This window comes from Watersipora subatra, chromosome 8, assembly GCF_963576615.1.
Source record: "Watersipora subatra chromosome 8, tzWatSuba1.1, whole genome shotgun sequence".
Classification (NCBI taxonomy): domain Eukaryota; kingdom Metazoa; phylum Bryozoa; class Gymnolaemata; order Cheilostomatida; family Watersiporidae; genus Watersipora; species Watersipora subatra.
In genome coordinates, this window is record NC_088715.1 from 3,854,980 (window position 1) to 3,999,158 (window position 144,179).

At 36.8% G+C, this 144,179-nt stretch overlaps 6 protein-coding genes and 1 pseudogene across 10 annotated transcripts in view; 3 read left to right on the top strand and 4 right to left on the bottom strand.

The window, feature by feature from the left end:
• Positions 1–28,950: 28,950 nt before the first annotated feature.
• On the top strand, positions 28,951–30,383 carry LOC137402034 (uncharacterized). 3 transcript variants are annotated; one of them, XM_068088502.1, is made up of 4 exons: positions 28,951–29,105; positions 29,269–29,347; positions 29,733–29,884; positions 30,075–30,383. In XM_068088502.1, exons 1-3 carry the CDS (start codon positions 28,969–28,971, stop codon positions 29,838–29,840), a joined length of 324 nt encoding a protein of 107 aa, XP_067944603.1. In that variant the 5' UTR covers positions 28,951–28,968; the 3' UTR covers positions 29,841–29,884; positions 30,075–30,383. The 3 variants fall into 3 exon arrangements, with proteins under 3 accessions (XP_067944603.1, XP_067944602.1, XP_067944601.1); XM_068088501.1 differs by having other exon boundaries at positions 30,078–30,383; XM_068088500.1 differs by having other exon boundaries at positions 29,733–30,383.
• LOC137402235 (uncharacterized) lies at positions 30,336–71,360 on the top strand. Its single transcript, XM_068088733.1, has 18 exons — positions 30,336–30,435; positions 32,763–32,926; positions 34,334–34,433; positions 34,970–35,166; positions 38,497–38,634; positions 44,791–44,927; positions 46,817–46,865; positions 47,640–47,810; positions 49,890–49,943; positions 50,049–51,045; positions 51,990–52,226; positions 54,048–54,334; positions 57,730–58,028; positions 59,446–59,509; positions 59,619–59,737; positions 62,204–62,357; positions 65,702–65,791; positions 70,923–71,360. Exons 1-18 carry the CDS (start codon positions 30,336–30,338, stop codon positions 70,992–70,994), a joined length of 3,429 nt encoding a protein of 1,142 aa, XP_067944834.1. The 3' UTR covers positions 70,995–71,360.
• A 1,191-nt stretch (positions 71,361–72,551) lies between these two features.
• Positions 72,552–73,733, bottom strand: LOC137402236 (uncharacterized). The gene is made up of 3 exons (XM_068088735.1): positions 73,383–73,733; positions 73,103–73,339; positions 72,552–72,947 (listed from the first exon to the last, which is right to left on the bottom strand). The coding sequence occupies exons 1-3, from the start codon at positions 73,731–73,733 to the stop codon at positions 72,552–72,554; spliced, it is 984 nt and encodes a 327-aa protein (XP_067944836.1).
• A 1,937-nt stretch (positions 73,734–75,670) lies between these two features.
• On the bottom strand, positions 75,671–106,677 carry LOC137401878 (transmembrane protein 272-like). Of its 2 annotated transcripts, none has more exons than XM_068088353.1 (5): positions 106,505–106,677; positions 99,805–100,083; positions 80,877–80,993; positions 79,696–79,782; positions 75,671–76,067 (listed from the first exon to the last, which is right to left on the bottom strand). In XM_068088353.1, exons 1-5 carry the CDS (start codon positions 106,524–106,526, stop codon positions 75,823–75,825), a joined length of 750 nt encoding a protein of 249 aa, XP_067944454.1. In that variant the 5' UTR covers positions 106,527–106,677; the 3' UTR covers positions 75,671–75,822. The 2 variants fall into 2 exon arrangements, with proteins under 2 accessions (XP_067944454.1, XP_067944453.1); XM_068088352.1 differs by having other exon boundaries at positions 99,805–100,098.
• On the bottom strand, positions 83,781–85,081 carry LOC137401821 (uncharacterized protein F54H12.2-like; annotated as a pseudogene).
• Positions 106,678–110,044: 3,367 nt separating the features above from the next.
• On the bottom strand, positions 110,045–120,776 carry LOC137401409 (transmembrane protein 272-like). Of its 2 annotated transcripts, XM_068087738.1 has the most exons (6): positions 120,652–120,776; positions 120,250–120,267; positions 118,346–118,540; positions 112,083–112,205; positions 111,788–111,874; positions 110,045–110,572 (listed from the first exon to the last, which is right to left on the bottom strand). In XM_068087738.1, the coding sequence occupies exons 1-6, from the start codon at positions 120,671–120,673 to the stop codon at positions 110,331–110,333; spliced, it is 687 nt and encodes a 228-aa protein (XP_067943839.1). In that variant the 5' UTR covers positions 120,674–120,776; the 3' UTR covers positions 110,045–110,330. The 2 variants fall into 2 exon arrangements, with proteins under 2 accessions (XP_067943839.1, XP_067943840.1); XM_068087739.1 differs by lacking the exon at positions 120,250–120,267 and having other exon boundaries at positions 120,652–120,764.
• Positions 120,777–142,954: 22,178 nt separating this feature from the next.
• LOC137402016 (transmembrane protein 272-like) overlaps positions 142,955–144,179 on the top strand; it is a 12,212-nt gene continuing 10,987 nt past the window's right edge. The window contains exons 1-2 of the mRNA XM_068088481.1: positions 142,955–143,003; positions 143,553–143,733. Coding sequence (XP_067944582.1) covers positions 143,643–143,733 — 91 coding nt within the window. The 5' untranslated portion in view covers positions 142,955–143,003; positions 143,553–143,642. The remainder of the gene's footprint in view (positions 143,004–143,552; positions 143,734–144,179) is intronic.

Here is a 144,179-nt window from a genome sequence, read left to right on the forward strand (position 1 = left end):
CAATGAAAATGACCGCGCTAAGATCCTCTGGGACTTCTACATCCAAACTGACAAGCATGTCCTAGCAAACCAACCAGATATAGTGGTGGTAGACAAGGAGAACAAGAGGGCTACTATAATAGATACAGCAGTACCCATTGACTACAATATAGCCAGCAAAGAAAAAGAAAAGGTAGAAAAATATCTCCCTCTTGGAGAAGAAATTGAAAAATGCTGGAATGTAAGAACAACCGTAATCCCAGTAGTCATTGGGGCACTGGGCGCAATAACACCGGCGCATAAAATGTGGCTTGCTCAAATACCAACAACAATCAACTCATGTGAGTTGCAGAAAAGTGCGCTATTGGGAACAGCTAAGATCTTGAGACGAGTGCTCAAACTCCCAGGTCTCTGGTAGGAGACCCGAGTTAGAGCAGAATTTACCACCCATACGGGGTATCCGGGGTGAGGAAACAATTTTTTTTTTTTATATATATATATATATACATATATATATATATATACATATATATATATATATACATATATATATATATATACATATATATATATAATGTATATAAAATTGTTTCCTCACCCCGGATACCCCGTATGGGTGGTAAATTCTGCTCTAACTCGGGTCTCCTACCAGAGACCTGGGAGTTTGAGCACTCGCCTCAAGATCTTAGCTGTTCCCAATAGCGCACTTTTCTGCAACTCACCTGAGTTGATTGCTGTTGGTATTTGGGCAAGCCACATTTTAAACGCCGGTGTTATTGCGCCCAGTGCCCCAATGACTACTGGGATTACAGTTGTTCTTACATTCCAGCATTTTTCAATTTCTTCTCCAAGAGGGAGATATTTCTCTACCTTTTCTTTTTCTTTGCTGGCTATATTGTAGTCAATGGGTACTGCTGTATCTATTATAGTAGCCCTCTTGTTCTCCTTGTCTACCACCACTATATCTGGTTGGTTTGCTAGGACATGCTTGTCAGTTTGGATGTAGAAGTCCCAGAGGATCTTAGGGCGGTCATTTTCATTGACCTTACCAGGAGCTTCCCACCAGTGTTGTGGTTTATTAAGGCCATACTCATCACATAGACTTCTATACACAACACCTGTGACATGATTATGCCGCTCAGTGTATGCGTTCCCTGCTAGCTGCTTGCATCCACTGATGATGTGTTAGATGGTTTCAGGTGCATCTTTGCACAGTCTGCATCTAGGATCGTCTCTAGTGTGATAGATTTTCGTTTGGAGTTGCCTTGTTGGGAGCACTTGCTCCTGGGCTGCCATGATTTGCAACTCTGTATTGGCCGTTAGGTTTCCTTTGTTCAGCCACATATATGTCTGGTGAAGATCGCCAACCTTAGATATTTGTTGGTAGTAAGCACCATGAAGAGGTTTCGTGTGCCAGTCCATTTCCTCATCATCAGGGCGTAGGTCCGTTGTGAGAGCAGCCGATTGAAATTCAGCTAGCAACTTATCTGAGATGGCCATGGAGGCTGCATATGCTTTGATGCTTTGCTCCTCCTCTTTCACTGTCTGCTGTACACTTTTGAGTCCCCTACCGCCATCTTTCCTATCAAGCTACAATCTAGTAGTATCAGATTTTGGGTGGAGTGCTCCATGCATGGTCAGCAGTTTACGAGTTGCTATATCTGCTTCTTTGATGGCTTCCTCAGTCCACTTTATTATGCCTGCTGGATATCTTATTACTGACAGTGCGTAGGTATTTATTGCCATGACTTGGTTCTTGGCATTGAGCTGGCTCCGTAAGACCTGCCGAAGGCGTTTCTTGTATTCGGTAATGGCTTTGTGACGTACCTCGGCTTCGTGGTTGATGTTGCTTTGCATAATCCCCAAGTACTTGTACCCTTCTTCTATATCTTTGATGGTATCATTCACATGGTATATACATACCATGTGAATGATACCATATATATATACATATATATATATATATTTATATATATGTACATATATATATTTATATATATGTACATATATATATAATTATATATATGTACATATATATATATATTTATACATATATATGTACATATATATATATATAGTTATATGTACTTACATGCATATCTACACATATGTATATTATCACACATAAACATTATATAGAAGCTGTAATATTGTATATATGCTTCTAAAGCATTTGCATGAACTGGCTAGTTTCTCCACTCCGCTGCTGGTGCTCTTGCTGTTGGTACGTAGGCTCCGACCACTCAGCGTCATCCAAAATTCTCAGGATGTCGAGTTGTGCTCGGCTTTTCACTCGTCCTTTGAGACGTCGAAGCTTTGGCACAATGCTCATAGCAAACAATTTATCCTCATCTTCCTCTTCTGGTTTTTCAAGAGCCTTCAGGATTTGTTTATCAATCTACAACAATGAACCTCAAATAAGTACATAAGAAACATAATGAATACAACAACATAATGAATGAGTACAATTTAGCAGTAACAGATATTTCAATATGGACTACCTCATCTGCCTCACTTTCCAACTTGCTAGCCTTCGACCATGGTCGTTTTCTAGAAGAGGTATATTTAGGTTTAGCAACTGAACCAGATGACGGAACAGGTGATGGAGCTGATGACGGAACAGGTGATGGAGCTGGAGATGGAGCAGATGATGGACCGGGTGATGGAGCAGATGATGGAACGGGTGATGAAGCAGAGGATGGGTCAGGGGATAGAATAGGTGATGGAGCAGATGACTCAGACTGTGCTCATGTCACAACTCCTCTTTGTTTGATGTGCGTGAAGAGCCATCGATATTGCTCATACTCGGAGTCTTCACATACATGTATAATATCTTTTAGTCCAGATCCAGAAGGCCCTGCTCTTGCTCTGACATATCTATGGAAAAGAAAATAGTAACAAGTTACCACAACCATACTTCAAATACATATACTTTTATTTTACTACATTCACTAACTCACTTAGCTGATACACTTCCCTACCGTACGTGAACGCCTTATTTATTATTAGTATTACCAAATAATAATGCATATACACAAGTGAAAATGAAACTAATTATTTAGAATTATTATCACACTTTTTTCGCATCGATATTGTTGTCAACAATTCCTGGTAATCACCCAGCATGCCCTGTGCTAGTGTAAACATATTAGAGTTCATGTCATCATCTTTCACTGCGAAATTTTATTAATTTTTTTGGTCTCACCTTCCAATCCTCGTTCGGAACGAACGATAGCATTTCTGGCACATTGCCACCGATGTATCCATTCTCTCTGCCACTTGATTCCATGCATTTAATTTTAGTCTCTGGTTTCAAAAGCACTGGCTAGATTTATTATATATAGCCAGATATTCTTGAATTATTGAGAGCAGTTCAGATGTATTCATTACTGCCCCGCTTTCCTCTCTAATGTCTACGCTTTCCTTCTCCATTTTTACTGCTGCGTATTCCACCACGCTGATTTCTCGTAGCCAATAACACTCGACCGTTTGTATTATGGGATAAGTTGAAAAGGTCGCGCGGTGTATTGTGGGATATCTCATCGCACGCACCCATTGCAAGGATCCATTCTGTTGAATCTTTGCGATCAGCGTACGCACGTCGTGCGACCGTCGTGCGTTGACGTTTCCATATCACAACTGGCCTACGCACGACGTCGTGCGCCTTGTTGCGAGCCTTGCGATGGCATATGGAAACCAGGCTTAAGTACAGAGTCTAGTCTCAGATGTCCTTTAGCAAGATTTATCAAAGTATCTCCTCTGTGAATAATTATTTGTTCAGTTTGTGACTAGCCTTAGTTCCTACAATGTGCTTGTAGATGATTATCATTATTTACTCTATACACATGAGCTATGGCTATCATATACTATTGAGTCATGAACTTATCAACATACCACTCTATGTCTATTTTAGCATACATGGCTACTAAATCCTGCACCCATGGAGCCTGGTTCATCAGAGTTCTTGTGGCCACATTCTACAAACATTCTTCTCATAGAGATATAGAGAGTCTCTTTAAGATTGTAAGTAGTCAGTCTATTTTATAGCCTGAGAATCCCTATATTTGTCCATCTTATTTTATATCAAGTTAACTTTGAAGGTTGACCTGCAATAAATATCATATTACAGTTATTTGGTATCAAAAGATTCACCTTGTCTTACTCTGTTGTGTTGTAGGTGCCAAATATGTGGAAATATGATTACAAGCTCGTAAAAGCTCAAAAGCGAAAAGCTGCCGTAGATTGGAATCTGTTTATTTCGATGACGTAACCATGAACTTTGGTTATTGTCTTGTCACATGATGTTCTCACGTGAATTGAAAGGCCAATAAAAAGCTCAATATAAAACTTATCGTAGCACTAGTTTATGACAAACACTTCGGGTTTTACCAAAGACCCCGTATCGAATATAGATGCTCGCCACTTCACAGTTTTGTTTCGGTTTGGTCTAATCGACAAGTCATAATCTGATCATGTGACCCAATACTTTGCAAATAATTTCTGCAGCACTTTTCGATTATCACAGGTGACCAACAGGCTCGTAATGATTATCAGACAATGATATGTACTCCTTCAAGCTAAGGCTAAAAAATTAAACGAGTTTTTACGGTAAGTTAAAAGATATCACTGCTAAAAGTGACAGCATTACAATGACGATAAAACAGACGCATAAGAATAATAGACATAGTTTTATTGAATGCGTGAAGTATATTTGTGAAAATATTTCGACGAATAAGGTTGCATGAAAGTGTAAACAGAAACCATCTCTCACAACTACATCACATTTGAGCTGTTTTGGAAAGGGAATCCAAACTACGGCAGTCTCGTGTGGCTGCGATTTTCTGTTCGTTTTTGAGGTTTTAGGAGCTTGTAATCACATTTCCACATATTTTGCACCTACAACACAACAGAGTAAGACATGGTGAATCTTTTCATATCAAATAACTGTAATATGAATTCTGTTGCAAGTCAACCTTTAGTGTTAATATATTCACCTTTGAAACTTTAACACTGTTTCTCAATGTTTTCCTTTGTCTACATCCTGTGCTGCTCTTATCACAATCCGCAGGATTTAGTAGCAGTAGTATAAGGGGGCAGTTGGTGACAGAGCCTCAAGACCGGCAGCTTTCTTAGGCTTGGGTGTGCCTCCTTCCTAACCTATTGGAAATTAGCCTATTTACTTTATTTGCTATGTGAGCATTATTCTATGTTCCTTAAAGACCCATTTCGTCGAAGCGATAGTCAAAGATCGACTGTGGGTATTCCATTGATACTCGACAAAGTAGCTAAAGTACCAGGCTTTTATTACAAGTGTTTTGCGGCTGAGCATCCGCACCCGCTTCTTAGGTTTTTGGAAATTAGCCTAAATTTATGTGAGCATTAGCCTAAGTTTCCTCATGGTTTTGAAACTTGAAAGCTAACATCGCATGATCCTATTACGACTTTGAACTCTATTTCTAAGGAAATTGATCTAAACTTGTCATGAGCATTAGCCTAGGTTTCCTAATGGTCCTGTGGCTTAAAAGCTACTAGCACATGATTCCTATTGCGGCCTTCACCTATAGATTATCAACGGATTACCCCTAGGATAACACGTTGCCTTTCTTTTTTACGGGCGATGGTCAAGAAAAGACTAGAGTTCTTGTAGATATCCTGTAGAAAAAGACACAAATAATACATAATAAATAAGATAGCCTAAATAAAATATACATGTATATAGATATTACATCGTCAGAGGTCTAATATAACCACTATATAATCTAGGTATAACCCTGTATAACTTTAGAGGTTTAGAGTGCTTCAGGCAAACTTAAACTCTCAGCTCTCTTCAACCAACCCTGTTCCCTCACAATTCGCTCTAGTCGTGAGCGTATTGGATCATAGTCCATATAGGTCATACCTCGACGTAGCTGCAGAGGGACAGTGATCATTACGTTCCACTTGCTCTTTAGAATATTTGTGATAAAAGTAGCCAAAATGATACGCTTTTGCGTTTCGTCATATGATCTTGGCCGGTCAAGTGGTTTGTGATAAAATGATAAGCTATTACGTTTTGCCACTTTATCTTCGTGAAGAGGTTTAAACATGTTTTGCGTGATCTGAACTTGATTAGCAGTTATTATCAGCTGTTATTGGTCAGTTCTGCTTCGACTGCTGCGTAGAGAATCAAACGTTTTTAGCGAGGATTTCAGTCACCAGTAGATGAGTTCCCATGTTCTGTCATAAACAAGCTGCTGGACTCGCTGTCTCTTGTAATGAAAAAGACCATTAGACTCACTGTGTCTTTTATGCTAATTTCTGGGGCTAATCCATCAAAAACCACTTGAATCAGAAAGGGTGGTGTGAACATTAAAGCCTCTTGACTAAAATCTACTAACTTTAATAAAAATGTTCTCTGTTTAGTGAGATGTAGGAGGGGATAACTACAATAACTGTATTCTTTTCTTGACCACCACCTGCACAAAAGAGGGCAGTTTATTATTCTTGGACTAATCAGTTGGTAATCCTTAGGTCAAGGTCGCAATAGGATCACATGATGCTAGCTTTAAAGCCTCAGGACCATTAGAAACTTAGACTGCTTTTCACAACAAATTCAGTTTGTCAAAAAAATTCAGATCAAGGTCGCAATAGCGGTCATGTGATGCTAACTTTATAGCCTCAGGACTATTAGGAAATTTAAGCTGGTGTTTATAACAACTTTAGGCTAGTTTGCCCGAAAAATTGAGGCCAAGATCGTAATAGCGGTCACGTGATGTTAGCGTTAAAACCTCAGTGTTATTACATCACCATCACCTGCATCGTCATGATTTGATCACTTTTTCTGTCTCTCCAGCTCAGGTAGCCTTCACTATCTTACTACTCCATTTCTTTTTATCCTTTCTCATTTCCTCTGCCTGTTCAAATTTCATTTTTATAGATTTCAGGTTATTTTCAATGTTCTTATTTCAGATGAACTCAGGGACACTCCAGGATCTCTTCAGGGGATTTCTATATTCTCATAATGCTTCTCTTCATTTAATGCTCACATTAAATTTAGGTTAAGTTCCAAATGCCTAGGGAGAGGATATCGAAGTCCATCCGCAAAAACACCCGTAGTAAAAGTGTAGAACTCTGTTTAGTCGAGTATTTGTGGAATGTCTGTAGGCTATCCTTGACTACCGCTCAAACAAAATGGGTTTTTAAGGAAATTATGCTCTTGTGGCTAATTTCCCATAGGTTAGGAAGGGAGTTAGTGCACCCACCCTTACAAAATGCTGAACGGTTCTGAGGCTCCGTCACCAACTACTCCTCCGTATACTACTAGTAGCTTTGGTACCTGATATTATCAACTATTACAGGTCATTTTCTCTGGAACAAATAACATCCTGTTAGTTCTGAGACTTGAACTCATCTCATCAATTCAACTAACACACTGTAGCAAGCCTTATGATGTCATCATGATATGTTACTCCGTGTTTATTTGTATGTTTTAGATACAATCACGGGTGAGACAGGTCAGTATGGCGGATCAGAATGTGAGGTCATGTGACGCTCAGGGAGGTAATGTACCAACTAGCAGCTGCACCTTTACAAAACTCCGTAAACTCTATCTCTTCCCTGGATTCAGAAAAGACTGGGACTGACAACTTCTCACTATTCCTACATTGACACCAGACAGACCATCAACTAGAATAATCATGGAACTTCCTCTTGTTTTCATGGTTGTACTTCTTACAATCTCATCTCATTGGTTAATAGGTCAGCTTGACATAGCGGAGAACATTGATGCTATTGGCTCATTTCTTATTGTAAATACTTGTGATAATGTCTAACAGCAGACCTAATATGTTTGAGAATCAATGAAGATGAGTATTTAAGTGAAAGGATAACTTACCTGCTGTACACAGACTCTGTATCTATAACCTTACCTGCTGTACACAGACTCTGTATCTATAACCTTACCTGCTGTACACAGATTCTGTATCTATAACCTTACCCGCTGTACACAGACTCTGTATCTATAACCTTACCTGCTGTACACAGACTCTGTATCTATAACATTACCTGGTATTACTAGTATAGTGTTTATTTATCTATCACCTGTACATAATGTACATAATCCCATCACTCAATATACCTCTAGTTGGTTATGAAGGCTGACCACAGACATATAATAAGTTGTTTTAGAGAGTGTATGAGGAACAGGCTAATTCTTAATCGCTGTCTGTCAGCATCAATAATATAAGAAATAATCTCTGCTTTATTTTGTGTTTTTCTCTTTTGAGCAAGACAGCAAAACCCCTGTTGGGTTCTTTTTATTAGCTATACAAATAGAAACCAATTGGGACAACCATTATTTTGGGTGTTGTCATTGCTGAACAAGAGGACACAACTACTGTGGTTATTATGCAATTTTCACTTTTATGATAAACACATAACATTGTTAAACTTTTCTATTTAGATTATAGTTTATTCAAAATGAATAAAACAAGCAGCCATCTTGATAGCAGAGATGAACAAAAAATAAAGTTTTATCGTTGATATTCATCAGGAGTCGCTACATAATCTTAATCTGTATATATAAATCTCAAAGTTTGTCTGTCTGTCATTCTGTCTGTCTGTAGTGATTAGTATCTAACAATAAAGAATCCGTATCGCAGAAGATTTGGTCTCAGAACCTCCCGTTCAGTAGCCAATAAACTAACTTATTGAGCTATGGGAGATGCAATATATTCATTGGGCATTATGAGTCGTTATCTAGGTTAAAGTACGCATAGCACTCTGTGTTATGGCGCAATGTCACTCAAGTTTGCTTTTACAGCTCTTGTTAGCAAGTTTAGCAATACTAGCTTACTCAAATTAGCCATTGGCAATGTGCCAGGCTAATGGTAAGTGGCAGGAAATTGCATTACCTGCCTCTGTTTATAAGCTGTTTTTAATACCTGTGCAACACCGGAATTCGGCTAGTTAGTCTGATATAATAGTATCAAGTGTCCATGTTTAGATCGCTTACTAGCTTTGGTTTTGTTGGCAATGCTTATGGCAGAGAAGTTATCAATGTTAACATGCAGTAGTGATGATTGAAAGCCAGTGATATCCTTAGATAATTGTCAGTCATGTTGCCTCTTTTGTTGCTATGTGCGCTGAAATATACTCTGCCTCTACAGTCAAGAAAGCTATTGTATTATGTTGCTCCCTGGTTCTGGTAGTTGATTGGACCATTACAATCTGTACTATAATAAGAGCCGTGTCCGTCCTGCTGAAGCCATGTTCAGAGCGTTAGGAAAAAGACTACCTCATACAGGAGTCGAACTTGCGCATCGGAATCAAAAGCACGCTACAACTACATCCCTCCACCTTACCACTTCATTGGATAATCATGCACACATTAATCACTCATGACAATCTCTCACATTGCATGTGACTAGCAAGGGTACTAGTAATTAATGAAATGCATCTCTACAGCCATGAGTATAGCTGTGGGTTTGTAATAAACGTAAACCTAAATAAACATAAATGTGGGTTTATACCTAGTCTTGTTGTATCTTCTCAACAGCTAATTTATGTACAACCTCTGATGAAGTTTGTGTGCTCCATCACTAGATTCAGGCTGAATACCTAAACAGAACTTTCATCTTGGTGGGAAAGTTGAGGTCAGACTGGTTGTTCAAGATCAGGACTAGGTCGTCTACATATACAGCATTATTAGTCTAGATTCTGTAGTGTTGATGTGAGTAGATGCATTGATCAGTATCCGATTGTTTGAATCCGATTGACTTGAGATGTTGAGCTCGTATATAGAACATTGTAACTTACATACCAGGAGTTCTTAGGTAGTAGGGATGAGTGCTTCAGGTTGCTACATATAGTTCTTCTAAAATGTCACCATTGAGAAATGCAATATTGCCATTCACTTGAGAATTATCTTATCTTGACTGACGGCGTAAGCTAGACGGTGAGACCACGTGTAGAATTGTCTTCTCATAGTGACCACTGTAGATCTGAGCAAAAACCTTCCCCATGGCCCTAACCTTGAACCTTTAGATTTTATCATCTAGACCTGAGTAGGCAACCTTTTCCGGCATAAGGCCACTTTCAAATGGTAATTTGATAAAAGGCCCCCATCACCCAAGTCCTATAACTTTTAATGACCAGTGAAGGGAAAATAATGTTTACCTCCCAATAACACCATTTTTCAGGACATCAATGCTCATAGCATGAATTCTCAGATATTGCTTCAACATTATAAAATTTTAGAAATTTATGGAAATTGGAAGAAACTCAACTTTGTCCAGTTATTATAATGGTTTTGTTTTTCACCTTTAATTCTCCTTGAAAGCAAATAAACATGAATTCGTATACATAAAAACAAAAAAATAAGATATTGTCAGCATGATAACAGGAGTCCATGTTTACACACGACTCCTTTAATGAGACACTTAGCATTGAATGTCATCCATGACTTGAGTGTACCGTGGGTGGCGTAATGTCTGTTGTAGAGAGGGGAAGAATGTCATTGATGTGCTCATCTGTGAGCCTTGTTCTGTATTTATTTTTTACATAATGCAGTTGAGAGAAGAGTTGTTCACACCTGTACGCGCTTCTAAACATGCTCATGATTCATGCCTCAAAGGCCTTCAGTTGTTGGTATTTCAGACAAGGAAGCATACGATAGGCGTGAGTGAGACCTTGGCCAGAGTACAACAGCGGTGAGTAGATGAGATCATTTCTAAGATCAATCATTTCTAGGTGAAGATGATATGGAATGCCTTCTACAATTAGCACCGCTGAGAACAGACAGAGATATCTTTTTATATTTTTAAAGTCATAAAATCTGGCTTCAAGTTCTTGCTTTAGCTCACTCATAGCATCAGCATACCTATCTAGCTTTGGTTCCCTTGGCTGATCACAAAGTGTTGGAGAGCTTTGTACATCAACGTTGTCCTCTCTCAACTGTTATTCCCACATTTCAAGTCAACCATGAAAAACACCAACAGCCTGATACATGTCACTAATCAGCTGATTTTCACCTTGCAGTATGGTCTTGAGTTCATTAAGGTGCAGCATCATATCCACAAGAGAGGCAGTCATCCAAAAATTGAACATCATAAAACTCAGCCAGCTGTTTCTCTTGCAATTTATAAAATTCTATTATCTAAGTTTGCAGGTTGAAGGCTCGGAGTAACATCTTTCTCTTTAATAACCAGCGTACTTGAGCAAAATATAGAATATCTTGAAATTCTGATTTGATACCATTGTGAAACTGACGATGTCTCAATCCTTTCTGTTGCAGATAGATGACATAACATGACATTGTTGATAATCCTTACAACATGATCCAGTTTCATTGCCTTAGCAGCAATGGTTTTGCTGATGTAGTATGCAGTGGAATTGTAAGGGAAGTGGATTAATCTCATCCTTCTTGAGGTCCTCCATTAGCAAACTGCTACAACCATTGACACAGCCAATCATAGCCGAGGCTCCATCTGCTGCTATGAAACAACATTTGCTGAGATCACAATTTTTCTGCTCCACCACTTTTCATATTTTGGCCAACACATGTTTTTCTGTTGTATGACCAAATATGTTGCACAGAGCAAGCAAATCTTTAGCAATAGTGAGCTCTTTGTTTACTTCACGAATAAAGACAGCAAACTGGGCTGTATCTGATGCATCTGCCATTTCATTGAGTGCGATGGAATATATTGTAAATTTTGCAATTTATCTTGTAGCTGTCGCTGCACATCCCGACTCAAAACTTCAGTTAGACAAGCTATAGTACGATGGTAGAGAGGTGTAACTTTAAAAGTTCTCTTGGTTTTTTCATCAGAGTATAAAACATCATTTGTATCTTCAATACACTCTTTGATTAACTCTTCAACCATAAATGGCTTTTTCCACTTGCTGATTCGGTGAACTATCTTCATGTTTGCTAAAGTGACCTTTTGACTGCTCTCACTAGGAGTCCCCCATCATACTCTGCTGTGTTCTTTTGTTGCTGATCAGTGTCACAACTCTTGTTTTTTAGCATCATTAGATATCTTTTCATATTCTGCTCCAAGCTTAGCTTTGAAATAGTGCTTGCATTGCTTTTTTCATGTTCTTTATGATGTCAAAACTTTCTAACAGGAAATTCCATTCCTGTTTGGCAGCTCCTTCATAAAAAAGTCATTAGTCCACTCTTTATTGAATTTGCGATTCTATTCACCTACTGAAAGGTCTGAAATCTTTGCTGCACTTGCTATTGCTGCACTTGAAAACTCACTGCCACAGAGTTGCTGAATATTTTGTTCTGAGAAGAAACTGGTAGAGTTGAACTTTTTTGCATGGGTATTCTCACCCATGCAAAAAGGGGATTTCATTTTCCTGCATGACAATTACAGTGATGACCCATTAGCGCTGCTTTATTCCATCGACAAGGGAAGCAACTTCTATATGATGCCAGACAGGCATTCGATTTTTGCAGTATTCAGATTAAAAATGCATTGAATTTTTTCTCTTTAGCCAGCAACAAAAAGTTCGCATGTTACCCATGCCTAGTCTAGGCTATTCTTGACATTGAATACCTATCTAGATCCTATAGCAGTACAGTCTGGTAGGAGTTCAACCAATTTCCAGGTTCCATTATGAATATGAGCTTGGTACTCCACCTCAGTAGCTTCTAGTCTCTGTTGAGAGTTATTGTTTTCTTTCTCTTCCTGTATGAACTTTGGTTCTGTTAAATCAGCAGTGAAGTGAGCTGAATGACTGACCAGTGATATCATCAATGTTGTGTTTCATTGTTTCAACTCTGCCTCAAGAACTGTGATGAGGTGTATGGGTAGACTCAGATCGATTGCTGTTTTACACCCACTTGTATTTCATAGTTGTCTACCCTCGGATCTTGCATATATGTTACTAGTTTAACTTCATTAAAGATAACATAGAGATGTACTACAATTTCATGTTTTACAGACTAGACTAAACACTATGCTTTCAATCAGACACTATAACCAACATGAATCATGCTTTCAGCTTTATCATCTTGTTATTAGCAAGATACATCAAGAATGTGAGCATATAAACACAGCTGACCATGTGGAAATAACTGCTACCAGGTATATGATCATACCACACGTCATATGGGGCTGTTGATTTTTTGTAAGCTGTGGTAAAAACGTAGTTTCATACATAGACAACAGTATGTATAGCCTCAGCTCCTAGTGACTTTGATAGTACAAACTTAACAATCATGGCTCTTGCAGTCTCACAGATTGTACAGTTGTATTGCTCTGTATCACCGGTCCGCTGTGATGAATGGAGTGGTTTGAGCTGATGTTGGACACCCTTAAAATAAAAGTGGCAAAATGCTTGCCAGGAAGATAACTACCAATAATTCTTTTGAGTGGCCAAGATGATTTCAGATGCCTGCCGACCCAAAGGGGGTCACGATGAGGTACAGGTGCAGCCTTTGAATTCCAACCATGAGCACCTTGTAGAGGATTTATGGTAGTTGTTATCTTGAATTCCAACCATGAGCACCTTGTAGAGGATTTATGGTAGTTGTTATCTTGAATTCCAACCATGAGCACCTTGTAGAAGATTTATGGTAGTTGTCATCTTGAATTCCAACCATGAGCACCTTGTAGAAGATTTATGGTAGTTGTTATCTTGATTGGAATACCTGAAGGTATGTAATAACCAAATCAGGTCTCGTTGGTAGTGGATATGTACATACATGTTGATGAATCCTCTAAACACATTGCCTGAGATCTTTATAAATAGCACAAGTTTGTAGGCTATAATAACTGAACCCTTCCTTTCTAACAAACATATTAGATGAATGCTAATATGTGTTTGTTAGTTTTGTTAGTGAATCATCTCCTTATTCAATAGTGTGAGCTGTGTAGGTTGCACATAATTGAGAGCATAATGGAGAAGATAACTCCAAGTCGTTTGTATAGGCCTAAACGATTGTTTATCCAGTACGTTGGATCATCTTCTTAATCAATGGTGTAGGTTGTACATCATTGGAAGCATTATGGAGAGGATAACTCCAAGTTCAGAGATGCGTGTAAGTCTAAACAAATGCTTATTTCGTACATGATATGGTATTTTATCACACATACATCTCTGGACTACACATAGGGAACACAGAAATCACCTCAAGTTTCCAAAATGCACCAGCATCACATACAATCAATGTACAGTCATATTCCAACATACAAGCTTAATGCGTTCCAGAGCCCGTATGTTAGTTCCCTGGTATCTCAAAGCTGCTTTTTCTATATAAAATAACTAAATACAAATTAATCTGTTCTCATCCTCTGAAAAAAAACACCCAAAAGCAGAATATTACAATGAACAGTGTATTTTTACCACCTAATTCACCATCTTTGCTCATGAAGTAACGAAAGCATTTTATTGCAGTTTATAACCCCTAAATATATAATATTATTATGGAAAGTACCAGTTTATAACCCCTAAATATATAATATTATTATGGAAAGTACCAGTTTATAACCCCTAAATATATAATATTATTATGGAAAGTACCAGTTTATAACCCTTAAATATATAATATTATTATGGAAAGTTCCAGTTTATAACCCCTAAATATATAATATTATTATGGAAAGTACCAGTTTATAACCCCTAAATATATAATATTAATATGGAAAGTACCAGTTTATAACCCCTAAATATATAATATTATTATGGAAAGTACCAGTTTATAACCCCTAAATATATAATATTATTATGGAAAGTTCCAGTTTATAACCCCTAAATATATAATATTATTATGGAAAGTACCAGTTTATAACCCCTAAATATATAATATTAATATGGAAAGTACCAGTTTATAACCCCTAAATATATAATATTATTATGGAAAGTACCAGTTTATAACTCCTAAATATATAATATTATTATGGAAAGTCCCAGTTTATAACCCCTAAATATATAATATTATTATGGAAAGTACCACATAAAGTTCTTACCATCGAGACAGATGATAGCTGCTAGCAGCAGGATGTAAGAGACTTGGCAATTTCGGTACTTTTGTGACGCTACGTAGCATAAACTTTAACCTAAATGAATTCAGCCTACTAAACAAAAAAACACACTACACGGCGTCTATGCACTCACCATATCCTGTGGTAGGCCTTAGGCTAGGTTATAGGTATAGCATCTACTCACTTAACCGCTTCACCACTAAGGCCCTGATTTATAGTCCATGCACGTTTACGATCATTTCTGTATTCTATTTCAGCAAAACTACCACAAACTGATCTGAAATCTGGAAAGCACTCCATTAAAAGAGGGTAGCAGTGACATATTGAACTTTAAGCTCTCAGAATGTTGATAATTACTGGTATCACTATTGGGTATAGCATCACTAGTGTTACCTGTTTGATTGATAGTTTGATTACTGTTATTGTATACAGATATGATGGATAAACCCTCTGTGAGAGGCTGTGGTATATAAGGATGTGACTGTCTGTACTGAGGATCAGATTTATGTCCACCTAGCCTGAGACTAAGATTCGTGCACTTATGAGGGTCAGGAACGGTCAAAGTCAATAGGGCACCCCAGCCGACCCAGTGTCACCGTCATCACTGGAGGTTATGCTAATATCAATGTTGGTAGGCTGCGGTGCAGCTGATTGGCTAGATGATTGTATCATGAAAGATTATCAAACTGTACTGATTTTGATGGACTGTATGAGATTTATCTGATTTGAACTCTATCTAGTCAAAGTATACAACCCTCTAGTTCTGCTATGTAAGAATTAGTATTTTCACACGGAAAGGTACTAAAGTGTGAACACAACTCCTTACACACACCTAAATGGTCTGCGACTCCCTTAGGAAAATGAGAATACTGCTCCGGTGTTGTTTTATCATACGGGAACAAAATCATATCATACTTTCTGATTGCCAGACTAGCATCACGAGACATAGGCTGAGATATAGTTGTAACGTAAAGTTTGATGGTTTTGTTGAATACGCCCCTAGCCTGGGTGAGATAGTCATCTAAATTTAGCCTGTTGACCACAGGGTGATCAGATTATTGTTGATCAGACAGAACATACCTATTCACTGTATTCAAAATGAAGTTTTAAGAAAGTAGCGTGTGATTGGTCACACAATAGTCTGAGCTTTTTACTTAGCTGGCTGCAGATGGAGGAGAGCTTAAACTTAGCTGCTGTGTGTTCACCTTCCGTAGTGGTGATGGTTTGCTCCATAGTTCTCAGTCAACTGCTACTATGTCAGTAGGATGGTTCTTAATGTTTTGGTAACAGTTAATTGATTGTACCCCGTAACTGACAAGTAACAGGTTAGTAAGATGAAGCATTAGAATCATGATACAAGTGATATTCTGCACAATGTCTTACACAAAGTGTGAATCACAGGCTATAAAGTGGCAACATAGAAGTAACAAAGCCTGTGCTCACCATAAAATAATAACATCTAACTCAAAACAATTACATACAATGCAAAATGATCAACATAAATTCTATGGATGTAATAAAAATACGAGCCATGAAATTATAAAATGATTCTCTAAATTCAACCTGGCCAGTGCGTAGTATTACAAGGGAAAAGTTAATAATAATCTAGTGTTTAAAATGTACATGTCACCATCTTGAATAATGAATATGTTGATACTACATACAATTGTTGGTGTATGTAACCAGCATAGACAGGTTGAGATTCACTAGTTCTGGTATATTCTGGTATGAAGCTTCTACAAATGATAATAGTATGTATAATTATATAAGATTAGGGATGAGCCTTAGATCCTAACAGTTTGACAACTACTATGCTGCTAAAAAGCTATGGTGATTAGGAAAACCACTGATGAATATAATAATGTGAAGCCAACTCTCCATAATGCTAACACAAATACCATGTTGATTAGACCCTAGAGTTTACTTGGGATAATGCAAATAATCTTTATTATTGGAATAGGTGAAGGTTATGCATGGTCTGACAACTCCAGTCACACACCCATAACTTTGGATATATGATGGATTAATAAATATTCAGCTAAACAGATATATTATAATAGTATTACAAGTTCAGGGTGTCGATGGTCTACCATCTTTAATACGAGTCTGATACTGATGATGTTACTGAGATTGTCATGGAGATACAATAACTTTACAAATTTCTGTATTTCTAAGAGTGGATGATCACTGGGGAGTATCAAGATGATGCAATACAGAGAACAATACAGGATATGGAGATAACATGAGTATATCATATGCATATCTAGTTGCTAGGTCTGAACCCAGATACTTATCTATCTGGCATTGCTTTCTAACTACCAGAATAAATAAGGTAGCTGGAAACAGGATAGCAGGTTCATACATGGCCCTGATGACAGCTTATAAACAGTTGGTAGCCATCTAGAACATTCTAGAAACAAGACAGTAATATCTAGAAATAAATGAGGATGCAATAGGCTACAACCAAGGCTGTTACCAATACCTAGTAGGACCTCAATAGATGATAAGAACTGTATACAAAGTAGTCTTGTAGCTGGGCAAGGTATTTAAAAGGACATGCATACATTGCTAATGCAGAAGTTAGTAGTAGTGTCTCGTATTGTGAGTACTTACTGCTCTAGATACACAATTCAGTCACCAACTAATCTGTATTAAATCTCTTTACTATGATAAGATCTGTATAATGATGATTTTTTTGGAAAAAAGATTCATCATTATACAGCTTACATTGTACGTACTTACATTTTTCAACATAGATGACAGACACATCAACAACTGTGCCAATGACTACCCACTGGCATTCCAGATTAACTGTAGGCCTATATACGGTTATTACACCTGACCATCTCGCACTTCTCTCCATACTGCCAGGGTACTAGTTTTTTAACAGGGAAACAACTACATGTCTACCGGTGAATTCTGTGTTCACAAAAGATCAGTGTGAGGTACGATTTTCTTGAAGTTCACATAAATTATTTGTTAAGTACTTTGGATTGCTCAGTTGGGTCTCTGTCAGATAGCATATTCATGTATCAGTGTGAGTAGGCAATAATCTGAAAGGTGTACTTCAGTGACTCCAAATGCATTCATGTGACAGAGACCAGTACCAGACAACCATATAAACCATACATTCTGCCAACAAACAGATCATATTACATAACTTGAAGAGACTCTACAATTAAACTGAAGATTCAATACGCACGTACCCCAAATTCAGGAATGTTAGTGGCAACTGAGGGTCATCAAATGTGCCCTTTACAAGGAACATGAGAGGGTTAAACTTATTGGAAATGAATAACTATGCCTTTTTCAACTGAATGTGTGGAATTTGTAAATGTGAAATTGTATGAGATCTGGATCAGTGTAAAAACATTAATACTCTTCGGTTGGTGCAAAATAAGGGTTAAGAGTAAGATGGGTGACTAACCATTTCAGTGTTGCACAATTAAATGTAAGGTACTTGTATGGTGTTGTTACTAGATTCAGCATAAAGATGAACCTAATTATCCTAAAACTTCTATAATACAAAGTATGAACTGTATAAAGAAATCTACACTATTCAGAACACTCTTCCTTATGTATTGCACTTTTATATAAAAATAGAATGGTTGGATAGAAGAAGTGAACAAGCTAAAATGAATGCATACAAAATACTTGTGAGTTCCTCTATTCACACTCCACCGTAAGCTATATCAGAAGATCAACCAGTGTGTTGAACTTAATTGGTGAAACCATCTCAGTCTATTTTTCAAAATAATCAATTTTATCCATTGTAGTTTTACTTTTATAGTTATACTGACTTGAGGTATTATTATATCATATTGCTTGTGCGTCACTTCCTTACCATTAAAATACAGATATAGACTGTAAAGAGGACAGCTTTATATATTGGACTGTTTATTTAACCCTTCTATGTAACTTAGTTAATAAAAATGGTTAGCAACGGATTATACTCCTGAATGGATTATTAGGAGTGCTTCTGAAATTCAGAGCAACGAAGATTGCTGTGAATGTGTGACATCGAGAAGATGTTTTATCAGTATCGGGTGGCAGAGCATGACAGAGACTACTTCAGATTCCTGTGGTGGAATGACAAAATGGAGACAGCCAAGGTTTACCGAATGGCTGTGCACCTCTTCGGCACTAAATGTTCACCTGGTTGCGCCACATTCGGACTGAGATATCTGGCACAGAAACACCAAGACATACATTCAAAAGCTGCAGACTTCATCCAACAATCTCTATATGTGGATGACGGATTGATATCGGTCAGTAGTGAGCAAAAAGCAAAGGAGCTTATAGAATCGACCAGAGATCTCTGCAAGAAAAGCAAAATCAGACTACACAAATTTGTAACAAACTCACCAGAAGTGCTGGAAACTATTCCCTCTTCAGAAAGATCAGAGAACCTGCAGGAAGCGACTATAACCACTACTACTCCAACACAATTAGAAAGAGCATTAGGAGTACTCTGGTGTGTAAAAACGGACACCTTTCATTTCACCATACCGGTTTTTTAGGAGATGCAAACTAGACGAAAAATACTATCCCTGATAGCTTCAATATATGATCCGCTAGGGTTACTAGCACCTTTCATCATTGCGGGAAAGCAAAAACTACAGGAGCTGTGTAGACGCAAAGCTGATTGGGAGAGTGATCTACCATCTGAACTGACACCAATGTGGCACAAGTGGACTACAAGATATGGCGGAACTACGTATAGTAAGATCTACCATGATAGAGGAAGATGCTGCTAAGAATGAAATACACTGCTTTTTGGAAGCAAGCACCACCGGCTACGGTGCATGTGCCTACCTCAGAAAGATAAGTCAAAAAGGAGAAGTAAAGTGTAGTTACCTGCTTGGAAAAGCAAGAGCAGCACACCTCAAGATGATCACGATTCCGCGCATGGAACTTCAAGCTGCTGTTTTTGCCACACAACTAGTGAGTGTTCTTGAGAGGGAGCTGAAAGACTTCCTGCCTACTAACACTGTCACACACTACTTGTGTGATTCTATGATTGTGCTGAACTACATTTCAAATAATGCGAAAAAATTCAAAGTTTACGTAACAAATCGTATCTAGCGAATTCGAGACGCGTCAACACCTAGACAATGGCACCACATAGCATCTGGAAATAACCCTGCCGACTAAACATCCAGGAGTTCTGAAGTGAAGGACATAATTCCACATTGGATTAATCCACCAGATTTCCTTCAGCAGTCAGATATCAAGATACCTACACCGAAGCTGGAAAACACAACGGATAAGCTCCATGAAGCACGCTGCCTCTCCACCTCTGTAAAAGAAACACTTAGGCTTTTAGGGAAGATGGAGCGATACTCTAAATGGCTAACGTTAATCAACACCTTCACTGTATTCATCAGAGTTGCCGTACACAAGAAAAAACAAACTGAGAGAAAAGGCTACCAGGCTAATCATCAAAACAGCCCAGAGTCGACTGGAAAACGAACGATCTCAAACAGCTAGACCCGTACATGGATGACGATGGTATCGTACGCGTAGGAGGAAGGCTAAAATATTCTACCACTCTCACCAACAACTTGAAACACCCAGCAATTCTGCCAAAGACATGCCACATCACAAATTAGATCATACAGTACTATCACCGACTAACTTGTCACTCTGGAAGAGGACTGACAACTGCTACAATACGACAGAACGGAAACTGGATTACAGAACTATCTATCACAGTGTCTACGGTAATACACAACTGCGTAACATGCAAGAAACTAAGAGGAAATACGAAGACTCAAAAATGGCGGACCTACCAGCCGTACGAACGGAACCAGCCACACCATTCTACTACTTTGGAATGGACTGTTTTGGCCATTTTACGTCAAAGATGGACGCCGTGAAATGAAATGCTACGGACTGCTGTTTACATGTCTAACATCTGGAGCAGTCCACATAGAAATGCTAGACGACTTGACCACGGATGCATTTCTGAACTCACTCAGATGCCTAGTAGCCATGCGAGGCAACATGAGGTCACTCTATTCAGACAAGGGTACTAATTTCAGAGGTGCACAAACAGAACTGAAAAAAAGCCTGGCTGAGATAAATGAAGAGCTGCACAAAAAGCTAGCAACAAAGTTTGAATGTGAATTTCTTTTCAGTATCCCATCGTCGAACCACATGGGAGGCGTTTGGGAAAGACAGATTAGAACAGTGAGACAGTCTCTGGAAGGACTAATCCAGTAAAGACACACACAGCTCACTAGTTCTTTTCTCCAAACACCCTTCCAACTATTAAACAGCAGACCGCTCACAGTGGAAGATCTGAACGACCCCAACAGCCATCCTCTCACACCTAATCACATGCTGCACTTCAAATCAGATGTTTGCTTACCATCACCAGGATACTCCGAAGACGCAGATGCCTACTCTTGAAAACAGTGGCGAAGAATACAACATTTGGCCTACATCCTCTAGAAGAAATAGAGACTGGGATATCTGCAAACCCTGCAGCATAGACAGAAATGGACTGATAAGAAAGAGCGGCTGAAGGTAGGTGACATAGTTTTTGTGATGGATGTTAACTCACTACAAAACCAGTGGAAGCTGGCTAAAGTAACAGAGATGATCGAAAGCCATGACAGAAAAGCTAAAAGAGCGAGGTTGGCACTAGGCAACACTCAATTACATAGGCGAGGTAAACCCATCAAACGAGCTATGGAGATAAAAAGACCGCTGAATAAGCTGATCATACTGACTCGAGTTTGAAATCGTTCCTTCCAGAAAAAAATTCCGGGGGGAGTGTAAAGGACAGCTTTATATATTGGACCGTTTAGTTAACCCTTCTATTTAACCCTTCTGTTTAACCCTTCTATTTAACTTAGTTAATAAAAAGAAAAACAAATCAACCTTGTGACTCTAAATACATCAACATTGATGCCTTAACGAAGCTAACAATGCTGTGTCAGTGCGTGTGAGTGGTGTAGTGAAGTGCTTTGGCTGGGGTGCGCCTTCGCCGTTGCGCCCGGTCACGGGACAATGAGTGGTCGGCTGATAATTTCACTGCTCTTTTCTGGGTGAGTCATGCCTTAGGTTTTTCTAAGCTTTTCATCTAAAGTAGATCAGTTGGTCACACATGTCTCCGTATTTTGGTTGTGTTAATATAACGTGAACTAGACAACTACACTACCCTAGGACAATTGTGTATTCGCCTCATCTAACATTCGCGGAGTCATCCTCTCGCGAAAATTTCATGTGCGAAACTAAACTATCATAACGAATGAGCGTAAACGCGAAATTAAATAGCTTTGTTCATTGATAGTCCAAGAAACAAATGGCAGCAAGCGATCAAATTGCATTTTCAATCTCGCCCACACCATTCTACCTGCGGTTCACAATTACAAACTAGTCCCAAATTGAAATTTCTTTTTATCGGTGAACTGAACTTGAGGAATCTAATTATGTTTGTTCAACTGCATTTATTTTCACATCATTATATTTTCGCACTAATCAAAGCTGCGAAATTAAGTTGCAGCGAAATTTTACTCTGTATACTACTCACGAAACTAAATACTAGCAAAATATAACTGTCCTAGGGTACTCTATTCTTAAAGGTTGACTTGCAACAAAATTCACATTACCGTTATTTGATATGGAAAGATTCACCATGTCTTACTCTGTTGTGTTGTAGGTGCAAAATATGTGGAAAGGTGATTACAAGCTCTTAAATGCTCAAAAAACGAACAGAAAATCGCAGCCACACGAGACCGCCGTAGTTTGGATTCCCTTTTCAAAACGGTTCAAATGTGATGTAGTTGTGAGAGATGGTTTCTGTTTACACTTTCTTGCAACCTTATTCGTCGAAATATTTTCACAAATATACTTCACACATTCAATAAAACTATGTCTATTATTCTTACACGTCTATTTTATCGTCATCGTAATGCTGTCACTTTTAGCAGGGATATCTTATAACTTACCGTAAAAATTCGTTTAATTTTTTAGCCTTAGCTTGAAGGAGTACATACCATTGTCTGATAATCATGACGAGCCTGTTGGTCACCTGTGATAATCGAAAAGTGCTGCAGAAATTATTTGCGAAGTATTGGGTCACATGATCAGATTACGACTTGCCGATTAGACCAAGCCGAAACAAAACTGTAAAGTACCGAACATCTATATTTGATACGGGGTCTTCGGTAAAACCCGAAGTGTTTGTCATAAAATAGTACTACGATAAGTTTTACATTGAGCTTTGTATTGGCCTTTCAATTCACATGAGACCATATGTGACAAGATGATAACCAAATTTTGTGGCTACGTCATCGAAATAAAGAGATTCCAATCTATGGCGGCTTTTCGTTTTTGAGCTTTTAAGAGCTTGTAATCACATTTCCACATATTTGGCACTTACAACACAACAGAGTAAGACTTGGTGAATCTTTTGATACCAAATAACTGTAATGTGAATTTTGTTGCAAGTCAACCTTTAAAGATGTGGTTGCGTCAAAAAAATCGATTTAATGCAATTAAGACCCATAAAAGGCTAAAACATCAGCTACAATTTGATGCCATTTTTGTCTTTGTAGACCAACCCTGTCCAGAGATATATGCGTTTGAATGAGGCCCTCTTTTAAAAAGCTCACGTTCCAGCGGGTGCTTCTTTCGTGACGTCACAAGCAATACATCTGAAAAGAAACCCTGATCGATAAATATGAGGTCGCTTTCTTAGCCAATCATCAGCGCGAAATTTTTATATAGGCCGTAATAAATGTTATCACCTGTAAAACGCGTTGTCTGTGATCTCAATTTTAGGGATTTTACTCTATTAGTAAATCGCATGGACATCGATACTTGGACTAAATTAATTAACATCGTTACTTTAATAAATTGCTCGATCGACACGTTTTATTGGCGAACAACATAATTGTAAAAATTGCTGTAAAGTTACTGCGAAGGTGACTCCGTGTTTTCTTGGCATCAGGTAGTTAAAGTTTTACGGAGGAATATCGGAGAATGGAGGTAAATTTATCTTTCACTTTGAGTCTCCTATAGAGTTTCCTGTTGAGTTTACATTCAGATTATATTTCCCTGTTTGAGGCTAAAATGTAATTTCCTGCGCATGCGAGGTACGTATGTACAGTGAGTTCTTGACGGCTTCTTTTTAATCTTTAGCATCTAGCAATACAATGGCTTAGATTGATGAATATACTAAAGGTAATATTTTAGTACTCATTAATACATGTACTAATTAATAAAATTATAACTTTTTGCTATCACTAATCATCGTTTTATATTTTTTTATTGGTTCACCTAGCTACATTTGCTTCAAATTTTCTGTGGCAGTTTTATCTAGTAAATTAGATTTATGATTTGATTTTAGATGTTCACTTTTCACTTGTGGAAAGTGAAGAAAATTGATTGATCAATGCAAATCTTTAACTTCCAGAACCAAAGCTTCGAATCGTTCGCTTGGCGTACTTGTGCCTTTGTTAAACATTTATTCGTTTTTAAAATCACACTCGCAATCTATCAAACTCCCAATTTGAAAGCTTTCAGTAGATACACTTTAGAATGACATATCTATGAATGACATATATTTATTGCATTTGTTTTACTGATTACAGGATGTTCATGTGGTCCCACCCGCCGAAGCAGCTTTGTCAGTGTGGAAACTGCCATAAAGGGGAAAGAAAGACTTGAATGTGTGCTGCATAAACCATGATGTTTTGTTTGAGTTTGTTGCAATAGATGAATTTGTCTTATTGTATCAGCTAAAACTATGCGAGTGGCCACGACTTGATGAATATTTTTAATAAAAGCTTTATGCCGAGATGAAAATCTTTTTGCTCGTAAAAATTATATAATAAAATAATATTGTTGAAGATAATGCAAAACATGATTTGCAGAATATTGTAGTGAATTGGATACGGTATATGGATGTCCGCAGAACTAGAGAATGCGAGTTCAAATCCAATTTGCAGCAGACTTCTCATCCTTAAAACTCTATCCCTCTGTATATGCGTTTCGAAGACGCTGCTTGCTCATTTTACTTACGGTAGTAAGAAACTAGTTTTCGGTGTGGGCAATGATATACAGCCCCGTCCCAAGGATGGGCAACGGACATAATGTGGGCGGGTCTTTTGAGAGGCTGTATATCGTTAGTGTGAGTAGCGGCAGAACTGTGCTGATACAAAGACCTTATTCTACATAGTTTGCTTGACAGAATTACCGTAGACCGGTAGAATTGGTAATCGGTACTCAAATGTTTACACAGCACTTGGAGAAAGTGAGTAAGACAAATTTTCAATTTTCGTTATTTGAGGCCTTTGAAACATTCATAATAATGTATCTGTAGCGGGGTTTAAAATTTTATTCTAACCAACATGAGCAAATACAAAAAAAATATATGCCAATACAGCCGCGTAGGACAAGACTTTTATCGCAAATAGCTGATGTGAATACGAGATATATTGACAGATAAATCACGCGTGACATCATTTTGGGCAAGTCTGGGCATGATTTTTTAGCCTGAGCGTTTTTACCGCGATCAAATTTTTTCGATTTTAATCTTCAAGTATCTTGGCAATGAAATCGCCTAACACAACAAGCAACATATCAACTGATAGAGAAAAAAAATGCTTTCTTTTAAGATCAACTCAAATTTGACGCAACCACATCTTTAAGTGCAATGTATTTACCATTTAATATATCATCCAATTTCTGATTTGTTATTTTCTTTTCAGCCAACTTGAATTATTTGTGTATTGATATTTCTTAAAAATCTGTTTTCTTTATTACTTATTAGTTAGAAACCACTACAACGAGACAAATCAGACAGTATTTATAAGCTAACATAAACCTAGCCGTACCAGACTAATAAAGGGCAAGAGGTAATTACTAATCAGTTTTTTTTATACTGTATTTCTTATCGCATTCTTACCGATTTTTATGAATTTTACTCATAACATTGTGACTTTTATTTTAGCTTTCACGGTGCATACCAAAAACTGGCACGTGTAATAAAATAACCTATTCAACCTCTAAGAATTGTGTCTAGTCCTATTGCACCCGTAGACGCATACCCTTACTTATAACCTGGTACAGCTATATAGACACGTAATCAATAATAAAGCTTGCCTCTTCTCTTAGCATAATAATAAAAATACATAATACTAATAAGGGTGTAAAAACAACCCTCATGAGTTCTATCGTGGTTGATTCTGGCTGAAAAGGGGTCCGCTGTATTGGGTCGAAGACTGGCCTGATATTAGAGGACCAAAGAGCTGGCCAGGCTGAATTGGACCAAAAGCTGACTTCGAAGAGTTGGAGCGAACACAAGGGCCGGAACGGTAAAACTGAAAACTGGCCGGGGTGAATTTGACCAAAAGCTACCCAGTAGAGTTTGACCGGAGACTGGCTCGGTAGAGTTAGACTGAAAACTGGTCTGGCATGTGGCTTCAGCGCTGAGATGTTTGTTAACATGCTAAAAAGGGAAGAGCCACATGTCACATGACTGATATGGCTTTCCTGGTTGACATCTGCAGGTTCCTTGACATACTCAAATTGAGTCTTCAAGGAATGGTCAAATCAATAGTTGACCTTCATTCATTTGTGAAGCCATTTGATTTGCAGCTATCACTATTCACAAGTTTTATAAGTGACATTTGAGCAGATTGCAGCATTTTCTTTGCCTTTACATTTTTTTGAGATGAAAGGAGGACATTGATGTCCAACACAACTGTGGCTCCAACACAATTGAAGCGCCTTTGGTTGCTAGAATAGATGATGATTGGGCATGGCCATAAGTGAACTTCCTATTGACTTGTCATTAGCTGCCATGCAGATAGAACTATGTGTCCCGCAAGCCACAGGAAATGTCTAGATCTCAGAGTTTAAAATCAGAGCCAGAATAAGGACATCATATCCTAAAATGACTCAACTGGCACTTTGACTGTGTACAATATTGTCATCAACCTAGGCAAATCCAAATTTTCCAAGATGAACCTTATCAAATTTAAATAGCGATCTGACCTCATGCATGGCCACCTTTATTTAGCATTGAGATTAGCATGTAGCCAAATAGAACCAGACTACACAAAATTTTGAGTGCTAAAACCCAATTACATCAGTCATTAGAATTTTGGTGCCAACACATACTTTGTGTGCACTACATTAGTGTATGTATAATTACAAGTTTTTGTATTTAGTATTTTAGTGTACAGATATCGTTTAAAATAATTTACATTCTGTTTGCATTTACATTTCAATTTCGCGGCGTGTGTTCATTACTTTAATGATGGCTTAATCACTATTGTTTTATGTGAAAATACATATAGTTATGAAAGAAAAAACCTCTGGCATATTTGACTGATTTATTTCTAAAGTTTGGCCTTCTAGCAAAAAAGTTTGTCCATCCCTGTCCTAGGGAATCAATTCTGGCAAATACATGTAATTGAACAACACTCCCCGAGTCAATTTAGTCAATTTAATCGTTGCCGATAGTTCAACGTAGTCTGGGCTCCAATAACAATAAAACAACGATTGGTGAAAATCTCTGCCAAAGGAGTACAAAGTAGATATTTCTATGGTTTCGCAAACGGTCAAGAGAATTTAATTGGTTTTCCAGCGAAACGAAATTGAACATCGACTCGCTGTAACATTTACGGCGTGATAGCCATTTATAGAAATGTATTTGGATGCCCTACGAGTCTTGAATTTTGAAATGTGTAAAATAAATTTATTTTTAAAGTATTGTAGTGTCAATTTCTAATAGTTTGACTTATAAAGGCAATAATAGTTTGACGTGGTTCATACCACACCAGATATTTAGGAATACAGTCAAGTCAAGCATTTTTCGGATGCTAATATAATTAGCGGTGGTATAATAAAAATGAGTTAAGACAGCAGTGTTTTAGAATTCATAGTGTTAGCAGGTATACGCGTGATGTACTAGTAATTTAATGCTAGCATTTAATAGTTGTCTCTTGGTTTAGGACAAGGTTTGTGCAGTGAAATGTTGCGCAACTACGGCCAACCTAAAAGCGCAGTGACCTTTTACGCTGATATAACTCAAATGTTCAGTTCCTATTTAACTAATAGTCATACATCTTGTATTATGTGTAGAGCACGACCCAGCGATATCCTTTGTCCTTGCCGTGAATATAGTTTGACGAATATATGTCTCTCTCTCTGTGGCGAGTGTCTGTGTGGCTTGGAGGTCCACTACTGCATATAGTTAATGTCCTTTTCTATAATAGTGGTTTCATGTGGCCAAGTTTCTGTCTTTCTTGGAAGCTATCTTCTCCTAGCTCACCACTAGCTATCTCACTCTCCGCTCCTTAACATTTCCCTCTATATAACTAGGGTAAGTGCTAATATTAGATTAGTATACTCAATGATATACAGCCCCCCAGGGGGGCTGTATATCATTGGTATACTATAGAATTACATGTTACTGGTTGTCGTTAACAGTAAGTAAAAGTATAATGTTATTTGAAGTGTAGTCTGTTCAGTATCTCGGTATAGACTGCCCAAGAAAAAGAAATGCACTTGCTATTATACTGTCTTGTCAAGTGTGAGTTGTCTGTCACTAGGCCAACAATATAATCATGGAGCGGCAACTCCGAATCTCAATAATTATGTGACAAGCAACCCGGCACTGCTGAGAATAGTAATGGCTAAATGAATACAGTTACGGGCAATGTTTGAGATTTGGTTTTGGGGTTTGGTTTTGAGATTTGGGGCAATTGATGTATCAATGATAGTATATATAAAGTTGTGGAAATTGGGGCAAAAATCTCACTAATTTGTCACGCATTTTCATTTTTTCTTTCGTGTGTTTGCATGAGTCTCACGTCCAATATGTGAGAGTTGGCAGGCCTGGCGTGATGCCTGAATTATATGAATCTGTAACAGTTTTATTCGCTTTAGAGTCTCAAGTCTCTGAAATTAATCGAAGTAAAGTACCAATTTAGACTTTTTTTAACTTTCTTCATTACATTGTTTGACAGGCAGGCCAACATCGACTGGACATATGTCTGGTAACCCAAAGCCAAAAGGTCGGGAGTTCAACCCTCGTGCAAGACTCGCTGGTACCCAAGTTCATCATATGGTCAATGGTTCCTTTGCTGCAATTGTTGTCACCACTCTAGCATTTGGATACTGGTTTATGTGAGTGTGTAATTGTTTAACCAGCAGTAATACTAGTAATATTCACCAATAGCACTTGCCGTCTGCATTGTTTTTTGACAATAATAATTTTAAGGATGACAAGAAAGATTTTTAATGCTTTCCTTTCTCTTCTCTCCAGTTGTTTTGATTGCCCTCATTTCAGAACAAGCGGTGCTGAGAGACTCGGGTTTGATCGAACACCCAAGCGTAATAACTGGCCTCTGGAAGATCCTGAGGCTAAGGTTAGTCACTCTTAACCATTTCTCTATTTGCTGTAGGATTCTTCTAATTATTCTGTAGGACTTTTCTGATTGCGTTAAATATCAGCTAGCATGAATTTATGAAAATTTTGAGGCAGTTTATTTTTAGTGCATGAATCAGTACCTCTTTATCATAAGTGAGCTCAATATACCATCACATGGCTACAGTCTCACTAAGGTGATGAGACGTAATAGAGATGATACACCATTATACAATACAATTCAGTTTATTCTAAATAAATGATTAATTATTCACTATTGTTTTCTTTATTCCTGTTTGGATTTCAGTTGTTAAGACCTGCAACTACTATCTCATGATAAGCTCACTTACTCTTCATGATGGCAGCTGTTACTTTGTGTTGTGTAGATAACCCAGGCAAGGATTAAACGGATTAGAGAGTTGAAGTTAGCTGAGAAAGACCCGTACTACAAAGACGCAGAGAAAAAGACTACATTGTCAGCTGAACAGAAATAGACCGAGTCTCCTCTACTCCTTGAGTTCGTATCTGTATATATTATGTAAGGGAGTTTAGTTTATATATGAGGTTAGAAAGTACCACCTGTACCTTATAAGTAAATCTTTCATTCAATGAGATTCAAGTCTAGATATTATGTTAATTACTATCTGTGATATAGAATTTATACTTTTTTAGTTAGATGCGGTAGCTTTACCCTTCTATCTATCATAGATGCTTGTTTTTCTTTGTAGAAGGAGACAAAGAAACTTGGACTCAAATAACTATTATAGATGTTTGGGGTTCAACTGTCATCAATATGTTTGAGTTGGTTTACTGGATTGCTTGTTTATCTATCTACTGGGACATGTAAATAATTAATATTTTATTAGAGACTAACTAATTTCTCCCTCTATTGACACTAATCTTGGTCTCTTTAAGGCTCTACTTAATGCTATAAAATGCTTCCTCAGTTGATCACTAAGTATGAATGTAAGGGGTGTCAGTCAATATACATGAACCAAGGAGAGCTCGACCACCATATCTCAAGATGTATCACGGTTGCTGCCAAAAATCACACGGTGATGTCGTCAAAACCTACCACCCCTTCCACTGGTAAGTCTCTCTTTAGTCTATGCTGCTGTTTTTATAGCATCTGTTAGACTTTATATTAGAGCTGCACAACGATTATAAAAATTAATCGCGATTAATAACTGGTCTGAACCAGTTAATCTTCGATTAATCTTAGAATTAATCTAGCAAAAACTGCATATTCAAAAGCAAATAATACAGCTACATATAGATTAATTATATTTTAGACAATTGTTAGCAGTAGTACATGTTATGTACGATGTACATAAGTTACAATGGAATAATTATTATGAGTATGAAAACTGTCTATGAAAGTCTATAATTAAGTCAGCCAAAAGTTGAGGCAGCACAGTTTATTCACATTATCTGAATAAAGAGATTCCCTCTTCCTACATACAATATTGCCAGCTTTAGAGAATAGCCGCTCACAGGGAACGGTAGTGCCGGTAGTCAGTAGTATTAGTTGTTGTCTGCGACAGCTGGTGATGATTTCTGCACGGTAGGAGGAGAATTAGTTGAAATATATCCTAATGATGATGTGCTGTGGTGGTAAGCAAATTCTTTCTGGCATATACTGCACTTCGCTTTCTTGTTTACGCTTCCAACAACTTACAGAAATGCGCTACCTATGGTGGAAGACATTTTTCTGCTTTCATGTCCCAATAAAATGTCAATCTTATACTACTAATATTCTGAAGCTGAAATATGATTGTGATTTTTTTGAAAAATGGAAAAACACGTATAATTTACTTTTAAGAAAGTTTTTAAAAATAAACAAAAATAAACTGTAAGATACGTATTAAATAATACTGAAATCACTTTTGTTACTATTACATAAAAACATGTTCAAACAACTAACAATATGGCTGCCTACAGCTAGATCGGCACGGTGCTTGTGCATTGTATTGTATAAACAAGTTTAATGTTAGCGACTCAATGTGTTTTCATAGTTGAGTGCAAAATAATTGTGGTTTAGTTTATTGGCAAGAAAGGGTTGCTTGTCATAATATTTATTTGTTAGTAAATTAAATGCTAGTAACCTGCTACGTTAGTATTACTAACGTAGAGCACTAAACAGTATAAAGGAAAGGAACCACATCAAGATCATCATCTCGGTTGCATTTTAATTGAAGATTAATTGGCCCAACTCAGTTAATCGTTTAGGATATTTGTATTGGTCGCCGTTATTCGTTTAATTAATGCGATCATTGTGCAGCTCTACTTTATACACTTGGTCTAGTACTGGTATACACTATCATGAGTATTTACTCATCATCCGTTGTACATCATTGTTCCCTGATATTACATATCAGGGAACAATGCTTGTACAATGCTTGTACACCAACTGTATAACTCACTGTATATCCAGTGAGTTTATATAGTTGACAGAATCAACATGAGTCATGGCTGTCTTACTATGTAGATATACTATTAGGTAGGAGTAATATTAGCTAACATATTTTAGAGTACAACAGATATCATGGCTGTCTTACTATGTAGATATACTATTAGGTAGGAGTAATATTAGCTAACATATCTCAAAGTACAACAGATATCATGGCTGTCTTACTATGTAGATATACTATTAGGTAGGAGTAATATTAGCTAACATATTTTAGAGTACAACAGATATCATGGCTGTCTTACTATGTAGATATACCATTCGGTAGGGGTAATATTAGCTAACATATTTTAGAGTACAACAGATATCATGGCTGTCTTACTATGTAGATATACTATTAGGTAGGAGTAATATTAGCTAACATATCTTAGAGTACAACAGATATCATGGCTGTCTCACTATGTAGATATACTATTAGGTAGGAGTAATATTAGCTAACATATCTTAGTGTACAACAGATATCATGGCTGTCTCACTATGTAGATATACCATTAGGTAGGAGTAATATTAGCTAACATATCTTAGAGTACAACAGGTATCATGGCTGTCTTACTATGTATATATACTATTAGGTAGGAGTAATATTAGCTAACATATCTCAGAGTACAACAGATATCATGGCTGTCTTACTTTGTAGATATACTATAAGGTAGGAGTAATATTAGCTAACATATCTTAGAGTACAACAGATATCATGGCTGTCTTACTATGTAGATATACTATTAGGTAGGAGTAATATTAGCTAACATATCTTAGAGTACAACAGGTATCATGGCTGTCTTACTATGTATATATACTATTAGGTAGGAGTAATATTAGCTAACATATCTTAGAGTACAACAGATATCATGGCTATCTTTCTATGTAGATTTGCAAATGAATAGGTACATGCTTATGTTATCAGACATTTTTTATGAAATACTTTTCAGATAATTTCTCCTTTTAACAGCTGGCACTCTATCCAGGATAAATAAATACTCCTTTAAGACTCTAGAAAAGAAGCAGACGGCTTTGAAAGATGGAGGCGTGTCTCGTGGGGGAATGTTATCCAGTAGTACTGACTCACAAATGACAGAGACTCAGAGTTCAACCGTATTGTCAACTGTTATCAAGGTTAGTTCCATCAGAGCCCTTTCTGAGTAACTTAAAGGTTGACTTGCAACAAAATTCACATTACAGTTATTTGATATCAAAAGATTCACCGTGTCTTACTCTGTTGTGTTGTAGGTGCAAAATATGTGGGAATGTGATTACAAGCTCTTAAAAGCTAAAAAACGAACAGTTAATCGCAGCTACACGAGACCGTCATAGTGTGGATTCTCTTTCCAAAACGGCTCAAATGTGTGGGTGATGGTTTCTGTTTACACTTTCATGCAACCTTATTCGTCGAAATATTTTCTCAAATATACTTAACGCATTCAATAAAACTATGTCTATTGTTCTTACGCGTCTGTTTTATCGTCATTGTAATGCTGTCACTTTTAGCACTGATATCTTAGAACTTACCGTAAAAATTCATTTCATTCTTTAACCTTACCTCGAAGAATTACATATCATTGTCTGATGATCATGACGAACCTGTTCGTCATCTGTGATAATCGAAAAGGGCTGCAAAAATTATTTGCGATGTATTGGGTCACATTTTCAAATTTCGACTAGACCATTAGATCAAGCCGAAACAAAACTGTAACGTAGCGAGCATCTATATTTGTTACGGGGTCTTCGGTAAAAGCCGAAGTGTTTGTCATAAACTATTGCTACGATAAGTTAAATATTGAGCTTTTTATTGGCCTTTCAATTCCCGTGAGAACATCACATGATAAGACAATAACCAAATGTAATGACTACGTCAGAAAAATGAACAGACTCCAATCTATGGCGGCTTTTCGTTTTTGAGCTTTTAAGAGCTTGTAATCACATTTCCACATATTTGGCACCTACAACACAACAGAGTAAGATATGGTGAATCTTTTGATACCAAGTAACTGTATTGTGAATTTTGATGCAAGTCAACCTTTAAGGAGAACGCCACACTTCTAAATGGTAACACTTTATCTCTTCCAATGTACATCTACCTGTATTTTTATAATTGTACAGTATGTTGTTGTATCTGTATACCTTTGTTGTTATCAGTACTTCAATTATAAATACAGTGTACTAATATTTCAGATTATTATGTTCCAAGTTGCTACCATTTGTGTTGCTGTTGCCCAGAGTTTAAATACTCATTTTACATCCTCAAATATTTATGAGCTGTAAATACTTCAACCTTTCACGACTCCAAATTATACTCTACTATAGCATAAATTGGTAATTCATTGAGTAAACATTGCTGATAAAGTATGAAATGTTTTCCGTTATTTCCATATAGTTTCTTTGGTCATATTATGTTTCTTGAGCTCTTATTCAGTCCTATGTTCAGGTTATACCACTTAATTTACTTGATAGGTTACATATTTATATAGCTAGAGTTCTTCTATCAATAGATGTATGCAAGAGACCGTGCGATATATTCAACAGGTTGAAGATCCAAGCACTTTGCTAGATCTGACTAACATTAAAGATTCTGAACCCTGTGAATTGATGATGACAGATGTTACTGGCTGTGTACCAGCTACTGGTAAGGGATGTAGATGTCTATGGAGTATATGTTAGGCTGATACATCTCTCTATGTCTACAGTATTGGCTAGTGTGTAAATATGATGAGGCTGATAAGGTTAATAACAGCATTCTCATGTCAGGCTGGAGGAAACGGCAGTCATGTATTAATAAACAGACTGACATCTGGTTTCCAAGGATGAGCATATATGTACATACAGGGCTCAGCATAATCGTCCCCTCCACAGGAGGAGATAGTTGGTTACTTACAGCAGGCTAACTGAATAATTACTGATCATTTTTATCTCACACGTTATTCAGAGTAAGTTTACTAGAGGTCTTCCAATTAATCTCTTACCTTGAGTTAGTCTCAAGTAATATTTTAAGGACTTGTATTTAGAGGAAAAGCCTGGCATTTTACTACCTTTTTACCTAAAGATCTTAAATATTTGACTGAATCTGGAAACTTGCTGATTAAAATACTCACCAGCTAGAAATATAAAACTCTACTTCATCCACTCTGTTCATATCGATATAATAGAACGTTTACTGTTTAGAATTACCAGTCTCTCTAGAAGTGCTGGTACCTGAGACTCCTAGCACCCCGATTACCACTGACAGAGGAGAAGATAGGTCTGTTCTATCAACGCTAGCTGTCAGCAGGGTCAGCGGTACCCTCAGCGATTCAGAAGTTCCCTCTAGTAAAATGTGTACAAACATGCTTTCAAAAACGGAGACAAGGCAAGAGGCATTGGTAAGTGCTTGCAGGTTAATCAATGGTAACAATCATATTCAGATATATGAATTTGAACATCAAAGCAAAGTTCTGTAAGTTCTCGCTGTTAGCTTTGATGTAAATAATTGTTCAGCAACTCATTGAAAACCCTCCTTTATTCTGATAACTACTTCACACAAGATGACAAAACCACTACCATTCCCAAAATAGTCACTTTTACGAGTATATGGAGATTACATAACAGCAAGTTACAAAATGTGACATAATAACCTATGACAATGACTCCTGCATCGAGTAATCAGCTGAGACATGTACGGCTAATACAGTCTACAAGTATCTACTAGTATAGCACATTTCCTCTTAATCTTCAAGATCAATCCGAGTGTCATATACGTTGTTCGCATAAGGACTGGTGGCTGATTCTGTACTCACTGGGAGTCAAACTTCATCAGTTCCACCATGTTTTCTAAAAGCAGTCATATCTGAGTGATTATTCTGTTGAACATGATCCATATTGATGTCAATGTCACTCTCTTATTTTATCAACACACAATTTTCTTCGACCTCTAATTTACAGTCTTCAATTGTGACTCTGACTACCGATCTTACATCTGCAGTCTGCTGGTGCCGTCGATCCCTATCATATGGTTTCTCATGACTCCAATATCATAGTTGCTTTTTGTCTTGCTGTATAGCCTCTAGCATTCCTCGGTTTCACAAAAAGCACGTCCTGGCCTGAGAGGTATTTGAAATAATTCTGAGTTGGTCCCCTAGATCACTTGCCTTTGTTGTCCGCTCTTTATCATACGCAAGTGTGAACAGAGGCAGTCAGTGACCATCAGCATTTTACAAAGCCATCTTGTTCATGTCTTCGATCATTATCTCCTGTTCCGCTAAGTTTGTGTGGCATATCATCTTTTCTGGGCCATGTTGTTTCTTAAATAATGATTTTTATTCACCTTTAGTATCCCATAGCGATAATGCTGACACACCAGACAGTAACCTCAGTCACTGCAAATTCCATTTTCAATTCGCTAGATTTTTTCAAGTCACCTTATCAACCACTTCTTGGGCAGCTTGACTTGCACAGAGGCTAATTCCCCCATCTGATCTCTAGCCAGTGCTGTTGATCGGTCTATCGGCATCCAGTATCAACTAAAGGCTACTTCATAATCCACTATTTTAGTGAAGATGAATGCATGACCTGCTTTGTTAATGACATGGTGGAGGAACATCCGGTGCTGATGCTCCCTTCTTCCCATTTCTTTGCTAGTTATTCGATTTTTGTTATGTGTGTGTGAAAGCAGTGCTGGGCAGGGTGCCCACCATATCTGCACTTTTAACAGGCTCTCTGTGGTTTCCTGTTCTGTTCATTCCGGTAATTATGAGTCATAACTTGCCTCTTGAGTGAATAACAGTTGTATCTGTGTTTATTTGTATAATCTAATGCACACTCATTAGTTTGAGTAACCCGCCATGTCCTCACTCGAGGTACAGATTCACTCAGGCCTAACTATTCACCTGATGCCATAAGTTTTAGCTGAATTCACAAGCCAGCCATAAAGACAAGCGCAGATCAATATAGGCTCTGCATCAACCTGTTTGATCAGTGCCACCAACCAAAAGTATCCTAAATGTCCAAGTATCCAAATATACTGCAGTAGACTCTCCATCTCGGAGCACTCATTGTTTGGAGTTGTCTGCTAGTTGCATAGTAGTTCACATCAGTGCAATGCTGCTTTTAACTTGTCATAATGCTAATTCAGCCAGGAAAAGATACAGAAATGACTGTAGATCAGTGAGCTGATCAGTGTAACTTAACCACTCACTAGTTCATTGCTAGAGCTATCCTTTTAGAGAATGTCTGATATTTTTACTAACGTCATTTGTAAACACATTACACTGGACCCTAACCATACAATTTAAAGTTGTTCCGTTGTCGGCATTGTAAGGCAAAGATTTCGTATAGAGAGGTATACATACTGTACATATTAAAAATTAGTAACAAAATAATATGTTAACCTTAGTAACTATAGTTACCTACAGTAACTTTAGTGTATTTAGTGGTTATGATCTGCAATAAAATGTAACGCTACAATTTAATATATGCAGTATGTACCGTAAGGAGTTCTTTCTTTCGAGGCAGATATATAACACAAACATTGAATTTAACTTCAAGGAATTCAGCTTACTAAACACATGATTAAATATAAATTTTAGTATGTATTAACTATTTTACTGATCTTTAATTTTTTCATCGTTAAAATTTTATAACTTTCAGTGATAAAATTTCATCACCTATCAGTGATCAACTTATTATCACTATCGGCGTTATTCGTTATTGTGAAAATGAATCATTTTCACAATAACTAATAGCTGTTAACAAATACCGTACTTTTCGGACTATTAACCGCACCCTTATATAAGCCGCATGTGCTTCATTTAAAAAAATGATAATACAAGAATACATAGGCCGCACCTTTTGTATTGGCCGCAGAACTCAATACGGTGCTTTTTAACGCGGCAACCACTCTGCTAGTTAAAACGGAACAATTCCCTGAGGCACTGTTCCGTATTAACCGACGCTTTTTAACCCAGTAACAAAGCAGTACCGTTAAGCATTCTAATTCCGGTTCGGGCGCCCTAGCGGTAAAAAAAAAAACAACAGAATAGCCGCAGCCTCTAAATAAGTCACAAAAAAGTTGTGGCTGGTTGTCCAAAAAGTACGGTATTGCCGAACTGAGCGAGATCGAGCATCGTATTACTTTCATTTGTCGTTAGAGGGATTTCGGCGAATAGCATCTCGGCATGTTCGTTATTCCGACCTAATCAGCCCACCGACTGCCAAATTTCAATTTTGAGATAAATGTTGGATGATTTTGCATAGTGAAAAATATTTCGCATGGAGAGAGTGAAAAATCACTGTATGTGTAAAATGCTGCTCTACATTGCAGGGCAAAAAAATAGTATAACTGGGTCATTTAACCTGAGGGTGCACTGTAGCTGAAATAGAATGTTAGTTCTCATAGTTCGATCAGATGTAAATAAATGTTCAGCAACTTGCTAACATCACTCTATTATTCTGTTAATACTGAGATGTAATACACAAGTTAGTAAAACTAGTACTAATCACAAAGATACAAATTAATCACTTTTACATGTGTATAGAAGTTACATGATAAAAAGTGACAATTCACTGCATAATGACATGTGACATTGTTTCATGCATTGAATAGTCAGCCGAGATACTGTACAACTAAAACCGTCAACAAATATCGCATAAGTTCTTTATATGTTCCTTGTCTGATGCACAAGGCAGCATCACGAACTGGAGTTGTTTCTTTGCAGGCAGTAATAAGGTCAGGTGATTTTACCTGTCGATATTTGACATCATCAGATTTCTCTGATGCCACAGTAACAACAAGCCTTGCCGATATCCCTATTCACAAGGTGGTGTTGGCCTCCAAGTATCCTCAGCTCTCTCAGGTAGGAATCCTACAGACTCTCTAAAGTCTTGTTGGTATTTCATAAACTATTGTAAGGTCAAGGACGTGAGTCTGTCATTCAGAGCTTGTCTATAAAGGATATTCTATCAGTAAGAGTAAGAGATTTGTAATTATTCTCCTTGAAGCATCTTAGTAATAATAATTTAAATTGTTTCAATAATCTATTATTTGTTTTTGGTAAAATAGATATACTTTCTTACTATAAGACAGCGCTAATACTTTAAATTGACAAATGCGATCTTGAAGCTAACAGATTTAGTCTAGCCTAAAGATTTCGTCCTTTTCACCAAATCATTGTTTGAATTTGAGGATTATTTCATCACAGCATCGCTTCAGCCTTTGCTATCGCATCCATCCTTGAATGTCTAGGAGGGTTCGTCTCTGGAATGAGTAGAGTATGGTCACTCTTTGAGATTTTAACTACCGCCGGGGATAATCCAGCTTGTGTTGTAACTGCTAATTCACCCTCTTGTTATGCCGTTCATCGGTGTACTGCTTCATTGGTTAAAAGTGCTATCAGCTGTTGTTGTGCAGATTCTAGAGCTTCCTTTGTGGCTTGCTTAATTGCTTCAAGCTGTGGTTTGATCTTTCAATAAATCGACTAACTTTTTTGTGCAACGTTTGATTTTATTTTTACACCTTTCCTGTCAGGGCGAAATGATTTGCTGCCTGAATGACATTTACTTAATAACCATCTCCTCTAGGATAATGTACTCTATATTAGTTCATTAGTCTCAGCGATTAATTCCGTCAGGATGGATTCTAGAACTAGGTTAATATTTCTAGCGTCTTACATACAGCCTTGCTGATTCTCGGTAGTTGTATTCTCCCTTCAAGGTCAGATGCATCTGAGATCATGTTGATGATCATGTCCTAAGATCTTTCACTCTTTACAATTAGAGGCATTTCAGGGTGCATTTTTATCCCCATTGTAGCATCCTCCCCACAATAAATTTAGCCCTATCTCGGGCGAAGCGAACGTCGCCTATATTTTGCCCTCTTGTTTCAGTGGACTGATATTAAATATTTTGAATGCAATAAATCTGCTAACTTACCTCTAAGTTGTCAAACATCTCTTAATGAATGTGCATAAAGAAACCGAGAAATATTTCTACTAGTTGATATTTATTGTTTGCAATTAACCTGCGATGATATTATAGCCTGTGTCTTTCATTGCAATTTGTTGGCAATGTTATATATATATATACAGTCAAACATGGATAACTCGAACTTCAAGGGACCGAGCAAAAGTGTTCGAATTATCAGAGCATTCAAGTTATCAGAGCACTGTCACAAGTCCATATATTTACTTATTTATTAGTAGATACATGTACATATACAAACTATAATATAAATCAAAAGCACAAATGGCTTGTTTCAAATTAAATGCTTCTAATGTAAAGTTTAAAACGTTTTCATGAAAAAGTATAGAGATTTTTCTATCACTTGAGATTGGTTTGTTGTTTGAGGTGATGTTATTGCCAGGACGTTTTTCAGATTGACATTGGCAAAACTTGATCGTTGTTGAAATGCTCAAAAGAAAAGACATTTTTTTCTTTTGGGGTTTTACCCACGATCAATTTTGCCGTTTTTTCTTGAAGTTTATGCAGATTACCTTACTTTACCTGGGATTCGTTAAGAGCAACACTCCGAGGCAGTTCAATTAGAAGTTTTACGAGGTTTTACGGTACATTCTATATCACTCACGCTTTTTTAATAGATACTTATTGAATGTACACACGTATTCTGTGTTTAGGTCAAACGATGAATAGTATTTTGTAGCTCAGACAACGTATACGTTTAATTACAACATTTTTTAAGACGTTTTAAACATTCAACATTCCGACGTTGATTTAACACGGAATCAACGTCGGAAAACTATTCATCACGGGCTAGCCGAGTCACGCACTCAAGGATTTTCGCCACGCACATACAAAACAACATGCGATTTTTGTTTTGTATGTGCGTGGCGAAAATTCTTGCGCGCGTGACCCGGCTAACCCGTGCTATTCATCGTATCGCAGTATAAATCAAATTTCACCAAACTTTTAGAAAAGTCGTTGACAAAAATATTTTGCCGATGGTGGTAATAACGACGCTTATGAATTACGAAAAGATGAAGTTTACCTCTATGGCTTTGAATAAAGTGATTTTCTAAAGCGAAAACAACCGTTTCGGTAGCTGTTGGGCAAAAAAACAGTTCGAATTAACAGTGTTGAGTTCGAGTTATCTATAGCAATTTATCATTACGTGGGAACGGACCAAAGGAAATGTTCGAATTAACCAGGTGTTCGAGCTATCCGTGGACGAGTTATCCATGTTTGACTGTATATAACATTGTTGAATAAAAGCTCATTGCACTCATTGATATGTTGGCTACAGTTTGCAGCCAAAACTAGCTTTTCATATGTAATAAAAGAGGACTTATGAGCATCGATCTATTGTAAGCCGTGTTAAGATAGCCGCAGGGATGCCATTAAATAACTTGCTATAAATTTGCATATTTTAAAGTTATATAATGATATACTATCAAATGATACAATAATATATTCATGATTAAGTGACATAAACGAGCCATACTTATACTAGATGCAAAAACAAAAATTAACGTTTTTAAAATAAAAATATTTCCATAGTTTGCCCCATTAGCTGCTTTCTGATTGTTGATTTCGATGGAACGAACATCCTCTAGTTGTCCAATACCTTCCACAGTATCTTCTGGCCTCAAATCTTTTTTTGTACTGCTGAACTAGTCGATATTATCGTACAAACAATTTTTTGACAGCAAAACTTTTACGCGCTGCAATTAGCACAAATGCAACGCCTAAAAGTTTGCTCGCTCAATGTAACCTTTCGTCCAAAACTTGTAAACTGTTTCTTGTACATGTACATGTACATCAAAGTATTAGGACCGCATTAAACAAGGAACTACTATTAGTCTGAGACAGTTAATAATTATTTCTATGGTGTTGCTTTCAAAGTTTTAACGAAAAAAGTGAAAAGCCTTCAAGTTGGACAGCGAAAGAATTGATTGCTCCATGAATGATCAGCAGCATGCAAGTTGCTGTCTGTCTCCTTGATGGCTTCCCCAGTGCAAATTATTATGCCTATTAATTACCTTATTATGCCTGTTAGGAACTTTATTATGCCTGCTAGGAACCTTTTTATACCTGTTAGGTACCTTATTATGCCTGCTAGGTATCTTATTATGCCTGTTAGGTACCTTATTAGGCCTGCTAGGTACTTTATTATGGTTGTTATTACCTATTCGCAAAGGCCTTGTAATGCACTTTGGTTTCATGGTTGATATTGTTTTGCATAGTCACCATGTACGAGGTCTGATCCAAAAGTTCCCGGAATGGAGTTGTATACTCGTGCATATTCACACGATGGAAAAACCCATTGCAGAGTTGGCTGGGAAACACCTCTGGAGTGTTGTCACAAAATTTCAGGTTGCTATGACAATGCGTTCTCATGTGAGCTAACGATATGTCAAGGTCTGTCCGGTGCTTCCGTCTTTTTTTTAACAAATTTATCGTCATGCCTAATCAATCGGAACAGCGTATTTGCATTAAATTTTGTGCGAAATTAGGGAAAACAAGTACTCAGCCAGTTGAAATGTTAACTATTGCTTTTGAAGATGCTGGTCTATAAAAACACAAATTTTTGAGTGGTACAAACTTTTTTGTGAAGGTAGAGACAGCACTGAAGATGACGCGAGGTCTGGCAGACCAGCGTCGACAAGAACCTGCTCGTAAATTGACAGTGTGAGGTCACTAGTCATGCCAGATCGACGTTTAACCATTAGAGATATTTTGAGAGACTGGACTTATCTTTGGAACTGTTCAAAAAGTTTTAACTGACAATTTAAACAATTTTTTAACAAATTGAACGAATCGCAGCAAAGTTCGTGCCAAGCTTGCTGACTGATGACCAAAACGAGCTCAGGATGCACGCTTGCAACGATTTTAAGGAAGCTTTCAAGAATGATCAAAACTTTATTTTAAAGGTCGTAATATCCTTGTTTTTCCTAATTTCACACAAAATTTAATGCAAATTCGCTGTTCTGATTTATTAGACATGATGATAATTTTTTTTTAAATACCGAAGCACCGGACAGACCTTGACATATCGTTAGCTCACATGAGAACGCATTGTCATAGCAACCTGAAATTTTGTGACAACACTCCAGAGGTGTTTCCCAGCCAACCCTGCAATGGGTTTTTCCATCGTGTGAATATGCACGAGTATACAACTCAATTTCGGGAACTTTTGGATCAGACCTCGTATTTACCCTTCTATATCCTTGATGGTACCAGTTGGTATTTCCTGGCCATCTGTATGCACAGTACGGCCTTTCTTGAGGATTAGCCTTCTACATTTTCAATACCAAAGGTCATTCCCATGTCTTTGCTGTAGACTTGCATAAGGCGTATTAGTGGAAGGCGTATTAGTGGAAGGCGTATTAGTGGAAGGCGTATTAGTGGAAGGCGTATTAGTGGAAGGCGTATTAGTGGAAGGCGTATTAGTGGAAGGCGTATTAGTGGAAGGCGTATTAGTGGAAGGCGTATTAGTGGAAGGCGTATTAGCGGAAGGCGTATTAGCGGAAGGCGTATTAGCGGAAGGCGTATTAGCGGAAGATGTATTAGCGGAAGGCGTATTGGCGGAAGGCGTATTGGCGGAAGGCGTATTGGCGGAAGGCGTATTGGCGGAAGGCGTATTGGCGGAAGGCGTATTGGCGGAAGGCGTATTAGCGGAAGGCGTATTGGTCGAAGGTGTATTTGTGGAAGGCGTATTGGTGGAAGGCGTATTAATGGAAGGTGTATTAGTTGAAGGCGTAGTAGTGGAAGGCGCATTAGTGGAAGGCGCATTAGTGGAAGGCGTATTAGTGGAAGGCGTATTAGTGGAAGGCGTATTAGTGGAAGGCGTATTAGTGGAAGGCGTATTAGTGGAAGGCGTATTAGTGGAAGGCGTAATAGTGAAAGGCGTATTAGTGGAAGGCGTATTAGCCGAAGATGTATTAGCGGAAGGCGTATTAGCGGAAGGTGTATTGGTCGAAGGTGTATTTGTGGAAGGCGTATTGGTGGAAGGCGTATTAATGGAAGGTGTATTAGTTGAAGGCGTAGTAGTGGAAGGCGCATTAGTGGAAGGCGCATTAGTGGAAGGCGTATTAGTGGAAGGCGTATTAGTGGAAGGCGTATTAGTGGAAGGCGTATTAGTGGAAGGCGTATTAGTGGAAGGCGTAATAGGGGAAGGCGTATTAGTGGAAGGCGTATTAGCCGAAGATGTATTAGCGGAAGGCGTATTAGCGGAAGGCGTATTGGCGGAAGGCGTATTGGCGGAAGGCGTATTGGCGGAAGGTGTATTAGCGGAAGGTGTATTAGTGGAAGGTGTATTGGTCGAAGGCGTATTAGTGGAAGGCGTATTGGTGGAAGGCGTATTAATGGAAGGTGTATTAGTTGAAGGCGTAGTAGTGGAAGGCGCATTAGTGGAAGGTTTATTAGTGGAAGGCGCATTAGTGGAAGGCGTATTAGTGGAAGGTATATTAGTGGAAGGCGTATTAGTGGAAGGTTTATTAGTGGAAGGCGCATTAGTGGAAGGCGTATTAGTGGAAGGTATATTAGTGGAAGGCGTATTAGTGGAAGGTGTTTTAGGTTATCCTATATTTTGGTTGTTTTGTTCAACTTTGTCTCATTTCCATTATCCACGCATAGCTTCTTGTACACTAGGGCTTACCAGTTTTGCCCAACCACCTGTTCAATGGTGTCTATAGAGAGTATGCTGCCATCTTTGGATTCAAATTAATTGGTGTAAGTTTGCCGAGCTGGCAGTTGCCTTGTTTAACACCCATTTGTTATGGTACAAGTGCTACTCCGAGATAAATGGTCTATTTACGGGTGCTTGCAGGTGCTTTTAGCACTTGCAGGTTGAAGTCTTACTCACAGGTTGTCTAACATGTTCTCTATGACTTTTGCAGTTAATAGGTATTGCTTCACTGTGAGATATGGTTTACAGTGCATAGAATTAGCTCAAAACCTTTGTGGTTAATGCAATGGTTTAATTTTATGACAAGTCAGAAATATTTGTTGAAATTTTCTCTAGAAATCTCAATGCGTTCTGTTCTCTCTTGATGCAGGGTTTGCTCTCAGTGGGCACACTAGACATGTCTGCCATCTCCTACAGTCATGTGAGTGCCTGGCTCAAGTATGTTTACACTGGTGATGAGTCAGCCCTTCTCCAAATACCTACTGACAATGTCATGCAAATATCCCAGTATGTGTGTCTATTCTCACTTCCATTCAGCCTTTATATATCTTTGCTTATCACCTTCAAGTTGTGTACAACTCTGATAAATATTGATTTGTAGTTCCTACAGCTTGATGTAGGGACTATGATGTTCAATTCCTAAGTAGGGTAATCCATTTTTTCTTAATCTCTAAGCGTATCCTCTGACAAACAGGTACGGCTCTTATTATAGTAAAGATTTCACCAACCTCATTGGCTAAGTAACATATGAAATGAGCTTTTGTATGTCTTTTAATGTTCACTCTATGTTCGACTGTCGGCTAATTTGTGTACTGTTAAAATAATTTGTATCTCACAAGTTTCGTAACGTCGGGTTGTACAATTATTATTGTCCCTTCTGTGCGCTATCTGTTAGACCATCCTAGTGATTATCCCACGACCAAACACGAGTGAAGTGAAGCGATTGTTTGGGAGATTTATGATATATGCATATGTGCACACAACTCACGAAAACTATTCATCAACGGCCGTCCCAAACCTTTGTAACGAAATCTCATCAACAAATTTAACCATTTTTCAATGGGGCCGTTTAAGTATAATAATGACACAAAACACATATCAGCCTATTTAAATATGTTACCAAGTCTTCATTATTTGTAGACAATATCCTAAACCTTACCCATCTGATCGGATTATACATAAATAGATTAATTTGGCCTAAAATCGCTATTAAAACTTTGACAAGCTTTGAAAAACGTGCACATTTGACCAGTCTATGGCATTGTCCAATTGCTGAAGGTTTCTGTAATTAACGTAGAAGTACTGAAAAATAATCGTTTGTTCATTGCAGATTTTAAAGTAGGTAACTGACATTTTGGACACTTATAATGAGTACTTTGGTATTCCTACTGATATCCAAAGCAGTGAAAGGAAATGACGATGATATTTTTTCTAACGACTCTTATAAGATTATTGCAATGTTTAATTATAAGAATAATTATTCGATTTTATAAGATTTAATTATAAGAATAATCATTCGAATTTACAAGATCGAAGTATATAGTGACCGATGTTGGGCAATGTATTACTGTTATTATTTTTTCTAAATAATTTTGTTAAATAGATTTTCTAAAAATCTATATAAATATCACAACTTCTTGATATTGGTTGCTATGACGTTTGGAAATGTAAACAAAAATGTGCATTGGTTTTCTATTATTACTGTATTACTATATCAATAATATTGGTTATTCTAATAATATCAGTGCATTTTACTTCTAATATTGCATTTCTCCTATTGCAGGGGAGAGATATAAACATATAATCTTTTCCTTTCATTATTGCTGTTTGTTGTACATAATAACACCCAGTACATTACAGCTACCATTGCAGTTATCCTATTGCACTGCAGTGCCATTTGACTGCTAATATGGCATTTCTCAACCATCAGTACCCTTTCTTTTTTCCAATATCACTTTGGTCGTGGGCTGTATGACAGGGGATTTTCTAATAAAAGTAGCATTTGCTGATTGTTAGTACGACAGCTCAACCCCGCAAACTATATACTTATAAACATAGCCTTGCTGTTATAACCATGAATTACCTGTCATTTTCTGTCGAAAAGAATCTGTCAAAATCAAGAATCAGTCATTTGCTGTCACAGCCCCTTATTACTTGTCTTTTGCTGTCACAGCCCCTTATTACCTGTCATTTGCTGTCACAGCCCCTTATTACCTGTCGTTTGCTGTCACGACCCCTTAATACCTGTCTTTTGCTGTCACGACCCCTTATTACCTGTCATTTGCTGTCACGATCATGAATTAACAGTTTAAATGCTCCAACTCAATGTTGCAATCATCTTCAGGGTATTTATGGTGTCATAAATTTGATTTCAAAACTTTATTACATTTTTATAGGTTTATTCTCAAGTTTGCCTCAAGAAAGATCAACTTAAAAAACCGACGGGTAAGTTTAACTCTGCAGTTGGTATTAAGGTTTTATCCCACGACCAAACACGAGCGGAGCGATTGGTTGGGAGATTTATGATAAGGTGGTATTAAGGTTTTATGAATATAATATGGGACATTTTTTAAATAAAGCATCTGCCATGGTCAGAGTGGCTGTGCGTTGCATTTGATTAGTTTTTCAAATGGTATAAAAGCAGCCTCTATGAAACAATCACTGTTTCCATGACTCGAATGATACGTTTTGGGGCTGTGTGCAGCTTGACCCCCAGTAGGTAAAGTATTAGCCTAATTAATGACTCTATAAATAGCTACGCAGTCTTGTCACCTTGTCACGCTAACCTTAGCGGCAATCGTTTGGAACATTGGTGTTTTGAAACTGCTCAAATCAAATAAAGATGACTGAAGCGTGCAAATGTTTAGAATGGAATATCCAGCGATATCTTAATGCGCATGATTCGCATGTACCGTTTTCATCATTCACTAGCATGATGGATTCGATAAAGATTTGCGCATCGCAAAATTCACTTAGCTTATGGATTTATGCCGTTTCCATGATGCGGTTAACTTGCGGATTGGCTCAAATTTGTGCATTTTTTAAATAAAACATCTGCATTGGTCAGAAGCCGTGTAATCTTTTTTGTACAGAGTGGCTGTGCATTGCATTTGGTTAGTTTTTCAATAGGCAAGAAAGTAGCCTCTATGAAACTGCGTAGCCCTTTCTTTGTTCTTGTGTTCATGGAGAAGTACAAGGTGTAATCTTTACTATTTCTAGGTAGCCTCGACACCACGAAAGCGGCAGAAAAAAGCTGCTGTCAGCGGAGGGCCTGGTGTTAAAAGGAGGCCTGGCAGGCCAAGAGGTAGTAGAACTTCTGCAACACCCAAGGATGAAACCTATGCCATAAATAACGAATCTACTACTAGAGTACTTCCTCGTACCCATATGGTAGTATTTCTATACTGCTACTAGAGTACTTCCTCGTACCCATATGGTAGTATTTCTATACTGCTACTAGAGTACTTCCTCTTATTCTGATGGTAGTATTTCTATACTACTACTAGAGTACTTCCTCTTATTCTGATGGTAGTATTTCTATACTACTACTAGAGTACTTCCTCTTATTCTGATGGTAGTATTTCTATACTACTACTAGAGTACTTCCTTTTACTCTGATGGTAGTATTTATATACTACTACTAGAGTACTTCCTCTTAATCTGATGGTAGTATTTCTAAATTACTACTAGAGTACTTCTTCTCACTCTGATGGTAGTATTTCTATACTACTACTAGAGTACTTCCTCTTATTCTGATGGTAGTATTTCTATACTACTACTAGAGTACTTCCTCTTATTCTGATGGTAGTATTTCTATACTACTACTAGAGTACTTCCTCTTATTCTGATGGTAGTATTTCTATACTACTACTAGAGTACTTCCTCTTGTTCTGATGGTAGTATTTATATACTACTACTAGAGTACTTCTTCTTACTTTTAAAATTGTTAAAAAAAGAACATTCTTTCAGGAAGCATTAAACTATGTAATGTATATCTTATATTTGCATAATGTTCTAGGTTTCACGCAAAGCCTCATATTCATCAATTTACAGTCATACTTCAACTTACGAGCTTAATGCGTTCCGAGACTGAGCTCGTATGTCAATTTACTCAAATGTTGGTGCAATTTATTTATACATAGAACAATTAAATATATATTGATTGGTTTCCATACTCTAAAAATGCAAATAAAACACTCAAAACAAGAAATTGTAACAGAAAGAACGTGTTGGTTATTGTCTTAACTTACCACACGCTTTCAAAAAGAAACAAATAAAAAATAATGCAAGGAATAGTGATAAATTAAAATGTAAAATTAAATACATACAATAGCAGCCAACGCTAGCATTTGCCAGAGAGGGAGATATAAGTTATCCTTCATTACAACAGTTGACTTTGATAAATTTGGATTTTATCAAAGTCTTAAAAGACAAACTTAGAAGCAAATCTAAAAGCAATCTTTCATTTTTAACTTAACGTAATTAAAATTTCTTCGGCGTTCAGTTTGAAGTTTCTCGCTGGTTAGCTAATTTTTCCTTTGTTTCGCGTTCACGACTAGCCGGCCGTTTTAAGATGAACCTATCTAAGGACGTTTGCCTTTGTCGCCCTTTCAACATGTTGCGATTAGGACGAACACAGGTGTCGTCACAAAGGTTTAATGCACGACCACAAGCCAACTTGTCCGAATGTCTATTTTTATAGTTTTGATAGATAGCACCGGCCTTTTCAAATAGGCAGCGTCGTTTCAGTTACGCTGTCACTGGCCAATTGTTTATCTTTTATCCCAATGCCTGAGCCGTCTCTCCATCAACGGTCGTGAAGATCGCTGCGCCGTTTAGGAACTATGGTTAGTCCTTTTGTGAGCTAAATGCCCTGAATATAATCCTTCTGTTTGATGATTGTGGATGTATTTCTGTCATATTGCTGAGTTAGCTCAATCACGCATACACATTTCGCATATTTTCAATAATTTTCCGTTTAATATCATTTGTTATCATTTGCTTTTTCTTTGCATTATTTTTAATTTTACTGGCAAACTTTCAGTCTACGCGCACTACTTTTAATTCACATAATTCTGCACTGAAAAGCGCGCACAAAAGCACGGTACAAAAGTATAACCTGAGCAGTTAAAAAATACAGATTGATGCTGCTGTCATAAACACCTCCGGCATACTTGGCAACTGACTCACGTGCTCGTATCTCAAACATGGCTCGTATGTTAGTGCTAAAACTGGCTTAAAAGCTGGCTCATATCTCAAGTTTCTCGTACGTTGGAGCACTCGTAAGTTGAAGTATTACTGTATATTAGCTTTGGAATCTTTTCAGGAAAGAAAAGATTTAATGCCTCCTGAAATTCTTTCAGGAGGCATTAAACTATGTATATCTTATATTTGCATAATGTTCTAGGCTTCACACAAAGCCTTATATGTATCAATTTATATTAGCTTTGGAATCTTTGGTTTTTGTAGGTTACTAGACGGTCTAAGAAGTTTGCATCGGCTGACACATCGTCTGTTTCTTTGGTAACATGACTTCCCTCTCATTTTTGAATTGGCGCATTACAGCATTTGAACCTGAAGATGAGCTCAACTTTTGCAGATTTTAAAATCAGTTCTCTTGACTTTTAGGTTCCATCACCTCATAAGGCTGTGAACAGGCATCGAAAATCTGTGAATAATATCCGTAGTCAGAGATCAATGAATAATGATGAGTTTTTATCTGATACATCCATGCGTACTTCTATGCATTCTCCAGAAACGCCTATCGACCATTCACAGCAAAACTCTGAAATGGCTAACGAGTTGAACCTCACTGGAGCTCTTTCACCCCCATCTGCCAATAAAAGTTTAGAACTTCAAAAGATGTTTAACATTAGTAAGCCAATAGAGAACGATATTGGGGGTAATAGCAGTTCCCCGATTAGTAAGAGCTTTGACAACGCGATCTCTAGTAAATCTCCCAGAGGTCGGAATTATGCCAGAAAGAGCTGTAAGCCCATAAAGAATATTAACCTTTTAACTATTAGAGGCAAAGAAAAAGGTACACGAAAGTTCACTCCATCTCACTCGCTGTCAAAGAAAGCTGCCTTAAAGTATAGACAAGCTTACCAAACAAAAGGAGAGGCAATTCGATCATTTGATTACAATATTCACAAGTTTACAGACAACAGTCTAGTAAAAAAGAATTTTGGACTTTGTATAAAAAGTCAAAAAGGTGGTGGGCGGGGCCGAAAACGCAAACTACATTTTAAATCGAAGCGTAGGGTCACTGAAGATTCTCACGAGATGTTGTCTCCAAATCAATACCCTTATGCAGATCCAAGCGAGTTCTCTTCATTGGATTTTAGTCGTGTTCCTATCGTAGACATAGAAAAGCTTCCTCCTCAGAGCTCAAGTCACAAGAGTTCTTTGATTTCTCAGGAAGCCATAGAATATGACAGTTTGAGGACAGATGATGCCTGTTTTGGCAATGAGGACCAAATGAGTTCAACAGATTCGGTTACTGTGGAAACCTATGATACTAGTCCTATAGCGGTCGACCTAAGTACTAACAGTGAATCATTTGCAGGTACACCTTCAGCTGATGTTAAAAAAAAGAATCATTCCATCGGGAACTTTTTAGCAGGTACATGTAGTTGTCCAAGTGTTACACTGCTGTTAGTCAATGACGTTGTTTTTCAATTTTGTGATACACGGGAGCCTTTTTATGCAGACTGCCCTTATTTTTAAATTTTATAAAGAAATGTTTGTGATACATAAAAAATAGGCAACATGGAAACAGGTTTAGCCTTCATTCTTGAAGAAAGTGTGAGAGTGGCAGTCTGCTCAATTTGTCATATTAATTGCTGGGCAGACAAATTGGTAACAATTTTCTTGTGAAACGATTTAAGATAATTTGGAGAGCTTGTCCTCAGGCGCCAGCACAAATCGATAGCAAACTTTAATCTGTTTTGTTATCGCTAAGCTGCCCCCTCTACTAACCAAAAAACTCTCAGCCGTCGCAATGCATTCTTGTGTTCATCTATCTCATAGATGAACGCTATTTAATTGTACTTCTATCAACCGTGTATAAATCTCACAATAGCTGTGCATACATAATCTCTCATTTGTAACCAGTTTGGAAATATAAAACTACCCAATTTCTTCAAATTTGGCTGTGTGAGCTTGTATGAGGTATTGCTTATACAGAAATAAAATTTCATAGTCGGTATCATTTAAAATACATCAATCTATGAATGACGGGCAGATAAGTGATTGGTGGTTGGCACAAATATTGATTCATTCAAAGCTTGGTGTTTCAATTTAAAAGCATTCTTGGCTTAAAGCCTACATGATTTTCCCTCAATCAGTTGTGTTTAAACATGTTTCTTAGGACGTAAGGGTACCAAGAACTGTGTACTACCGGTATATAGAAATCAAAATTCTCCTGCAACTGTGTAGATTAATGTAAAATCAGCTCATCTCTAACCTTTTTGTCGTTATATTATATATCAAATGAAATTTTCAAGTTTGCAATACTCACTTCATTCAAGAGCATTTTCATGTTTCATCTATCTATTTCCCACACAGCTGGTGCAAAGGGTCTGTCAGAAAATACAGAAGACGTCATGCCCGGGCAGGTGCTTGATGGCGGCACAGTGGAACAGGCTAATGCTGATCATGGGAATGAACAAGATGTTACCATTCGTTCCGAAGATGCAGAATTTTTTGGAGATTCTTTAGAGATTACCTCACTTGACTTTACTAAACTCGAGCCATCGGTTGGTCCAAAAGATGTGGAAGTTTCTATGAACGAGGCTGAACTCAGTGAGTAGGAAAAGCTTTTCAAACGGATTATATAAATTGCGAAAGCTGCTAATATCGTGCCCGCTAATAATTTGTTTAGCCAATTAGAAGTGTTTCGTCGACGATTTTGGTCTGCATGCACAGCTCTGCCAATTCTGCGAATTCAGGCTAAATAATTCTGTGTTTTTCTGTTCATTTCGTGATTTCTGTCAGAATTAACGGAAAAATCTGCACATGTCGCAATACCTTTGGACCACAGAATATCTTTGTTGCTTTACCGCGGTGTAAAATGCTCCTATATTAAGCTTGGCTGTGAGTGTTTATATGTCCTACGAGGTTGGCACACGTCCTTATTCACGCACGGCTGGTACAAGCCTTCATGTAATACATGGTTGGCACACACCCTCATGTAATGCACGGTTGGTACATGACTATATGTTACCTATGGTTCTTCAAGGTTGACTTGCAACAAAATTCACATTACAGTTATTTGGTATCAAAAGATTCACCATGTCTTACTCTGTTGTGTTGTAGGTGCCAAATATGTGGAAATGTGATTACAAGCTTTTAAAAGCTCAAAAACGAAAAGCCGCTGTAGATTAGAATCTGCTTATTTTTCTGACGTAGTCATTACAGTTTGGTTATTGTCTCGTCACGTGATGTTCTCACGTGAATTGAAAGGCCAATAAAAAGCTCAATATAAAACTTATCGTAGCACTAGTTTATGACACTATGACACCAGTCTATGAGCACTTCGGGTTTTACCGAAGACCCCGTATCAAATATAGATGCTCGCTACTTTAAAGTTTTGTTTCGGCTTGGTCTAATCGTCAAGTCGTAATCTGATCATGTGACCCAATACTTCGCAAATAATTTGTGCAGCATTTTTCGATTATCACAGGTGACCAACAGGCTCGTCTTGATTGTCAGACAATGATATGTACTCCTTCGAGGTAAGGTTAAAAAGTTAAATGATATTTTACGGTAAGTTATAAGCTATCACCGCTAAAAGTGACAGCATTACAATGGCGATGAAATAGACGCATAAGAACAATAGACATGGTTTTATTGAATGCGTGAAGTATATTTGTGAAAGCATTTCGACGAATAAAGTTGCATGAAAGTGTAAACAGAAACCATCTCCCACAACTACGTCACATTTGAGCCGTTTTTCAAAAGAGAATCCAAACTACGGCGGTCTCGTGTGACTGCGATTAACTGTTCGTTTTTTGTGATCACATTCCCACATATTTGGCACTTACAACACAACAGAGTAAGACATGGTGAATCTTTTGATATCAAATAACTGTAATGTGAGTTTTGTTGCAAGTCAACCTTTAACTTTACATCTATCACAGTTGTTTAGGTACATTTGGTTAGGATTGTTGAAAGCTGACTGATTCTCTATTTTTTGCTTAGCTGTCTGGATGTAGCCAAGCTTTGCTGGCTTTTTTTGTTCATGTTTTCACTAGTTCTTCTCCTAAGCTCACATTTGCTAATTCATTGTTATGTAATCGCCGTTGGAAAGCTCCAGAGGTAAATGTTTGAGATTTATCAGGTGACTTACATATTTCTGGAAATATTGAAGTTGACCTAATGCTGGTACAAAATAGTTAATCATGCAGTTTTCACATACCGTACATTATTTGAAAGATTTTCCTATATTGACAACATATAGTTATTAAAATGGAATATATTCATTTGTTTGCACTATGTTTAGCATGTAATGAGTAAAGGTTAAAGGTCATGTATAACACATCCCATTTGATCATAGTATGATAGGACTATGATCGATGTAACCCTCAATATATTTGAGCTCACCTCTATTTGTTCATTTCTCAGGCCTGCCCGTTGCTCAGATGGACGACTTCAGAGGACTCGGCAGAGTTAAAGGAAAGCAGCTGTTTTTAGACGATGTCTCGCTGCCATCAACTCGATGTCGACCTAAAGCAGGCCTTCCTGGTAACTCGGTATCACCCAGTGTTTCAGTTCCACTCGCATCGCCAAACGCTTGGAAGTTAGCAAAAGATATGAGAACACCTCATCGCAAGGGCACACACAAGGCTTATGTCCCAAGTCCTTTCACACCAATGGACGACTTTGGAACTCTCAGTGATGATCAACTCAAGGTCGATAACAGCTAATTCTATCATCTGATTGGTCGATAACTCACTTTGATGATCATAGTTAAATATGAATTTACATAAAATTTTAGTAGATTTTGTCAGAAAATATCGATATTTTTTATCGTTAGCGATTGTTTTTGTTTGAGGTGATTTGACTGCCAGGATGTTTCAAGTGTAAAATCGACCCAACTTTATCGTGGTTAAAATGCTCATATCAAGTGAAAGTGTGATTATGATGTCTATAGTTGCAAGGAGACCGACAGAGTAAAGACATGTAATGTTGCAACTCGGATGCAATAGCAAGTATCAACTAAAGCATCGAACGCAACTAGTAACATGATTTCACTCAAATATTTTTAGTATTTTAACCACTATCAAGTTTTGTCAATTTTATTTTGAAATATCCTGAGGTAGTCAGACCTCCTGAGTTATCTTCTCTTGCATCTTCACTATAATATAACTAGTTTATCCCTTATTTAAGGTCTGGCTACACTCACCAACTAGAGGTATAACTGACTCCTTATTTAAGGTCTGGCTACACTTACCAACTAGAAGTATAACTAACCTCTTATTTAATGTCTGGCTACACTCACCAACTAGAGGTATAACTGACCCCTTATTTAAGATCTGGTTACACTCACCAACTAGATGTATAACTGATCCCTTATTTAAGGTCTGGTTACACTCACCAACTAGATGTATAACTGACCCCTTATTTAAGGTCTGGCTACACTCACCAACTAGATGTATAACTGACCCCTTATTTAAGGTCTGGCTACACTCACCAACTAGAGGTATAACTGACACCTTATTTAAGGTCTGGCTACACTCACCAACTAGAGCTATAACTGACCCCTCATTTAGGGTCTGGCTACCCTCACCAACTAGAGGTATAACTGACCCCTCATTTAAGGTCTGGTTACACTCACCAACTAGATGTATAACTGACCCCTTATTTAAGGTCTGGTTACACTCACCAACTAGAGGTATAATTAACCCCTTATTTAAAGTCTGGCTACACTCACCAACTAAAGGTATAACTAACCCCTTATTTAAGGTCTGGCTACACTCACCAACTAGAGGTATAACTGACCCCTTATTTAAGGTCTGGCTACACTCACCAACTAGAGGTATAACTGACCCCTTATTTAAGGTCTGGCTACACTCACCAACTAGAGGTATAACTAACCCCTTATTTAAGGTCTGGCTACACTCACCAACTAGAGGTATAACTGACCCCTTATTTAAGGTCTGGCTACACTCGCCAACTAGAGGTATAACTGACCCCTTATTTAAGGTCTGGCTACACTCACCAACTAGAGGTATAACTGACCCCTTATTTAATGTCTGGCTACACTCACCAACCAGAGCTCCAACTGACTCCTTATTTAAGGTCTGGTTACACTCACCAACTAGAGGTATAACTGACCCCTTATTTAAGGTCTGGCTACACTCACCAACTAGATGTATAACTGTCCCCTTATTTAAGGTCTGGCTACACTCACCAACTAGAGGTATAACTGACCCCTTATTTAAGGTCTGGCTACACTCACCAACTAGAGGTATAACTAACCCCTTATTTAAGGTCTGGCTACACTCACCAACTAGAGGTATAACTGACCCCTTATTTAAGGTATGGCTACACTCGCCAACTAGAGGTATAACTGACCCCTTATTTAAGGTCTGGCTACACTCACCAACTAGAGGTATAACTGACCCCTTATTTAATGTCTGGCTACACTCACCAACCAGAGCTCTAACTGACTCCTTATTTAAGGTCTGGTTACACTCACCAACTAGAGGTATTACTGACCCCTTATTTAAGGTCTGGCTACACTCACCAACTAGATGTATAACTGTCCCCTTATTTAAGGTCTGGCTACACTCACCAACTAGAGGTATAACTGACCCCTTATTTAATGTCTGGCTACACTCACCAACCAGAGCTCTAACTGACTCCTTATTTAAGGTCTGGCTACACTCACCAACTAGAGGTATAACTGACCCCTTATTTAAGGTCTGGTTACACTCACCAACTAGATGTATAACTGACCCCTTATTTAAGGTCTGGCTACACTCACCAACTAGAGCTATAACTGACTCCTTATTTAAGGTCTGGTTACACTCACCAACTAGAGGTATAACTGACCCCTTATTTAAGGTCTGGTTACACTCACCAACTAGAGGTATAACTGACCCCTTATTTAAGGTCTGGCTACACTCACCAACTAGATGTATAACTGACCCCTTATTTAAGGTCTGGCTACACTCACCAACTAGATGTATAACTGACCCCTTATTTAAGGTCTGGCTACACTCACCAACTAGAGGTATAACTAACCCCTTATTTAAGGTCTGGTTACACTCACCAACTAGATGTATAACTGACCCCTTATTTAAGGTCTGGTTACACTCACCAACTAGAGGTATAACTGACCCCTTATTTAAGGTCTGGCTACACTCACCAACTAGATGTATAACTGACCCCTTATTTAAGGTCTGGCTACACTCACCAACTAGATGTATAACTGACCCCTTATTTAAGGTCTGGCTACACTCACCAACTAGAGGTATAACTGACCCCTTACTTAAGGTCTGGCTACACTCACCAACTAGAGGTATAACTGACCCCTTATTTAAAGTCTGGCTACACTCACCAACTAGAGGTATAACTAACCCCTTATTTAAAGTCTGGTTACACTCACCAACTAGATGTATAACTGACCCCTTATTTAAGGTCTGGCTACACTCACCAACTAGAGGTATAACTGACCCCTTATTTAAGGTCTGGCTACACTCACCAACTAGAGGTATAACTGACTCCTTATTTAAGGTCTGGCTACACTCACCAACTAGAGGTATAACTGACCCCTTATTTAAGGTCTGGCTACACTCACCAACTAGAGGTATAACTGACCCCTTATTTAAGGTCTGGCTACACTCACCAACTAGAGGTATAACTGACTCCTTATTTAAGGTCTGGCTACACTCACCAACTAGAGGTATAACTGACCCCTTATTTAAGGTCTGGCTACACTCACTAACTAGAGCTATAACTAACCCCTTATTTAAGGTCTGGCTACACTCACCAAATAGAGGTATAACTGACAGTTTTATCTCTACCGACGGAGACCAACATGGTTGTTGAGCAAACCACATCAGCAATGTTTGGTATCATCAGTTATACATTTCTTATGATGCGTTTTGTCAGTGTGTAACTACCCCTGGATAGATTAATATTGTCAGTGTGTAGCTACCTCTGGATAGATTAATATTGTCAGTGTGTAGCTACCACTGGATAGATTAATATTGTCAGTGTGTAGCTACCCCTGGATAGATTAATATTGTCAGTGTGTAGCTACCCCTGGATAGATTAATAATGAATTTCTGTTGTGCAGAAACGCCTGCGGAGCTTTGGTCTCAGAGACAAAATGAGTCGTAAGAGGATGGTGGCAGCTCTCACTCAGATTTACGTCGAGACTCACCAGTATGAGACAGATACATCGGCTGACTTCACTGTCCATCCCACCCCTAGCAGAAAGACTCTCCCATCCCCTGACTTCGCTGTCTATCCCACCCCTAGCAGAAAGACTCTTCCATCCCCTAACTTCACTGTTCATCCTACCCCTAGCAAAGAGGCTCTCCCATCCCCGGATCGAACTTTAGAGGCTGAGCAAGACTTTACTCCAAAAGTAAAGTGAGTGCAAGATGCTGGATGCCTTCAACTCACTTTGAAAAACTTGTTATATTATTATCTAAGCGCTTTAGGAAAGTGGCATTTCTAATCTTTGCAATATTTGTATTAGTGTTTAACAGTTGTTCAAAGGCTTTCTGTCAAGGTTTTGGCTAGACACATATTACTGTGTCAGTTTTCAGTAAATGGCACACTCTACGCCAGTTCTATAACACAAGCTTCGTAAATATAATATGGAATAGTATGTCCTTTACCTGTCTGTGATTGGTTCAAACTATCAATATTGCTTGTTTGCGTCTAATCATTTCATATGTGAGGCATTTTTGCAGCGTTTATTTTCAACATTTATTCAACATTCTGCTAAAATAATTTGTTTCCTGCATTTTAGAAAAAGGTTCGTTTAGCTTTAATTTTCCGGTGATTTGTCAATTTTTGACTAATGCGTTAAAATCAGTCGTAGATGACTCGGTTTTCATGACCTTATATGGAGAACTAACTAGCTCTGAAGTTTGACAGTGAAATAAGTTCACTAACTGCTATTGAGTACAGTATATAGCTATAACATAGAAGAAAGAAAATGAATATTGTGTAGTGTTCACAAATTTACTAGTTACAATCCTTGGCTTGCTGTCTCACCCCAGCCAGTCACTGCTAGGCTTTTGGTGTTATAAAAACTATTTTTCTTAGGCTTGGAAACATAACCTTTCTCTTAAAAAACTCAAAAGTTGCTGCACTGTAATCACAACTTTAGTATTTTAGAACATCGGAATAGATCTTTGTTGAATATCAATCGCATACCTATTGGCTAGTAATTGGAAACCAATAAATAAACAACTAATATAGTCTCTAGGTTTCCAAAACCAATATTTTGCGCCTTCATTGAAGCAAAAGCTGCTTTTCTGGCATGATGCGCAGGAAAATGTACCCAAAAGACACTCGGTATGTCCTCTTCTGTAATCACTGCCATAAACATGCGTTTGGTTCATTTTAACCTACAAATCACAAGGACAGTAAAAGACGTGCGTAACAAACTTTGTGGAAGTTCATCCTTAACGGATGGGCAGTTTCCAGCAGAGTGCTATTTGTTGAAAGTGATGACTTAATACTGATATATATATAAGGTTTTACTAGTTATCCCTTGTACTTGCCCTACAGAACTGCTGAACGATTGCTTTGTATCAGCCTGCAAGGTGAGTATATACTTCTCGAATGCACATCGACAAGCATATTATAGTCGCTTACTCTACGTTCTGGTATTTTGGTTTGTAACCAATCACAGCCATGGATGAACCGCTGCCTTTCTATAAATGACCAGTCGATGGCTGAATGAAGTCGAGGCTTCCCATCAGCATCTCTCATCATTACTTTTTACGAACAGTCTACATGGTGTTCTAGCTAAAATGGTCTGTACTTTTTGTAGAAAAGAGTCTACAGTTGATATTGACCCCACGCAATCCGATGAATTGAACAGCTCTTCTTGCAAGGTCTGTATTCGCTGACAGTTCATTGATGTAGCATATGATCTCACTGGATTCTTTTGACCTTATAATGATCAACTGCTACTGTACAGCCGATCCGTTTGTTGTTGGTTAGGTTGATGGTGGAGGTGACAGGAAATCTATAATACCAGCATCTGTAGCAGATATAAATCGACTCCTTGAGGAGGTTGATGTGCTGTTAGATGATGATGAAATGGATGATAGTTATTCCAGGTTAGTAAGACTCTCTAACTACAGTAGATGCTCCTATAACATGTACATCCTATAACCTAAATTCCATATAATGTAAAAAAATTATGCAAAGTTTTTTCTTCGTACTACATGAAAATTCCAGATAACTTAGTGTCAAGTAGGGGCAACTTCTCAAATTCGATTTGAATAGTAACATATTACTTGTGAAAAAGAAGATGTGCGCGTAGCATTATATATATTATACATGCAACTTCCATGACACTTTAGTTCGTTGTGATAGATCGTCAGATGTGTCGACAAAACAGAATAGGTAGCTGCGTAATTGTTCATAAATAAAAGCGATAGATTGGTGCAGGTGTTACAGTGTCGGTCCACCAATCTGAATGTGACAAGTTGGGAATATCGCCGAAAGGTATCTTTTATCCTAACCTTGACCCCAAGATACAGATATACGACGGACAGGTTGTCTATCTGTTTTTGTAATAAAGTATCTTTTTGTTTTGCTTTATTGTAGAAGTATAATATATTTGTTATTACTTTGTTTTACTTTCCTGAATAGACTTTGCTGTCACAGATAGTTGATTAGCTGTTATTGATCAGAAAAAGGAGGCAAGTTGTCAACGCAAACTAGTAATATTACAGCTATGATACAGACTACAAATTCAAAAGTTCAGTCTAATTTTTCCATTTTGTATACCCAAAGGGGTGTGTTTGAAAAAGTTTTGGAACGGATTAAACAATTTACATGTATTTTACTGTTCTTATAATGTAAATTCCCTAAACATTCCTGGAACAGATTAGTTACGTTGCAGGAGCGTCTATTTTATGAGAGGAAGGTACAAAATAATGTTTAATATTGAAAATGTGCGTTTTCCATCAACTTATTGTAAAATTACTGCATTTATAGTTCATAAAACCAGTGAAATTGATCACAAAAAGGAGGCAAGTTGTCAACACAAACTAATAACATTACAGCTATGATACAGCCAACAAATTTAAAAGTTCAGTCTAATTTTTCCTTTTTGTATAGCCAACGGTTTGTGTTTGGAAAGATCTTGGAATGATTTACAACGATTTACGATTAAACAATTTACATGTATTTTACTGTTATAACGTAAACGTTCCTGGAACGGATTATTTACATTGTAGGAGCGTCTACTGTTCATCTCTACAACCTCCTTGCTCCGCTTCTCTTGTTTGACTAAGTTTAGACACCAGCTGCTGTACTGGGTGGCTAGCATTTTAATGACATTAGTTTGGAGTCATGCCACCTTTTTTAACAGTGAGCTATCTAGGAATCAATGTAGACATTGGCATCCGGCTTAATCTTTAGGTCTATCGAAGCACACCAGGTGAATCTGGTTTAGAGTATCATTGCGTTCAGGTTACCTGCTCATACTATAGTATTTATTATTGAATATAAGTGATCGATAAGCATTCTCTAGAGCTCACGGGTATCCATAAACATGGAGTTATCTTTACATACTGCGCTCAACCATGTGACAGTGTAATTACCCTGTGAGAAGATGCTCCAGGGCTGAGTCCAATTAAAACATTTTCACTAAACATGTTCATTATGCGACAAGCTTTCAGTTATTGTAGTTTACAAACACTTGTAAAGACTGTGGACCATACTTTATAATGATCAACAAGAGGCATACATGTTCTTATCTCCAGTTGGCAGGCCCTCATAAACTGGTTTTTTACACACCATCGTGTATCCATTCATCAGAAAGTACTTTATTTCTTCTACAAGGATACTGTAATTCTTCAATTGTTGGGAGTGTGTGATTTAATTCAGAATGCTACATGTATAAGCAGACCACCCACCACATATCCCCTGCACAGACCCTCTCTATGTATCCCTCCACATATTCTTTGTGCAAACTCTCACTGGGTACCCCTGCCCGTGTCCTCAGTGCAGACCCTCTGTGTGTACCCCTCCACGTATCCCCTGCGCAGACCCTCTCTCTGTATCCCCTTGCAAATCTTATGTGTTTACCCTTGTTTGTTTGAATTCCCCTATGGGGAATCCTGCGCGTATCCCCCTATGTGTGTACCCTTGTTTGGCACCCCCTTTATACAGTGAGATTCCAAGGTAGCTCTGCTTGATCTCATACCATGCTATGTAGTATGTACATATAACGTATGCTCATTGTCTATATGCACAAGCCCTACATACACATCACTCATACCACCTACACATAACCATATGCATACACCTTACGTATAGCCTTAGCATATCAACTATACATCGAGATTTCAAAAGAGCCCTGTTATACGTCATTTATAAATAATAAATTTGGAGTTGGTTTCCCTAAGCTTGATAAATCCCATCACTGTTGCTGATGCATCTGGTTGATATGAGCAGCTCCCTGGCCATTTATCAGTTAAATAAATTACCTCACGTCTGGTCATCTATATTTCTTGCACCTCAACACTTGGAGTTATCCACTCTTTATATAGTCGTGCCAATCTATGTATTAGCTCAAGTATGGAAGCAACCAGCAGGCATGAAGAGCTGTGTGATGAGGATATCACGAGTGGGTTAAACCTTAGCTCTCCACAAGACATAGAAGCAAGCTTATTCTCCCTGATCAGGCAAAATAAGGAGGTCTATGACAGAGTTTTGCGATATGAGGTGAACATGTTTGTTTTTGTGTGTTCATTGGTTAGGATATTTAGTGTTATATACATCTCAAGTTGATGATTCTCGCTTTGAAGCAATGTTGAATATCATCAATTGTTGTACCTGCAGCCACTACATTAGCAAATGCACACCTTTCAATAGCTATCGCTTTTATTATAATACCTTGTTGTACTCATCAGTCTATGGTATTGTGCACATCGAGCCTTCACATGTTGCAACATTGTCTGCTTTTCCACTGTTTAACATTGTCAGGTCTTTTATGAGGAGGCTGTTACCTCTGTAGTATCACTCTATGATAATACTAGCATCACTCTATGATAATACTAGCATCACTCTATGATATTACTAACATCACTCCATGACAATACTAGTATCACTCTATGATAATACTAGTATTACTTTATGATGATTGTAGCATCACTCTATGATAATACTAGTATCCTTCTATGATAGTACTAGTATCACTCTATGATAAGACTATGAAATATTTAGTAACTAGTGGAATGCACGGCATTGTACGGTTATTAAAAAGCAGCTTATTCACAATAACAGGTAGTGTAGTTGCCTGCTACTTGCCATTAGCCTGGCTTATTGCCAATGGCCAATTTGAGAAAGCTGGTTATCTACGGCTCGTGCTAATATATAGAATGACGTTGTGCCGTAACAAAGAGCAGTAGCATATTTTCACCCTCATAGCAACATTTATCGCTTAACGAATCTGTTAATCTCGTGTAGCCTAATTGGTAATATGTTTGCCTGGTGTATGGGAGGTTCCGAGATCAAATCCAGCATGAAAGATATATTTCATTCCTAAATGTAAATAGCTTTAGCTGGAGAAACCGAACTACACACATGCACATAAACTTCAAGATTTATATACGGTATATACTAGCTGTGCGATCTGGCATTGCCCGAGTATTAAAAATCAGCTTATAAACAATGAGAGGTAATGAGAGTTGCCTGCCATTTGCTATTAGCCTGGCACATTGCCAATGGATAATTTGAGTAAGTTTACTAATAAGAGCTACCGCTTTTCATGATGTTGCGCCATCATTTTGCGTCGTGATTGAAAGCGGTAGCCTATTTGCTCTTAATTGTTAGAGCTGAACAATCACGACAAATACACGCATGACCAATTTGAAGAAATATATACCCTACAGAATGAATTTATTCGCGGAGTTATATTTCGCGAAAATTGTCTTCATGCATATTCGCGGATGAATTTATTCGCGGCTGAAAACTGCCGCTCTCTAGGAAAAGTTAACTCTATTGCGGCTAGTAATAGTTATTACTACGCATGCGCACACGCCGTGTTTCAGTTTATATTTAGTTTACAACTGCGAGGCGATCATGCTATTCTACGGTAAACAATTTTTGCTGCGTCCAGAGGTTTTCACGAATATTCATCGCTTTGGAGGCCTTTGATAAGCCAACAACTTGCGGTAAGTAATGTGTTTTTTTCAAAACCATTTACTAAATTAGTTGAATTTTACTTTGGTTCTTCGGTAAAACGCAATACTACCGTATTTTTTCCATCCGTACTGCTTCATTATTTGTTTTAGTGTGAGAGAGAGATTTTTCATCATACACCGAAGAACAATGATTGCAAGGGTGGGAGATGTCATTCTTAGAAGATCACCAATCATTTAGGGAGGTCTGGAAATTGAGGTTGAAGTGACCGCAGCTACTTACGAGAAGAATATATCTGTTTTTAAAAGGAACAAAAACGCCTTTACGAGCACAAATCTTTGGCCAACCGGCAGAACTTGGCAATAGTAAGCCACGAGGAGAGTTCTGATGATAACTTCCTTACCAGCCATGTAGTAGCCAGAGAATCGCCTTCAACACCTACCCAAGACAGTGACAGCGACAGATTTGCTATTAGTAAAATAACTAGTCAGAAAGCACCATTACACGCTAGTATTCACATATCAAGAGTACCAGTTTAATTTTATTGCTAGACAACCCCCATATGGACTAAACTGTTTATATTTACTCCATTCATCGTTTGTAAAATTTTATTTGTATTTGAAATATTTTATTTGTACACTCAAGTTTGTAATAAATTATAATATATCTATACATGAAATAAAATATATAATTTAATCATGTTTGCTACAGCGATATCAAGGAGTTGTTGTCGATGAAGGGGTCTAGGTTGACTGGTTGCCTCTCTGCCAATATTCCTGCCTTGATGAATATTACTACTTGTCTCTAGTTTTCGTAATCGGAGTAGGTTGTTTCATTCTCAATCTGCAGTAAACACAAAAAAGAAAAAATATTAACGAGTGTTGAGGAAGTACAAAAACAATAGTTGAAGTATTTGATGAAAGCGATCAGTTTTTAAACAAAAGAATTAACTAATGCAGTTGATTATGGAAAAACGTATCTGCACTGCAAATCAAATACATACCATAATGTCCAGATCAAAATCATGATCGTCCTTGACTTCGGTATTAGAGATTGATGAATTGGATTCTAATGTAGAAAGACTAGGAGAGCTTTTTTGCTATGCTGAAGCCATGCCGAATAACTTGGTAAAAACTTTGAATAATTTTGTAAAGTTTGACGCAATGGCAATAAAGCTCGAAGCCTGGCGATGATTTTAAAAAAGTTTTGGAACTCGGCTACGTTTAGTACTTCTGCCTCGTGGCTATTTTCGCGATGACGCCATTCTGCATATTTGTGACAACCCTGAATAATTTTGTAAATAAATGTGATGCGTTGCCAATGGTGTTAGCTCAAAGCTCAGGCAATGATTTTAAAAATGTTTTGGAACTCAATTACGTTTAGTATTTACATTGAAAACTAGGCTAGCGACTAGTTTTTAATTTGATGCAGTAGTTATTCTCTCTTGTGATTAAAAATAGAACTAATTATTCACTGAATGTAATAATTCACGGGATTGACTGTTCGCGAAATCGCGAATTTTTATGTCCAACGAATATTTTCATCCTGTAGGGTATATGGAAAATATAATTGAGGTAGTATTTGCAGTCTCTTGCGTAGAAGTACTCAATAAGAAAATAGAGCAGTGAAATATAGAAAAATGGATCTCTATAGCATCACTCTATGGTCACGCAGCTAAATTGCTGCAGGTGACACTGAAATATTGCTTTATGCTGTTGCTAACGTACGTAAATCATTTATGGTGACGCAGATGGTTTGAAGCCTGATTTCATGCACAGACGAAATGTGTCTTTCCCCTATGCATTGACGATGTGTCATTTCAAAATGAACATGTAGATATACATGTAGATATATTACTCTATGTCGATACAGATATATTGCTCTATGTCGATACAGATATATCACTCTATGCATATCTGCTGCAGATGATACAAAAGGAGGAGCTACTTCAACTAATCCAGTCAGCTGGTATAAACTGCTCTGCCAAAGATTTGCAAGCTTTCTGTTTTAAACAGGTAACCAACAACACGTCTGGTTCTTTCATCATCTCCACTCTTCTGTTCACTGAAATGCTTACTTTAAACAACTTGCCTAGGCAAATGCCAATACCTCGCAACTCACCATTTATAGTTCTTGCACCTTAACACTTGGAATTATCTGCCCAATATAAGTAATATTCCAATATTTGTATTAGCTCAGGTATGGACAAACTAGTTCAACTCTTTTCTGTATAGTCAAACATATAATTTCGAATGCTTCTACATTCGAAAGTTTCAACAAATGCTGTAAAATTTGAGGAAGTGTTTGCTTCAACGTAGTAATTTTTAACATATAACAACACAAGTAATTTTTAGCATATATCCTAATTGTTGAAAACTCTGACAGTTTTGTAAATGAAAGCAAAACAAGCTGGTAAAAAATAAAATTAAAATGGCGAAATTAAAGTTGTGTAAATTGAGTTACTTTACTCAATATCTAATATATCTTAGGATGTATTTCTATAATTTTATTGCTGAACCTACGCATTGCAGAGCCTGCACATCCTTTAAAGAATAGAGAAAGCATAATATTATTATGCTTTATTAGTTATCTTGAGGTGTTGACTGATGTTCTAAAAAAAGAATCAACAAGATTGACCAACCAGAAGCTGAGATATAGCCAGCCAAACACAGGTCTACCTAATAAAGAATCAGAGGAAAACCCTTCGAAAATTCCGAAAACTGTGACGTATAAAATCGACTTAATGTTCATGTGCCGGAGTTGCGCACCCTTACCGCCGTTACGGATAATGATTGTTTTGGCTACGAGATGTGAAACGCTTCTCGCGATAGTAAATAATTTACAGACTAGCTCTGGTTTCTCAGGAAAATCAAGCAAACATTGTGTGGTAAAGGCATTTGTCCACAACCCCTCGCCATGATTTTTCAAAACAGAAGAGCAGATTTTGACTATTGTGCTTCAAATTTTAACTCGAGCTCCACGAATATGCTCCGAAGATCCTCTGTTCAATGAACGGCGCGTGTATAGTCTATATGCGACATCCGCGATTGCAGTTCGTTTAGAATAAGAAATGAGAATGTGAATTTTTGTTCATTCATCATTTTTCTACTGTGTATCTACTGCAGCATTCAGTTGATTTTCATGATTATCGTCACTATTAACAGACTGTAAGTTCACTACAGCCATAATCTTAAAAAGAAAAACTTGACCGTGCTGCTCTTGCTGTAAGAAAAGAAAACGATAACTTTTCATTTGATTTTTCTATTGATCTATTATCTTATCTATGATTATTTTTTATGATTAATATAATAATCATAATGCATATTATACAAAATAATAATATAACTGCGTATAGAATAAATGATGTAACTAATATAATTTGTAGAAAGTGATAGCAGAATGTTGCGAAATACTAGATGCGTGTAATTATTTTATTCTAAAACTAATCTACACGTCAGAGGGACTGGTTTGGAATTCTCAGAGCAATGATTGTTAGGCCCAATTTGATTGTTCTATACTTCCAGGGATTAAACCAATTAAAACGCCGTGATTGTTATGGGAGAGCGCATTAGTTGGCTTAATTGACCAATGGCACACAAGTCGATTTCATACGTCATATATTGATGATTACCAAAACAGTTATGTTTTTTGGTAGACCTGTGTTTGGCTGGCTATATCTCAGCTTCTGGTTGGTCAATCTCCTTGATTCTTTTTTTAGAACATCAGTCAACACCTCAAGATAAATAATAAAGCATAATAATATTATGCTTTCTCTATTCTTTAACATGTTTCCAAGGTACATATGCTGGAAATAAAAATTCCTTTAATTCTATCATTATGATTTAGTTCTATAAATGTAGTTCTTTACATAGTCTTGTATAATGCACATACTTTCATGTTATATATAACCATTACCCTGGCAGTCTATGATGTTATATATAACCAGTACCCTGGCAGTCTAGGATGTTATATATAACCAGTACCCTGGCAGTCTATGATGTTATATATAACCAGTACCCTGGCAGTCTATGATGTTATATATAACCAGTACCTTGGCAGTCTATGATGTTATATATAACCAGTACCTTGGCAGTCTATGATGTTATATATAACCAGTACCCTGGTAGTCTATGATGTTATATATAACCAGTACCCTGGCAGTCTATGATGTTATATATAACCAGTACCTTGGCAGTCTATGATGTTATATATAACCAGTACCTTGGCAGTCTATGATGTTATATATAACCAGTACCCTGGTAGTCTATGATGTTATATATAACCAGTACCCTGGCAGTCTATGGTGTTATATATAACCAGTATCCTGACAATCTATGAGGTTATATATAACCAGTACCCTGGCAGTCTAAGATGTTATATATAACCAGTACCCTGGCAGTCTATGGTGTTATATATAACCAGTACCCTGGAAGTCTATGGTGTTATATATAACCAGTACCCTGGTAGTCTATGATGTTATATATAACCAGTACCCTGGCAGTCTATGGTGTTATATATAACCAGTATCCTGACAATCTATGAGGTTATATATAACCAGTACCCTGACAGTCTATGGTGTTATATATAACCAGTACCCTGGCAGTCTATGATGTTATATATAACCAGTACCTTGGCAGTCTATGATGTTATATATAACCAGTACTCTGGCAGTCTATGATGTTATATATAACCAGTACCCTGGCAGTCTATGATGTTATATATAACCAGTACCCTGGCAGTCTATGGTGTTATATATAACCAGTACCCTGGCAGTCTATGGTGTTATATATAACCAGTACCCTGGCAGTCTAGGATGTTATATATAACCAGTACCCTGGCAGTCTATGATGTTATATATAACCAGTAGCCTAGCAGTCTAGGATGTTATGTATAACCAGTACCTTGGCAGTCTATGGTGTTATATATAACCAGTACCCTGGCAGTCTATGATGTTATATATAACCAGTACCCTGGCAGTCTATGATGTTATATATAACCAGTACCCTGACAGTCTATGATGTTATATATAACCAGTACCCTGGCAGTCTATGATGTTATATATAACCAGTACCCTGGCAGTCTATGGTGTTATATATAACCAGTACCTTGGCAGTCTATGATGTTATATATAACCAGTACCCTGGCAGTCTAGGATGTTATATATAACCAGTACCCTAGCAGTCTATGATGTTATATATAACCAGTACCTTGGCAGTCTATGATGTTATATATAACCAGTACTCTGGCAGTCTATGATGTTATATATAACCAGTACCTTGGCAGTCTATGATGTTATATATAACCAGTACTCTGGCAGTCTATGATGTTATATATAACCAGTACCCTGGCAGTCTATGGTGTTATATATAACCAGTACCTTGGCAGTCTATGATGTTATATATAACCAGTACCCTGACAGTCTATGATGTTATATATAACCAGTACCCTGGCAGTCTATGATGTTATATATAACCAGTACCCTGGCAGTCTATGGTGTTATATATAACCAGTACCTTGGCAGTCTATGATGTTATATATAACCAGTACCTTGGCAGTCTAGGATGTTATATATAACCAGTACTCTGGCAGTCTATGATGTTATATATAACCAGTACCCTGGCAGTCTATGGTGTTATATATAACCAGTACCCTGGCAGTCTATGATGTTATATATAACCAGTACCCTGGCAGTCTAGGATGTTATATATAACCAGTACCCTAGCAGTCTATGATGTTATATATAACCAGTACCTTGGCAGTCTATGATGTTATATATAACCAGTACTCTGGCAGTCTATGATGTTATATATAACCAGTACCTTGGCAGTCTATGATGTTATATATAACCAGTACTCTGGCAGTCTATGATGTTATATATAACCAGTACCCTGGCAGTCTATGGTGTTATATATAACCAGTACCTTGGCAGTCTATGATGTTATATATAACCAGTACCCTGGCAGTCTATGATGTTATATATAACCAGTACCTTGGCAGTCTATGATGTTATATATAACCAGTACCTTGGCAGTCTAGGATGTTATATATAACCAGTACCTTGGCAGTCTATGATGTTACATATAACCAGTACCTTGGCAGTCTATGATGTTATATATAACCAGTACTCTGGCAGTCTATGATGTTATATATAACCAGTACCCTGGCAGTCTATGGTGTTATATATAACCAGTACCCTGGCAGTCTATGATGTTATATATAACCAGTACCTTGGCAGTCTATGATGTTATATATAACCAGTACCTTGGCAGTCTCGGATGTTATATATAACCAGTACCTTGGCAGTCTATGATGTTATATATAACCAGTACTCTGGCAGTCTATGATGTTATATATAACCAGTACCCTGGCAGTCTATGGTGTTATATATAACCAGTACCCTGGCAGTCTATGATGTTATATATAACCAGTACCCTGGCAGTCTATGATGTTATATATAACCAGTACCCTGGCAGTCTATGATGTTATATATAACCAGTACCCTGGCAGTCTAGGATGTTATATATAACCAGTACTTTGGCAGTCTATGATGTTATATATAAACAGTACCCTGGCAGTCTAGGATGTTATATATAACCAGTACTCTGGCAGTCTAGGATGTTGTCAGACGTGCTGATATAGTTAGGAAAATAAGCGGGTGCACAAATACTCTAGAATCTGTGAATGTTCAGTGCAGCTCAGCACGCCGAGCTGCTTAACCAAATGCTATGAGTTAAAAACCTGCTTGATGCAATCTTTTTCTAACCTCCATCCGTAAGGACGATCGTGGCTTCTATTATAAAAAATATTACTTAATTAAGTATTTATTATTCTTTTTGTTTTGCTGAATTTAACATGATGTGTTTTCAAAACAACAATTTCTGAACATGCGAAGCAAATATCGAAATGTATTGGCTTCACATTTTGAGGTTTGACTGTATTAAGCAATTAGTTTAATGATAAACCAAGCGACAAATGCAATCAGGTGACAAGTATTTTACAGGTGGCCAGTACGTACTCAAGGTTACCAGTACATAGAAGTGATATTTACGTATTGTTAGCCAATACACATTGGTGACCCATACACGCATGTGACTGGTATACACAGGTGATTTGGTATTCAGTTTTATCTGATAGATTTATTTTTAGTGTCTCCCTATCCAGAACAAGCACAGCCAACGAAATAGGCAAAGAAAGTTGAAAAGGCAGAAGAAGCAGTAAGGAAAGTCTGAAACCATCAGTTGCACGTATAACCTACATTGACAATGCTCGAAGTAGTTAACCGAACTCAGCTAAATACACTTTTAAATAGACAATCTATTGACTGCCTTTTCCTTTCATTGACATACTGTTAACCTCTGACCTAGCATTTAGCCTTATGCTCTTACTTTGCCATTGTAGATCACCTCTATTATCTGCACCTATTCTCTGTTTAATATAATATGACAGCTTAGATAGCAATTGACTTGAGTAACTATTGATGGCCTTTTATCGTATCATATTACAACATTTTGTCTGCATGCATATACTCAGTTGAAGAATAGTGATAACTATGCCAGTCCACTTTGTTTCAATATGGTTGTTTAATAACACATATAATGAAGTCTCTCCTGCTCATCGATGATTGCGCATGAAGTAGATTGTGAAAATACTGGAAACCAATTAGGAATCACTTTATGAAGTTCACTTTACTAAAGGAGCTGGTAGGCATATCGGGACCAGCTTAGTTCTATATTCAACTATCTGTTTGTAATCATTTTCTCTAAAGGTCTGTGTCATAATTAATTGCAAAATTTTTCTCTAGTGAATTTGTTTGTACCGTAAGTCCATATGCTCAAGCCGCGCGGCTTGTCGTTGGGTGCGGCTTCTGATTCAAGGTCATAGGCCGCGGCTAAAGCCAAGTTTTTAAAACTTATGTGAGGCTTAGGGCGGCGTCTCTATAAATGCGGTCTCTGCTCAGTGCCGCGCTATAACCAAAAAATCGCAGTCATTGATACACTTAGGGATTTTGGCGACCTACTCGTTTATTTTCAAGGTCATGTTTATGGAATACTTTAGACTAAAGAAGAATTTATTGCTAATGTTTAATTCACTGCAGTCGTAGGTTGTTAAACCGTTTAATTCTTGACCGGCATCTTTCCATAAACGTGAAGCTCTCTAACAGCGCAATAAAAATCTAGCTGAGACATGGCAAGTAAGTTCTTGACGCAAGGGTTTAGGAATTTTAATTCCTAAAACCCTGAACTTGGAAGTAAAAGAAAATTATTTTCACATATACTGATATAGCCTGTTTTTCTCCTCAAGAGGACGGGGGTATAGCGAAACCCTTATCAACACTCTCGCTTCCGAAGGGGTCAAGGACGACAAAACCTCAGTCATTAGCCGCGGTCTGTGGGCATACGCGGCTTGTTGGAGGATTATTTTTTCTTTCGTGATTCATCTGGTTTTGAGCACAAGCCGAGCGGCTTGAGCATGAGGACTTACTGTATGCGCCTTGCTGGCAAGCAGGGTCAGGGATTTTAGTTGCAGTTATAGCCTTCCTAGTAATTAAACCTTTCGCAAGTTCAGGATAACATAAGAAAGTAGTATGTAGACAGGCGCACCTCTGCGTGTGTTATAAATAGTAGAAATGAATTGTTCCTATTTATTGTTTTAACTTACATCTATATAAAATGCAAAACCAGAATAAACTCATATTTAGGTCTTAAAAATACAGATCTATCTTCGTTTTCAAACTACAAGTGCTGAAGTTCATTTCCATCTCGCTTCCCTCTCCTTTTACTCTTTCTTTTTCCTCACTCCTCCATTTTTTCCCACTCCATCCCGTCTCACTCCATCAATTCTCACTCCATCCCTTCTCACTTTTTTCACTCCATCCCTTCTCACTCTCCTCACTCCATCCCTTCTCACTCTCTTCACTCCATCCCTTCTCACTCTCCTCACTCCATCCCTTCTCACTCCATCCCTTCTCACTCCATCCCTTCTCACTCCATCCCTTCTCACTCCATCCCTTCTCACTCCATCCCTTCTCACTCTCCTCACTCCATCCCTTCTCACTCTCCTCACTCCATCCCTTCTCACTCTCCTCACTCCATCCCTTATCACTCTCCTCACTCCATCCCTTCTCACTCTCCTCCACCCCTTCTCACTCTCCTTACTACATCCCTTCTCACTCTCCTCCACCCCTTCTCACTCTCCTCACTACATCCCTTCTCACTCTCCTCACTCCATCTCTTCTCACTCTCCTCCACCTCTTCTCACTCTCCTCACTCCATCCCTTCTCACTCTCCTCACTCCATACCTTCTCACTCTCCTCCACCCCTTCTCACTCTCCTCACTACATCCCTTCTCACTCTCCTCACTCCATCCCTTCTCACTCTCCTCACTCCATCCCTTCTCACTTTCCTCACTCCATCTCTTCTCACTCTCCTCACTCCATCCCTTCTCACTCTCCTCCGTCCCTTCTCACTCTCCTCACTCCATCCCTTCTCACTCTCCTCACTCCATCCCTTCTCACTCTCCTCACTCCATCCCTTCTCACTCTCCTCACTCCATCCCTTCTCACTCTCCTCCACCCCTTCTCACTCTCCTCACTACATCCCTTCTCACTCTCCTCACTCCATCCCTTCTCACTCTCCTCACTCCATCCCTTCTCACTCCATCCCTTCTCACTTTCCTCACTCCATCTCTTCTCACTCTCCTCACTCCATCCCTTCTCACTCTCCTCCGTCCCTTCTCACTCTCCTCACTCCATCCATTCTCACTCTCCTCACTCCATCCCTTCTCACTCTCCTCACTCCATCCCTTCGCACTCTCTTCACTCCATCCCTTCTCACTTTCCTCACTCCACCCCTTCTCACTCTCTTCACTCCATCCCTTCTCACTCTCCTCACTCCATCCCTCTTCACTCTCCTCACTCCATCCCTTCTCACTCCTCTCTCTCATATGCTTCCTTCTCATTCTTTCTCTTGTATAAAAAGGCTCATTCCAAATTTAGATTCCGAGCTATTTTTAAGGATAGCTAAAGCTAGGATTTCAAACTACATATCTTTTAAAACATGCAGAGAGCATCCTTTATCTTACTGAAGCGGTTCAGTCTATCTAACAAAGAAGTTTTGTTCTCTTGCTAATTGTAGTAGCCTGTGTTCTCTTGCTAATTGTAGTAGCCTGTGCTACTCGCTAATTGTAGTAGCCTGTGCTACTCGGTAGCTAAACAAGTAGGTTGACCTCCTGTCTGCCATAAAGAGTAGCATTGAAGCAGTGCTGGGTGGTTTAACTGGGTGCCCAGGTCAATCGGCTAGAACATTTTACCAATAATCGTGGTAACAGTTGGGAAGCTGAGTTATCTCTATAAACTGTTCTCATATTATTTTCCATATAATTTTTCTCTGCTGAAAGCTATCATTACTCAAAAGATAAGAGCGCTTACCAACTCAGAGCCAATTAAATAGCGTAAAACCTCTATTTGAACTTTATAGCTCTTTATTTTTCAACCCTTCCCATATAATAGCGGCCAAATAGAGGTGGCTGTCAAATATAAATGGCGATCAAATAGAGGTGGCGGTCAATAGAGGTGACGATCAAATAAAGGTGGCAGTCGAGTAAAGATGACATTTGATTAGAGGTTTTACGGTGGTAGCTACTTGCTATTAGTTGTCTGCTAGTTGTGCTACCCGGCGTTGCGCGGGTGTTAAAAATCAGCTTATAAACATTGAGAGTTGCCTGTCACTTGCTATTATCCTGGTACATTGCCAATGGATAATTTGAGTAAGCTTACTAATAAGAGCAAAGTTATGCCATGGCTTTGCGTCATGACGGATGGCGTTAGGTATTTGCTCCCATATACCGACATATATCCCCTAATGAACCATCAAGCTCGTATGGCTGAATTGGTAAAGCATCGGACTAGCGAAACGGAGCTTCCGCGATCAATTATTCTGCGATACAGTTTCTTTATTCCAAGATTTTAATAGCTATAGCTGGAACTGCACATAAACTTTGAGAAATATTTATTATATATAGATTTAACTTGGCTTTATTTTAAACACTTGCCATTAGCTGTCTATTTAACATGACATCATTGTAGCTACTTGCCATTGGCTGCCTATTTAACATGACATCATTGTAGCTACTTGCCATTAGCTGTCTATTTAACAAGACATTGTAGCTACTTGGTATTAGTTGTCAATTTAACATGACTTCATTATAGCTACTTGCCATTAGTTGTCTATTTACCATGACTTCATTGTAGACACTTGCCATTAGCTGTCTATTTAACATGACTTCATTGTGGTCACTCTCCATCAATTGTCTATTAACCGTGATTTGGCTGTAGACACTTGCCGTTGGCTGTCTATTAAACATGACATTATTTTAGCCACATGCCATCAGCCGTCTATTATATGTCACATAGTTTCAGCCACTTGCCATTAGATCGATATTAATCGTGACATCATTGTAGCCACTTGCCATTATCTGTCTATCAAACATGCCATCGTTGTGTTCCCTTTCATTAGCTATTTAGACATGACATCATTAAGGTCACTCACCGTAACCACTAGCCATTGTTTGGCTATTTTTTTACTGCAAATGCTTGGGCAGCATGAGTTTAGTTGATTTGACAGAATAGCCTTTCCTGTCACCACCAGGAGCATGTTTTGAGAAATTAATCCCAAACCATTGGTCAGGTGCTCTAAGCTACAGCAGCTCAATGCAAGTTGAGCTCACATAACTGCATTGAGCTGAACTCAATGTTACTAAACTTATCGCACTGGTGATATGAAGTATATAAAACTGCATCCTAGCTGGCACTTCAGTGACTTGATATGTGCTTGCAAAAAGCAAGGTAAAACCTTGGTGATAGTTGCAGTGATGAGTGCACTAAAAACTAATTGTGACATCATTATTATGACAAATTTATAAATAGAGAGATGTGTGACAAGAGGTCTAAACACTAAGAATAAACTGGTAAAAACTATATAAACATTATAAAACCAATAATCAATCAATGATTGTCACTAAATAGGAAGCTAATAAACTTATGATTAATTTACTCCGAATCACTTGACTTGATGCAATAATAGGCAAAACCGAGCATGCAACAAAAGAAGGTGCCAAAGAGGAAGACAACTCCGAGCAGAATCCACTTGACCATAATGTCCCAGTAGGTGAACTCGTAAACCAGTTTGGGGCAATAGAAAGACGCATCGTAATCGGCAAAGTAATCATTAGTGCTGAAGCAGTTAGGTGTCACTTTGTCCTCACAGTTCACCATACGAGTCACCCAAACTGTGCCTAGGGAGTAGCAATAATCAACTGTTTATGTACTTGGGCGTGCGTTTATACCGAAAGAAGTAAAAAGGGGACAGGTTGGAGGTAGACGAAGCAAGAAGGGAACAGGGTGTAGGCCAGGGGTCTGACAAACTACTGACAAACAACAACACTAATACAGGTAGTACACCTTATAATAATTTATGCGCCAATAAAACGGCCAAAACTATTTTTTTGTTCTTTGCAAAAGTAATTTTGTTTTCTCAGCAGTTAAATCATTATACATGCCACACCATTTCGTTTTATGTTGTAAACAAGGTACAAAAGCATTAAAAGCTAAACAAAAAAGTTACATGTAGTATTTATTTTAATTAAAAATATCAAAGGGGGTTTGTGGCTCCCACTGCGTTCTTTCCTGCGAAAAACGGGTCCAAATGGCTCTTTGAATGGAAAAGGTTGGAAAAGCTCGTCCCCTTCCAGACGAAGCTAGAAGGGGCCAGGGTGTAGGCGGACAAAGCTAGAAAAAGACAATGTGTAGGTAGATGAAGCTAGAAGGGAACAGAGTGTCAGTACAGGTGGTGAAACAGATGTGCAGCTTGCCTAATTACCATGACCAGCCTCTCTTCTTATTTCCTTTGCATCACATTTACTTACTTTCTACTACCCAATTTCGAAGATTTTTAAAAAATTGGACCTTAAGATGTTTGCTAACGTTTATCTATAACTTGTCACTTCAATTTTCTTTTTATTTTGTCACCACTATCTTTCTGGAATCCATGATATTAAAATCATAAACTAGATGATATTAATCACTGGGTAATATCACTTGAATTGCATACACTGTAAAACCTCTAATTGAACACCACCTTTATTTGAACGCTACCTCCACTTGACCACCAATTTGACATTCTTTGATCTTTACAAACCCATAATAGCGAGTGATTAGTAGAAAAGTGTCCACAACATCGAACTAATAATGACTCGGTAATATCATTAACAAGTAATTATTTCATTGTCCATCTCCAAAGCATTTTTTTTCATTAACATTTTGAAAGCAACACCATAAAAATAATTTATAACTTGATAATTCGATGTACCTGAGAAACGGTTTACATCTACGACGGTATATGAGTGACTAGTTTTAGGCTAAATGTTGTGTTTAATACACATGCGACTAAAGGTTTATCATTATTTGTGCGAAATACAATTTGTAAAAGTGTTGCTCTGTCAAAAAAAAATTTTTGTGCGCGGATATCGACTAGTTCCGCAGTGCAGAAAAAAGGTTGAAGTCAGAAGACATTGTGGAAGATATTGAACAAGAAGATTTTCATCCCATCGAAAGCAACAATCAGAACGCAACTGGGCCGAGCAAACGATGCAAATATTTTTGTTTCAAAAATGTTAATTTTTGTTTCTGCATGTAATATAAGTATGGTTCATTAATGTGACTTGTTATTTGATATATATATATATATATATTTGTAGCATTTGATAGATTATCATTATATAACTTATAAATATATAGATTTATAGCATGTTATTTAATAGCATCATTGAGGTAATCTGATCTTACGATGGATGCTCGTAACTTCTCTTCTATTGCTCGTAAAAAGTCAGTTTTGGCTGCAAACTGTAGCAAACATACCAATGAGTGCAATGAGCTTTTGCACAACATTGTTAAGTAAAAATATAAAATGAAAACATGCCTTCTAATTTAAAATGAAATAAAAAAATTGAAAGCTTCAACCAATTGCAAAGCAGGACACAGGCTATGATATCATAAAAGGTTAATTGCAAGCAGTGGATACTAACTGGTAAAGATATTTCTCAGCTTCCCCATGCATATTTATTTAGAGGTCTTTAACGAGTTAGAGGTAAATTGGCAGATTTATTGCAGCCAAAAGGTTTAATGTCACTCCACCCGAAGGAGAGGGTAAAATATAAGTTACATTTGTTTCACTCATAAAAGGACTAAACATATCTTTCCGGAATTCTGATGAGCCATTTGAAAAATACAACGCCAGCCTTTATTGAAATGCCACCTCTATTTGACCATCACTATAGAGAAAAGGATGCAAAATAGAGCGCCATAGCATTCAAATAGAGGTTTAATGGTATATGTATCAATTTAGGAGACTGCAACATTTTGAAAACTTCTGACATTGTATGCTAGCAATACTTTGGATTTTGAGTCAACTACTAAAATATTACATCATGAAAGTTACACATGAAGGTTTGACAATACAGCAATCATTCACTTATTCACTTCTACACGATAAGTGAAAATCAAAACAATAGAAACTAGTGTTTTAAGTACATGTAGCAGCCAAATCTTAACACCAGAACACTTCAACTGCTTTATAAACATATCGTATTTATTTCCTATGTAATAACAATAATATAATAGGATAATAATATAATAGGTAAATTGAAGTTATCTTAGGACTTTCAGTTTATAATTCAACTTCAGTCCCAGTTGAAACCAGAGAATGCACTTACGGAGTACGGGTATAGTTTGCACTTCATTTGGTCTGAATATTCGTACTTGTAATTAACTGGGTTCATTGTAAGAAGGAAATCACATTTGTAAATGTATGCTATGTATTTACAGTAGACGCTCCTATAACGTAAATTCCAGGTAACGTAGAAAGTTTATGCGAAGTTTTTGCTTCCTACTGCGTAAAAATTCCATATAACGAAAGTATCAAGTCGGCGAGATCTCTAATTTGATTTGAATGGTAGCCTATTTCGCCGGACTTGCGAAAGAAAAACCGTCGTGCATATAGCGTTATATATACATATATATATATATATGAGAGTAAGATATATATATATATATCTATATATATATACAACTTTCAAGACAGATAGATCTGATCAGATAGATCATCAGATGTGTCGACAAAACAGAGAATAGGCAGCTGCGCAATGGCTCATAAATACAAAGGCGATCGATTGGTGCAGGTGTTACTGTGTTGGTCTACTAATCTGAATGTGATGAGTTGGAGCATCGTCGAAAGTTCTCTTTTATCCTAACCTTGACCGTGGTTACAGATAGACGGTGAACAGGTAGTACCGCTCCTTTTATAGTAAAAATGTTTCATTGTTCCTTTATTGCAGACGTATAAAATACTTATTATTGCAGAATTGACTTTGCTGCTTAGAAAAAAAAGCAAATCACTGTAAATGAATGTCAAAGATGTGCGCTCCCTATCAACTTATTGTAAAAATCACCACAATCATGGTCTATAAAAATAGTGAGATTGGTCAAAAAAAGGAGGAAAGTTGTTGAGGCAAACCAAAATACTGCAGTTACGGTACAGCCCACAAATAAAAAGAGCTGAGTCATATTTTTCCCTTTTTCATGGCCAAAGAGGAACGGATTAGCCCATTTATATGTATTTTACTGTTCTTACAACATAAAATCCCTATAACTTAAATGTTCCTGGAATAAATTATTTACGTTGTAGGAGCGCATACTGTACATGTATTTCAATTTTTTAATGTTTTTTATTTACATTTTTTTACAAACATTTATTAACTGTGAATTAATGACACCGCAAAACGTTCGCTGCGACGTAGCAAGAGACTACTGCATGCGAATTTGAACTTGCCTTGATATTATACAGCGCAGTATATCAGCACTACTCACCAGCTATAAGCCAGGCAAGTAAAAAGACCCCATTAATAGAGTTGCAGCAAACGCCAATAGGTAGACTATCATCATCATCATCAGAGCCTACAAGTGTATAGAATAAGTGTATAGAATAAGTGTATAGAATAAGTGTATAGTATAAGTGTATAGAATAAGTGTATAGTATAAGTGTATAGAATAAGTGTATAGAATAAGTGTATAGAATAAGTGTATAGAATAAGTGTATAGAATAAGTGTATAGAATAAGTAAACGTATACCGTAAGTCCTTATGCACAAGCCACGCGGCTTGTGGTTGGGTGTGGCTTCTGGTTCAAGGTCATAGGCCGCGGCTAAAGCCAAGTTTTTAAAACTTACGTGGGACTCAGGGCGGCTTCTCGATAAATGCGGTCTCTGTTCAGTTCCGAGCTATAACCATATCATCGCAGTCATTATACACTTTTATGTACGGGGTTTTTGCGATCTACTCATTCATTTTCAAGGTCATGTTTATGGAATACTTTAGACTAAAGAAGAATTTATCACTCATGTTTAACCCACCACAGTCATAGGTTATTAACACCTTTTCATTCTTGACCGGCATGTTTCCATAAACGTGAAGCCCTCTAACAGCGCAATAAAAATCTAGCTGAGACATGGCAAGGAAGTTCTTGATGCAAGGGTTTAAGAATTTTAATTCGAACTTGGAAGTAAAAGAAAATTCTTTTCACATGTACTGATGTAGCCTGTTTTCTTATTCAAGAGGACGGGGGTATAGTGAAACCCGTCTCAACACTCTCACTCCCGAAGGGGTCAAGGACGGCAAAACCTCAGCCATTAGCCACGGTCTGTGGGCATACGCGGCTTGTTGGAGGATTATTTTTTCTTTCGTGAGTCATCTGTTTTTGAGCACAAGCCGCGCGGCTTGAGCATGAGGACTTACGGTATAACTGTATAGTACAGGTGTATAGTATAAGTACATGTATATAACTGTATAGTACAAGTGTATAGTATAAATGTATAGTACAAGTACACATATATAAGTGTATAGTATAAGTGTATAATATAAGCACACATGGCTTAAGTTCACTAAGTTATACATATTCAAACTAATCATCATTGGTTTAGATTTAGGAAGAAACTAAACTGACAATAATACCTACTCAGACTTGTACTCAGACTTGTTTCACCCCAAACTCACTTCTTGCAGCGGTAGTTCCTCCACCACAGAAGCTGCAGAGAGCGATAAACACACCGGAGACAATGAGGTAGATGGGCAGGTACTTCTCAGCTGGGCAGTCATGCACGTACTTGGCACCTTCAAGTTAAACAAACATCAAAACTTGGCTTTTTACCAATTGGTAGGAGAGCAAAAGTATGTCAGACATATACCTATCATGATATAACTAGTTCCTCTACTCATTCATTTTTTTCATACTTTGTTTCAAGGTCACAGCCTTAGGCCCAGCCTCCTAGCTCCAATGAGTATTTTTTATAAATTAAGGCTAGCTTGAGAGGATTGTAACGAGTCCATACAAAGTGGCAGCCGTCTTCCGCTGACTCCCCGCCTTCCTCAGACCGCTCATTCTACCAAATTCTTACAACTTCCTCTCCATACCCCATCTGTAGCATTTCTAAAGATTTTGATTGTGTTCTTTCTAGTTTCACCAAAAAACCTGACAACTATTGCAAATGCATTATGGAAAACTTCCATAATTGTAAAGATTCAGGAAAAGCCTGAGGCTGGTTTCAAAGCTTCTTAAAAATGACTAAATTTTGATATAAACATAACTAAACAATGTAATTAGTCTGTAAACGAAATTATAGCAGCAGTGTTGGAACCTTTTCATCACATTTGGTACACGCAAAAAAACTAACAGCAATAATAATATAATAATAATAACCAGGTAATAACAACAAAAACATTTTAATAAGTTGAACAGGCGTTTATTAATGCCAGTCTACAGACCAAAAAATTCATCTTTCATTAAGCCAATGGGTCGACAACACATTAGCATGCGTTGTCGATACGTTTTTTCAAAACAAACATATTTGTCTATATCAGTAAAGGTAAAACCAATGCACCAGTGATTGACTAAAATGGCTCATAGTGCGATTTTCGTTCAATTTATTTCCCATTCCAAGCTAATTGTGGACAAAAACTTGGATTTCAAACAATGACAGCTTTATATAAACCACTACTTATATAATGACAAAGATATTTTTTGCTAGTAATAGATATATGAAAACCTTTAGTATAAATCGGAACTATTTGCAAAACATTTCAAATAATTCATTCAAAAATTAAATCTTATAGTATCTTTTTTATAGTTTACGTTAGTAGTATAGGAAGGCATTTTTCGACCTGCTTACAATTAAATTTATATAACGCTTTTGAATATGCTTACAATGCAATTATATAGTTGTTTTCGTTCTGCTTACATTAATTTCAGGCGCGTAGCTCAAGCGCCTACCCGCCACTGTTTATAAAGCTTTGAATATGCTTACAATGTAATTATATAGTTGTTTTCGCTCTGCTTACATTAATTTCATGAGCGCAGCTCATCCGAGCACCACCCACTGTTAACGCGTAATTATCGTGCATATTTTACGTCCTTATGCTAGCCTAATTACAATGCGAATAGTCTTTTTAAATCTGCTTACCTTGTACCTGCTAATCTGGTACATCAAACGCGTAGCCTTAAGCCATGACTTTAAACCGGTTCACATTATTTCCATAGGTAATAATGTCAGACTAATCCCCTTCATCTTTCTAACGTTCAACTATTGCCGATACACAATTTCCATCGCACTCATTTGTCAAGTTTTCCGTTTAATTAGCCTGACCTCAGATAACTATTAGACTACGCTTCTGGTTCACATTATTACCATACTCATTTGTCAAGTTTTCCGTTTAATTAGACTGACCTCAGATAACTATCAGACTTGTGGTTTTGCAAATGTGAATCCGAATCAGATTTAAACATTTGAGAATTCATACTTGTCATCATTCTGCCCGTCACGATGGCTTCTAACTCACCTAATTCAAACGATAAATCGGAGTCTTTCTCACCTAAATCTATCGATACATCGGACAAAACATTTAAGATGAAGGGGGTACAGACCCTTCGTGCAGAACAATTTTATCCTCTCAATGTACCGAAGAAACCCGTTGCTATGGTAAGACCGAGCCTAAAACTGCTACCTCCTTTAGGACCTCTAGGAAGAGGTGAACGATTTCTCAGGCGTACACAGTGAGTATATTCGTTTTTTATTTCTTGTCAATTTTTGGTTTTTTGTATATTCCTATATGGATTACTTATCATTAGGCTATAAGCAAACATTATCCTTTTTAGCGAAGTACCAGAGAACAGTATCATATATCCGGATCATTCGCTTTATGATCATTATGTCAACAAACATAGAAACCTTTACAGGTATGTATAACTTTATCTTTGAATTGATACATACACATGATTTTCTTGATTAAATTTGTTTATTTAAACGTGATAAAATAAAAGAACATGAATAAAATTGATAACTAAAAATAAAACAGATCATGATAAAACTGAACTTATCTGTGATAACACAAATGGAAAATCGATAATCTTTAAGGAATTCACATCAGCACTGGGTACATCTCGATATTTATTCTTGATATAATTGAATATTACAGCATCGTTTTCAAATAAGTCATTCTCGTTATTTAGCATATGCACAATATGGTCTAGTGTATAACCTCTGGCTATATGTGTCAGAAAAAATATCACGTATTCTCCGCACACAGTACTCATTGGAGATTGTAATTGTATGTCGTTATGATGGAAATCGATGCAGTTATCCAAGACATCTCCTATTTCGGGTAAACTGGCTGGCGTTCTTCCAAAACTGTCAAAGTAAATTCCTCTACCGTCTTTGGTCTTTACGACACACACCCAATGCTCACCTCTGTGATTATGAGGCTTGGTATTGATCACCAATGAGCATGGAAACTTTAGAGCTGACATCGGTATCAGATCTAATGGAAACACTCCCAAAAAGTTCATTTCGTTTACGTTTGGGTCAGATCTAAGTATTGCGTATAGTTGTTTGCTATCCATGATCTTCAACTAAAGAAATTTGGTAGCACTGCTCTGTTCTTGTCAATCTTTATAGTTGCATCAAACTCTGCGTATACGATCACGTTTACTGGTACGTCTAAGCCACTGTTGAATTTTGCTTCAAATCTTATGTTACCTTTCTTTAATACATTGAAAGATCCATCGTCATCCAATGAAGGTGTAAGATCAAAGGCTAGTAGCGAATAACCATGCGCGTATTCTGTTCTATCAATTCCAATACCTACATCTTTGAAAGCTTTTCCTGTACCCTCTATTAACGAGAAGTAACTTCTAAGAAACTGATCGTTTGAAAAGTCGGTAAAGAATGGCTTTTGAGGGACCATTTTTCCATCGACTAGCAAACTGCAGTATTTCAAATTCTTATGTTTAAAATTGAATGGGTTGTATTCAAAGTTTCCTTCAAAACTGCGTGCATCCACCATACCTATGACTATTCTCTTTGGCAAGATACCGTTAAACAGATTCTCTTCATTACATGACAGAGAGCCTGATGGTATGTTGAACGACTTCATGGTAACTCTTCGAATAGGATACAAAGCTGGCTTCAGCTCTTTCTCTAACATTTCATCTGTATGCCATCATTTATTTTGACTTTTCTTACAAAAAAAGATGCATTAATTATCTTGAGTTTGAAGCCTGAAGCACCGCCTGACATAAGGATTAGTTTATCCGAGTTTTTGATTAAAGTAAGTTTCAGATCTACTCCGTTTAACAAATATCTATTCTGAAAAAATATGTCCGAGTGAATTTTTCCAATCAACTGAACTGTTTTACTTTTCTCTGTTAACCTTTTTCTCTCAACAAATCCTTTATTACTATCATTACGAGCCTCCATTGCATTAGCCGTATCTTTCGCAAACATTGACATGGTAAGTTGTGATTGCTTTGATTCGTCACTATATGAAAGTAATGTTTCAATCATGGCTCTGTAGTGGTAGAGGTTTGAGGAATCTGTGATTATAACATCATTTAAGCTGACATCTATTTGTTGAAATAATGTCTGTCCTATCAAATTGATAGGAGCTACTTCTGCGTCATCATCGATATTGCTTCCATCAGCTTTTGTTATTTTGACTTCTAAGTGAAGATAGCTTGATTTTAGGTCCATATAATAATTTGAATCTCCAGAAACAAAAAACTTGATAGGAGAATCATCTTGTACACTAGAAGTAGGTATATGCTCAACATGCATTCCTTCTTCTATGGACGCTTGGGTGGGATGATTGGAGAACAGTTCTAGCTCCGAATTGGAGGCCAAGCAGCTATTTTCAAATGTATAAGACATTGTTAGACAGACGAAAAAGATATGTTATGTGTACCGATAACATTGATACACTGAAACATTAATAAAAGTCTTAACATTTTATAGTATTGTCAATTCTGTCAGAGGTTATATGAATAACGATGATTGGCTTTAAGAAAAAATATCTCTTTTCGATAATCGTGGCCTTTTACGCTTGCTTGTTGATCTCTTTGCACCACTACTTGGTCGTTTCCTCTTTTTGGTCTTAGGAATAGTTGATAATAGATAACTAGCAGATTTATCTAGTAGCTTGTTTCCAGCGTTTTGGGCATTCATTCTGATCGAATGTTTTAAGTTTTTGCCTTCGAGTCCATCTTTTGCTACGTTTATTCCAGTTTCAATAGCTGTTTTTGCGAGTCCTTTAGCCCCTTGCTTCAATGCTGGTAGTAAACTTTGCATCATCCCAGCGAATATGTTTCCTAAACCATGACCTTTTTGATATCTTGAACCTATGTAAATCGGTACATCGCTACCTCTACCAGTTTGATTGTACATTTCACTGTATTGTTTTGCTACGGTTGCGACATTGAGAGGTGTTATCGACATTTTTGTTATCTGTTCAGTTGATCAGTTCGCCTAGTCTAGTGTACACACTGTACGTCCATAGAGAAATGGAACGATTTCTCCAAAGTCTGTGCATATATAGATTGAAATAGTCTTGACATTGTTTTGAGAGATAGGAACATATTGTACATTTTTAAACTCTGTACATTGAATATTCCAATGTCTTCCTGTTACAGGAACCGCCCTGAGTAAGGGTGCTTCTACATCTCCTATGGAGGTATACCTAGCGATATTACAGTAAACGAGGAGATTAAAAATAGTATCAACTTTTATGGGTTCTGCACCTTGTAAAATGAATTCCGTAGAGAGGCTTCCCGAAACAGCATTTGACTCTGTATCAACTGTATCAGGAATGGATGCAGCCAAAGAAACTACATTTGAAATTTGTCCATTGTTCGGACAGAGATTTGATAGGTGTTTCAGGTAATCATTGACTTTTTTGGTGGGACATCCGAGTATATGCTCCAAATTTTCACCGAACTCAAATGACAAATCTTCGATATCGGTCAGTCTTATTTCACATAGTCTCCTGACTTCATTAAATTGAAACGAAATAGAGTTGGAAGTATCTTCATCACAGTGTTTTTTGATTTTATCATTCAAGTGCTCTAAATGTTTTTGAGGAGATGTATAATATCCATCATCTACTTTCATTTCTGTAACGATTTTGTTCTTTGTAATTGAAAAATGTGCTTTTGTTACGTTGTACCACGATTTGGCAAATTGAATTTCTGTAAGACCAACTTCCCATCTACCATTTGATAGGTTAAGCGTTTGAGGTAGCTGAACTGAAAACCTAGCTAATGTATTGTTTGGAAAATTATCCATTGAAGCGTTAGAAGGTACCACGACTCTCATTTTTACTCAAATGAAAAGTGGTAAAGATTGCACTAGTTTTTATAATTAGATATTATATCTCTCTTATCTATATACGAGTTGAAACTGGGAGGATATCCCAACCATTTCACAAGAAGTTGTGTTTTACCATTTACTTTTCTCTGTCCCAAAATCGATTCAATCTTATAAGTATTGTTTTGTTTTTCTACTTTTTGTAGCTCTGGTTCATACCACGTTCCTTCCAATAGATTCCCTGAGCTATCTTTGAGAGAATATACTGGAGGATTTGTAATACGACAATCAGCAATAGTAAATATCTCTTCACTCCATTTAGGTAAGTATCCTTTTGAAAATGTTGTGCTATATTTTGAAATTCTCACTGTATCACCTATTGAATATCTAAAACGTATCTCGGGTGGCTTAGGTGTGTCTGGGTTATATATTTTATGCCATATCATCTCACTATTTGCTTCAGAAACTTTATTAGGTGGTAATCCAATCGTAGAATGAAATGATTCGTTGTAAGATGAAACAAGATCTTCTAGTATATCTATATATCTGTATGAATTAGTGTGTGTGAAATATCTAAACAGTTTAGATTTGATAGTTCTTTGCAATCTTTCGATTAACGAAGCTTTGATTTCTTGGTTATTCGTGGTATAGTGGTGTATTTTGAACTTTTTTGTAACTCGCTTGAAATGTGCATTAAAAAATTCACCACCTTTATCTGTGTTTATTTGAGCTGGTGCGATAGTCTCTAGAATCATTTGCTCAAAAGCTCGAGCAACTTCCTGACCCGATTTTGATTTTAGTGGTTTAACAGCTGCCTGTCTCGTGAAAACGTCAATTCTCAATAACATATATTTAAAACCATTGTTATATTTTTGTAACTTTGATAAATCACCCAAGTCTAGTTGCCATAGACTATTAATTCCAGACACCACAAACTGTCTTCTTTTAAATTTCCTTTTCACAGGTTTGTGTAAAGTGTAGGTATCAGATTGATTTAACCAATCTTCTATCAGATTTGGAGCTACTTTTGATTTTAGAAGTTTTGCAAGTCTAGCTTTCCCTGTGTAACCAGCCGGGCTTTTAACGTTATAATAGGTCTTTTCTAAATATCGTTTTTGTTGGTTTTTTCTACTCTTCATTTTCATGAATCGAAGGGTTCCCAGTCATCAATATCCTTCTTTCTTCCTCGAGTTTTAGGTTTCATCTGTGAGCTTTTTAGAGTGGGAGATGATTTTATATTTCTTTTTTTCGGTTGCCTTTTAGCGTAAGGTGAAGTACTCTCTGACAGAAGACCAGCGAATACTCCCCATCCCTTTGGTCTCACAAATTTTGTATGAGGATTCACTGCCTTGTCAAGAAGGTTAGAAATATTACTTCCAGGAATTTCCTCTCCTCGTATCAATACTTCTCCTGTATTAGTATACTTTACATCATCTTTCAACGTTCCTAAAAGTTGTTTCGCTTTTGGTTTGTATCGATGATCAATTCCAGCATAGACATCATAAGGCGTTTTCGTTGATTGTTCTTCTTTTGCTTGTAGGTCATTTGCTGACTCAGCATTGTCAACTTGTATATCTTTCTGAGGTGGATCGGTAATTCGCGTGGAATCTATATGTTGTTGTTGGTTAGTATTATATTTCTGTTGATCTAAATTTCTCCTCGGAATGTTTCTTGTCTGTGTATTTTGAAATTCTGTTAGAGCCTGGTTGTATTCTGACACCTTTTCGGATTCAGTCAAATACGGGTTATTAACTATAGCTAACATCATTGCATCTATGTGTTTTAGCTCTCTCTTCTCAATAGGTTCGAGTCTAGACTTAAAGTGAGGCGATGACAATAGCTGATCTATATTGGTAGAATCTATTAACAGAAACTTCTTAGCTTCAGAGCTCATTTTCTTTTCTTCTTTATAGCGCTAGTGATAACTGGTATTAAAGAGCCAATTAGTGGAGCTAGTAGACTTGTAAGAAATCCTCCTTTCTGTATAAGTTCGCGTTTCGATTTTTGTGTCGTAGATTTTTTAGCAATTGCTCTTATATTCGTTTTATATTTTGCTAGTCTCTTCTTATCTTTAGGCAATAATTTTACTCTACCCTGCAATACGTTATGACAAATGTCTGAAATACAACTGATGAGTTCTGGTTTGGCGGATTTGAGTACTGAACGGGTAGTGTGTTTATCACAATTTGACAAGAGTTGTAGCATTGGCATATGCTTCTTAACCCTTTTAGTCATGATCCGTACTGCTTAATGAATAACGTTCAAATGGTAGCCTCGTAGATTTTGAGATATAAATATAGGTATCATTGTTTGGAAATATCGACGTTCTTAATCTCAAGGAATCTGGAGTGTCTTGTTTTAAATCAATTAGTAGATAACCATATGGCATTGAGGTAGCGTCTCTAAATGAGTCTATCATAAATTTAGACTGTCCTTTTCCATACATTTGCCTAGCCAAAAATGATACTTGATTCACATCACGAGGGTTTCGAAATAATATTAAATAGCTTGAATTGAGATTCATTGTTCGAACGTGTTGATTTTTATGAAATAAGTTCTGTGTCAGAAACACTACACTCATGTTTCTATGGTGTACGTATTTAGTAAATATCTCAGACATATCTTGGTTGACTTGCTCCATCATATCGTCGTAAATGATCAGTTTTCTAATTGATTTATCAAGTTCATTCACATCAATCATTCCTTCGTGAAACGTAACGTTTGTAAATGTATCGTAGAGGGGTTGATATTCCTTATAGCATAGGTAAATTTTTTCAGGTGGAGGATCTATCATTTGCTCTCTGCTGGCTAACAACTCAGCAATCCATACCGATTTGCCAGCTTGACTAGGCCCCGCTACTATAGCAGAAAATGGATGGATCAACGGAAGTGTCATGATAACGAATAAACTAAAGATGGTCAGTAGCTGACATATATAATGCACAAACTGCACAGATCGTGAATGACGCTATTAAAACAAACGTTACAGCATTAGTATGATTGGATGATGATTTTAGATGCATCTGGATCCTGTCTATGAAAGGATCTATTTTGTTAATTTTTCCTGTTGATGCGTATAATTCGCACAACCTTACTATAAAATAAAGAATTGCTAGAAGATTTCCTTCTGATGATTTTGACTCTATTAGTTGTCTGGATACTATATCTGCTAGCTCAGCATAGTCCTTTCTTAGTGATAATATAGCAAGTTGTTTAATTTTATTTTTCTGTTCATTGTTTATCAGCTGTAGCAAGATATTGAGCGTATTCAGTGATCTATCAATGCGTTTGTCATGACAATGAACATCTCCTCCATTGAGTTTGGACCAAACAAAGAAATATAAATGATCAGTTATCGATTTTGTTATTTCTTTAGCAAGAGCCATGGTTTACACGAGTGGATAGCAAGAGAAGAAATAAATAAAACTTACAAATACTTTACATTATATACACACAAACATGCACAAATTATACAAATAATCCTATAAATGGGTAGGAAAGGTCGTTACTCCATTTACGGCTACTTTCCTCTTTCCATATAGATAGTTTAGACCCTTTCTCTTTTGAATGTATGTAAATATTTTAGGTCCTTTTATACGAAAGCCACGATTTGTCCCTGTTGATATCTCCTGATTAATGAGAACATCCCTATAATCCTTGGATGTCAGCGCATTATGTCTCTTTGATATCCCTTTCGAACTATGTTTACTTTCGTCTCCTATGCAGTAGTAGCATTTGCTACACAAAGCTATCACTCCATCACCTCTCCATTCAGTGTGAAATTTACCAACAGTACGTGAGTCATATTTGGCAACCGTCTTGCAACAATCTCGAGCCATCCATTTCATACCGCTAAACATACAATCAAAAAATGATTGTTTATGTAAGGGACAGTATTCAACAGCAAACCACTTATCGTAATCACACATAAACTGTCTCCTTTTCTCTGGAGGAACAGCTACGAATAGATTTGGCTCCGAGAGTGAGAGGTACATTGAGTCTGTGTCACATTGAATTAGTGAGAATTTGTCGAATGGAATGAAAACCAACAAGAAATCAAAATAGAATTTCAACAACAACAATTTAGCGTATTCCAACACAAAGAAACCTATCTGAATTGGAATGTCAAGCCTGATTGATTGTTTTGCGTGTTGAACCTCAGTCACGCCATTCATCTCTTCCATTTGTCTGAAACCTTTCTCATTCACTATAGATGCTGCTGTCGTTTCTGTCAATTGATAGAACGATATATCAGTATGCTTCTCCTTGTTGACTAATGTCCTCCCGTAGGCAGAGTTTCCTACAATACAAATAGTATATGTAGATCGACTAAATTATTTGTGCATAGTTTGTGTAAGAGACTAATCTAATAAGCTTACCCATTAGTTTGCATGAATCTGAGATGATTTTCTTTTTAGGATCAAGGTCACCCGCGCGTCTGGCTGCCATGACTTCCTGTCCGAATTCAGTGAAACATTTCTTTGGAGTATATTGGACTACCTGGTGAACTGATGTAACTTCTAATCCATGATGCAGGTACCATTTCAGAAGTGGAGTAGCAAAGAGCATTTTCTTTCCGTAATAACTGTTGAGTAAAGTTTTGGTAGGGTTTTTGAGTAATCCATTTTTAGCTGCAAATTTTTTCATGTGTTCACTCAAGTCATCTCTTGACATAAAAGCGTGTTTGCATACTGGTTGATATTCAGAAAAAATTGTTTTCAGGTGCTCAGGTGTTCTGATGTCGCATTCAACCATTCCAAATAATTGACCGCTTTTCACTTCTGCAATGATTTGTTTCTCAGTCAACTGTGGTCTGTTATCAACGATGAAAGGTCGAGTTTCGCAAAACTTTTTCAGCTCAGCATCATTCTTTTTCATTTCTAGGAATTCACACTCCCATATATGGTGTACAGTGTATCCAAGCATCTTCAGATAATTCAAATTTTGGTAAGTGAACAACTGATTTTGTAAATCTTTCATCTTGTCCCCGTGTTTACCTTTTGGTGAATGTTTACACATGTGTGAGTGGAAATAACATCCTGATAGCTGCATTACGTGTTCTTCATTACCTCTACGAGCGTATCCGTCAACAGGCAATTGTCTACCCCCACACCTTTTCTCTAACCCGTTGAACATGTGCTGACATTCTAGTTTCAAAGTTCTTTCCATATGCAGTATCCACTCTGTTGCAAGCTGACCGTGTTTGTTCTTCTTTTCGATTTTGAAATCATTGCATTTTCGTCTTCTGACATATGCTCCTGTTGGCATTTCACGCATCAAATTGCTTAGGTACATTCCAGATATATCAAATCCGAGACACACTTTTGTGCATTTAGCTGCATCTCCGTAATATTCTGGTTTGATTTTTGTTAAATCTTTTTGCTGATGTCGGTTGAAGACCATTGATAAACCTCCTCTGATATTACTTCGAACTAGGTGATATAGATCCTTATCTCTTGACCCGTATAGAAAAAGTGGAGAATCCTTGTCTTTAAGCTGTAATAGTCTTCTAATGGCAAGCCCTGGCATGGAAATTGCCATTTTAAAATCTAGGTTTTTGCTTTGGAAGAATTGAGATTGTTTTTCTAGAGCTTGGACAAACCCTCTGCAGTCTTCATTGTTGTAGTATATTAAGAGATCTTTGAGAGTTTTCATTTTGCGTGAACGCCAAATTTGTTTGCAGTATTCATAATCTTCCTCGCTAATGCCTTCTTGTTTCAATTGACTATAAAAATCTTCTCTCTTTGGAAATGTGGTTTGTTTGAGTAAATCTAAGGATGTAAACTTTTCATAAATCCAGAAAAATTTCTTCGCTTCAACATCCATTGCTCTCAGATAAGCTGAATAGCTAAACCCAGGTGCAAGATAGTTTGTAACGTCTAAAAAGCGAAGTTGATCAGTTTTCAAGCACATGTATGCATTCCCTTTTTTCACTGTGAAAGAAATAATTCTGTCGTGTTTGATTAAATATTGGAGTAGTTCTTCCTTTATTAAAGGGATGTCATAGGCACCAGAATTGAATCCGAACACGAGTAGTTCTTCTAGATATTTTTCCAGATCCTCTTCTAGTTTTTGAAACTTGAACTCTAATGATTGTACATCATCATCTCCTGTTACATTTTTTTCCGTCTCTATCACTTTGGTTCGTTTTTTATCGATTTCAATGAATATATCTTCGTACTGAAGTCTTAGGGTAGCGTAGCAAAGTTCTGACATTTTTTCTAGGTATTTCATCATCCTAAAGACAACATCGTAAGCATTTCCATTCTCATTCACAAAGCAGATAGGTTCTGCGAAGCCTGGAACATTACTTGCTATGCTGACAGATGCTAGTTTATGTTCATCTTCCCATGTCATTGTTTTTGTATCCTTAGGCAATCTAGACTTGTCAAAATATGCTTCAGTATCAAAAACAGCATAAAACGGGTAATGTCGTCGGTCATCTTCTACTGTGATGCCATAGTCATCTAACTGTTGAAAGATAGTCTTCGGTAATGAACATGTACCATTTGGATAAATGAATCGTGTGACATCAGTGCAATTAGCTGCGTGCCTATTGAGTATTGTAGCTGTTCGAAAAAGCTTGGAACAGAATGAACACTTGTATGACTTTGTGTATAAGCGCAATTTATTGATGAAGCAAAAATGTCTATCTTCCAGATGTAGAAAAAGTTTCTCATTATACTTCGCGGCAGATTTTCTCACCAAGTGAACTATTGTTTCGTCATTTGATTTTTCTAGGCGGTATACAACAATAGACATTTTGAAGATTGTCTCAATTTTAGGAAGGTCTTCGATAGATACTCCCATAAATTTACTTCTATCTAAGTTTGTTGATTCGATGTAGGTATTGAAACATTCTTTAGCGCATCTCTCCATTGTCATTCTTTTTGATTTCACCATGGCTAATGCTCTAAAGAAACAGAGATTGTCGTTATATGGTTGTCCACTGTTATCCTTTTCAAGAGATACTAATGCTTTATTGTTTCGTATATAGTCAGGTAAAACTATGCAACATCCAATTGGGTGTGATGGAATTGGATAAACGTAGAAAGATATATTAGTTAAAGAATGCATTGACCAAGATGTATCAGGTCTTTGTCGAGTCACAGATTCAATCATGTCGTGATCTTTCATCTTCTCAAGGAAGTTGTTAAAATCATCAATAGTTTCTATCAATACAGGTTTATTAAATAGTCTGTCCTCATTAGGTGATGCATGGAAGTAGCGAATCGTATCCTCAACGTTTTTCATTAAAATACACCCGACTGCAGCATTGATTTTAAATTTATATTGTTGATCTTGATAGATGGATTGTACCGCTGAAGTTTCCAATGCGCCTATCATATCGTTATCTTTGATCATAATATTGTAAATTCTAGTGTGCTTGCGAATAAGCGAATAGGTCTTTATAGCCTGCCAATTTTTATGCATCAGTTCTCCGATTTCCGGACTATTAATCATGTCTGAGCTGGGTATGTTGTTTGTGTCAGTTGGAAATGAGGCAGGTCTTATAGGTGTTAAACGGTTCACTTGGTTATCCTAAAAGAAATACATCATGTTTAGTGGAATAAGAATATATCTCATATAATCCATTATTCATGAAACTTTCAAGGAATCATTCGTACCTGTTGACAATCGTGTTTGCTATGGATTGATGTTGGGATTACTTGCAGACATTTTTCGCTTCTTTTGGTGTGTTTAATAGCCTTATGCCTTGATAGGGATTGTCTATGGGCGTAAGACTTTGAGCAGTCTTGACATGTAAATCGATCTACAATAGTTTATTTTTCCGTTGTAACCAACAAGTTGATTTTATGCTCAATAATACGTTAGCTATGCATTCTGGATTAGGTATTTGTGCGTTGATGGATTGTCTTGTTGACATGGTTAAATAAACGATCTTTATTGTAGTATACATACATATGTGATGGTAAGCGTAAAATATCAGTATGAAGTATATAAGTGCTTAATAACGTAAAATGTATATAAAAGTTTTCAGTTTTGTCAATCATAGGATGAGTATAGGTATATCAAACAATTATAAAAGTGTTATATATAAATGTTTGAGGTGTAAGTAGTCAACATTTTCCCCTTCAGGCTTACAAGTTTTGACCAAATTGAATTCTCGGTTGCCCTGAGTGCATCATACAATCCTCATCAGGCGTATAATCTTTTGGACATGGCTTGATTATGAGTTCGCTTACACTTAAACCCCAAGCGAAATCGTGGTATCTTGAAGAACTTTTTATTGATCGGCTTCTGATAATTGCTTCCATCATACAATTCTTATTTTGAAGTTCAGCAATTGGTAACAACTTTTCCTCACCATCTTCAATGGCGTTCACACATTTTTCTTCTTTGATGTTTAAAACGGTGTCAACAAATGGTGATACGAATTTGCTATCAGGGTTTCCGTAAAACCCTACTTCACCTTTCAACTTTTTGTTGAGCCCATCTTTGAATTTTAGTAGAATTTCACTTTTTTTGACAACAATGTTTGGTGAGCCTGAAGGGGAAGATTTAGAGTAGAATATCTTGATTTTCCCATACATAGGAGCGCTTTTAAAGTAAACACGTTTGTCTGAATTGTATGTAGCGTATTTCATTCCTTGTTTTTCAGTGACAATCGCTAGGTTATTATAGTCAAAATGATGCAGTTCGGTTAGACACGGGCCAGCACTCTCGTTACCTATTCCAAACAGGTCATCTCCTACTGGTTGAGTAGCAATCTCAGATGATGAGTTTCCTTTTTCGATTGGACGTCTGCAAATAAACAACAGTCAATGTCAAATCTGACACGGGTATCATTTTAGAAAAAGAAATTGTGAAAACATTAATAATATGGTAAAATGATTACCTAATGGTAGACTGCTCTGATGTCTTTTTGGTTTTTTCTAAGGGAGTGCCATCTTTCTCTTCTTCATCGCTGTAAACCAAAGAAATCATTTCAGATAAGTATATCAAAACATACAATGACGGAATAAGGGGTAATGAAAAATCGTTCAATCTGAAAATGTCTGCGGTTAAACAATACTGTTATAAAGATGATCCATTAACGGTAGCAAAACATTGATAGCGAAAATGTCGAGTCTTCCACCATGGTGGATTAAAATCAGACCTTTACCACCTTTACCACGCATAGATGAAGAATTATTTGGGAATCATATTTATGAAAATATTTCTAACAGTGCTGCGATATACCAGAATATATGCAGATTACATGCTAAGCAAGTGCATCTGTCATGCAACATTTGCAATCGGTATGTTTGAATTTTATTACCTTTTTCGTTTCTTGGTTGTTTTCTTCTTATCGCTGAGCTTTTTTATTTGCTCTTCCAACTTCTTCTCAAGCATTTCCATTCTAGCTTTTTGACTGCAAATTATGAATATTTCTATCAGGAAAAGTTGTGTTTCGAAGAAAGAATTATATCCTAACAAATGACTAAATTTTCACTCATCTTAAATAACTTATTAAAAAATTTCTACTTACTCTGAATCATCCATTGTTCTGTATGAGCGTAGTCCGGAGAAATATGTTCAGCAAGTTTATGTGTCTGTCAGCAAGCTGTAGATGAGGAGTCTTACAGCTCCAGCTTTTTATATAGTAAGGATAACTGCATGAATTCTAATTTGCGGTAGAATTCGATTAAAATAGGTAATTGGATGAATTAAACATGAAAGGAAATCACATGTTATTTGGTAAAACATGTAATTTCTTTTGCGGTTTTTTCGATTAAGATCAGAATTTGTCTAATTTACGGATAGGTACTTGTTATTTTGTTTTTAGACAGAGAACTATTTAATTAGTTTTGTGGAGTTCGTTAGATTTGTAACAGCTTTATCTATCTTCAGGCGGAGACGAAAAAGATAAAAGAAATAAAGGAAGCAAAGAATGCTCATTAACTCTATTTCAAAGGTAGGAAGTATACAGAACAGAAACGCATTGAATTGTTACGTATGAGTTTGTTCAATTATATAATTTATTTTTGCGATACAACTCATTAAGATAGGAATTTGTCTAATTTAAGGTAGGGTAGTTGTTTTGGTTTTTTTTTTTAATTGGTTTTATGGTAATTGGTACATTTGTAATAACGTTACCTATTTCCAGGTGGAAACCAATGAGCTACCAAATTGACTGAAGAAAAGATCATCGATTGCAAAGTGTTTGTATTTTGTGAATATATATATATATATATAATAAATGTCAGCTTATCAAAAGTAAGCCTTCATCGCTGTGCAATTTAGGTCAACATATTCCATTCTGTTGAGTCCATCTTTAAAACGTAAATTGTGCTTGTTTGTATTTATAGCATTTATCGATTGCTTTATCAGTACTTTCTGGTGAAGGGATAATTTTTCACCGAGTTTTTTTTCGAACCTTTCTTTCATTGTATCCGAAGGCATTGTGTTCAGTGTTGGAATCCATTCGATAGCATTTTGTCTTTCCAAACTATATTCCATCTATAATCAAAGATATCAAAAAAATTGTGTATTCGAATCACAGAAACATACATGAGTAAATTCATGCGTATTAAATGTTTGCGATACTCACATCTTACCTTATATTTTGTTAAAATACGACTGTTTTGACCAGTTGGACAAGACTTGATGTGTTGAGTGTTTGAGTAGTAGTGTCATGAACTTTCTCTGTACGAACAGATGTGTAAATAACCTCAGCGAGTAGGCAGAGAGCAATGATAAATATGAGGCAAAAAACACGTATAGACATGTTTTTAATTAGTCGAATGGTCTCATGGCCATCGAGGTGCTCAACTTGATCAGTCAAGGGAATGGAGGGTGGAATAGCATTTATGTTTATAGTAGCCTCATCAGCTTCATCGCTCGCATAAAAATGTGTGGATGAATCATTTGTGGACATTATGGCAAATAGTTAGTGACAAACTAAATGTTCTTATGATATCTTTGGTTTATATATTTCAGATGTAGAACGTTAAAGCGAGAATAGGTGAGAAGTATTTTGACCTATTGCATTGGTCATCTCAAACGCCTACAAATGCATAAACATTTGTCCGTGTTGCTAATCACCAATGGAGTAAACGAACTGTTCATTTAATTAAACGTCAAACCTTGAGGTTACCTATTAAAAGAAATGATTAATGTAGGGTTAGTCTGACATTATTACCTATGGAAATAATGTGAACCGGTTTAAAGTCATGGCTTAAGGCTACGCGTTTGATGTACCAGATTAGCAGGTACAAGGTAAGCAGATTTAAAAAGACTATTCGCATTGTAATTAGGCTAGCATAAGGACGTAAAATATGCACGATAATTACGCGTTAACAGTGGGTGGTGCTCGGATGAGCTGCGCTCATGAAATTAATGTAAGCAGAGCGAAAACAACTATATAATTACATTGTAAGCATATTCAAAGCTTTATAAACAGTGGCGGGTAGGCGCTTGAGCTACGCGCCTGAAATTAATGTAAGCAGAACGAAAACAACTATATAATTGCATTGTAAGCATATTCAAAAGCGTTATATAAATTTAATTGTAAGCAGGTCGAAAAATGCCTTCCTATACTACTTACGTTATAGGATTACGTGATGAGGTTAAATAATGTTTATACATGGCTCACGTCATTAATAAGTAGCATTTTTGCTTTGATCAAAATATATAGCACTGCAAATAGCCGCTCCATTATTGCTATCGCAAATTTTTGATGACCAAAGAAGAGTAAAAGGTAGACAATACTTGTATAAGTGTATTGGAAAGTCCAAGTGATGACATCATGGCCTTCCCACGCCTGTGGCCAATTTTTATTGGTCAATCTATTTGTCAACACGACGCATTGGTTAGTAGTGTGGTGGTGTGTAGCAACAGCAAATACCGTAAAACCTTTAATTGAACGCCACCTCTATTTAAACTCCGCCTCTATTTCACCGCCACTTTGACTATCTTTGATCTTTATAAACTCATAATATCCAGTGATCAGTAGAAAAATGTCCACAAAATTGTATCAATAATGAATCGTTTACATCAATAACAATCAATTACATGTATCTCGTTGTCCATCTCCAAAGCTTTTCGCTTTTTTTGTTAAAACTTTGAAAGCAGCACCATAAAAATAATCAATAACTATCTGCCTCAGGCTAATAGTAGTTCATTGTTTAACACGGTCTTAATACTTCGTAGTACATGTATAAAAAAAACTGTTTGAAAGTTTTGGGCAAAAGGTTACGTTTAGCGAGCAAAACCTTTACGCAATACATTTGTGCTCAATACAGCGCGTAAAAAAAAATTGTTTAGAAGCTAATCTCTACTAGTTCAGCAGTTCAGAAGAAGAGTTCAAGACGGAAAACATTGTGGAAAGTATTGGACAGCTAGAAGATGTTCGTTCCATCGAGAACACAATTAGAACGCAGCTATCCAAGCAAATGATGCAAATATTTTTGTTTAAAAACGTTAATTTTTGTTTCTGCATGTAATATAAGTATGGTTCATTTATGTCACTTGTTCATGAATATATACTTGTAGCGTTTGATGGATTATCATTATATAACTTTTTAATTTGCAGATTTATAGCATATTATTTAATGACAACATTGCGGTAATCTGATCTTACAATTGATCGACGCTCGTACCGACTCTCCAACTGCACATAAAAAGCTCGTTTTGGCTGCAAACTGTAGCAAACATATCAATCGATGCAATGAGCTTTTCTGCAACATCGGTAAATAACGGTATAAAATAAAAATGTTTTCAAATTTAGAATGAAATAAAAATATCAGGCGAACTAATTGCAAAGAAAGACACAGGCTATAATATCATCGCGGGTCAAATGCGAACAACATCAACTGGTAGAGATATTTCTCGGTTCCTCAATGCACATTTATAAGAAGATCTTTGACAAGTTGGAGATTAGTTAGCAGATTTATTGCATTCAAAAGGTTTAATATCGCTCCACCGGAAAAAGAGGGCAAAATATTGGCGACATTTGCTTCGCCCATAAAAGGGCTAAATTTATCTTGCCAAAATTCTGACGAGCCATTTGAAAAACACACCGCCAGCCTTTGTTTGAACGCCACCTCTATTTGAACACCGCCTCAAATTGACGGCCACTATAGAGAAAGGGTTAAAAATAGAGCGCCATGGCGTTCAATTAGGAGTTTTACGGTATCTATTCTACGCTTACACGACGCATTTTGGCATTTAGCCAGCATCTCAAAGGATTATAGGGCAAAAAAGTGATAACGCAACCATGAAATTAGCTCGAGGGGGGGGGGGTATATCATTAAAGTATACTCATCCCAACGAGCAAATAGTCTTACCTATAACAATCTCTGCGATGGGTAGAGCCAAACCAAGAATCACCATGACAATAACCATAATCACAATGAAAACCACTCCAAAGACTTTGTTAAAGCATTTGCTAGTTATCTTCTTGGCATAGTCCTTGACCCCGTCCGAGCACTCCCTCTCTTCTCTTAATACACTGAATAGGCTGCTGTAAGAAGGAGGGGGAGGACCTTGGGATTCAGCATTCGGATTTTGGGATTCAGGAGTTGGGTTTTCAGCTTTAGTTGAATCCTGGGCTTGAGAAGCTTCAACTGGAGAATCAGAGGCTATAGGAAATTAACAACTCATATTTTGACATTAATCTATCTTCAGAGCAAAAACGATTTTTCAATGTCCTCTTGTATCGATGTGTGAAATGGAATATGTCTGCCAGTATTTTGATGACATAGTTACTACCAACTACCTCCTTCCATTCATTAAACTTATTGTATACTAGGTGAATGCCCAGCAGTGGGTATGGAATAAAGGTAATTATGAATTCACGAAGCCTACTTTAGTAGGTATGCCACTGTTAGTTCAACTTTTCTCCTTAAAACTTGGAGTTATCTTCTACATGCCATTTTTTTATGATACCGGTAAGTGACAGATATGGCAATTACTTTAAATTTTATCAAACACAAAACATCTTTGTTATAAGGTAAGAGGTCAGTTATTTAAATACTTATTCAACGGTTAATCAGGTCAATGCTCAAACACTAATAACATGTTCAAACACTAATGACATGTTTAAACGCTAATGACATGTTCAAACACTAATAACATGTTCAAACACTAATAACTTGTTCAAACGCAAATAATATGTTCAAACACTAATGACATGTTCAAACGTTAATGACATGTTCAAACACCAATAACATGTTCAAACACTAATAACTTGTTCAAACGCTAATAATATGTTCAAACACTAATGACATGTTCAAACGCTAATGACATGTTCAAACACTAATAACATGTTCAAACCCTAATAACATGTTCAAATCCTAATGACATGTTCAAACAATACTAACATGTTGATACCCTAATAACATGTTCAAACACTAACGTCATGTTCAAACACTAATAACATGTTCAAACACTAATAACTTGTTCAAACACTAATAACTTGTTCAAACACTAATAACTTGTTCAAACACTAATAACATGTTCCAACACTACTAACATGTTCAAACACTAATAACATGTTCAAACCCTAATAACACGTTCAAACTCTAGTGACATGTTCAAACACTAATAACACGTTCAAACTCTAGTGACATGTTCAAACCCTACTAACACGTTCAAACTCTAGTGACATGTTCAAACCCTACTAACACGTTCAAACTCTAGTGACATGTTCAAACACTAATAACACGTTCAAACTCTAGTGACATGTTCAAACACTTATGATGCAAAGACTAAGACTCAAGATAAGACGTTAACCTAATTAACACATACACGAAGGCTCAAGGTAAGACATAAGACTAACTAATGCATCGAATACGGCCAAGGATAAAACATATATATCACTAAATCATAGACTAAGGCCCAGAATAAGACGTAAACCATACTATACTAATTTATAGACTAAGACCCAAGGAAAAGCTATACAACTACCTAGTACACAAACTAAATTTGTTTACATTACACATAGTCTGAGTCGGTGTGGTGGCTACACCACATTTTTTTATTGTCAGCTCCATCTCTGAACCTACCTACATGGGACTGTAGGAAGGCTATGACAAAATCCTTTCATTGCTACTTTATGCTTGTAGTTGTTTTACATACAATGTAGTTTTTCATTTGTATATAGTTCACATAACATATTTGGTTCAATACTAAAACTAATTACTCGAAGCATTTAATGTGCAGTTTGTATTTTGTGAAACAAATTAAATGAAATAAACACATGAGAATTTTGACCTACATAGCATATCAAATAACGTATTGATTTCGTAAGTCAAGCTTAGACTGGACTGAGCCAAAGTGATGGACTAAGGCTTATAATGCTCACAACGCTTATAACCTTGACTGATGTAACACAATACAGATAATAATCCATGAATGGGAAGCATTGTATTTGCTCACACTTGAATATACTTTCGTAAAGCAGCACGCCTGCTAAACCTTCCATCAAACAAACAGAATCGGTATTGAAAGAGAATTTCAAGAGACTGGAAGTCCACAGCTGTAGAGTTGCTCAACTTTGAATTGCAAACTAATTGTGTCATGCGAGCCCCTGAGCTCGGGCTGACCTGAATTATAGAAACTTAAAATTTTGTTTACCGAAGTCGATATGATTTTTCTACTGAACCCTCAAGGTCAAACTAGCAGCTTCTTAGCCATGCTACTCAGGAGAAAATTGTAGAAAAACCGGCATAACCATTTTAACTTGGAATCAAAGGATATATCATGAAAAAAGTGTTCTGCGCAGTTCAAATAACTTTACAGAATAAAATAAAACAACTGTAAAGGTTTTAACTGTAAAATAATTAGCAAGTAATGGCAAGATAGTTTGTTCTACTACAATTATTACAATGAAAAATTATTTGATACTGATACAACCAATACAAACTGGAAAACAATAAAATAAAAATCATGACTATGTTGCATTCATAATAACAATGAGTGCATAAAAATGTGTCTATAAAAAAAAGATTACTGATTCACCAAAAAGCTATCCATTGAAACTTTGAATTCAACGATAATACTGTTCTTCTCGATACTGGTACAAATGTAACAATGAGATACAGAAATTGAATACATTAGTGAAGTGCACGAAGGCATTTTATCTGACTGAACGAATAGCGAAAATGTAGATAACAACTCTAGAGAGGGAGACATTCTATCTGCTATTTTGAACCATCTGCTGCTATACATATCTTGAGAATGTCCACGTGAACCGTTTTATGTTATACAGTTTCTAGTGATTAGTCTCTGCAAATGGTGGAAATTGATATTTTAAACTGTGCCACTACAGTTGCACATTAACGACTCACTTTACAACTTGAAAAAGATTAATTGATTATAATCTTAATAACAATTATTAATTATTATTATAATTATTATTATTATTATTAATTATAATAATTATTAATGATTATAAAACTTTTAAAAAAAATGATCAAAAGAAAAACAAGCGCAAAAGGTAATATTAATTAACAATAAAAAGTACATTCTTAGCTTGTAACTGCAATAGGAATAGATAGAATAATTACAATAATCAATTATAATAATTAGGTATGAATGAAAAGGATGACTTAGCACACTGGTTAGAAGCGCTAGTCTGTATAGACTTGTCAAAAATCTTATGATCAAATCCAGTCGAAAGCAGATTTTCCTGTACAAATTTTAAACGCTGGCATACAGACTTTGAGATTCACATTCATAGATAACTAGAGTGTTGGAATAGGTCAGAGATATGTATTTTTTCTAGGGGGATGTTTTCCTCTGGAGTCATTACAGGTCCGTTGTGTGCTTCTACACTTTTCAGGTAACTGCTAGCGCTCACTGATGGTCACTTCAGGGATCACTACCAACCACCTGAAGAGTGCAAAAGCACGAAACAGACTTGAAAAACCTCGACCTGAAAAAAGATATGTAACTTAATCTATTCCAACATTCTAGTTATTATAATACTATTATTCATTGAAACATAATGAAAAACTTTTGCACAAAAAATCTATTTTTAATCAGCATATACAACATTTACTGTTCTAACTTTTAAATGAAGGTGTGTGTATATTTCTGTGTGTGTCTGACCAATACGTAATTCAAATATTTGAAAACTTGAGGCATAGGGAAAATAGATTGTTGAAAAACATTTCTTACTTTGATGCTACACAATTGGTTCAAAATTTGAAACAGCTTATAAACAGTGACAGGTAATGTAGTAGCCTTTGGCTATGTTTTTTTTCCCAATAAATTTGAGTAACTAAAGCTAGTATTTTAATCTTTACTATAATAACAGCCGTTTCCATCTTTCCATCTGGGCGTTAAGAAAAACTATTACATCGTAAGGGAATCAAACCAGTACCTATGAATGTGCAGAAGTAAAGCCAAGCGCACTACCACCAAGCCACCTTAGCGGTAGTGCGCTTGGCTACCACACACGCAGTTGAGCCACCGTAGAACAACTGTGTCTATAATCCCTACACATCTCTAACATCGCTTCAAACTGCAAGTGGTGTTTTTGGTAAAGTCTAGGCATGTATTTCTCTTCTAGTAGTTCAAGCGTGCTAGTTCGAGTTCTTCTAGTAGTTCAAATGACCGGATTTTAACCAATAGCTACATGTATAACTGTAAATACGACAGACAGACGAGCAAACACTTAGATTTATGTATATAGATGTATGTATTCGCCAGAGTGTAAATATACATGTGCATAACACTATGTATATTTTTATACACTTGCTACTTACATACTTGCTATAGCATCGCTATAGCAAGTACTATGGTGCATAACATTTACTTACGTGTACATGCATATACGTACATGTATACGACAATATATGTATAGATATATACTTATGAATACATGTAAGAACATCTCTGTAGACATACATATAGGTATATACATCTGTGCATATTCATATATGAGCCTGTTTTAATTTAAAAGTTTACTATTTAGTTTAAAAGGTTTTATGACTAGGTGGGCAGTGCCTCACATCACCATAAACTTAAGTCTCCTTCTTTTAATAAATGCTCTCATTACTAAGCAGCTCACAAAAGTATGCATTTCAAGTGCTGCAGCCAATTATAATACAACTAATAATCACACAGTGTGGCAACTATTATTAGTCATCCAGGTTTAAAAGTAAACAACAACTACTATTTTATGGATTAGCGTTGAGCTACGTGTTTAACACACCCATTATATGATATTATAGTTTTGCGGTGTTTCATACTCCCGTGTCACACCATCTGGAGTATGTGAAGGGAATTCTAAAAGACTACATTTTTCATCTGTCCGAATAAAAACACCAGCTACAGGAACAGATCATCTGAAGTGCCCAAATATTAACATATTGGGGGATATTGCAACTAAAGAAACAGGAATTAACTATTTACCAAAACTAGATTCAGCAAACAGGAAGGAGCCTTTTGGATTTCACCAGGGTTATGGCACATTAGACCAGCTCTGTCATTGCAGTGCAGTACGCAGTAATTTTGCAGTGCATTACAACTTTCTAATGCGCATGGGAAATTTACTGCAACTGCATTCCTATTGTAAATTTTTTACTGCAGTCTACCACATATTCACTTCCAAAACGCATTGCTTAAAACCCAGCAATTCATGCATACTGCGAATGCATAATACTCCAAACATGAGACTGTACCGCAAATGTGTACTGCAACTGTGCATTGATGTGAAGTTGTTGCTGTCTGTTGACACTAACACAATGTTTAGCAAACTCATAAACATGCACTCTAACTCTCATGTCATTTCAGAATAGGAAATCGGACAGTATCACTGTTTTGATGAAATTGGGGTTCTGAAAGATATTCCCATTAGTATTATATATGTAGTATATTAAAAGCATAAACTCTCATTTCAACCATATATACAACATGCTGATTGCGATCAATTTGTTTGCCTACTCTTACTCAAAGCTTGAGCAGTATTATTATCTTGCAATTCTGCTGTGTTAAATTCAACTCACTACTTGATTCTGTGATGAGTTTTCACAAAAATGTGCTGTGCATCTATATACAGTGTAACGCAAAAGTTCCTACTGCATCTAGTACTGCGAAATGGACACTAGCAACACTCCCACAGCCTCCAGCACTGCATATTGTTGTGCAGTAGTTAATACCGCCACTGCACCAATACTGCATACAGTGAGTTGAAATAATTAGTACTGAATGTATACTGTGTACTGCACGGTAGTGAAAATATGCAATGCAATTATACTGCACACTTGTAACATGATTTGTATTGCCACTGCACTGCTAATGCAACTACTAGCAAGTTTTCTATGACTGTACTGCATTTTACACCTTGGCTTCAGTGAGTACTCAGCAATACGCAGCTAAAATATTTTTCGTAATGGTCAAAACCCTGGATTCTACAAACCTCTACTGCACAGGCCAACATCACATTGATAAAGAAAAAACTTAAACGAATGTGCGCAACTTCATCTCCTTTAAAAAATAAAAATTCCATTATATTTTAATCCAATGATATAAAACCCCCATTTCATATCATTTTTTATATCATTTTTCATCTTTATAGTGTTTTATATCATTGTTTTGACTGAGGGTCAGTATATGACAGATGAAGTATGCTACTGAATTGTACCATCTTTTACGTTTCCTAGTTTATTCCATTTGTTGTGGAAAGAATTTTGTGCTAAATTGGTATGAATGTATTAATGAAAATATATAAAATAACTTTATCTTAGACTATCAATGTTATCCACAGCATCAAAACATTTACTATTAGCTCTCGTATAGTATGGTATTGATAACAAAATATTTTACTAGAAAGGCAAGCTTTGCAGTCAGCACATTATGCATTATATTAAAAATGCCATAAAACCACTGTAAAGCGATTACAACCTAAAGTAAATGTATAATCGTGCTTTCCTGGTGTTGTAGTTTTATTTTAATGCTTGCTAAGTAGCCTATGTTTTATTATACTTATGCGCTAAGCGATGCTGTTAACGAGTGGTCACATTGATCTATATTTGTCACCTTCAGGATCGTCAGTTCCCATTATAGTAATCTCGTTGACAAAACTGAATTGCTAATCATTTTAGTTTGTCACACTCGTGTTACACTTTCTCGGCAGTCGTACTTCCAGCGTCGTTATTAACCTCTATCTCGAGGGGCAGGCGTTGACCAGGTTTGGCCAGTGTTGTCTTCTAGACGCGGTACTATGTTGGGCCAAGTTATGGACCAAGCGATAGTTTCGAGATCTTTGTGAATTTAGGCACACGCCTTAATTTTCGAACAAAGTGGTTTACTCGACTACGTGAAGGAACAAAAACGCGAAGCATTTCATAAACATTTCTAAAGAATGTTTTCGCTTCTTAGCACGTACCTAATTGGTCTACAAATATTGGGGCTACTCATAGAGTTATCTTCTCATAGGAGGAGATAACTTTATAGGGCTACCTAATGTTTGTTTGAGATTAGTCGCAGTTCTTGAGTGCAAAGGACGTATAATGTAACAGCTCATAATAGGGTTATCTACTCGCGGAAACATAAGTCTTACTTATGGGTGCAGACCTAGTACGTAATGTGGTTGAAGCATAAAGTTATGTATTAGAGATCCTTGAGGTGTTAAAAGCTGTCTGGTTACCTAATTTTGTAACCTGATCAAATGTGCACTTAACACAAGATCATAGGAACTTATGAACTCATTATGAACTCATTATGAACTTTGATACTGCCAGACTATATTACTATAATTTTATCCATTCCTATCTTATATATGGCCTGCATGTGTTTTACCCTACAACACCTGTAAAATATACCAACACACTATTTATTTTACAAAAAAAAGCTTTACGACTTATATGCAAAGACCTAAACATACCCCATAAAAACCATCACTTACCACTTACCAACTTAATAACAAGCACTACCGGTGTTCTTCCCTTACCTAAGCTATCACATTACTTCACCTGCCTCACTGCTCATTCAATACTCCACGATACCTGCCCTAAATATCTCAGCTATAGCTTTCAAACCGTAAACCATAGTCACAAAACCAGAAACAGATTCAAATTACCTAGTGCCATAAACCACAACAAACTCAACAGTAACCTGCTAAATTCATTTAATAATCTCTGCACTTATTTAAGAACTCTTCCTTTGCAATCTTTTAAAACAAAACTCAAACTACACCTACTATCCTCTGACCAATAATACCATTCACCATATAGCCTTACCTATTTTAACCATTTTATATTACACTTTGTTTTCATGATTGGAAAACTGTTGTCATATATTTGTATACTATTTTCACTGAGCTATTATTTGTCCACTTTTTGTTTAAACAATACTCATATCAATCCTCAAGCTTGCGTTCTACATATTTTATGCATTCAGTTCTAATATTATTATATTAGTTAGACTATTCACGAGTTTTTTAGTTAGACTATAGTTTCTTTGCGGTCCCTTTTATTTTTTTGTTGTACACCGCTTTTTAGTTAGTTTACTTGCCGTGGTACTTTGTGGAAAACATATTGTAAAATATGACTATTGATTACCACAATAAAGATTGCTCATATATATAGGATTTGTCGCGCATGTCTACCAAATATTTTTCATAACCTTTTTTCTTTAAAAAGTTGAGTTCTGCTAGAACATGGCCTCTGGACAGTCATGATCTGATAGATCTCCGTTGAGCAGACAAGAGATTGGCATAATTCTGAACATGCACACCTGAAAGCTTTGCATGATAGCCAAAATAAAATAGTTACTGAGAGAGCTGAGAATGGAGGCAAACTATGATTGCTGAAATATGAAGATTAAGCAGACAGAGAACCATGAGCGATGAGTGAAAGAGTGGAAGGAAAGCAAAAAGAGGATGAAGGGCTGAAGACAAATATATATTTCAAAAGCCTAGTACAGAAAGCTGGCAGCTAAAAAGCTTGATTTAAAAAAAAAATTTGAGTTGAAACTTTCTGCTGTTACAGTAGAGCCCTGTATGAGATGCCAACATTAAAATATATATCCATGATGCAATTTTTTGCGTTATTTGTCTTAGGGAAGAAGTGTTGGGGCAACACTATCAGCAGTAGCTTGCTAGCAATTGGACCTAATAATGCCACGCAAGCACACACCTGGCACGTTTGCCTTGAGGAATTGCCCTATACATGTATTGTGTAATAGTCACAGCATCCTTGAAAGTGAGATATGAAAAAGTCTCCGATGAGCTTTTCTTTGCTGCGGAGATGCAAGAGACAGGTTTAAAGACAAACTTACTCATAAAGTGAAAATACAGCATTGTTAAATGTTATAGAACGGCTTGATAAGATTCCCTTTGCACTGTAGGCTTTGATGCAAAGCGCTGTGAGATTGATGACGCCTCCATATTTTGGATGAGTACTATGCTAAAAAAAAGATGTTTAGGGGCTTTAAAAAAATAGTTTCTGTAGGTCAACTTGCTGAAAAAGGATGTGGACTATTTGATCAGAGTCAGGCAACAGAGCCCTGCCATTAGTAGCCAAAACACGAAATCTAGCGATAGTATGCTATGGTTTTGACTTTCAACTGATTGAGAAATTCAGCCTTGAAGAGAGAGCTGGTAGCCTTGGCTGATTGAATCAAGAATATCTCTCAAGATTTATGACTAGCGGAGTTTTTCTAACCCATACGGGCGGTACCCGCATGAACGGTGTGAAATTGCATGAAAATCTATCAAGCTGCACTGTTACTGATGATCTTTAGAATGCTTATTTTAGAACAGGAAAGCTTGTAATTGTAAAAGTAGCTATTACCACTACTATAGTGAATACTTCATTGAAAAAAGCTCCGGTTATCATAGAAATTGGGTCTCTTTTTTTGAGAGGCTAGAAAAGGTTTGATGAACATAATGTTATTAAAGAATAAATCTCGGTTCAAATTCTCCTTATTCTACAAGCAGTATGAATGATAAATACTGTATCTGGTTTAGCTTGTACATGGTCACGTTAAGTTTTTTAGTGAATTGTCTAGCTGATACCAACATTTCCAGCATAAATGCTCAGATAGTTGATGTAGGTACACGAACTGAAATAACTCTGGAATGATGTCATAGCAATACCTTTAGTATGCCATACAAATGGGTAAATATTATGTCAGTATGCATAGCAAAAATGGCTCATAAGCGTTCTAGTGTGTTTCTACATGTTAGGATTAACACAGTAGGCCTACTAGCTTTAGTTGTGCTTTTTCCCATGTGTCACTAGAGCTGAAACCATGGAAATGTTCTTTCATTGTGTAGATAAAGTTACATTTCAATGTTGAACCATGACATTCATCTCATTAGAGATTTATGACCGCAATCTGGTGTTAATAGAAATTGTCTTCTCACTAGTTAAATAAGCCAATAAGTTCTCTCTTTAGCTACCCAGTATATGCTAATGAGTATATGTATATGCTAATGCTCTTCAACATGGGCGTGATTCTGTTTGCCCCAAATTTACACTGAAGAAATGTGTACTTTCAACGTACCACATCCACATAGCCTGCAGGGCTGCCCGGTCATTACAGATAGGTTAATATAGTATGTCTTGTTATTCGTAACAGCATAAACATTTTATCATTGCATCGAAAAAGAGTCAACTATATAAAATAAATGAGCAATAATAGAAAAATGGTAATAAAAGTTCAACCAAAATAATCCATGAATTACAGATCTGATGCGTTATAAGAGTCTTCCAAAGCTAGCAGGTTACTATGGTAACAAGCAGGTAAAGTGATTAAGAACATGAGCTATTCGAAACTTCAAACATATCACGCTGCAATACTGATATATGGCGAATAAAACACACTACACATTGCTTGACATTAGACATATGCGTTCCGATCAATCTCCTTCACTAGACTTGTCTGTGCAGCAGTAAACACAGCACAAGACGCAACAACAGCAGGTACCGAGGACGACAAAAACTCCAAGCATGATCCACTTGGCCATAATATCCCAGTAGGTGAAGTCATAGACGAGCTTCAAACAATAATCAGCACTCTGGGATTCAGTGACATTCGTAGTGAAACAGTCCGATCTGTCTGTACCTTGACACTCCACCATCTTCGTTACCCAAACCGTTCCTACAAGTAACCTTACTGACTTTTTATATCAATAAGGAACTGCGGACTTTGGAGTTGTGCGCTCAGTTGGACATTGACATTTTGAAAAATAGAGATTAGCCCATCAAAGTTAACGACATTAGACTGTACATTAAAGACTGGTACACACTACATCGCCGTATGGTAGTGTTAATCACACAATACTCTTATGATCATCTGTAATAATAATGTTCAGACTATCACAAACCCATCCGTGTTTACATCAGTGAATACTAAGGGTTGAAAAAATAGAATGATTTTTCTCAATCCTGATAAAAACCTTCTTTTGTTGATTGTTATTTTAATAGATCTAGTTGTCTACAGTGGCTTACTGAATCCTGTTCATATCATGCAGCTAGAAAGGTCAGAATTGTATATCGTATGTTTAGGCACCCACACTAGATGTTGAGAGTTATTAGCGCAATGAATCGAAGTCCGGCCTGGCTTTGAGTACTGAAAAGCACTGACAGCAGACAGAGCAAGAGAAAAAGTTGATTAGAAGTTGTCTTATCATGCCCTACTCATTACTAGCAGTACTAAACTGCGCATACGACTGATCATCTGGCTGTCAATGGAGTTACCTTTCTTAATGGTTATTTTGCAACTGCACAATTAGTGACCTTGTTAGCGCTACGAGTATTAAACCATTGACCTAATTCACATGAGCAAAAAATGGTAAATTGTTCACCTAGTTAACGTTATGGGCTATAAGCATTAAACTGTTGACCTAGTTAACGTTATGGGCTATAAGCATCAAACTGTTGACCTAGTTAACGTTTTGGGCTACAAGCATTAAACTGTTGACCTAGTTAACGTTATGGGCTACAAGCATTAAACTGTTGACCTAGTTAACGTTATGGGCTACAAGCATTAAACTGTTGACCTAGTTAACGTTATGGGCTACAAGCATTAAACTGTTGACCTAGGTAACGTTATGGGCTACAAGCATTGAACTGTTAACCTAGTTGACACAGCGGGGTACAAGTATTAACCTATACAAAGTGTTTATTTTACATGCAAATTGAATAAATTTTCGAGCCTTCTTTTCGTTTGGTAAATATTAGCTTACTACAGAAAAAAGATCAGCATTACTGCATAGATAACCCTGACCTAGGAATTACGATACCCTGCATGAGACTCTGCAACTGAACTCTGTACATTGAAGAACGCAGTATTTCTCTAGTTACCAATACTTACCAGCTATGAGCCACGCAATAAGAAAACTTCCAACGAGTGAGTTGCAGCACCCGCTTTTCTTTGAGGACGAGTCGTCTTCATCAGAATCTACAATAGAAGTATCATCACATTCCTAGACTCTACAATAGAGGTATCATCACATTCATAGACTCCGCTACTAGCAACCAACCGAAAAGGTGCACACCAAGAATTACACAACATGGATGTTCGACGAGGGAGATTAACTCCCACAATACCTTGGTCGAGAAAGAAGAGTATTTATGAGCAAATTAAACGACCTATGTCAGTTGCATACCATTTCTACTAGCTGCTTTAGAACCTCCACTGGTACATCCAGAGATAATACTGAAGACCCCTGATACGATCAAGTAGATGGTGAGGTACCTTTCAGCTGGGCAGTCGTACAGATACTTGGATCCTGCAAGATATGCGATTTCACCTTGACATGAAAAATAATAGGTTTGTAATTGCTTTTAATGCATCATGACTTGAAGACAAACCTGCACAAAAGTTTTAGCAAACTATATCAGAAAGTAACGGTGTTGCTCTATCATTTATGATTGTTTTTGATGTTTGAGGTAATCTGACTGCCTCGATGTTTCAAGATTAAAATTAATAAAATTTGATCGCCATTAAAATCCTCAGATCAAGCAAAAGTGTGCTTATGATGTCTATAATTGGAAAGAGACAGACAGAATATAACAGATGCATAACGTTTCAACTCAAACGCAATAGCTGATACCGACTATCACAACGGTAACAATCGGTGACACCATTTCACTCGTATTTATCTTATGAGTCTTTTAATCGTGAGTTTTATCAATTTTAACCTTGAAACATCCAATCAGATCACCTCAAACAAAAAAACAATCGCAAATGATAGAATATTACTGATACTTTCTAATAAAATCTACTAACATGTTGTGGAAGTTCATCTTCCTTTAAAGATTGACTTGCAACAAAATTCACATTACAGTTATTTAGTATCAACAGATTCACAAACTATGGTGTTTCCGTGATGGCTGATATTAACTGTTCGTTTTTGAGTTTTAAAAGGTTGTAATCACATTTCTACATATTTTGCACCTACAACTCAGCAGAGTAAGACATGGTGAACTTTTTGATACCAAATAACTGTAATGAGAACTTTGTTGCCAGTCAACCTTCAAGTAAAGAGTTGGAAAGTGCATGCAGCTTTTTACACACTGATGATGGCAAAGAAAGCTTTTTACTCCGAAGCTTTGCCCGTTAACCCGGGTGACAAAATGTGTTAAATAAAAACAGCTGTTTCCATGTTTTTATGTAGTTTTATTATACTTTTTGATAATACAGCTTGTGAGATCAATAAATAAACTATAAACTTTATTATGATGTAACATTAATAATTACATTTTTGTTTTTCAGAGAAAAAATGGCTCATAACAAAATCAATCACCTTTACATGACCTGATAACTTAGAAAATCTAAGGGTCAGCTATAAGGATAAGCTGAAAAATAGATATAAAACTATTTTAAAAAGACTCAACAGATTTGTATCCAAAACCTAAGTTTGAAACAGGGTTAATTGCTCTACTGCAACAACAACATGTTGAGAGACATCATTTGAATAAAACTACATGTAGGCCTATGTTTATGACCTCTGTTGAGACAAAATTACTGAACAAGTTTAAACTAATAATGACAAAATAATGCAAACAAAGCACACCGTTAGTATTACTATCGTTAGTATTACTATCGTTAGTATTATTATCATTAGTATTACTATCGTTAGTATTATTATCGTTAGTATTACTATCGTTAGTATTATTATCGTTAGTATTACTATCGTTAGTATTACTATCGTTAGTATTATGACCATCGTTAGTATTATTACCATCGTTAGTATTATTAACATCGTTAGTATTATTATCATCGTTAGTATTATTACCATCGTTAGTATTATTACCATTTGTATTATTATCGTTTGTATTATTACTCTTTGTATTATTATCGTTTGTATTATCATCGTTTGTACTATTATCAGCTGAAGTCACAGCTTATTCTTTGCTAGCAGACTTTAACTGAAATCTGCTCGCAGATTATGAGATACAACATAACGCCAAGTTTCATCATGCTGTGAGTGATGATACCATGATCATGATGAGTTCGCTTGTAGTAGTGCAATAAAGCACGTGATGACAAGAACTAGGATACTACTAACACTGGGAAACTTCCTTTTTCCTCATCTCCACGCCTAATGCTCTTCAAGCGTTTATGTTCATAAATTATTTATGCTTGAATCAAAACGAAACTGTGGGAGACACAGACTGAAGATATACATCAGTATAACAGAAGCCTTGATAAATGGCAGAAGTGTTTATCTCCAGGACTAGCCTGCTATTGACTAAAGCTAAAACACAACCTCTGAGCTCATACTCATGGGTATCTGACATCATTTGGAAAACCAGTCGCCAAAAGATAATGCTAACAAAACACGCAGCAAACAACCCGATAATCTCTATGGCAAGTGTATGAACTAGATGTTATCGAGATACCATAATAAGTTAGAATACAGGACACACTCTATAGCTATATAGCTATATAACACACTCTATAGCTATATAACTCACTCTATATCTATATAACACACTCTATAGCTATATAACACACTATAGCTATATAACACACTCTATAGTTATATAACACACTCTATAGCTATATGACACACTCTATAGCTATATAACACTATATAGCTATATAAAACACTATATAGCTATATAAAACACTATATAGCTATATGACACACTCTATAGCTATATGAGCACCAAGGAAAAACTTGTTGGTGCCCGAGATTCTACTCCGGGTATTCAGCCCTTTTTTATATTCACTGACAAAATCAGTTTTATCATTGATATTTTAATTTCACTTCTAATGGATATTGGCAATTGATACAATAATTTTATTAGTCGATATGCGTATATGACGCTGTGCGTGTAATCAATCACATGCCGTTGCTTGATTAAGACTTGAAACCACAGTTGCTTTTACCAAGGTGAAGGTCAGGTTGACGCCCCCCAACCAAATTTACAAATTTTCACACTCAAATGTAAGCCAGCGTGTAGCTGACGCATGGCATAAGGGTGAGCGTGTCTAGAACATACTGCAGCATATTTCACAGACAAACCAATCGATATGGCATATTTTATATCCAACAAATGAGGAGTGCATCAACAGACCATTTTAAGCGCACTCATTTTCACATGCGTGAAGAGCAATGTCAACTGTCAGATCGCTTCAGTGAATCTTAGCATATTGAAAGGAACAACAGAGACATTTCATCATCCAACCAGAACTATTGATCTCAGCTACTAATGCACCACTGCCATAAGAAAACATGAGCTTGTGTCAACAGCTTATTGGACAGTGAGCTAAAATTAACATCGCAAGTAATCAATAACAATTTGCCAATATCTGATTCACATTCATGTGACCACCTTATGGTGCCCAGAGAAATCCCAAGCTATAGTTAGCTATGATTCCACGCATGATGAAATCAATGGAATGCAGCGCTGTGCAGTTGGAAAAACGTTTATAGCATAATGTTATTTTTCTGAAATCCAAAATGCCTACTGCAAATGTGACCACAGAATAGTCTATTCAGCCATGCCATTCAACTAAAAAGGCTAATATTCTGCTGGCTAATGATTCTGTTGTGCTTGGCTAGGCAAATTTTGAATACATAAGTACATTTGCATCGTAAGAGCTGTTCTGCTACACGCTTAGCTGTCACTACGTGTCTAGCTGTCACTTCAAGTTTAGCTGTCACCGCGAGTCTAGCTGTCACTACGTGTCTAGCTGTCACTTCAAGTTTAGCTGTCACCGTGAGTCTAGCTGTCACTTCAAGTTTAGCTGTCACCGCGAGTCTAACTGTCACTACGTGTCTAGCTGTCACTTCAAGTTTAGCTGTCACCGCGAGTCTAGCTGTCACTACGTGTCTAGCTGTCACTTCAAGTTTAGCTGTCACCGCGAGTCTAGCTGTCACCGCGAGTCTAACTGTCAACACAAACTAATATTTCGTTGAACTTACAGCTCCTACAGTGACTAGGTTGTACATTTAATGATGTCTATGAAGTACATTTAATGATGTCTATGAAGTTATTAATTGGTACCAGCGACTTCACAGAAGTAACCGTCTGCTGAGTGAGGTTTGAATGACCTTAGCTCCGGGGAGAATTAACTTCGCATCTACCTCACCACCCGCAAGCGTCTGGGGAGGAAGATAATTATCAATTACGCTAAAGTGAGGACTAACCTCCCCTACAGCTAACCTCCTAGCACAGCCATACAAATAGTCACCTGTACATCTAGTCACCCGTACACCAAGCCAACTGTTTCTCTTGTCACTCAGCAGTAAGAGCTCAGAGGCTGTGTCTCTGTATTAATCAATAGCAGATTAATGGGCCAAGGTATTAAAGGTTGACTCGCAACAAAATTCACATTACTGTTATTTGGTATCAAAAAATTCACCATGTCTTACTCTGTTGTGTTGTAGGTGCCAAATACGTGGAAATGTGATTACAAGCTCTTAAAAGCTCAAAAACGAAAAGCCGCCGTAGATTGGAATCTGTTTATTTATCTGATGTAGCCATTACAGTTTGGTTATCGTTTTGTCAGGTGATGTTCTCACGTGAATTGAAAGGCCAATAAAAAGCTCAATATGAAACTTCTCGTAGCACTAGTTTATGACAAACACTTCGGGTTTTACCGAAGACCCGGTATCAAATATAGATGCTCGCTACTTTACAGTTTTGTTTCGGCTTGATCAAATCGTCAAGTCGTAATCTGATCATGTGACCCATACTTCGCAAATAATTTTTGCAGCACTTTTCGACTATCACAAGTGACCAACAGGCTCGTCATGATTATCAGACAATGATATGTACTCCTTCGAGGTAAGGTTAAAAAATTAAATAAATTTTTGCGGTAAGTTATAAGATATCACTGCTAAAAGTGACAGCATTACGATGACGATAAAACAGACGCGTAAGAACAATAGACATGGTTTGATTGAATGCGTAGAGTATATTTGTGAAAATATTTCGATGATTGAGGTTGCGTGAGAGTGCAAACAGAAGCCATCTTGTACAACTACGTCACATTTGAGCCGTTTTGGAAAGAGAATCCAAACTACGGCGGTCTCGTGTGGCTGCGATTAACTGTTCGTTTTTTAGCTTTTAAGAGCTTGTAACCATATTTTCACATATTTTGCACCTACAACACAACAGAGTAAGACATGGTGAATTTTTTAATATCAAATAACTGTAATGTGAATTTTGTTGCAAGTCAACCTTTAAGGTTTTTATCGTATTTTCATGATGTATCTTCTGCAGTTTCATTTTTGTTCTGACATTAATAATCTGACAATACAGAAACTGAGCTTGCTTTGAGAGCATTACTTTTGGAGGTGTCTGTGAGGAAAGATGAAGTTCTCCAGTGCTAGTAACATACTAGCTGTTGCTTAAGACAGGCTGAGCTGCATGAATACTGTTGAGTCATGTTAACACTAGATATACCAATGTAGTGCACCTTCGGTTACCACTTATTGCAAGTCTAACAAGCAATAGATATAATGCACGAAAATAATTATCAGTATTTCTATCATTCTAAAGGCAACATTATTATGTGATGCAATACCATTATGTAATGGAACATTATTAGGTAGTGTAATATCATTATGCAACGCAATACTACTATGTAATGCAACATTATTATTATATTAATATTATTGTATTATATGATATTAGGATTAAAAGCAATACGGTGCTATGAGGAGGCATTCCATGACAGCAATGTTACTGTTTTTTCTTGGAACACATGACTTTATATAGAGGGCAGAGCAATCAAGCTGAATTTCATCCTTCTAGTTGTTTGTGATCCAGACACCAATGTATTCTCACAAACTAGCAACAGCCATGCACAGAAGTAAAATAGTTGTTAAAATATTTTCAAGGTTACTAATAGTTCAGGTTTTATGGTTGAGGTTTGAAACTAGATGACATTAGATTAATTTCCAAGTCCAGCAAATCAGGAGCCAGAGGAGTGGGCAATGTAAATAAATTTTCAAAGTAGTGATGCCGCAAGTAAACCGGAGTATAACGAGTATTCATTGTCCGCAAAAACTTCTACCTACTACCAGATAAGAAACTATTTTCAAAAACACTCACTTTGATCTGAAGAAGATCAGAGTGACTCTCTAATTGTAAAACAAAATTTTGTTTGCGGTGTAACAAATAAGGAAATGGAATCGACCAACCGACGTGAGTCATCTTGTGAACATGAATTTCGATTGGTCAACTCTACACCAATTTTTTTACATCAATGCTTCTACAGCTTACAAGTTGTGATAGAACGGTAGATAAAACAAGCTGTCGGGTTGTAGATGGCCTCAACACTTATGTTAGTCTATGATATGATTTATTGAGTTTACATAAGGGGAAGATTTGAATTGGGAAATTTTTTGCAAAGTAAGGGATGAATATTTGCAAACACCACAGCTTTGGAAGAACCAGATAGACTGACCTATAACAATCTCCGCAATTGGAAGTGCCAAGCCAAGTGCGAGAAAAAAAATAACCATAATGACAATGGCAACAACTCCGACAACTTTTCCACAGCACTTGCTGGTCGCCCGTTTAGCGTAGTCAACCATGCCATCGGACTGTTGTTTTTGAGCCTTCAACTCTCCAAATATACTGTCGTAGGAAGGAGGTGGAGCTGCAACAACAGACAAAAATGACTATCAGCAGATTCTTACTGCATTTCACAACAGGTTTCGTTAAATTCTACAGAAAGTACGTTGGACAAAACCAAAAATCACAAAAAGGGAGCCACCGCAAAACTAGCTGCCTACTAGTTCAAATACTAGGTAAGATCAGCGAAATGGCATAAAATGTAATTGGGAGGCTCATTGGTAATGGGCAGAACTTTTGTTTAACTAATTAAACACCATATCATATTCATTATGATGAATTTTTTGCGAATGTCGTATTCTCTATTGTAGTCAGTCTAGAACAAACATTTACCTTCCGCTCTACTTATTTGCCCACAAGCATGAACAATGTAACGCATATATTCACAATTTTAGAGCATACTACTTAAAGGTCCACAAAAAGTTCCTGCTGTCTGTGATATACAGAACATATTAGATGAATGCACAGAAGCATTAGTGAAAACAGCAGGGGGACGATTCACACTCATGCAATGGCGTGTTTACACTTACAAAAACAGATATGCCAGACATATGCGAATCACAAATTCAGTAACCAAAGAACATGAGTTTTCATCGTTGAAGATAAGTTATCAAGTTGTAGCATAAAGCGTTTGAATTGATAGATGGGGAGATGATTGTAAAAAGTGATTGTCTGTGTATCCATGTGAAAAGCACTCTACTAGTTGGTGAAACAACTAGAAAGATTAGCAGCAGACATGATAGATTCGATAGGAAGAATGTTCTATTTCACCTAAACCGGAAGATGAAGCATGCACAGATCAACCAAAGCCAGAAATAAAAGGGAATAACCACAGAGGAAGGATCAATTAATGTCTAACAGTTATCGTACAATAAGAAAAAACAATCTACATAGGCTATATCAAACGCATAATACCAAAAGAGCATTAAATGTATTTCCATAACTTAAACCCTATAAATAGCTTAAATGGAAGAGTTAGTCAATCATAGGAAACGACTAAATTTCTGGTCCACCGATGCTAAATTGGGAGAAGACAAGCTGCAGCCAATTCTGACCTTGGTAGAGAGCAAGCATGTTATGGATGAGCTATGTTAGCATACAATTTGGATAGAGATCTACCGCATTGACTTACAACCTTGTGAGCAAAAAACTTTTTTTCTGACAAACTGAGTTTGACACTGTTCTAGAAGCCTCCCGTTGTGGGGACAATTGCGTGTTAGGGTATAACCAGACCAAAAACCAACAAATTCAATGATAAACTATTCTATAGTATCTAAACAATAGATATAGAGACTATTCTAGGCCTCCTTTTTAAAGACCTACTGCTTCAAAACTGCTTGTGCCATGTATCAAACTTCTTACAAACTAATTCCATGACAACTCTCTATATGAATAATACTACAAAACAGCTGAGTTTATGACCAACCATAATGGAAAATCTCTGAGGAATCACTATGAAGTAAAAATCTGTATTACATCAAAAAATCAACCATATAATAAAACACCTTATAATCTAGTGGAAATGCTATAAAACATCTAAATACGACTCTTAATGTACACTAACTTATTGGTTAGCACACAGTGCGAATGAGAATTTACAATTACCGGTTTTAGCAGGCAGTATTCACAAAGCAGCCTTTCTATAACCTAAAGCAAGACCTATTGCCAAGACAACGCGGATTGAAGCAACAGAAAGGTGGATGCTAATAGGCATTGAAAAAGGTCCCTACTTACGACTTGCTATTCCCTGTGCTGAAAAGGGAATGATTGAGAATGTTTTTTAAGAATTCAAACGCAGTACTCTAAACAATTACACACATAAAGACAAACCGGGACAATGTAAAAAACATAATGTCACTAGAATCAGACAACAGGAACCGTTTAGCAGACCATATGTAAATTGTAAAAAGGCAATGCAACTATTAACGACCGAATGCAGTTGCGTATTACAATTGCTGGTGAATAACTTATTGTGACTAATTATTAAAAAAAACAAAAAAGACCTAGTGATCGGAGGGTCCCTCTCTTGCTTCTCATGAGGCTCTAGGGACTAAACATCATCCAGATCCAGATTAGTGAAAATCTTCAAAAGCTCTTGTAACTTAGAAATATGTGTATGCAAATACGTTTTCTCACCTTCTGGGTCTGCACTTCCCATGATGAAGTTCGTACAATTAGCTAGTTTTGATCTAACAAACGTAAAGATTCGTTAACAGTTAAACAGTTCGTTGAACGAATGTCGCCAAGTAGCAGTCTGTTACATTTATACGTGAAATATCGATCACGTGGTCATAAACAAATATTTCTCAAGCGCGGAACACGCCGCCGTCAACTACGTATTAAGCCGTTGAAGAAAAACGTAGCGGAGTGCGACTCTTGGAATTTCTTGCCAAGTCTGGGTGATGGAATAACTCCTAGACTGACCTAAAGCATTGAGTTAGTAATATTTTATTTTGTAGATAACAAAATAATAAAAAGCCTCTATTTGCACACAAATTATCAATTAAAATGAAAACTGTAAAAGTGTCCTGAATACAAGATAGTGGTGAACAATTCATGTTTAGTCTGAGATTATTTGTGTAAAAATTTAAAAGACTTACATGAGAGGATGACTTCAAATAAGTTTTGTGGGATACAAAAATAAATTGATTGATACTGTACACAAGGGTCCATGTCTGAAGACTAGATTATCCATAAGTATTGATTTTGGTAAAATCAATTGTAATTATTAATTGGATGACTATAATATGGCCTGTATCATCTGTTTGTGTGAGTATCATGGATGTTTCCTTTCATGGTCTATCTGCAGTGGGTTAATTATGTTTTCAATTGAATCGGTTACTTTCTGGTATAAATTAAAGCAGATGTTGATAGTTTTTAGGTTTAGAAAATGTTTTCTCTCTTAGATTGATGTATAGGCATCTGTATAGGTAATAGTCTATTGCTTCGTCCTCATCCAGGTATGTGGCTGGTGTAAATGTTAAATTGAGTTTGTATATAGGTGATAGTTTGTATAGGTGATATTGTAAGGCTGTGTCATCCGTGGCCTGTGAAGAGCCCAGTTAAAATTTTTATTTGTCTTTTTGGTAATATAAGTGGAATAGGGTTTTTCTCCAAATGATCGGTTTCTAGGTCTTTTAATAAACCAGCAGAGCAGTGTCATGTTATCAGATAAGTTCTACATCGGCGTTGCCGATCATTATTTAGTGGTTTTCGAATAGTGGATTTTTAAAAATGACTTGCTGACATATTATCTGCTATAGTTGTGTTTCTACCATTTAGGCTTAAAATGTGAGAATGTATCTTCTTTAGAAGTTTGCTTTTTGTAGATAAAGTTTTGTGAAATAACTCTGTCCTATTGCCATTCTACAGTATGTGTATATGTCTCTGGAGCTTAGAGACTCAGCTGTAGGTATGTTTGTGAAATGGTAAAGTGCTTCTATCGGGGGGTTAGTTTTTGCTCTCAGTATGTCCTTCAAACAACTATAGAAAGACGCTAGTTTTTTGGTCCCCTATAAAAATATTGTAAAACACTTTCGGTATTATGGTTGATTCTACTATCTTTTTAGAACAGTATGGCTTTAACCCTGCGTTGATGAACAAGAGACGTAGCCTCAATTTCTTGACCAATATCGCTTTTGCTTCTTCTCTTTGTGTGTTGAATGTTAACTTAGAGTCTAGGGTTAGACCTAAAACTTTAGTAGAATTGATAATGTTTATGTTTTCTCTGCTGACTCTAAGTTGTTTTGGGTTGCAGTTGAATTAAATCGTATCTGTCTTGGAACAGTTTGCTTTCATGCGCCATTGTTCTAGCCAGTGTGTGAGCTTCATGCAGTTACTATCCATTGTTTCATATAATAAATCTTCATTCGGTTTTGAGCAGATAACTGGACAATCGTCTGCATATTGGAGCAGAGTTTCATTCTATGAGTTCAGCATGTCTCTATAAGATACTTCCTTGTGGCAGTATAGGTTTCCCATTGTTCTGGCTGTGATAGGTGGTTGGTAACTTTAATTCTGATCGTTCGTCGTGTGACAAAATTAGATATTAATTGATGGAAGGGTCCATTTATTCCTAATTCAGTGAGTCTGAACAACATCCCTTGGTGCCTACACTGTCGAACGTTATTTTTAGGTCAATAGAGAGGATTGCGACTTTTTGTTCAAATGATTGATTGTGTTGAATTGCTATCACCATTGGACATAAGTAAGTAGAGGTAGATCGTTTTTTACGAAATCCATGTTAGTATTTTGGTATCCAGCCTTCTGACTCTGTTAGAATTCTAAGTCTGCGCTCAATTAATCTTTTTAGAATTTTTAAACATATAGATGTTATTGCGATTGGGTGATAGTTGTTTGTTGTGGTGTAATCTTTCTTCCTATGCTTTCTAAAAAAATCACTACAATGTTGGAAAATGGCAACTTGCTTGAGGTAAGGATACTGTCAAATAGGTTTTTGAATGTAATTTGAGACTAGAAACTTCCTTTTTTTATCATCTTTTTCTTCTGGTTTTAATATGTTGTGTAGACTTGATTATTTCTTCTATTGTGACTGGTGTGATCAAATGTGGAAATATGGGTGCATTTTGCAATTCTTCTGCAACTCTGTTGTTCACATGCGTTCCTAATGAGTCATGATGACTGAGTGTCATGTAGAGTTGATGTTGAGGTGTTTGCCTTTGTCATAGAAAAGTTCTGCTTTACTTGAATCGGTGGTTAGAATTTTGCCAGTGGTACTTAGATCGCCGATTTTAGGATTAGTATTGTTATAAAAGGTTTGCTGGAATTTCTTCCAAAACTCTGGACCATTACTGCGGTTGAGGGCGTCTACTTTTTTTTCCAGAAATTTTGTTTTGCATCTTCTAGTGCCTTTTTAAATTTTTGTTTAGACAATTCAAGCGTATTACCATTCTTAAAACAACTTTTGTATTTGAACTGTGCCTTTTCTTTTTTGTTTGCAGTGTCCTGAATTTAATTAAATTAATTAATTTGTAATTTGCTTAATTTTTAAAACATTTGATCTAATTAAAATTATTTAATTAAACATTTTAATTTCTTGCAACTAGTGCATGTGAGATTGATAGGAATTTTGATCCATATAAATATAGAATCTGTTTCTACTACAATCCCCAAGATTGTTTCTGCTGAAAGTATCTCTAATTATGTAGCATGCTTAATCCACTCACATCTGTTCCAAAAGTCTGAGATTTCCGGCTCTGTTTCATCTTTTTTGTTGTAAGCGCTGTCCACATCGGAATGTGGCCTCTTGTTGGTGCTCCTGAGAAAAGTTCTGTGGAGTCATCTGTGTACTCGTTGCTTATTATGGTAGCTGTATTTTGTGTTGTTATGATAAGGTCTATAACATTTCTGCCATTATTGCAAAAGAAGGTAAAATCTTTGTGTTTGTCTTTCACTTCAAAATTTTAGTTAATACATTAGTTGAAAAGCTGCCGGCCAAGAATATTGGTTTTGCAGTCATTCCAAGCCGGGTGCCTTGTATTGAAATCACCAAGTATAGCTAGGTCAGTGCACTTGAGATTAGGCAGCTGATCTCTGGCTCTACTAATTTGCTTGAGAACAGTATCCAGTTTTGTTGTATTTTTGGGTTGAATATATGTTGATCCGAGTATGAATCGTTTACCATTTATGTTGATGGCGATGAAAAGTATTTCTGAATTCTGTTGTTTTAGACTGTGTAGTCTGTCAGAGCTTATAGTGTTGTTTACAAATATAACAACGTCGCCTTGTTTAGAGGGGCTTTTGTTATTTAGTTTCAAGTGAACACTAGTTTTTGAAGTAATAATTTGAAATCTGCTTTGTTTTAGTTTTTGAAATAAATACTAGATCTGCTTTGTTTTGAAGGGTGTTCTTGTCTAAAGCTAATAGTGAGGGTTGGGAACAACCATTTACGTTAATCTACATCATCTTTAGCTTGTTGTTAGACTTATCAGCCAAAATAGTTGATGGAGTGTAACATTTGTTTTCGTCTCCGTTTTTGCCGATGAAAGAGCTCTCTGTAGTTTGGGCAGTTTATGTCTATAGATTTGTGCTTCCTTACAAAATTAATGCAATACTTTTCATTTGGGCGCAATGTACGTGTCTCTTCATAGGGATCAGAACAGTGACAACTCATCTTTTGGCTCATGCAGTCTGTGTCTATGTGACCAAATTTCATACAATTATAGCATTTGTGTCACTAAGATCTCTCTTCCTCTTTGTTCTACTTTGATAGTAAGATGGTCTATACTCTATAATGACTCAGGTGTGTAGTGCCTTTTCGATGTCGGTTTTGGTTTCAAATCTGATTTTAACTGTGGTAGTGTATGAGTTGCCTCTCTTATACCGCTTAACTTCTGTAACATTATAGTCTGGTTGTGCCAGGTCATCCTGTATCTGTTCTTGTCTGTTAGAACTCCATTTAATATGCATGATTTTAGAGATACTACAATGCTCTTTCTTGTTTTGGAGTTTTCAAAATTTTTTGGTGCCCATTGCGAGATAACTTTGTCAACCATATCTCTTTGCTGAGTTGAACTAGAACATTGCCATTAGCGCTATGAAAAATGCTATCTATGGTGATTTTTTTGTCTTTACCTATTATTCTTCTAATATTGTTATCCTTGCTGAGTTGTATTTTGTCAATGCATTCATATATTACAATGCATTTGTTTAAGTCAAATGTAACTCTTGTTATGTTTGATGTAATTGTAGCAGGTTTCCGCTACAATGCGCTCTCTGCATTGCTGTTTGGTAAGTTTTTGTTTGGAATGTTTGTGACATGCTGGGCATTGTTTCTGCTGTGTGAGTTTCTAATAGGTAATTTTTCCCTTACATTGTTTTTAGGTTGAGAAAAAGCTGCATTCTTGCATGATTTTCTTCCTTCTCTTTATTCTCTGTTACCCTGTTCTAGGTTATCTATGCATGGACTAAGGTTTCCTATGTTTAGACCTGTTGTCGTTTGGAGTTGAGTGCTTGCTTTTTGAATATCTGATATTTCTTTTTCCAGGCTCACTATTCTTTGCATAGCTAATGAGAGTTGATTTTGCATGTCCACCATATACTGCTTTTCAACCTCATCTCAGAGCATCTCAGATTGTCTTTCCTGTGCCTTCTTTATTGTCTTTATCAGACTTGGACCTGTTGTGTTCATGATGAGAATTGGAATTGGTAATCATATGTAGATTGTCATCAGAAAGCCTATTTGAGTAATTATCCAACTGAAAGAATAAAAGAGACTTTTTTTAACTTATTTGAAAATCTGCAGCTTTCCACTTTTAGCATGGAACAGCTTGAAGATAACCAGCTAGTCAGTAATGGTTTGATAACCTTTTTAACATAGGACAATGTCATACAGCCTTGGATGAACATTGTGTCGCTGTTGTAGACGGAGATGAACAGTTAGTGGGTTTTGTTGCCAAACTGTTTTCCGAGGCTTTCTTTTCGATTATTCTGCGAATAGGTTTTAAGGTTGAGTCCATAACTTTCCTATTTTAGCTGTCAATTCTCGTACTTTAGCTTAGTTTAGAGCAGTGAAGTTTCAATCTCGGTGGATGAACAACATTTTTGTTATGACCATATTGGTGTTACATTTTGGTAGTTACCAGTAGTTGTTGTAGTTTTGTAAACATTCAATAAATTCACTTGAAATGGCTGACCAGCCCTAAACTAACTGCGGTACGTATAAACTCATATTTATGAACTCAAACTCGTGTATTACATATTTCCAATAAGAAGCCTCTGCTTGGAGGCAAGGTAATTTAAACAACATGTAAACATAGTTACATGTAAGTAACATCTCTTATGGCCCGCAACAGCATCAGCATCGCAGACAAAACTGCAAAGCTAAACTGCTTGTATTTATTCTTACTAGCTGTATATACTATCACTAACTGTATATACTCTCACTAGCTGTATATACTCTCACTAGCTGTATATACTCTCACTGGCTGTATATACTCTCACTAGCTGTATATACTCTCACTAGCTGTATTTACTCTCACTAACTGTATGTACTCTCACTAGCTGTATACACTCTCATTGGCTGTATATACTTTCACTAGTTGTACATACTCTCACTAGCTGTATATACTCCCACTAGCTTTATATACTCTCACTAGCTGCATTTACTCTCACTAGCTGTATATACTCTCACTAGTTGTATATACTCTCACTAACTGTATATACTCTCACTAGTTGTATATACTCTCACTAGCTGTATGTACTCTCACTAGCTGTATATACTATCACTAGTTGTATATACTCTCACTAGTTGTATATATTCTCACTAGTTGTATATACTCTCACTAGTTGTATATACTCTCACTAGCTGTATATACTCTCACTAGCTGTATATACTATCACTAGTTGTATATACTCTCACTAGTTGTATATACTCTCACTAACTGTATATACTCTCACTAGTTGTATATACTTTCACTAGTTGTATATATTCTCACTAGTTGTATATACTCTCACTAGCTGTATATACTCTCACTAGCTGTATATACTATCACTAGTTGTATATACTCTCACTAGTTGTATATACTCTCACTAGTTGTATATACTCTCACTAGTTGTATACACTCTCACTAGCTGTATATACTCTCACTAGCTGTATATACTATCACTAGTTGTATATACTCTCACTAGTTGTATATACTCTCACTAGTTGTATATATTCTCACTAGTTGTATATACTCTCACTAGCTGTATATACTCTCACTAGCTGTATATACTATCACTAGTTGTATATACTCTCACTAGTTGTATATATTCTCACTAGTTGTATATACTCTCACTAGCTGTATATACTCTCACTAGCTGTATATACTCTCACTAACTGTATATACTTTCACTAGTTGTATGTACTCTCACTAACTGTATATACTCTCACTAGCTGTATACACTCTCACTAGTTGTATATACTCTCACTGGCTATATATACTCTCACTGCCTGTATATACATTAACTTGACTGCGCTAGACCAACATTTCATGTGATACAACTTCTATGTTTATGTTCAATTCAACATATTCAACTTCTATGTCTGTGTTCAACTCAACATATTCAACTTCTATGTTTATGTTCAATTCAACATATTCAACTTCTATGTCTGTGTTCAACTCAAAGTAAATTATTTCTTGCAATTGTAGATTGCTGTGTGAACAAGCTTTCCTTAGCTCCAACAATCTGTGGAGTTATTTACTCGTTCAATTTGGCTTCGTATTTAATAGTTTGAGAGCAGAGTGTTCTACCAACTGTTTCAGAATTTCATTGATTACGGGGAACTAAAGAACACCACTAGCAGCGCTGAATATTCTCAGTCTATATAGACTTCTCAGAAGGGCTTCAGAGATTATCTAAAATTGTAAACATGAGAGCTGAAATGCTACAATGCATGCTTATTATGCCACTCTTTAAAGGTCTCTGCTATAACCTAGCTATTATTAGGCTTAACAAAACTGTTCAGTCTGCAGTGAGATAAAGCTGATGGCACAGACAATTATAACATCCTTAAACATCAACAAGCCAGTGAAAGAGAAAATAAGTTCTAAGACAATTTATTTTGGTACAGCATAAGAAAGTCTCTACCAAACCACTGCCTACATCGAAATGGAATTAACCAGAACAGGTGAATGTCCACCAGCGATGTATAGAGGAAAAAAGTCTATAAAGGAGAAAATCTTTGTTGTAGTCTATGCTGTTGACTATTGCGCTATCGAGTTTAACACATTGAAGACTAACCTTGTATACACAAGCAAGACCTCTAAACATCGACAAAAGTAATAACTTTCAATAGACTGAAAATACTTACCTAAGATAGCACAACTCCTTTTGAACTGATTTTTATTTTGAAGTTGTAAGCTTGTAGGACTCTATAGAAATAACAAAAAACATTACACTAAATAGTTGGTTTTTTTTGCACACTTTCAAAGCAGTGATGTTTTAGAGGTAACTGAAGAAACATGTTGATTGCAGCAGACCGAGTCTGATAGAGTCTGTATATTTGTTATAAATAATAACAAAGTGTTTTTGTGTAAAGCTATTGTTGCTAGCAGAAGCTGTCTAGCTTGTCTGTCTTTGATCCTTCATCACCAAACACTTTAATCAGTGCGTCATTAGAAATGAATGCTTTGGTGGCAGTCGTTTCTGTCAATCAGAGGTGCCGTCGGTATTTCGGCAATATCTCAAGAACTAATAGAAACTAACTTGAAAGTTTGGAGTTATACTAGAAACATATACCAAGCAAAACGACATAGATTTGCTAATCTCGCATAAATCAGAAGAATGCAAGTACGAAAATAGCTAATGTTCTATTGGTAGCCTTTTTCATTTCTCAGCTGATTAAAAATGATCTCGGTATTGTTGTGATACCAATGGTCTAATCAGATTGAAACTTCGCAAGCTTTATAAAAAACCTATACTAAAGTATTCGATCAAATTTCATAAATACAGAAAAATAAAACAAAGCTTCAAAGCTGAAATTCCTCAGAAGTGGATCTGATCTGGCGAAAAAGCAATTGCCTGAATAATATCAAGCTTCTAAATGTTAAAAAGATTGATGTTGTATTTAAAATAGAGCATTATATTATATTATAGCTAATAGTTTTATAGTCGGCTTTGCTTTGAGTACCATGGCATTCAATTAGAGGTTTTACGGTAGTTTCACTCCAGCCCTGCTTTCTGCTCATGAAAACAACCTCCACTATTGTGCAATAGTTTATTAAAAATTGGAAACCCACTGCTTTTCACACTTAGGTAGCTTTTGTTATAGACTTACACTACTATTAATAGCAGGGCAATATATCTGAAATAATCACTGCATTGTTACCAAACATAGCTTGCATCAGTGTCTATTGTTGAAATACAAAGTATCACTGCTCCAATATAGGCGATTGAACACGTGTGACGTCTTTTCCGGTGCACAATTTTTGCGACACTAAACACCGTGGCAAAGATAGGTTCAACTAGCGGATTGTGTGATGCATGAACATAAACAATTGCTCAAGGTAACATCAATTCAATTGACTGCATTCAAGGTTGTTGGCTAAGCAGCTGCACTCTACATGAAGCTTTCATAAAAGACTAGCTGTAGGTGTTGTTTTTTGATGATTTCATAACAGAGTTTAAAAAGACATGAACTGAATATTGAAAGAGAGGACATGTGAGGACAAAAATAAATGGTAGGACAAAATGACATGTATGTGCAAGAGAAAAAACAAGCAATCATTTAAAATGACATGTGTCTGCAGACGAAAAATAACTAGTCGAGGGACATGGCACATACAGTACCTATAAATAAAAAGAAACAAACAGTAGCATGAAGTATGCGCGAGTGTTGAGAACTGGAAGTTTAGTTTCTTTTAATAATCAAGATAAGTTATTGTCAGTTTTAACATGAATGTTTGTATGTTTTCATTTATAGATCGTTATAACTAACTTTTATTACTCTTCTTGCTTTATTGCTTACAGAGTACAGTGTCATAAATGTAAGGACTGTTGCTAACCATCTCAGCTCTAATCTAGTACAGTACACCTACTGTACAAAAAAGTAGGACACTAGTCTTAGTGTCATATCGTGTTTTACCCCCTTCCAATAACAGTAGGACAGTAGCCTTAGTGTTATATCATCTCATTATTCCCTTCCCACACCAGGAGGACAATAGCCTTAGTACCATATCATCTTTTATCCCCTTCCAACACCAATAGGACAGTAGCCATAGTATCATATCATCTCTTATCCTCTTCCCACACCAGTAGGACAGTAGCCTTAGTACCATATCATCTTTTATTTTCTTCCAACACCAATAGGACAGTAGCCTTAGTGCCATATCATCTTTTATTCTCTTCCAACACTAATAGGACAGTAGCCTTAGTAGCATATCATCTTTTATCCCCTCCAACACCAATAGGACAATAGCCTTAGTATCATATCATCTCTTATCCTCTTCCCACACCAGTAGGACAGTAGCCTTAGTACCATATCATCTTTTATTTTCTTCCAACACCAATAGGACAGTAGCCTTAGTGCCATATCATCTTTTATTCTCTTCCAACACTAATAGGACAGTAGCCTTAGTAGCATATCATCTTTTATCCCCTCCAACACCAATAGGACAATAGCCTTAGTATCATATCATTTTTGTCTCCTTCCCACACCAGGAGGACAATAGCCTTAGTGCCATATCATCTTTTATCCCCTCCAATATAGACTTCTCAGAAGGACTGTAGAGATTATCTAAAATTGTAAACGTGAGAGCTGAAATGCTACAATGCATGCTTACCATGCCACTCTTTAAAGGTCTCTGCTATAACCTAGCTATTATTAGGCTTAACAAAACTGTTCAGTCTGCAGTGAGATAAAGCTGATGTCACAGACAATACTAACAGCCTTAAACATCAAGAAGAGAGAAGATAATTTCTAAGACAACTTCTTTTGGTATAGCATAAGAAAGCCTCTACCAAACCACTGCCTACATCGAAAGGGATTTAGCCAGAACAGGTGAATCTTCACCAGCGATGTAGAGAGGAAAATAGTTTATAAATGAGAAATTATAAAATCGTTGTCCCACGACCAAACACGAGCGAAGCGATTGTTTGAGAGCTTTATGATAAATGCATATGTGCACACAACTCACAAAAATTGTTCATCAACACCGTCGCAAACCCTTGTACCAAAATCTCATCAACAAATTTAACCATTTTTCAATGGAGTTGTTTAAGTATAATAATGATACAAAACACATAAACCTATTTAAATATGTTACCAAGTCTTTGAAATTTGTAGACAATAACCTAAACCTTACCTATCTGATTGGATTATACATAAATAGACAGATTAATTTGGCCTAAAATCGCAATAAAAACTTGACAAGTCTTTTTTGATCAAAATTAGAATCAGCCAACGAAACACCGATAAAGCCGTGCAACAGAGAGTAGAACCATTTAGTCGTCCGCATTTCACGAAAAAAAACGTGCACATTTCACTAGTCTATGGCATTGTCCAATTGCCGAAGGTTTCTGTAATCAACGTAGAAGTACTGAAAAGTAATCGTTTCTTTTTTGCCGATTCTACGGGACTCTGACATTTTGAAACTTATAATGAGTACTTTAGTATTCCAACTGATGTCCAAAGCAGTGAAAGTAAAGGAAATGACGATGATATTTTTTAACAATTCTTATAAGATTATTACAATATTTAATTGTAAGAATAATTATTCGATTTTATAAGATTATTATGAGATTTAGTTATAAGAATAGTCATTCGAATTTGCAAGATCAAAGTAAATAGTGACCGATAGTGTGCAATATGTTACTGTTATTATTTTTCTAAAGATTTGGTTGATGATACTGCGGCTGTGCCCAATATCGCAGTACTGCCAAGCCATTTTTAATATCTGCAAAATTAAGTAATAGGCCTAAAGTTTCTTATAGATATACATCTATTTCTATGACAACCAGCTAAAATCTGTTTAGATTTTTAAATTCAGCATAATTTTTTAGATATAAATACAGAAATCTAAATAAATATCACAACTTCTTGATATTGGTTGCTATTACCAATGATATACAGCCCCCCAGCCTGCGGTATAATACACAGCAGCTTGCCATTTTTTTTCTAATATTGCATTTCTTTTATTGCAGGGAAGATATATAAACATATAATTTTTTCCTTTCATTATTGCTGTTTGTTGTATATAATAACACCCACACCCAGTACATTACAGCTACCATTGCAGCTACCATTGCAGTTCTCCTATTGCACTGCAGTGCCATTTGACTGCTAATATTGCATTTCTCAACCGGCAGTACCCTTTCTTTTTCCATTATCACTTTGCTCGTGGGCTGTATGACAGGAGAGTTTCTAGTTGTAGTCTATGCTGTTGACTATTGCGTTGTCGAGTTTAACACATTGAAGCCTACCTTGTATACACAAGCAAGACTCCTAATCAAAGACCAAATTAATAACTTTCAATAGACTGTGAAAATACTTAAGATAGCACAACTCCTTTTGAACTTTGATTTTTATTTTCAAGTTGTAAGCTTGTAGGGCTCTATGGAAATAACAGAAATCATTACACTAAATAGTTGTTTTCTTTCACACTCTTTCAAAGAAGGGATGTTTTAGAGGCTAATGAAGAAACATAATGATTGCAGCAGTACTGTATTGTCCTATTAGGAGACTCCGGATCTGACGGAGCACTTTTCTTCTGTAAAAATCTCGGAAATTGTGAAATTGGCATAGTGTACTTGGTAGAAATCATGTGGCACCAAAATTCATAAATATTAGATTTCGAAACATTTCCATTTTATCACCGACTTCATTGTGTTCATGTCTCCATGGGATCCTCGCGAAGCATGAGAATTCTAACGATCTACTTTTGAAAATAGAATGGTAGTGGATGTGCGATCATTGCTGCTGTGGCGGGAATTGGCCAGTCACTGTCAGACAGCAAACAAAATGGCCACTAGCAAAAATTCTGTCAGCAGTAAAAAAACTAAAGTTCCTTCAAAATCGACACAAATTACTCAACCCATCACAAACTTTTTCAGGTAAAGCTACAATTAAGTAACATGTGAGCGTGCAGACGGGCCTCTATATCAACCATGATAGTATAGTGAGATTATTTATTTATTTGTTGAAAACTTAATTTTTATTCTTTCTCAATTCACTTTACTTTTTTATAGTTTTATTCATTGCACGAGTCCCCGGACATTTGATAGATGATCATTGAACAATGTCATTGTCATGAACAAAACAACAGATCGATCATAACATGAATTCAATAAATAATTCTTTTTATTTTATGAATAAATAATAGTTTATGAAAATTATAATTGATTATTATTTAATTTATTACCTAAATCCTGTCTATCTTATGTCACGATCTTATATTATGTATTACATTATTTATATGATAATTTTTTTAAATAAAATATCAATTTTGCTACCTCAATCTGAGACAAGCTTGCAATATGAATATAATAAATAAACATATATTATAAATAAATGTATATGTTTATGAAATAATTATATATTAATTTAGTATTATTACTATAACTTTTTTGAAATATTATATCTAATCTATTTGTTTATAATAAAGACATATGGCATATATGGTTAGTTCTCTTTAGTACAAGATTCGTTCAAGAAATCGTAGATGATAAAAGCAAAAAATCTGACACAAACTTGACTAAAGGGGTATGGTTTTTTTCAGAAGTTTGATAGAATTCAATTCAATTGATATGAACTAGAAATGTACCATATACACCACATTTGATATTATCTACTCTAAGGGTGAGTTAAGAGCTGAGTTACAGTTAACTGCCACATCAGCCACACAAATGTTTAAATTATCATATCTCTGCTGTCATTGTAGCAAGCCTCGCTCAGCTGCTGGAGACACCAGTGTCGCAAGTAGTATTATTCAAGACACCACAGCCGCTACATTTCCTGGCACTATTGCAAGTCCTGTCTCAGAGACTACAACTACTACTAACACAACATCTTGTCATTCAAGCTCTCCTTCACAAGCAGCAGATGTACAGCCATTGCTTTCTCCAATTGATGGTAAGATAATCACATATGCAAAAACATTGTGTAACAGTATTCATGAGCATTCGGTATGTCTTCTTGTACATACATTTGAGCAGCATGTTTGCTTTAACTTTGAAATTGCTTGCCTTAATCCTTGTTGACATTGTGACCAACTGCAGCTGCTTGTGTAACCAACTTATACAATGAGCATAACCTTGCATTAGCAGTTTGTTATCAGCATACTGTTTTATTTACAGATCCGTTTTACAGAAAATGTCACCCAAATCCTACGCATTCCCATACAGAGTGTATCTAGAAAAGAAAAAAGGAATGGAGTCATCCAGAAGACTAAAGACTAAAGCTTCATGGTTAGACAAGTGGAGCTGGTTACACTACAGAACAAACGATGATAGAGTGTTCTGTGATAAATGTATTAGAGCCTACAAAGAAGGTAATTTTAAGTAAATATTATAACTTTCGTATCTGGCCCGGGGCACCCTCAAAGCTAATTGCTAATACAAAGCTTTGTGATATATTCAGTGATGTATCTGTTTGACTATGCTAGCACTATGTTTTTCTGATGATTGCACATTATTACATTTTCTTTTTTTTAGACAGAATCACATTTAGTAAGAGGATGGAGCCCTCTTATCGTGGATGACTTTGACGACTGGAAGGATGCTACTCGTAGGTTCAACCCGCATCAGAAGACTGACGTACATAGAGAGGCTCAGGCTAAGTTTGATCCGAAGCAGCAAGTTGATGCCATGGCTACAAAGAGTGTCCATGAAAGCTGAGAATGGAATGATGCTCAAAGGGTTGATAAGGTGTAATGTCTTCCTTGGACACCAGAACATGGACACTAGAACATGGACACCAGAACATAGCCTTTAGAGTAAAAGTAAACCATCGTTCTGTAGCCCTATGACTGAATACCACTTGTATGACCAAAGGTTATATTATCATATTGTTATTCTGAAGGTTTATACTTAATCATGTGAAGTATGAACTCAGGCTATGAACCCACACTGTAAATCTGTGGCATATTTGTAACACCTAAGGTGATATATCATACTGTCACTAAACGCCTCAATGGGGATATATATGTTCCCAACTTAGCGTATCATTGTCCAACGAAAACAATGATTAATACCAAATGCGGAATAACAAAGTTGCAATAGGGGAGTTCAGTGATTATGTAATACCACTATTCATAACAAATTTGCTAGCCTGTGTAACCACACACTGATGCCATGACGTAGGATGCTCAAATAAACGGCCGCAAACGGGGAGCCACATATTATCAGATAGACTGAGACCATGGATTAAATACATGCTTTACAGGAAGGGGTTTATGAACACCTGAAACAATTTCAAGTGAGACCAACTGCACTAAAACTAACTGCAGGCTACTGGATAGAAATGGTTGCCATGGAGAACCAAACTGAAACAAATATAGTAATTTGAATATACTCCATGGTTTTTTCTTTTGATATATACAAAATAAAATAATGATAGATTTTTTCCAAAATAAATCAAAGCAGTGGTAAAATTATGACCTACTATTAAACTTTGATAAAAATAACAGCAAGATTTGAGCTTTCTAACCCAATCACCAAATAAACTTATACATAATTGATTAAATAACCACCAAAGATTATACAGCTGATAATGTCATGTCAGAACAAAAAATAATGATCAATAATGACTAGTTGACTTGATCAGGCTGAAGATATACTTATGAACCGAGACAGAAAACAACAAAACATGGTGTTTATAATAATATGATTTGACTAAAATGATTAACTCTTCTCTTCAATTTACATGCTGGTTTTACTTAGTGCTATACAGACCTAAATCACGTTGTTGCTATGTGATTTGATAATAAGTGAAAGTTTCCAATTATTTGAACAGGACTGACTGCCTCGAAAACCTATACTGCCTATGAAGCATATTTACTGTTAGCTAAATGTTATAGATATCTAAGAATTTGCGAGCCTTCATGTTGTTAGGTATGGCATACTAAAGAAGAATTTGAGAAGATAAAAGTAGACTTCTGAAGTATTTACATATTCCAAGTGTAGTACATGGTGCAACATCAACTGGGCAGCTATGAGTTCACTGTATGAGAGGTATTTACCAAGTTGCTGCTTGTTCACATAGATTCTAAAAAATAAAAGAGATGGCTATGTACTTCATATGTGTGAGTGCAGTTGATTCAAAGTCACAAGCTTGGACAGGCCCAAACTTATTTCAGGACAAGTGGGAGCCTGCCCAAGCTAATTAATCACTAGGTAATGGTAACCTGATTATCCTATGGTATTCAAATCACCACCAAAGACAGTAAAACCATTGCTAATCAGAAATGTTTATTGGTATACCTTGCAAAATATGCCAAATGGCACAATCAGCCTACCGGTACAGTGCAGAGCATTTTAGAAGCAGTGTGAAGGTGGGCAGTCCAAGGGGGCAATTCCAAGTCAATTCTAATAGACTATGATGTTTTCAGAATTGTTCAGTGTTTTATACTAGGTTTGAATCAACTTACCTCCTTGTTAGTAAGAGTGTAGAGTCTGTGAGGTTTTATTCTCAGAGCCAGAGGTAGGTATAAGAAAGCCTTCAATACTTCTTCCTCTAAAAAGAGTATAGTTTATCACATCAGGCATGTGAAAATTTGTGTCGGTGTTAGAGCTTTTAGATTATGGTATACATATGGACTATGTTCACTAATATTTTGATTGAATTTAGTTTGGCCTATTCCATAGCCAAACAATTAATGCTGTGAATACCAGAAAGCATTAAGAAACAAACATTGTCAGGTCAAAGTATATCTACTATCATGATGTAAACCTCTGGGTTAATTGCTTCATATGATTGCTACTATTGATTCATGGCTGAAATATTGATCAAAATCAAGATTAAATAACAGAAAGCAGAGCAGATAACATAAATAAATTCTCCTAAAATCAGAAATACGATGAACCCACATTCTTAGATAAGTAGTTATACTAGACAGGTACTCACCTGGTAATTGTTCTATTGCCCTCACGCAGTGTTGAACCCAGTGTTTTAAATCCACAGTATAATTCAGTGTTTGTAATTTTCTCTGTAATGATCTTTATCCACTAAGAAGTGAAGTGTTAATATATCAGTATATGCAGTAAGGAAAAGCGATAGGAACGGTGCAAAGTCGGAACCTTGAGTTGAAAGTAGTAGTTCTTACAGTACAACTGTTCAGTTGGCTGCTCAATTGTGATACGACCCTGGACTTTGGACTTTCAACAAGATTAAGTTTCAGACCTGTCACTAATTAACACACCTATGCAATGCACAAAGGAAGTCTAAAGATTAAATTAAACTTATTATGTAATACCGTGCCTGGCTTTGTAAAATAACAGAAACCCCAAATAACTTTTGCAAAAAACCACAACATACATAATTCTATCCATCACAGCTAAAAAAAATTAATGGAAATTCTCTTTTTGGTACTGAAAACCCTATATATGGCGGTCTTCATTGAATAGTACAAACAGCTTTTGTTCAGCTTACTACATATGTGGGCCTCTGGTATTACATAATACACTGTACATTGTATGTGGCCTCTGGTATTGCATAATACACTGTACATTGTATGTGGGCCTCTGGTATTACATAATACACTGTACATTGTATGTGGGCCTCTGGTATTACTTGTACAGTACTGTACATAATACACTGTGTGTGTTGCTGTTCATATTTTCATTTCTCACCTTAGATGGTTTATATCACCTTGAAATATTTGGTTTACCATGACAAACATAGGTGCCATATGAGTTTTGAGGTGTTATATTGAAACAAAAACCCAATCCGGCACCTAAATTAGCATTTATCACATTGGTTTGCCACATTATGATTTACAGTGTGCAAGCGTTGTATAGAACAAAACCTTTATATGATGAAAAGAACAATAACAACAGTCCATTCCGGTGGTGTATGCGTAGTGTCTGTGTTTACTGGGAATATATAATGTTGTATAAACACTGTACAAAACATTTGCACACTTCTTCTCTTAACAGGAGCTACTCAGCAAGAAGCAGAAGCATGCTTGTGATGATAATCTAGACAGTCTTTATAAACATGAGCCATGAGGGCTCTATTGACCCCCTTCCCCCCTCCTTTCCCACTTTTCTCTCTTTTCATGGAAAAGAGAGAAGGGGGAAAAGAGGGGGTTGGGGTTGGGGGGGGGGGGAGTAAATAAAGCCCTCATGGCTCATGATTATAAAACTCCATGATTATTACTATTTTGATTTTATTTAACACAGTTTTTGCTTTAGGTGGGTTGATAATGATCTTATTCCTGACGAAGATTTCGTAAAAGTGTTTGACATTCCGGCTACCAATGCTGATACAATCGTGAAAGTTATTAAATCTGTTGTGCCGGCTCTCAATCTGCCATTAGTGAAATGTAGAGGACAGTGTTAAGGGGTGGTCATACGAGAGCCGAAATGAACTAAACGAGGCAAAAGGATGTCGGGTGTCAGTTGTAAACTGTTCGGCTGAAGACATTTCTGGCTGAAACGAACCATTTCGGTCCTGCTCGAAATTTCGTCGCCAAACCCCTGCTCTTATTGGCTGGTTAAAGTTCTAGCAAGCACGCGTCACATTTTGCCTTACGTGTATGAGCAAAGTTGAAAAAGTAAAAAAGAAATGAGACAATATTTTTATTTCGTTAATTAAACGACATGAAACAATTTACGACAAGGCTCACCCAGACTTGTGATTGTGTTGCATAAATGTAAGACGTTGCACTTAAAGATGTAGTTGCGTCAAATTTAAGTTGATTTTAAATGAAAGTATTTTTCTTTCTCTATCAGTTGATATGTTGTTTGTTGTGTTAGGCGATCTCATTGTCAAGATATTTGAAGATTAAAATCGAAAAAATTCGATCGCGGTAAAGACGCTTAGGCCAAAAAAACATGCCCAGACTTGCCCAAAATGATGTAACAAGTGATACAACCTGTCTCTATCTTTTGTATTCACATCGGCTATTGCGATAAAAGTCTAGTCCTACGCTGCTCTATTGGCATATATTTTATCTTGTATTTGCTCGTGTTGGCTAGAATAAAATTTTAAATCCAGGTACAGATACATTATTACCAATGTCTCAAAGGCCTCAAACAAGGAAAATTAAAAACTTGTACTATTAGCTTCTTCTAAATGCTGTGTAAACATTTTAGTACTGACTACTAATTCTACCGGTCTACGGTAATTCTGTCAAGCAAACTATGTAGAACAAGGTCTTTGTATCGGCACAGTTCCGTCGCTACCCACACTAACGATATACAGTCTCCCAAAAGCCCCGCCCACATTATGCTCGGCGCCTATCCTGGGGATGGGGCTGTATATCATTGCCCGCACCAAAAACTAGTTTCTTACTACCGTAAGTAAAATAAGCAAACTTCGTCTTCACAAAGAATATGTGGCGAAACCAACTACATCCCTAAAAGTCATGTACATTGTATGTATAGTCGACAGTCAACGTTATCGAGTCAATACTGGTATCAATGTGTAGAAAAAAATTCCCTGGTCACATTTGATTAGTTGATTCAAGTACTAAACAAATTGTTGAGCTATGCAAAAGTACCTGTCCATGCCGCTCTGATTGCACTTCATAAATCCATCTACCAGACCAGATTTCAGCACAGGTGTCAACGGGGCTATGATATATTCAATGTTCTGCAAATCATGTTTTGCATTATCTTCAACAATATTATTTTATTATATAATTTTTACAAGCAAAAAATTTTTCATTTTGGCAGAAAGCTTTTATTAAAAATATTCATCAAGTCGTGGCCACTCACATAGTTTTAGCTGATACAATAAGACAAATTCATCTACTGCAGCAAACTCAAACAAAACATCATGGTTTATACAGCACACATTCAAGTCTCTCTTTCCCATTTATGGCAGTTTCCACACTGACAAAGCTGCTTCGGCTGGTGGGACGACATAAACATCCTGTAATCAGTAAAACAAATGCAATAAATATATGTCATTCATAGATATGTCATTCTAACGCATATCTACTGAAAGCTTTTAAATTGGGAGTTAGATAGATTGAGAGTGTAGTTTTAAAAACGAATATATGTTTAACAAAAGCATAAGTACGCCAAGCCAACAATTCGAAGCTTTGGTTCTGGAAGTTGAAGATTTGCATTGATCAATCGATTTTTTTCACTTTCTACAAGTGAGAAGTGAACATCTAAAGTCAAATCATAAATCCAATTTACTAGATAAAACTGTCAGAGAAATTTGAAGCAACTATAACTAGGTGAATCGATAAAAATTGTAAAACGATGATTAGTGATAGCAAAAAGTTACAATTTTATTAATTAGTACATGTATTAATAAGTACTAAAATATTATCTTTAGTATATTCATCAATCTAAGCCATTGTATTGCTAGATGCTATTTATTAAAAAGGAGCCATCAATAACTCACTGTACATACGTATCTCACACGGGCAGGAAATTACATTATAACCTCAAACAGGGAAATATAATCTGAATGTAAACTCAACAGTATATCTATAGGAGACTCAAAGTAAAAGATAAATTTACCTCCATTCTCCTATCTTTCTCTGTAGCAGTTTAACCGCCTGATGCCCAGAGAACTCAGAGTCACCTTCGCAGTAACTTTACAGCAATTTTTACAATTCTGTTGTTCGTCAATAAAACGTGTCGATCGAGTAGTTCATTAAAGTAACGATGTTAATTAATTTAGTAAATATCGATGTCCATGCGATTAAATAATAGAGGAAAATCCCTAAATTTGAGATCACAGACAACGCGTTTTACGAGTGATAACATTTATTACGACCTATATAAAAATTTTGTGCTGATGATTGGCTAATGAAGCGATCCTATATTTATCGCTCGTTGGCTCTTTTCAGATGTATTACTAGTTACGTCACGAATGAAGCACCAGCTGGAATGTGAGCTTTTTGAAAGATGGCCTCATTCAAACGCATATATCTCTGGACAAGATTGGTCTACAAAAACAAAGATGACATCAAATTGTAGCTGATGTTTTACCATTTTATTGGTCTTAATTTCATTAAACCGACCTTTTTTAACTCAACCACATTTTTAAGTTTTGCATAAATGTAAGAGAATGGCTGTGGTTTTCTTTCGTGTAGAATAGCAGTAATGTGTCATACTCATCCTGATGAAGAATCGTTGACTGATTTATTTATGTAAAACCGCAGTACTGTGATAAATACTGTTTTTGTTTGTTATGCACTCAGCATAGAAAAACATTCATATGTTAACAAAAAAATAATTTTGTTGATGGGAAGGGTTGGCAAAATCTTTGTATCGAGTGATTTATTCTGAGCAGCTGAGCGATCTTCTAATAAATCTGCTGCGTAGTTATAATTAATAATTGTTCCTCAAAGTTTTTTGTTTACAATAGAAATATTTAGCTCAAAGACATAGAAACCACCAATGAAACAGTGTCCTGTCTTCATGCGAACGGTATCTAGGAAGCGAATTGACTTCGGATGCCGTGTGACATGTGGCTTAGCCGAACCGAAGTAAAACTACCTCCGAACCAAACCTAAGTCGGTTCGGCCATCGTGTGACCACGGCTTTATGATGGGGCAACAGTTATGTCTGAAACTAAGAAAGGGATGGCTACCCAGATTCAGAAGGTAACAGTCTATTCATAGTTAGGAATCAAGATTTGTAGAAATGGAAAGGTGTTGCTTTGGTCAAGCGCAATTCAAGTCAAACCTGTGCTCACTAGACTCTTTCAACCCAACAAGCATGCACAAAGGGCTCCGCCACCATTAGTATTTAGCCATTTCAAAAAAATACAGTATATCTGGACCATATCTATAATACATCTCACAAAACTTGGTTTTTGTAGGAGTATTCAATTGCTACATACGTTCATTGTTATGCACATCCCCTCAACTTAGCTGTCCAAAACACCACCAATGAGATATTCATTATGAAAGAAGCACTTGAGATAATCAAAGCTGTTAAAAGAAGCCTTAAGAGAGAAGGCTGGCTGGGAAGAATCAAATCCCTAGACCAGGACTCACCTGATATAGGGAAACTCAAAAGCCTTTCATACACCAGGTAGGCATTATGATTTTTGATGATGATTTATTGGATATTTAACTATTTTGATGATCCTGAAAAGATTTCATGTGAAAGTCCATATAGAACTATTCAAGCGAATGAGTGATATTCATGAGCTGGTATACCTGTGGAGAGCATTTATCATATCATTATATTGGATATTTGTAGATGGACAGTTTGTGCTGCATCTATGAAAAGTATCCTAGATAATTATCAACCACTCAGTCAACTATTCAGCCAGCTAAGTCATGAGAGTCTTGACAGTGATGTTGCAGCTAAACTTGTGGGTATCAGAGCTAAGCTGAAAGACTACTCGTTTCTTTATAGTATGATTTGCTTGAACTTGCATTCCTAGTATGACAATCAGGGTTTTGATTAGCCCCATTCTTTCCCCTTTTCTATTTTCCCCTTCCCCTTACTTTCTCTTAATCTCCAAGGTGGGAAATAAATAAAGCCCTGGTGACTCCTATTTCCTACAGATATTTTGGTTTTTGCAACAATATCACCAATATCTTGTCACTGCTCTTTTTATGTTGTTTCCTTTCTTTCAGCTCTCATGCTCAGTGAGAGCTGAAAGAACTGTGTCCAGACAAAACTCTTGTAACAGTGAAGTAAATGGCCAATAGCATAGCTGTATCCTCTACAGCTAAACAATCATGTAGCCTTAAATACATACCTTGCTAAGGAAGACAACTCCGCTCATACCTTGTTTGACTGACAATCAAGTCCCAACTAACACAGCTACTATCGCTACATGGACTAGTCAGAACTGTGGGCACCGACGGTGTTTTGGGAGACACAGTCGGTGGCCACAGTGTATCCACGTCAGAGTTTCATGGAACATTCTTAAACATTCTTTGTGTACCATCTAGCTGATACACAAAGTGATCAGATTTGCATGCAAAGGAAATGCGGTGAGTACCATTGGTCTTTAGAGTACAAAACAGTTTTATTGATGACTGATTTCATGTTATTTCATATTCATAATCACCATCGGTGTATCAGATATCTGATAGGTAACATGCTAAGGCATAATCACCATCAGATATCTGATAGGTAACATGCTAAGGCATAATCACCAGCAATTCCTGTTCTTTATGCGTTTACGGTAAGAATATATTCGCGTTAGTCACACGTCTTGCCCAAGGTCTACTCGTCCTACTCACATTACAAGTTTGTAGTGGGCCAGGTGTCAGTTAGTTGGTACATTCTGGAGAGATCCTTGTAATGACTGCATTCTTATCGCTACATATTTGCTGTAACTAAGGCGTGGCCTGTGACTCGAAGCTTTCTAATTGGCTAAAAACCAAGTCTCGGCAATGGATAACGCACTCACATGTTACGTAATCACGCGCAGCGTTTATTTACACTAGGCGGCGATCTGACACAGCAGTTGGTAGTAAGGCAAGTGGAGAAAGCAAGCTTACGTCTAGAGCAGCAAGTAATATTCAAGTTTACAAAGCATGGGTGCTGGAACAGTTTGTGCCTTGACTCTCATTGTCATAGTATTGCTTGCTCTCGGCCTTGCCCTCCCCATTGCAGAGATCGTAATAGGTAAGTGAATTCTTGAAAACTCTTTCCTGGTTTACATAAAAATTTATATATTTCAAGAGGCTATGAATGAGTTAGATTAAACTCTCTTGCTTGTCATTTTGTTTTTTTTGCATTTTGCGATCTTGTCTGACAAAACCTGCCAGTTTTCGTAGCTGTACTTTTGCTCCCTTCCTTGCACCAAGTTTCAGCAACTCTAAGGTCGAGGTAAATAGATCATCTCAGAATCAATGCTATTGCTGTAAAAAGTTGATTTACACAATCAGGTATTATTATTATTATTATTTTCAAGCCAGAACTAGTTTTTTAATTTTTGAATCTGAGTCTTTGAGCAGGGAACTGGTTTTTACCAGTTCATATTGTGTTCCGTAAAGCATCTCCCAACCTCCATCATCCAGTATGTACTATTCTCTTGCCCTAGTTTAACTAAGATATGGCAGGCTCATTAG

Coding starts and splice junctions, on each gene's coding strand:
- LOC137402034 (XM_068088500.1), top strand. CDS start 28,969: ATGTCTGGTAACCCAAAGCCAAAAGGTCGGGAGTTCAACCCTCGTGCA. Junction 29,106..29,268: donor GCATTTGGATACTGGTTTAT/GTGAGTGTGTAA, acceptor CCCTCATTTCAG/AACAAGCGGTGCTGAGAGAC. Junction 29,348..29,732: donor TGGAAGATCCTGAGGCTAAG/GTTAGTCACTCT, acceptor TGTGTTGTGTAG/ATAACCCAGGCAAGGATTAA.
- LOC137402235 (XM_068088733.1), top strand. CDS start 30,336: ATGAACCAAGGAGAGCTCGACCACCATATCTCAAGATGTATCACGGTT. Junction 35,167..38,496: donor AGACAAGGCAAGAGGCATTG/GTAAGTGCTTGC, acceptor GTTTCTTTGCAG/GCAGTAATAAGGTCAGGTGA. Junction 59,510..59,618: donor TGAACAGCTCTTCTTGCAAG/GTCTGTATTCGC, acceptor GTTGTTGGTTAG/GTTGATGGTGGAGGTGACAG.
- LOC137402236 (XM_068088735.1), bottom strand. CDS start 73,733: ATGAGAAGGAAGCATATGAGAGAGAGGAGTGAGAAGGGATGGAGTGAG. Junction 73,340..73,382: donor GAAGGGATGGAGTGAGGAGA/GTGAGAAGGGAT, acceptor GGGGTGGAGGAG/AGTGAGAAGGGATGGAGTGA. Junction 72,948..73,102: donor GAAGGGATGTAGTGAGGAGA/GTGAGAAGGGGT, acceptor GGGGTGGAGGAG/AGTGAGAAGGGATGTAGTAA.
- LOC137401878 (XM_068088352.1), bottom strand. CDS start 106,526: ATGGGAACTGACGATCCTGAAG. Junction 79,783..80,876: donor AGGAACTACCGCTGCAAGAA/GTGAGTTTGGGG, acceptor ATACACTTGTAG/GCTCTGATGATGATGATGAT. Junction 76,068..79,695: donor ACTTGCCTGGCTTATAGCTG/GTGAGTAGTGCT, acceptor GCTACTCCCTAG/GCACAGTTTGGGTGACTCGT.
- LOC137401409 (XM_068087738.1), bottom strand. CDS start 120,673: ATGGGAAGTGCAGACCCAGAAG. Junction 112,206..118,345: donor AATTGCGGAGATTGTTATAG/GTCAGTCTATCT, acceptor CATATCTTGCAG/GATCCAAGTATCTGTACGAC. Junction 110,573..111,787: donor TATTGCGTGGCTCATAGCTG/GTAAGTATTGGT, acceptor GGTTACTTGTAG/GAACGGTTTGGGTAACGAAG.